The sequence below is a fragment of the Botryllus schlosseri genome, chromosome 14, assembly GCF_051294905.1.
Source record: "Botryllus schlosseri isolate E-star chromosome 14, Bs_hap1, whole genome shotgun sequence".
Taxonomy (NCBI): Eukaryota; Metazoa; Chordata; class Ascidiacea; order Stolidobranchia; family Styelidae; genus Botryllus; species Botryllus schlosseri.
This window is the reverse complement of record NC_137249.1, coordinates 17,794,402-17,930,405: the sequence shown is the minus strand read 5'-3', so window position 1 is coordinate 17,930,405 and position 136,004 is coordinate 17,794,402. Positions and strand designations below refer to the sequence as shown.

The 136,004-nt window shown below is 41.0% G+C and overlaps 5 protein-coding genes and 1 long non-coding RNA gene across 6 annotated transcripts; 3 read left to right on the top strand and 3 right to left on the bottom strand.

The window, feature by feature from the left end:
* The first annotated feature begins 11,570 nt into the window (after positions 1–11,570).
* LOC145455938 (lactadherin-like) lies at positions 11,571–18,520 on the top strand. Its single transcript, XM_080333970.1, has 7 exons — positions 11,571–11,706; positions 11,763–11,835; positions 12,716–12,860; positions 13,908–14,010; positions 16,715–16,902; positions 18,061–18,216; positions 18,279–18,520. Exons 1-7 carry the CDS (start codon positions 11,625–11,627, stop codon positions 18,438–18,440), a joined length of 909 nt encoding a protein of 302 aa, XP_080190096.1. The 5' UTR covers positions 11,571–11,624; the 3' UTR covers positions 18,441–18,520.
* A 12,515-nt stretch (positions 18,521–31,035) lies between these two features.
* LOC145455937 (uncharacterized) lies at positions 31,036–35,949 on the bottom strand. The gene is made up of 2 exons (XR_013920465.1): positions 35,563–35,949; positions 31,036–35,229 (listed from the first exon to the last, which is right to left on the bottom strand). It is a non-coding gene; the product is annotated as an uncharacterized LOC145455937 (long non-coding RNA).
* Positions 31,042–66,256, top strand: LOC145455935 (discoidin, CUB and LCCL domain-containing protein 2-like). Its single transcript, XM_080333967.1, has 11 exons — positions 31,042–31,200; positions 34,326–34,453; positions 36,918–36,994; positions 37,056–37,186; positions 38,068–38,247; positions 57,496–57,568; positions 58,601–58,748; positions 60,183–60,285; positions 65,306–65,493; positions 65,793–65,948; positions 66,010–66,256. Exons 1-11 carry the CDS (start codon positions 31,131–31,133, stop codon positions 66,169–66,171), a joined length of 1,416 nt encoding a protein of 471 aa, XP_080190093.1. The 5' UTR covers positions 31,042–31,130; the 3' UTR covers positions 66,172–66,256.
* A 3,193-nt stretch (positions 66,257–69,449) lies between these two features.
* LOC145455936 (uncharacterized) lies at positions 69,450–77,254 on the bottom strand. Its single transcript, XM_080333969.1, has 5 exons — positions 76,850–77,254; positions 71,737–72,385; positions 70,783–70,856; positions 70,021–70,115; positions 69,450–69,645 (listed from the first exon to the last, which is right to left on the bottom strand). Exons 1-5 carry the CDS (start codon positions 77,140–77,142, stop codon positions 69,566–69,568), a joined length of 1,191 nt encoding a protein of 396 aa, XP_080190095.1. The 5' UTR covers positions 77,143–77,254; the 3' UTR covers positions 69,450–69,565.
* Positions 77,255–82,879: 5,625 nt separating this feature from the next.
* Positions 82,880–115,078, bottom strand: LOC145455934 (alsin-like). The gene is made up of 38 exons (XM_080333966.1): positions 114,902–115,078; positions 111,658–111,811; positions 111,377–111,528; positions 110,320–110,546; positions 110,150–110,256; positions 109,773–109,854; positions 106,908–107,331; positions 105,880–106,061; positions 105,000–105,147; positions 104,906–104,935; positions 104,265–104,418; positions 104,040–104,208; positions 103,485–103,626; positions 103,293–103,427; positions 102,608–102,709; positions 101,973–102,162; positions 101,602–101,716; positions 101,420–101,548; positions 100,838–100,935; positions 100,657–100,778; positions 97,946–98,072; positions 97,720–97,881; positions 97,056–97,226; positions 96,415–96,536; positions 95,895–96,027; positions 95,751–95,836; positions 95,563–95,664; positions 94,682–94,880; positions 94,484–94,619; positions 89,939–90,054; positions 89,537–89,651; positions 88,837–88,994; positions 88,161–88,254; positions 87,033–87,202; positions 86,672–86,751; positions 85,746–85,891; positions 84,483–84,580; positions 82,880–83,119 (listed from the first exon to the last, which is right to left on the bottom strand). The coding sequence occupies exons 1-38, from the start codon at positions 114,963–114,965 to the stop codon at positions 82,984–82,986; spliced, it is 5,277 nt and encodes a 1,758-aa protein (XP_080190092.1). The 5' UTR covers positions 114,966–115,078; the 3' UTR covers positions 82,880–82,983.
* Positions 115,079–123,486: 8,408 nt separating this feature from the next.
* Positions 123,487–125,162, top strand: LOC145455072 (uncharacterized). Its single transcript, XM_080333022.1, has 3 exons — positions 123,487–123,736; positions 124,251–124,529; positions 124,592–125,162. The coding sequence occupies exons 1-2, from the start codon at positions 123,555–123,557 to the stop codon at positions 124,420–124,422; spliced, it is 354 nt and encodes a 117-aa protein (XP_080189148.1). The 5' UTR covers positions 123,487–123,554; the 3' UTR covers positions 124,423–124,529; positions 124,592–125,162.
* Positions 125,163–136,004: the final 10,842 nt, after the last annotated feature.

Sequence of the window (136,004 nt, the reverse complement as noted above, 5' to 3'; positions counted from 1 at the left end):
TAACAAGACCAACTACACTGAACCCACGACGTTTACCTATGTAAAATTACCACTTTCACTTGACAGTCCGTCGTTTACCTGGCTAAACATATCATTTTCCTTTGGAGATCTGATGTTTACCCAGAGTAAGAAACCTTTTTCACTTGGAAATCTATTTTTTCCCTGGGTAACAAACCTTTTTCACTTGGAAATATATTTTTTCTCTGGTTAACAAACCTTTTTTCACTTGGAAATATATTTTTTCTCTGGTTAACAAACCTTTTTCACTTGGAAATATATTTTTTCTCTGGACAACAAACCTTTTCCCCGGGTAACAAACCTTTTTCCCTGAGCAACAAGCCATTTTCACTTGGTGGTCCGTCGTTTACCTGAGTAAAAATATCATTTTCCTTTGGGGATCTGGCGTTTACCCAGTGTAACAATACATTTTCTCTTGGTCATCTAGCTTTTCCTAGAGTAACAAAACCATTTTCATTTTGAAATCTGACAAACACACCTGACAATTTGGTATTTGTTGTATTGACGATAGTTTGAAATAGATTACAACGAACAGTGACGGAAATATACACAGACTACCGGTTTCAGAGTATACCCCCCATCAGTCGTATCACATCAATATCATCGGTTAACCACATACAATATGCTCTTGTACACCGAAATACATGTTTTGGAAAATTGGACAATAGGCTTCGATAGTTCTGTGATGTCCGGGTTCGTGCTTTGGATTTTCCAGAGTCAAAATGTCTGAATAAAACACCTCCTTGACGATGGTTGGTATGTGGATAACGGTGTTCGGAAAACGGTTGGATTTATGTCACCCATCGCGATAACAACTCCAGGTCGAGTTTTCCTCCCGCACTTTTACTATATTGTGTCTTTATTGGTCAATGTATGTCTCGACATTCAGTTTGAAATCGGAAACCCTGATAAAGTACGTAACCGGATCCGGATATCAACTGTGAATCGATAAACCAATGAACAATATTCAAAGTAAACATGTTACACCCTGTGTTTCCACGACAAAATACCATCCAGACATACGTCGCGCTTGTTTGCCCACACCAGTATACGCGCAAATGGAGGTGTGTGACATTGCATGCAATGTGTTGGTATACAAACATCGATCCACAGACATTATCATAGCCGGTAATTTTGATGTAGATCGAATGTCACTCGATAACAATGGCATACCAATAAGCCACATTGCAATGACTCTGAGTCAATCTGAAGCATGACATACAGACACACAAACATAGAAACCGTAACATGGGTATTCGCACGATGGTGAAAGTGAACTGTACAGTACATACCAATATTGTGATCACAGTCAAATATGCGAACCATGCACAATCATATACCCTGGTTTTTGTTGGATATGTACGAAACCGATAAATCGATACATTTCTTTTCCCTGGACATCAATAATACAATCGCCATTCCAATACATCGCTCGAATGTGAGGTTCGTCTGGTGTAAAATCCATATCAAATAACACCAAAGTATGCCTTCCGTGTTTTATCATTTCCACCGACGCTTCTTGTCTGTGTCGTAACACTATAGTGTGGGGAGTTGAAAAACGGTACATTCTAAAACGGCTTGACATGACCAACTGAAACCAACGTCAATAGCCTTGTGGTGATGACAGCGTCAAAATGCTACCGATATGACGAGACCAACCCGATCTCTTGTAGCGATGACCGTTTCGAAATGTCACCGAACGAACTGGACCCTTACGATGATGTGTTTTATGATTGCGTGTGAAATCGCGAGGTAGTGTTCTATTGTGGTGTACGATTGCAGTCTTCATTCCACAGAAACACACCTTATTGGATCACAGTATCAGTCCGAGATTTGCAGAATCACTGTTAACGATATTTATCTGGAGTCGTTATGTGGGAGTAGCGACATCCATGCATCGTGATTTAGTGAAAGACTGATCGCAATCATTTCGAGCACCGTACTTCGATGGTTCGCATTGGTCAAACGCTGCAGTCTCAGCAGAAAACTTCGGTGTCGACAACACGCTGGATATTGCCCGATGTATCCAATTGGCCTGGGTGACTGTCTGGAGATAGGGTCATGACTATCTTGTAATGTTACAACAGGATAAAACCATCGACTAAATCAGTGAACGGTGTCGAAATATCGATGTAATAGTGCGGACTCAGAGTCATTGCAATGTGGCTTATTGGTAATGTTATCGAGTGACATTCGATCTACATCAAAATTACCGGCTATGATAATGTCTGTGGATCGATGTTTGTATACCAACACATTGCATGCAATGTCACACACCTCCATTTGCGCGTATACTGGTGTGGGCAAACAAGCGCGACGTATGTCTGGATGGTATTTTGTCGTGGAAACACAGGGTGTAACATGTTTACTTTGAATATTGTTCATTGGTTTATCGATTCACAGTTGATATCCGGATCCGGTTACGTACTTTATCAGGGTTTCCGATTTCAAACTGAATGTCGAGACATACATTGACCAATAAAGACACAATATAGTAAAAGTGCGGGAGGAAAACTCGACCTGGAGTTGTTATCGCGATGGGTGACATAAATCCAACCGTTTTCCGAACACCGTTATCCACATACCAACCATCGTCAAGGAGGTGTTTTATTCAGACATTTTGACTCTGGAAAATCCAAAGCACGAACCCGGACATCACAGAACTATCGAAGCCTATTGTCCAATTTTCCAAAACATGTATTTCGGTGTACAAGAGCATATTGTATGTGGTTAACCGATGATATTGATGTGATACGACTGATGGGGGGTATACTCTGAAACCGGTAGTCTGTGTATATTTCCGTCACTGTTCGTTGTAATCTATTTCAAACTATCGTCAATACAACAAATACCAAATTGTCAGGTGTGTTTGTCAGATTTCAAAATGAAAATGGTTTTGTTACTCTAGGAAAAGCTAGATGACCAAGAGAAAATGTATTGTTACACTGGGTAAACGCCAGATCCCCAAAGGAAAATGATATTTTTACTCAGGTAAACGACGGACCACCAAGTGAAAATGGCTTGTTGCTCAGGGAAAAAGGTTTGTTACCCGGGGAAAAGGTTTGTTGTCCAGAGAAAAAATATATTTCCAAGTGAAAAAGGTTTGTTAACCAGAGAAAAAATATATTTCCAAGTGAAAAAAGGTTTGTTAACCAGAGAAAAAATATATTTCCAAGTGAAAAAGGTTTGTTACCCAGGGAAAAAATAGATTTCCAAGTGAAAAAGGTTTCTTACTCTGGGTAAACATCAGATCTCCAAAGGAAAATGATATGTTTAGCCAGGTAAACGACGGACTGTCAAGTGAAAGTGGTAATTTTACATAGGTAAACGTCGTGGGTTCAGTGTAGTTGGTCTTGTTAAACGCCGCTGTCGATGAACAAAAAAGCCGAGTTGGCGGTATATGACTACGAAGGGAGAGAATGAAATTGTTATTTTGAGTACCAGAAGGTTGTTGTATGTAGATTTGACAGTAACCCTATCATTCGCATATGACAAACACAATCATGGCCATTAACTAACTTGCTCGGTCTAGATCAACGCAAAAGAGATGATTCGTTTTTTGAAACCATAGCGAAGACCACATGTAAATCTATGCGATAGACTTCTATCTCCTTACATTCAGTCGTGTCGTGTCCATTTTAATACGGTCCCCACGTGTATGACATGCGCACACTAACACCGTAAACAGAAGTCGATGATTTTGATTAATAAAAATATTTCTTGACTACAAGTATGTTTTGGGAAATTAAAATTTATTTTTCTGTATGCAACGAAATGAAAATAGATTCGTGGTTTTAATTGAATTGTGACTGTGTTGTTTTAATGTACGTTTCAACAGGTAGACTTGACACTGAACAGCAATTCACCTCACAAAAAATGTTTGTTGTATGATTTGTCACTGGTGCGCAAAGGGTTAGGAATATTTTTGTATGATAATATCTTCTAGCTGTTTTGTTGTGAGGGTAATCATGTGGTGACTCAGCACTTTTCGTTAGCAAAGTAGATTGATCTATGTGAAATATGTAAGGACGGTGACTAGTAAACATATGTACTTTGTTGTTGGAGTACTGCTATGGCGTTGAAATAACCCTCTGGAAGTGAGTATGCTTTTCTTTCACGAAAGTTTACGTGGCTCCGTTGTAATAAATTTGTGTTAACTAAACTCGGATGGATACCGCAATTGTGCTGGACTTACACATGGTATTCGCATACTGTACACATACAAACTTTTGTGTAAACAACTCTGATGTTTCTGTTGGTACTAGTGCTGTGTTGAACTATTCGGTTCTTAAGACACATGGACAACCATTCAGACAATAAAGGTCTTGAGGTAACGAAACAGTTTGTAGAGTCAAACCAACCATTCTTTAGTTTCGTAATGTGAGAATATCGAGTAAAGTTGATTACTTTGTGTGATGTAAATATCTTTCGTACTTTTGTAAGAGTAGTGGGGGTCTCATGAAAAAGTAACTTGTTGACAAAAACAAAATATTGAATGAAGGTTCGTCTGTTGTTTTCGTAAGTCAAGAGAGTGAAAATTGTTGTTGTTGTTTTTGTTACAGTAAATCGAAATAGTGTGAAAGCGTCACCAATCATTGCGTATGTTCGTAGCATGAGCGAATATATTCGTGTACCATGAACATCTTTCATATACACTTAGTATGAAATGAGATGCGTGGAATAATAATTAGTGTCCTACAAAAGTACAACTTGTTGCGTTTGATTATATACTTTATATCGATGTCTTTGTGATGTTGAAAGACAGCTGTGTTTACATTTGAATATAGTAAGCGGAGTAACTCAAGTAATAAATTTTACTCGTTTGAAAATACCGATCAAGGGATAACAGTATCAATATGAGTGGTAATTATTTTTCGCGATATACAACCAATCTTCCAAGCATAACTTTTCCAAAGATCGTCGTGTCATAGTCGGCTGTTACGAATTCGAAACAAATGTACTTCGATTATCACGATGATGGAAATTACGACCAACACAGTATTTCGTAAGTGAATGTGTATCGTTTGGTATGTTCAGCAGTCACTAAATGACAAAAATAGCAAACTGATGCAACCCGGTAGTTAAACGATACAGTTACAAGTTGGATGTAATCTTGATTTACAGATGACAGCTTGATGAGTATTGTGATGACATTTACTTTAGCGAATGACAACGGAAAAATTTTCGATTGCATTGTCGGCGTATGTGTTACACAAATAATTCTAGTACGCCTAACTATAGGATGCATTTGACAAACATCGTACAAATTGTTTCGTTGTGATGGTAACGACTTTCAGCGGTTTGGTTTCATGTCGGGAATTATTATTTGGGGGTTCAAAAACAATCAATACTACAAATGAACAACAATGCAAAACACGTTAAGTGAATTACAGTGTAGCAAGTATTTCTTTGATATTACGAGTGTTGTGTACTAGACACTTCTAGTTGAACAGGATGCTTCTAGCAAACATATACCAATTTGCTTTTGTAATGATCAAAGTGTTAGAGTGTAACCTCACGATATTTTACATTTAGCGCGTTCTATAGAGAGTGTGGACGGATTAAGTATTAATCACCCTTCGATATCCAAAGTGATATTTTCACACTGTGTAATGCGTGTATGTTTCAATTCGCCGTCACGAATTCCGACAGCAACGACACTGGTGCTTCATCTTTACCTTAATTCATAAATACCGCGACAGTCGGTACGGGAATCGAACGCATGCATACTTTTAGATAGGCGACACACCTGTGAAATACTTGAAACAGCGATAAGTGATTGTGTTAGCTATATTCATCCAAAGATTTCACAAAGATTTCTTAACTTTGGTTGCAACTCGCTCGTAACGAATTGGTCCGTGCAATCTAGAAAAGACACAAGTTGAAGACGAATGATATGAATTTAATCAACTAAAAAGTCTTTTTGTTTTGGTGTTGGGTGTAATACAATCTGTATAATCATGAATTACTTTGATTATAATCGAGTTGCCACGACTAGTCGTATTTTCGTTAAGAGTTGATTTCGAAAATGGGTATGATGGGATTTCAAAATGTGTATAATGAGAATATCGGATTGTGAATCAATGTCATCGTAAAGGACTTACTTGTCTTATGATAGCTTACATTAAAGTATACGGATTCATCTGCGAAAAATTAATTCTCGGTTATTTTTCGTATATTCAAATCTCGTACACTCAATGTTAGTCGCAAGTCGCAAGCATTGATTTGTAGTTGTCGCGTCGTGAAAACTATCAATCGCTTTTACAGTACAACGGATTTACTTGGCAGTGTTTTCATAATTGACTCTTTCGAGTGTTGTAAGATGTTGAGATGTCGAGACGAATAAAGTTTGCATTTCCAGTTTCGTAAAAAATAACTAGTTCGTTAATAAAGTTGTAGGTTCTCATGAGTTGTTATTATTCAGATCAATATGTGAATATTACAAGCGAGCAACACTATTCGTGTTCACCAGGATGAATTAATAAAGTTTACAAGTTGTAGTAATATAATCAAGTAAGTGAAAACTATATTTTTAACATCGGTTAATATTATGAATAATTCTTTTGAGTATGGTAAGATGTTAAAATGTCTCTTTGACAAACCGAAAGTCGGATCGTGAATAGAGTTGTAATGTTCCATTACTTGTTTCAAATCAATGTGTGTATAATATCGAAATGGTACTTGGAAAGATGGTAGTCATGTTTGTCAATCCTATTTCAATTCACACTACGCCAAAGTCAAAATATTCGGTCTCGGATTATCTCAATTTACCTATAGAACATCTCGCGAATGGATTCCGCCCCGTGCTATAACTAGATCGCTATGTCTGATGCATTGTCATGTCAGTGACGTAGGGTTTTACAATTATTTCACACCTTTTTGAATAAGCGTCAACTTCCCAAAGGATTAGGGTTGGATCAGAAATAAGTGATAATTTGTCGGTATTCCAATCACCCGCTGCGACGGTTCTGTTATTCGTTACTTATTAAATTTTACCAGTGAAATCCGGTTCTGTGACAAACTGCTTACGAAAATTTCAACGCTTGAGCGATCGATGTCTGTAGCGCCAAGTCGCAAAAGATGGCTATGACCGAGACATTATGTTGTCAGCGATTGCGGGGCTTTGCAAACTATTTCACACCTATTTGGAGTGTTAGCATGTTGTTGGTATTGGAATCACCGTCTACGCCGGCTCTGTCTGAGATTAGTGATATTCTCTATAACCATCCTGATACGCGAAGTCTATATCTAGGAACTTATCCAGTAGACCAATTACCAAAGAAACCAACTAGCGGAAAATTCGCTATCATCATTAATTACGACGAGTCGAGTTTGCCTGGGTCTCACTGGGTGTGTATATACAGAGATGACGATACTCATTTTCATGATTCGCTAGGTTCGGACCGCTAAAACCTCAGATAATCGAATTCCTGGAGCCGGATGAATTTTCCGTGACTGGGAAACAGCTACAGAGTAAAACTTCGGATGTGTGTGGAGATCATGCTATTGCATTCTTGATAAAAAGAGCACAAGGATTTTCAGCCAAGGAATACTTGAATAATTTTGGGGATGATAAAAAGTGAATGATACGATTGTGCGTGCTTTTGTGAAGAGTTTGATTTCAGAGTAATAAACGAATGTGTAAATGTGTATACTTGTGATTCTTGTTGTGGTTGTGAACAGCAGACTATTTTGTAGGCGTGAAACAGCGAATAAGCCGAAGTATTATTCAGCTAGCAATCAATAGCGAGGAAAGAGAACACGATCGGTCATTTGACACGACTAAACTACGACATCATATATCATAATTTACGATCAAACTATTTCGCACTGAATGGAATAGTGTAATAATCGATAGTAGCGGCTGGACGAGAAATAATTCAGCGCACAGGTCATTCGAAATATAGGTCGCACTGCTTAATCCTCGCAACAAGCCACGTTTCCGTCCGCGTGGTTATTGTTGACTCGTACATATTCAACACCGGTCGAGAGATGCCTATACTCGAAAGTACGAATCGCCGCCGCGCCCATAAGAACACATGGCGAATCACCAAAGATCCCGTAAGAATACATGACAGGCACATCATCACCGCAGCCTATATCCACAACGTTAGTTCACTACGACACAAGAATCCGTGGGCACATCATCGCCACAGCATATATCTGAAAGGGTACCATCATCACCACATAGGCACATCATCACCACATGGTGGTCTGAAAGGGTACCATCATCACCACGAGTTTTCACGGCACATCATCACCGCAGCCTATACCAGAAAGGGTACCATCATCACCGCATCCATAAGAACACATGGCACCTCACCGCCGAGAGGGGGGGTCAAAAGGGTGCCATCACCACCACGAGTTTTCACGGCACCTCACCGCCGCACCCATAAGCCACAATGGCCGTTCGCGAGCGATCGACTATACTACTAAAGAGTCCACTGGCTGAGGGGGGTCTGGGGTTTGGTTTATCACCCTATGGGGCCAAAGACAAACGTTTTTAGGGGGGCTGACGAAGTGCTGTTTTTCTGTTCCCAATATTTGGGGGGCGATGATCGGTGTGGAGCTTCAAAAGGGGGCGATGAGTCGAAAAAGGTTGGGAACCACTGGCCTAGGCGATTTATGGAGGAGGCATGCACACTGAATGAAAAGTAAAGAAGATAGTATAGAAAAAAGCAAGCGGAAAGAAATTGGGTGGCATGTCATGGAAGGCGAGATCGACAGGTCAGGTCGTGGTCCGGTAATCTTGAGGATAGACCAGTAGCCTATTCATTTAGAAGAAATTGCTTGTATTTCGACTTGAATGTGATGATAATGATGATGATGCATCTTCGGGTTGTTATTTTATTAATCACTGTGTTGCATATCGTTGTATTTTGGCCTCCCATCAGAATTTTCGGAAAAAGCCAAAATATATTGTGGAATCACCCAAACGTACCAGAAAAACCTTCATTCGTTAGACCCACGCGATTCCAAATTGGTATTTCGTGACAAGGCGCATCATTTTCCTTTGTGGTTCGCATTTGTACAGTGCGGGGTTCCGATTACAAGAACACCACTGTATTTTTAAAGGGGAAAGTCAAGACACTCAAAATCGCGTATCGCGCGAATAAAATTTCTAAGTTTAATCAAACTTCCTAAATTCAAATTGCATTTTGACGGCCGCCGACTCGCGCAAATTGACGCACAATTATAGTTGTACGGTCGCAGGTTAGCCATTCCTGGTCTTGATGCTCTTTTTTGATGCGAGGATCAATGATCAGTTAATCACATGCGTAGGTGGAGCCAAACATGGTCACTACAGCAGTACATACCCACCGTAAGGTGTGATACGTCAATGACGTGATGGGGTCATGGGAGAAAAGTGAAGTGAGGCAGTGCCTCGCCTGTTTTCAACATGAGTAAACGAAATTTGTGAAACTTTCAATGGTTATATTATTGTTATTTTCTATCGATGTTCTTGAATGACTTAATTTTGAACATTGTTACTCATAAATTCACGCAATTTGCATATTTATTGTTCGAAAGTAAATCGCGAAAGGAGCGGTAAGGCACATGTGAGATACAGACGGGCCAAGCGTCAACTGTGATAGCGCAATTCATGGTAATTAGCTTCGACTTTAATATACCTGATATTAATCGAATGTAAACTAAATTTCGTATTAATTCCGAAAATCTAGATATTGATCGACTACTCAAATCTCAAAGTATTCGGCAGTAACAAAACGTTGCGCTACACGCATACATTTTACCGGCAGTACTACAAAGCTATACTTACGAATCAAAACCGTGGATAGCTAAGGCGTTGTTTGTGATTTGAATTTGTAATTGTGAATGTCACTTCCACGGCTGCATTATCATACTATAGATAACTAACCTCCGTAGGTTAGTTATCTATAGTCATACCGGCGTCATCATGTCTGTTATTCTCTTTGATCAATCAACGTATCGTGCAATCGAAGATTGCGAGGAGGGTACATCGAATTTGCCAGTGATATTTGGTCGCCGGCGCGACAGCAACTTGAATTTGAGGATTTTGAAAAGGGGGTCGGAAACCCTAACCCTGAGTACGCTACTGTCTTGACCTCTCAAAGGCGTGTTTATACTGCCACGAGAAGAATTACTGGCTGTGATGAAAATTTACCAACAAGTCACTGCAATATTGATAAATTAAAAGTACAAAAATTAAAATTCGGCAAAGAGCCATATCTTATACCCAAAAGAGCCATAGGTTCCCGACCACTGGTATACATGGTCCCGTCAAATGAGGCCTATACTTCGAAACACATCGAATGCCTTTACTATTGATGCTGCGGCCCGCGGTGTCATCGAAAACTAGGAAATTGGCCCGCCAGCACATTTGAGTTTGAGACCTATGTCCTATGGCCTATGGCAGGGGCGGGCAACATACGGCCCGCGGGGGGATCAATGAAATTGATATCGTTGTGTGGTGTAAACAATCTAGCAGGTGTACAAGGTCAATCTTGACTTCATATGTGTATTGTCTCATAAAAACCAAATCCGTGCGATTGGGGTGTTGGCTACTGCTGTATAACTTGTTAATGGCGTAATATCGGTAGCAAGTAGGCTACATAGAAACCCGTTTTACACTCCGCGCAATATCAACGTCGCAATACTCAGACGTCGAATACGTCTGGTCTGGCCTAGACCGTTAAGGCGTAAGCTTATATTCCCTTGCACGTCCTTGTCGAAATTGTAGGCAAAGCGACGGAAGATATTGATTTTATGGGATTATCATATCATTTCAGCATAGTGGCATTATGTGGCCCGAGTCGTCGCTAGGTATCGTGTACATTAATATAGGCTATCACTTCACTGAAATGTACAGGGTTAGGATTAGCAATATGACGTAACGTTCACACAAAGAACCTTTCAAAAAGGTCCACGTCCACACGAGCCTGAACCTCACAGTGGTTCACACCATCCCTAATGGATATTTCCCGGTTTACCCCGCCGTTGAGCTTAATTTCAACCACTGACCGTAATTGAGCCGCAAGCAATGGAACATGGATTGGGGACATGGCGAACTTCCCTCCGATATCTGAAACCTAGTTTTGGTAGGCCAAAGGTTTCTTGGATACAAAGGAAATCAGAAATCTAGATCTACATATTTTATTTTCAAAACATAAATTTATAGGTTCATGAAGTTACTCGCGTAGCCTACCTCTTGCAATGTTCCCGCGTACCACAATTTGGGAACCACCGATCCATAGAAGAACTTCGATCATCACATTCTGATATCGGTTGAAAATATTGCCCTTATTTTTATACGAGATATCAGTTTTGGGATTAAATTATTTAGATATACGTATATTGACGATAAATTTGCCACCACTTTAGCAAAAGGGCTAAATTATGCATGCATAAAACGAATATTAAGCCATTAGGGGGATTGTCAGTCACCTGCCCTATGCTACAGATATAGCTGGAACTTGACTTGTATATTATTTATCATAACTTCCCCAAGTGATAGGCAATGACATCCTATGCCTAGATCAGCCATCAATCGCCTCACTGAGGACCAATATTTCCGGTACAACGTTTCTTAACTCGAAGTACAATGATTCATATTTGCCTGTACAATGTGTTTGCATATACTCAGCGGTGGTCAGCTATCGTACGGAATGGGGTTTATTCTGATTCTGCTGATATCCTCGGAAGTGGGTAATATTCCAATGATTATACTTCAACGGCAGATATATTTACAACTCGTTTTTCAGTACTTGCCGGTAACGTTCTCCAGTTCACCTGCCATAATCAGCCGAGGGCGTTTAGTGAGTTTCACAGGAATGGGTAAGTTGTAATCAGGTGGATATGTTTTTAGTCTTTTCAAATGCGCAATGAAGATCGTAATGGATGACGTCACAGATCAAACATACCTAGCCTACTTATGCCAACTTAACAGATAAGAACAGTTTCAATTTCGGGTAATGGTATGCATATGAAAAATAATATTGGCCTATAGAACCAATGTTCCCTCTAATTTTCGACGAGTCTGCGCACCCTCACCAACTCACTGCGCAGACCCTTAGACAACAGTGCGTAACGACTAAAAAAGAAAAAAAGATCATCACTTCGGAATTTTTGTGCGCAACTTAGATTTTCTGTGCGCAGAGACCGCGTCAGCACGGCGCAGCTTAGAGGGAACATTGCCTAGAACACTATGTTTTATGCGTAATATATGTTAAGTTTGCTTCGCATAGCTGTTGAGTTTAATTTTAACTCTGTCAACTGACCCATGAACCTCAGCATGAACAGTGAACACTGAACAGTGCGTGACGCCATATAAGTTTCCAGCTGTCACTATACTTCCAGTATATAGGGCTATATTTGTGAAAGCCGTGTCTGCTGGAAATGGATATTCGACTCTCGGCAAAAGCTAAATGCATATTGCCAGCATCTCCGTGCTCACTGATCTCGATCCATCGGAACTACACTGCACAATGAGCATATCTCCATCCCGAATCTGTAAATTTCGGACTAAGAATACTACCTCCGTCAACGAATCAGAGATCTGAAATTAGGAATCTTGTCGACAACAATGGACTCCATCTCGGTGGCCAAATTATACGTAAATAAACACTAAACATACCCAGATGTACACAAATTCAGATCATAAGCCTTTGTGTTCTCTCTTCACTGCACCACCAATCACTACATGAACTTATAACAGGGCCCTTTACGGAGTGTGCATGTCGGGCTGTGCGAATATTAAGAACGTAACCGTTAGCGGCTCGCGATATTATACTGACGACTCCAGTATCTGTCGATCTGCTCTGCATGCAGGGGCCGTTAATAGGAATGGCGGCGCCGTACATGTAAGTATTTTATTCTAGTATCATATACGCATCTGGAAGCGGTGGGGTGCTGTAAACCTCGATCGGTGGTATCGCCGCGTACGAAACATGTAGGCTAGTTCAAAGTTACGCACGTTTGTGGAAATGGCATTTCTATGAAGTCGCAATCAACCTCCAGCATTGTGACAAAGTACGATGAAATAGGCAAGTTCGAAAAATACCAAATAATCTCTAATGTGATGACTGGCATATTTTAATTATTTGTGGTCGCCTACAAGTTGAATATTTAGGCTTTCCTCATCCTTCGGGTGGACATCATAATGACTGATACCTCAATACCTTACTCGACCCGAAGCGTAATACTTGATTCAGACACAAATTACTCAGTATGTAGCAGAAGCATACAAATGGGAATGATTATAATGGACCGTTTCGACTATTTACATAGGAATAGTGCGAACGTTCGATTCCAGTTCGCGTTCGGTAAGCCGACCTCAATAATTTAGAGGTTCGCGTTTGCAAAAGAACTTCGGTATCTGCTATCCTGTGGGCATTTATGTGAAGTAACAAAATTTTCCAGTCACGTTAACATCGTTAATCCAAAATACTTGAATAAATACAACTTTCCAGCATTCTCTACATAGCAGTGGGAACAAGAAAGGGAATTCTACGGAGAACTAGGATAAACCATTCAATACCAAAATATAGACCTATTGTCGATAAGTTAGAAATACCACCTTATGAAATTTCGTTGTTAGGATATATTCAGAATTTTCGGCTATCCTTAATTTTTGATCCACGTCTGGCATTATCAGTAACATTTGATGGTTGTGGGCTTATCGTTACTTTCAATCTAATTGTCCTAATATATACTCGCACGCAACTGACTACGTGTCCGTTTTATGGTAGGGTTCCATGATCTTGACTTGTTCATTTTATGACGTTACAACACATATCTAGGACTAGCAAGCACACACGACTGCTATTATAGCCACCGAGAAACATCATGCTGTTTTACTCATATGTGCTGTAGGCAGGTTATGCTACTGAATGTCGGTATTGTTACAGATGCGCCGTTCGTCCGGGCTACAGTCATATCCTTCTACCCGTCATAACGGCGTAACCTCACAGGCCACCCAAAAATGGCAACGCAGTTACACTTTTTACTTCGGTACGTGAAAGTAGGCCAGTGTAAATCTATATCAGTGGTTCTCAAGAGCGACTTATTCAACATATGGCATGAAATAAGGTTTCCTGCGGCTCTCGCGAATGCTCAGGTAACATTGGTGAATCTATCCAGGATTCAAAGTCAATCAAAATTTCAATCTGCCCTTACGTACGTGCGTTTGAGATTAAAATGGCAGCGCCTATTTGTGAAAGACATGACACGTCAGTTGACTGTTGGCGACGAGCCATAATTGACTGTGATTGGGCCATTTCATACACTGTTTGAAAACTGGTATCTGTAAACGAAATCATCACTCTGTTTGGTCCAAGGCTAGTAATGTTGCAGTCCTATAATGCTGAACGAGATTTAGCAATTTACACTTGTGACAGGGAAGGAATTTAGATGTCATGACTTTTGACGGTTCATTGCTTCTTATCCCGGAGTCGGTAAACTATTCGATCAATACCAGTAAAAATACGATGCGTTTGGGCAGACCTGCGTATATTATATATATCGACTTTCAATTAAATAAAAGGGCAAAAGAAAACAGGAAATAAAAGAACATCAAAATAATCAGTTTTGGATTCTTGTTAAGCGCCTTCATCGTGGGCGGTCGTGGGCGTCTTCGGCCCACGTTGCGCTAGTTCGGTCTCTATTGTCGAGCGCCATGCGGTTCTATTTCAGCCAGCTCTACGCCATGGCTCCGTCGGAATGTGGTTGATGATGGCGGCAGCTGGTTGATCGTCTTGGTGCCGCAATAGATGACCGATTTGCGGACCTGCGTAAAATAAACACCTCACATTGCTCGTAATATTGAATTTTCACTGTACTTTGAAATGGAATGTCGTAGATTGTCGACACAAATGTCTTCTGCGGACTGCCAGGATAAGCTGTGCAAAATCGTTTATAACGTTAATACGCGTAGCAACACTTATCCTGTCGAATACGACAATTGAAAGAGGACACTTGATAAATCGTTATCAATCATTTCTCGTGATTTGGAAGTTTCATGATTAAATAGGTGTGGATTATTAGTGATTCCCAACCGCGGCTTCAAGCTGGCCTTCTTGCGGCTCTCATTGACCACTGAAAATCCCACATATTATAACAGGTAGCCATAGACAGTTTTTGTTTGTATCAATAAATACCCGTCAATTTTTGTGCATCAATGCTAAAATAACGGATATTTGTTATGTCTCAAGGCCGCTGCTAAAAAAAGGAAAGAGAATTCCTGCTCACTAGGGTCAAACCATAGTGTCTTACAATAGTGTGGACACAAGCAAATCTCACGGCTCACTGCGATTGGATACGTCATTCTTTCCATTTGGCCAAAGGTTATTCAAGGCACTATTTATATTGGCTTGCCAAGCGCGAAGTTTGATAAATTGGCAGCAATCGAAAGCTGCCGCGGTATTGTATTAAGATAATCGTGCTCGGTGTAATGGAACCCTGCAAAATCATTTTGCATCGTAACGGAGGTTTGCATTGTGACGCAACAATGCCGTCTGGAATTATATACCGCAGTTTAGGAGAGAGCTAGTGCGCAGCGAGAGTGAGAATGCTCAATCCCTTGCGCAACATGGGCCAATGCGCTTGCGTTTTGCGCCGCTCCTCACTTGCTTCCAAACAGCAATCTTGCGTCACAATACCAAACTCCGTTGCAATGCAAAATTCGAGGCTGATTTTGGAGGGTTCCAGGACCACGAGCAGAATAAAAATATCTTTCCGTAATCAGTAACGCGGTAGCTTTCGATTGATACAAAATTGATCAAATTTAGCCCTGCCTTTGACGTGATGTGAGCAGTGAGCCGTGAGATTTGCTCGTGTCCAGTGTCCACACCATGGTAGGAGAGTATGGTCATTGATCAAACGCATGGACGTCTCATAGCGGGATATGTCTTTAGTCCTACTGGTGATTGACCTTTACACATTGTTTCTATGGAGCGCACGTGCCAATACAATTTTACTAGCATAAAAATAACGGCAACAGTCAAGTATAAATCGCAACAGCTATACAATATTACTCCGCGTATATTCCATGGCAAATTTTCACATATATGCATGTATAAAGAACTATCCCATGACATCTTATGAGCGATGATATGCATTTGCCGTTTGTGTCAATGAATAGCACCCGCCACTCTGCGTCTATCATTGCTAAAATAACCTAAGTCTAAATCTAAATGCAATTGTGCATGCTTTCGAATAAGCCGGATGGAGGTATCATGGAGGTACCTGCTTGAAATGCTCGTTATAAGTACTTGAGCATTTTCATGCGGTTCCATATGTACTCTGAAGTTTGAAATGCGGCCCGACAGCACTAAAGGTTTGGATGAACTTAATTTGAGCCACACTAATACGTCTCAATGAGTACCCCGTGTTTATAGACGGCCTCAGTACTTTTGACAACCGTAGATTCGATACTGTCAGCTCCCACCCCGATAGCAAAGCGGTTGCTGAGTAATCACGGCACCATTATAAAATTTGTTCCGGCCCGTGTCTATTTTGTGTGAACAGGGGTGAATTTTCCAGCTGCATCATGCCCTTCGTTGCTTTAACATCCGCCTTTGTCATTTCGTATTTTGATCATCCGACTCCTCAAATACTTTTGACATTTTTTATTATACTGAAATATTTAAATCTCATCTATTCCTTTGTAATGTATATCCGCGTTATTATTGAGGAAATATATTGCATATGTTAACAGAATCACAAAAGTGTGTGCATCCTCTGGGTTTGAGGCGAAAAGTTTTTGACCAAGAGCATTTTCAATCATCCGCGGTCGACATCACATGGTCTGGGGCTAAATGGTTTGCTCATTTGGCTATTCTAGACAGCGCCTCGCTGGTAAATGCATGGAGGCCTGCGGTTGACAATCGAGAGCAATGGTGGCAGGTACTGTATTATCGTGTTGGGCTTGGGATAAATGAACACCACTTTCTGGTCACCAGAATTTAGATATTTACTACCTGGGTCTATTTTAGTTATTTTGCAACACTCATCCAGGGGTGGGCAACCTGCGGCCGTGGAAGGGAATTTGTGCGGCCGTCGACACGTAATTCAAATATTATGTGTTACCAGCCGTGCATGCAAATTGAAATTATGAATTCACTCCCGAACTTTTGAGTGAATTTAATCAATCTTGAAACTGTCTTCGCGATGCGTGCGATTCAATGCCGCTTCATTTTTGCAATCTAAGCCGGGATCGGCATTGGAATCATGTGCTCCCCACGAACGAAATTAGTTTTTGGTACTTTTGGGCGATTCCAATATATTACCACTATACCAACAATCCTGCTGGGGGGGGGGGGGTCAAGAAATACCAGCATGCAACAAAGTGATGAATAACAATTAGCCCACCCGAAGATACATTATCATTTATAACTGGCCCTAAATTTACTAAAGCATTCCCTCTATCAACTCTACCAATGAATCTGATCACATGGGCTGAGAAAGGATAAATATTTGATAGTAATAGCTGATACTGTTACTAATTATGGCTGAATCTATTCGAAAATCTGAGAATATTTCGCGCTTAGCGCAACCATGCATGACCGATCTCAGTAACTATTTATAACATTACCACTCGAGCTTTCGGTGCGTGTGATAGGCCGATATGAAAGGTAGAAGAGCCAGGAGTTCACCGGAAATTAACACGGACAGTTTAACACAGGTACTTTGCGTCCTGTTAGTTCATTACTACAATACCCTGGAATGCGGCCGTAGGCTACATGTGCAAATGCTGCCGTGATTAGCAAAAAGGTTGCCCGCCTCTGCTATTGCTACATATATTACCGATAAGACGCCTAACCACAAGTCGCATGTCTACTTCATTATATCTTCAGTCATTTTGATACATAGTATCTCGAACCTTGCTAAGTCTGCCAATATACTTGTTGTAAATAATAACTGACTTGCTATTATGGAGGAGAAAAACGGGGGTGTAGACTAGATAACCTTACTATAAAAAGCCGTATCTTATCTGCGTCGTCAAAGCATCTCGATCGCGCAGGCAAAAAAGAGTAGCATATCTCTCTCTCTCTATTACGATAGCTTGACATGGATGATATTTACCACGTTCACGGAGTTATAACGCAAGGATCTAGTCGCTATGGGACTGCGCAGTACATTACCTCGTACAAGATCAAGTACAGTCTTGACATTGACGGCCCGTGGCTTTACGCATTATCTGGTAGCGGCGAGGAGAAGGTATGTGAAGCAAACAGAATTACGATGAACAGATATTAACTGATGTATGATTTTTTTTAAAGATATTTGAGGGCAACAGTGACAACGATGGGAGGGTGACCAACCATTTCGCGCCTTCATTCACGGCGAGATTTATTCGTTTGGAGCCTGTCACCTGGCACAACCATATTTCTCTACGCGCCGAGATACTGGTCTGTGATATCGGGCAGAGCGGAAATCTGTAACGAATGGATGAATGGCATAGGAATTTGAGAAATGTCGATGTTGGCGAGTTGTGCTTGAAATATATCATATCGGAATTGTACTTGATATGAGGATTTAGTATGACCCATGGGCAATGGGCATCGATTCGTGGGTAGGCTAACATATTATAATATGACTTCACATAACGTAGGTTTCTCGGAGATCAGGAAGTGAAACACCGTACATCACCCGTCGACTGGTTGCCGTAGAGTGGCGTAGCCTAGTCATGGTCAGTGGTCACGCATCTGCCGCTACATATAGGCATCAGTAACTATATGGCAGTCGGAAATTCTTTCCGGGTAGGTATATTATAGCTCGGTAGTACACCATTAAACTTTCAACAGCAAGTCATCCGCCGAAATCGTTAGGTCGGTCCATTGCTGAACCAGGTCTTACTTGAGGCAAGGTCGGACCCAAAAGCGCGAAAAGGGTGGCACACAAAAGTAGAACCTAACTCGGGATTACATCGCGGTCATAAATCCTACGCGCCTACGTGCACACCTTCCTACGGTCATACGTGCAATCGTGCATGTATAATTTGGAAGAAATTGCTGTACTCTATTTATGCCGTGGGTGTATGCAGATTGACACTCGTATATCAGGGGTGATACACGGGTGGAAATACATACTCTTTTCGCTGAGAGTGTAGGTCAGGGGTGTCTAACATACGGCCCGCCAGACGATTTCATCGCGCCCACGAATTAATTCTGAGTAGATTGAAAAATGCTTGTATATTGCAGCACATTTCTAACAAATGTTGAAAAATACTTCCTTCCATTATATGATCTTCAAAACAGCAAATGTCGAACATATTCATAGGCCCCATCCAACGACAGTTTTGCAGTTTCATTCTGGTTATCATTAGCAACAAGTCGGTGGGATTAACATCAAATTACGCGCGGGCAGAATGGGCACACTGAGTTCAGAATTTTATGAAATAATGGACTCACATGGATTCACAAAAACGGAAGTGCCAGTGCGAAACCATTATATGTGGGTTTTATGCGGATATTATAACAGCAGTTCACAAAGAATCCGTTGTCGCACTGCTGTATTACTTCCGACTCAAAAGATCCCCTGCCTCCAGAGTACCCAAATGGTGATTAATACCACCATGTAACAAAAATTTAGTTGGGCCGATATTTTGATATTTCCTATACCATATTCCTTAGTAAAACATGTTTCTGGCATTTATTTGCCTCAAGTGTCGTTTAAAAATGTAATTTTAAGCTTTTTAAGCTGACCGCACCATGTTTTTCAAGCTGCTTTATGGAAATTCCTATTAGCTGTGACGTCACATTGATCCATCATTCAATTCATCATAGTTGGTTCTTGGTTGTTAGCAACAATCATCTTCTCAGTCTCAGTTAATCAGTATTGGCTACAGCAAGCAAGCTAAAATTCCTTTTCGTTTTGTTCTGATTGTGGATCTAGTGCGTATAATCTCATCATTAATGTCAACATCACAAATGTAATCTGCCTGCTGGCTGATTATGATATATCTGTGGTCTGTATATCAGTTTGAAACAAGTAAAGCAAAAAAATATAGTCAGAAGTAAGGTTTTTATACTTATTAACTTTACTTGGCACGAGGATTGGGGACAAAAATAAAAACTCGGCATTTCATGTAATCTGCGAAACATGCGGATGAAATATGGATGGATGGCTAAGGGGAGATTGGCATTCAATGTCATTTGGTATTAATGAAGCTGAAGGGAAATTCGAAACCTTATAGATGACTGTTATTTCTGTATGGGCAGGCCGATTTAGTATAACGCAATGCGATATTGCGATATATTACTTAAAATATCGCAGATTGGAGCCCTTAATATATCGCAAATATCGTACCCATATAAACCCATCCAAAAGCATTGAAAGCAATGGTTTTGTAAGGAAAAATATCATAAAATGCACTTCTCGTGTCAACACGCCAACAACGAATCGAGGTCCTTTCTTTGTCGAGCAAACAACACTCCACCAAGAAAAAAATCAGAGAGTGCAGAGTTGAACTCGTCTTTGCAGCAGGGTTGTAATGACTCGAGTCATGACTCGACTCGAGTCAGACTCGAGTCACGATTTTTTTTGTGACTCGACTTGACTCGAGTCATTTTCTTGAAATGGGAAAATGACTCGACTCGACTCGAGTCAATATTTGGATTGACTCGACTTGTACTCGAGTCATTACGCATGACTCGACCCAAGTCATTGACTCGGCTTATTTTATATGACTTGAAGATGAAGAAATTTGCGAATCGTAATGGCTAGATCAGCGCATCTGACGAATTCTGCCGACATCGCTATTTGTCGCCACTGCTTTCGTTGCACTCGTCTGATATCAGATATGCCGCCGTAAAAACAACAGACAATGGTACATATATAGTAGCAATGCATTGTACAAAATCATCCTGTGATGAAGAGGTAATAGATCCTCTGCAATCAAAGTACTCAAGACTTTTCAATTATACAAACAATCGAAGCGAAGTTCAATTAGAGCCAATGAAATGGCTCAGATGGTCAAGTACTTGGATGAGACTGATAAGCTCATGTGTAGGTTTGAAGGCGATGATTCTTTGCATTTTTGAGCGACTAGAAAGAATGAGTATCCAATTCTCTTCAATGTGGTTCAAAAATGCTTGTCAATTCATGTATCTAGTGCACCAGTGGAACGTGAATTCAGTAGATGTGGATTTATTCCAAGGCCATGCCTCTATAACATATATATGATGATCTCCTTTCCACTTTAGTATTTTTGAAGTGTAACTCAGTAATTTGATCAGCTGTCTCTGAAAACACACAATACCCACCGTCCATTTGACGTTTTGTTAGGTATGTACATTGTACATTGTGCACGTGAGTAATAATGAATGGCTAATGTTGTGTGATGTTTGTACAATAGGGCTGTTCAAAAATAACTTCATTTTTATTTTACTGGGTGGCTACTTGATAAAATTGTTATGTTGCATAAAAAGAACACTGAATCTGGCTTAATTTTAAAAAGTTGAATCAATGATATGAGAGGAGAAAATTTTATTTTTGAAAATAAATGGAGTGTTTTTAGTGAGAAACTATTTCATATAATATAATTACATACTAGTAGTAAGACGACTATTTTTTCATATCCAAAATATTCTACTCTAATAAATTCGCGTTTTCTGGTTGGAATTGAGCCAATTTTGCTATGAATTATATTTTGACACAATATTACAATATCATGAGGTAGCCGGTAAAATTCGAAAACTCTATTTGTAATTAATCCAAAATTTTCTCTCAGTAGTAACGCTCCGGCGGCTATTTCGGGAGCTGAGCAGGAACGCTGACCTTCTTTTTATTCAACCACCTGATAATGTGAAAGAAAAACTGTACCTCATACATAAACATTGCATCTGTTGATTCTCTATCAGCTGGTATCTAGACGTGACTTCGTTGGTTCTATATCAGATAGTATGTAGACGTGAATTCGTTGATTCTCTATAAGCTATAAGCTACTTCGGGATTGAAAACATGAGTTGAACATGACTTCAATGTAGTGACTTGGACTCGGACTCGAGTCATAACACTATGACTCGGACTTGACCCTTTGAACGGTGACTTGGACTTGGACTCGACTCGGTGATAAATTGAAAATGACTCGACTTGACTCGAGTCAATACCACAAAATTAAGATTGACTCGTGACTCGGAACCAGGTGACTTGGTTACAACCCTGCTTTGCAGTAGTTGATGAAGGAGAAGTCTGCTTCCACACGAGATGTGGTGGGCATGACCGTTGCTAAACCGGCAGCAAACTGACGTAAGGATGCAAAACGCTGTCCAGCGGCAGCCGACACCCTGTTGAACGCACTGTTCCCCCCGTTCGGCAACGAAGCCTTGAATCTGGGCTCCTTGGCAACGGCCTCTTGTATCAGAACGTGCTCATCTGTGATGCTCTGGAGAAAGTTGTCATCGAAACTATGCTAGATGCGAGGCTTGTGCTTTCTCGCGAGATGCCCGAAGTCAACTGTAGAAGTCTCAATCAAGGCCAAAGGTGTGTGTGGGGCTGTGACGTGCGGTGAGGTTCATGGCTGGTGAGGCACGGACCCCCCGCACACACACAAACACGTACGCACGTAAAGTGAGGAAGGTACCAAAAATGTGAATAACAACAGCAGCAGCGGGTATAAAGAGCATTTTCTTTGCGCACAGATAGCCGTTGCAATTCCATATTCTACAACACATGTAGGACTGGTCCTAAATGGGCAAGTTTAGACGGATAAAAATTACTATCTCTTCAATTACCGGTATAAATTATTCGAAGCTCATGAAAGTAGCATCCTCATTTACAAATATTTTTTCAGTAAAAAAACACTAGATTTGCCGAATTTCGAAAGAAAATACCCAGGACACTAGGTCAAGTCAAAATACAGCAGATCTATAGTGTAAAAACACTAGGAGTGGCACCACTGTCACAAACAACGACAACGCAGGCTTTGTTTAAGTATAGCTATCACATACACCAATTAAGGGTTATAGGCAGGGTTGCCATCGACATGGACCCAAAAATAAGGACAGTCGAAAAATTATATTAGCATGAAAAAGCGTTTTTGTACATACGTTGCATTTATTCGAGCCGTGACATATCACATTCCATACTTTTCGCCAGAAACAATCTGCTCCAGCAACACCTTTGTTATTAGAAAGTGCTTCATGGATCTCACGACAGCTTATAGGTCTAGGTTTACTTGGGCCGAAACAGCACTTCACCCCCACCTCCATAGGGTGATAAACCAAACTTCTTCACCTCGTTGTGATAAGAGGCGTCAACCAAGATGGAAAAATGCCGTACACCAAGTTTAGACAAATTCATTTTTGGGCGCATGGAGCAAGAACCCCAGTGCAATGCTTGTACTCTTGGTCCTGGCCGGAGAAAACTTATTTGCGACGTTGGAGTCAGGGAATATTGTTTTGGACAATTGCGATGTGCAATCGTTGGCGAGGAATGATAGCTGGTGTTTGACAGTATGGAATGCCCTGGTACCCTCTGCAGCAGCTGCCTTGTAGTTTGTGGTCGTTGGTGCTGATCGACTTGTGGAAAAATTATTCATAGACTGGCTCAAATTAATCATTATGACACACTTCTTGTGTTTCGGGGTATCAATGTGAGTTGAAATAGCGGTCTTTCCTATGGCCCCCAGGTTAATGTCACAATTGCAGATATTACAACGTGCGAAACCTTTCAAGTTTCGTTAGATACATTTGAATTATCTCTCATAATCGTCACGAAAAAAGTTTTTGCGTCTGCTCATTTTAACTAACCAGATTTAGCCTTATTAGTAGCTAAAACTATATGCACAAGTGCAATATAATTTGGAAAATTTACCAATGATTTATAGCTTTACTACTTTTTAACCAATTTGTCGACCGCACTGCGCCTTTTTTCACTGTGCAATAAATGCTGCCTTCCCCACAGCTTGAGCTTATTCTGCTGTAGACCGAACAGCAGGAACCTGGTACTGCTGTTAAGTGCTAAAATGACGCCCGCTGCGGTAGCTTGGTGCAGACGAAACTGCTATATACCGCCACTCACCAGGGTTGCCAAACTACTGGAAGGCTCTCGGAGCCAAATATATTGTAAAATAGTGCCAAACTGACTGAAAAAGTGACAAATTATCTCAATTGTTCGAAATAACCATATATATAAAGAAAAATGAGGTTCAACAGTCCATTTAAGCTTAAATTAGGCTACAGAAGGAAGATCGTACACCTTGGCGGAATTCATTTTGCCCTGCGTATATAGGGTTGTCAAGTAAATTTAAATATGCAGAAGTCCACAATTCGGAAACAAAAGCGGCACCAAAACGAGCTGGACAAACTTTACAATGGATCAGCTCGCTTAGGCATCACGAATTATAAATATGCCTTAACGATCTAATCTTAGCCAGTGTTCATTGTTCAATGTTCATAATTATGTACGTACAAGAAAGGGAGACCATGTCTGGTAGCCTAACTGCTGAATGATAGTTGGAATTACAAACCAGATTTTTCCATGGAGAGCAGATAAAATGACCTTCGACCTATTTCCATGTACAGCATGGCAGTTTTTAGTAGGCCATGTGTAGTGTGTATTGTACGTATGGCAGTGCAAAATAACGATTTATAATAGGACGTATGACATATATGTGCCTACTGAACTTATATATTTCTCTAATTAACGTCAATTACTTCCTAGTGTGCACGAGCAAACAGCACTTTGATATAATGATATAATGAACTTTTACCAAATTTTCATTGTGATAGTTGAAAAAAGTCGAAAGCCCCAAAATAGTGCCAACGTGCCAAACTCGAAGTTCCGGTGCCAACCCACGTCAAAATGAGCCAAAATCCCGAAATGCCACTCACTGCCCTAGCCCGCACCAGTTAGAAGTCAAATCTTGTGGTGTGTAAATCACGAGAGTTCCTATCATTTTTGATGTCATAAAATCTCAATGTAAAAGCATTATTTTAGAATATTATGCCACACTACCAGAGAAAAACGATCGAAGTTCTTTAGCGTTTTAAAATAAGACAAAATAAGGACGCAAGTCGAAAATAAGGACATATCACAGTTGAATTTTCTAAGACGTGACCCTTCAAAATAAGGACAAATCTTAGAAATAAGGACGGTATGGCAACCCTGGTTATAGGTATGGCAGTTGAACACAGCATAAAAGTCACAAACAACGGCAATGCAGCCTATGCAAGTAATTTAACGGAAAATACATAACAGCTACATAAGTAAGGGAATGTATTTGCTCCGCATTACGTATTGGCCGTCGGTACTATATAATTCCTACAGGACTGTTGTATTGCGATATCGATAGCGCGTTTCACTGTGCTGCGATTGTCCAATTGTTAGCGAATAGTACATGAGGCAGATTCGTTTGTGCCTCACCTGGCTATTGTTTCTCTGCGATAGCATTGTCTGTAATAAAGCCGAATGTCACCTTCCTCGGTGATTTCGGCGGCTTCTGGTGCTCTGACACTGTTAATATTTGGATTTTCGGAATCAGTGTGACGATAGCATTTGATAGATACCAGTCGTTATAGATTTCGAGCTATTTTTGATGAATCGCATTGTCGCAGGTGAGGCACGACCCGCCCGTGCCTCACCTGTGCCTCAATTCTCCTTTCGCGCTGTATTTCTGAATGATAATTATGCAAATTGATGATGTTGGGTGAAAAAATGTTCAAATTTAGTTATTTATGAACATCGATGTAAAATATCCATAATCATGGAGGGTTTTCACAATTTTCACTTACTCACTCTGACGACAGGTGAGGCACTGAATTCCTTTCTGCATTGCTTGCGAGATTTTCGAAATCTTGCAAGGCTGCCACACCCATGCACGTGATAAAGTCCTTCAACTTCTCTGCAGTGACTGAATAGGGCCCCATCTTGGTCGCATTGTCAGGTGGTACAACTTCAGCAACGTCGCTCGGTTTGGTGATGGATTCGTCGACGGGTACTCCACACCTATGGACGAGTTACCTGCCCATATTTCAATGTTGGACATCTGCTGCGACATTGTTGCATTGCTGAGTTGCAATGCATCAAATGTGATCATAAATAATGCCAAGAAATGATCCACGACTTGAAGAATGAGCCATCTGCAAAACATGAATACGATTCAATCACCAGTTCACCACAATTATAAACGAGTGTAGCATTGCATACCATGCCAAAAGAGGATTGTAAGCGAAAGACTTCTGTTGCATGTAAGTTGATACTCTCTCACGATTCGCTAATAACCATTTTGAAACCTTCGCCAAAGATTTCTACCAAACCGTGATATAGTACGGGCACTTCGTACTGCCCATACTTTGTATAAGCGTCTTCTGCCGACGAAGGTACCCGATAACTTCAGTCAACGGCTTCATGAATGTTAATACACAATTATCGAGCGAGATAGTGTAATGGTTATGCGTCCGGCTTCTCGATCTATAGGTAGTGGGTTCGATCCCCGGCCGGGTCATACCAAAGACTCGAAAAGTGGTATCCGCTATCATGCTAGGCGCTCAGCAATGACGGATAGCATGGAGGAGAAAGAAAACGGGGGCGCAGACTAGATGACCTCACGGCCGTATCGGAACTCCGTCGTCAAAGCATCTCGATGGTGCAGGCGAAAAAGAATATCATAACTCTCTCTCTCGTCGAGATTAGTCACTGCCTTCTTTGTGACGAGGTCCAGCTGATGCGCACAAACGATAAAAAGCTTCCTTGCACAACGATTCATTCCTTACTAGGGTCGAGAACACTGCGGTATGGCCTGTAATATTTCCAGCTCCATCCGTTGATGAACCAATCAACTTCATGCGCCAATCACAACGCAAAGCGCCCATGAGCTTGATAAATTGATCAGCATATACTACCCGTGTGCGAGAGAGCAAACAATTGTATGGCAAGAAGATGGAACCCATTCGTGACTTCAGCGCTGCCTTGAAATCCAACAACCGATGGGAATCGATCCTCAAATCAAGGTATAGCGTGCTCTTTTGGGGGAGTCATATGAAACCTTGTTGTTCGACTCATCGCAGCCAATGGAGAGTGCCCAGTGCCCACGAAGCTTTCATGATTTTATAATATATTATTGAATTGTGTACCTCGTACCATCAAAAGCCTCTTCAAACATTGAGTATTGAGGAAATATTGGTGAAATAGCAATCACAAATTACATCATTCGGATGCGTCATTCGATCATCGAACGCATAGTTGTACTGTGAGTCATTCAGAATATCGCGTTTGGAAGTAATGGAAGTGTTATGAACGGTAATCGTACGCTGCACGCATTCGTTGAGCCTCATACCCAAGGAAAGCAACCAGTTAACTTACGTATCTCGTGTAGCATATATTATGCAAGGGGCAAAGTGATCGTATTGAGACATTAACCAGGCAATATTGAGGTCACGTAGATCTACATTTGTACAGAATAGGCGTAAGGTGCGACCAGGGCCGTAACAGCACTTCGTCAGGCCCCCCCAAAACGTTGGTCCTGGGCCCCCATATGGTGATAAACCGAAGTTCTTGGGGGGGGGGGTTTCGCCCCCCAAACCCCCCTTAGGCTATACGATGTTTATCCATCTTTGTCAGCTATAGCCTATAGGGTGTACGTTTGGTGAGTCAGCTTTTCTCGCCTAAACGCGCGAAGCGCGTGAAATTTCTATAGTTCATGACTGAATCAGACAATATGATCGCGAATCGCATATATATTGCTATCAATTTTTATCCTCTCTCTGCTCACGTAATCTGATTTACGGGTAGATCTGAGTGAGGTGTGTTTGAAAAGGTAGATCCCTCAATAATAAGTAAACATCTCCGGGTGTATAGTACCCGTTGGCAGGAACAAAACAGCACTTCGTCAGGCTCTCAGCTCCCCAAACAAATTGAGTCTTGAGCTCCCATAGGGTGAGAAACTGACCCCCAACACGTTGTTCGCTTTTGCCACGAAATTATAGTTGTACTGTTTAGTGAGCCAGCGCAAAGCGCGAAAATTTTCGATACTTCATGATAAAATCGGTCAATAAGATCGGGAATTGCATACATATTGCTATCAATTTCTACTCCTCTCTGCTCACGTAATCAGATTTACCGGTAAAGATAAGTGAGGTGTCTTTAAAACTGTAGAGCCCGTAAATAATAATTGAACATCTGCGGGCGGGCGGCCCCGTCGGTACGACTTCGTTACATGATGTTATTTCGTGATCTCCTATCTGCTATATCAAAAAAACATAGAATCGCCCAAACGTACTAAATTGAAAGATCACACGATTTCGGATTGGCATTTAATTTTTTCCTGCGGGATGTTATTTCTCTTGTGAGGTTCAGATTGCCGAGACAGGAACATTCGGCGACAGTCATTTAGGTGCCTATATGGACAATTAAACCTATATGTATTTTGTATATATAACGAAGTTTTCGGTCAGCATAAGGGCAGTCCTTTACAGCAAAGGTTTTCTCGCTGCCGATAAGTTTGGCACACTTCTTGGAATCGCATGTTACATGTCCTAAAACTTTATATGTCTTGGTGCGTCGTGGCGCGGTAATGGCCAACACCGATATGCCCATTGCTATAAATCTTGGGTATTTTTTCTTGGAGGAAGAGGACCCAAAAATTAAGATATTTGGCGAGGTGAAATCGCGCGCAGCGCTAAAAATTTTTGAATAAGTTGCATAAATTTTCAAAAAATACTCCATAGTTTATGCTAATTCACGAAATAATTTTGGGCCCCCTTCGAGCTCGGCCCCCCCCAATTGGGGGGTTTGGGGCGCGGCAGTTACGGCCCTGGGTGCGACAAGCGATACGAATATGGATTGCTGACTTCCAATTTAGTCTGAACTTACTGTTCGTCACAGTTGATGTGTTATCTATGTCCCAGCAGTCTTTGTGCGGATATACTGCGGAGGTATGTCTGCGGACGAATTTTCCTTAAAAAGTGTTCTCATAGCTTTCACGTAGAGAAACTGATTGACTGCCGACTCACGAATTTTTTTGAATTGAATGCAGTACTGTCTCCGACTCAGCATGGCTTCAGATCAAACCACAACACCAATCATGTAATGCTATCAATTGTAACGGACTTTACAAAACCACCAAGCAAAAAAGTGGCTGCAGCATTTCATCGACCTCCGCAAAGCTTTCGACACAGTTAACCACAGAATATGAAGATACAAGCTAGAACACTATGGAATAAGGGGTATTGCAGCAACTCCACTTAAAAGCTACCTGTCAAACCGCAAACAATTTGTTAAACTGGGGACATTAAGAACGACTACCAGAGATAAAACTTGTGGGGTGCCTAAAGGCTCAGTCCTTGGACCGACTTTTTCCTCATTCATATGAATGATATTGGTAATGCATCTTTATTCCGCGCAACCCTATTTGCTGATGATACTCACCTCTTTATAACCTCCAGCACTGTCGATGATTTGCATGCATCTGTAAATAGGGAACTCCCAAAAGTGTCGAGATGGCTGCAAGCAAACAAACTAAGTTTGAATGCAGATAAGACCGAGATGCTCGTTTTAAATAATGTTAATCATAATTTCACTGTGAACACTGAACATCAATCATAAACAAATCTCCATATGTGACTCAGCAAAATATCTCGGCGTCACCATTGGTGCCAAAATGTCTTAGAAGCAGCATATTGAATGCACAATATCAAAACTATTTCGGTGTGTGGGAATAATGACCCGTCTGTAATCTTTGGTTTCCAGATCAGTACTACGAACCATCTACTTCTCTTTTTTCCACTCTCACCTGCAATATGGAATTGTAGTATGGGGAAATGCATGCACAGCACTTTGTCCTCACATTGATCTTTTGTTACAATCGTTGAATTTTGCTTCTATTTTCCTTTTTTAACTAAACATTTTTTATAGCCAGACTGTTCAGAGTCAAGTGTACCTGTTTGATGCTGGTCTGATCAGACTAGATGACCTTCACGGTCTTATCGATCATTCCTATCTAATACAGAATACTGTACATGCATATTTTCTGTACCACCATCACTGCCGTTTGTTATGTATTTTGGTTGGATGAAAATAAAGACTCTCTCTCTCTCTAGAACTGGTCTAAGGCGAGTTATAGGTTATACTTTTACATTTTTGGTGACACAACACCTGCACCATTGCGAAGCCCAAGATGGGTTCACATTCATACATGTGCGATGTATGGTAGCATGCCTGGTCGACTAGAAAATTTTCAGTTTTTCCAAATTAGATTGAGAATTAGATTACTGGCATTTAGATCCAATTTAGTGAAATTAGACAACTAGAATTATATAGTTGTACAAGTCTGTATGGTAGTATAGATATTCAACTGCGAGAATATCTGAGCTAGTTGCCATAATCCACACAAACGATTCTTAAATAATTTTTGTATACGCTGGTTGCAATGATATTATGATGCCGGTCAAAGGCATACCGCAGTGGTTTTGTCGTCGATGTCACCGCCGATGGAATTACCCATATCGAAAACGCAAATGAAAATATGGAATCTAATAAATAAAGAATCGCTATTGATGACGTGATCACGACTATTGAGGCTGAGAGGTGCCGAGTTCTTCCAAAGCAGTAGCCTATATATGTGATGACTTGAAAATTAACTCGGAAATATTTCTGAGTTATTCCGTATTTCTAATACGTCAAGCCATTCAGAAAAAGACACCCCACGATGCGGTGTACTACACACATCCATGCTGTATTTTGTACAATGCAGCGTGCATAATTCGAGTGTCTTGACTATGATTTAGTTGCGACGCGAAATTTGTAATGTATGAATGCTCCTGCTAAAACAGGCAAATAGATCACACGTTCTTCTCACGTTATGTCCATTGTCCAATTATATCAATTCTGAGCTGTTGAATGTCTATCGATATGCCAGTTTTAGATATCCCTGCGATATACGAGTGCAGCTCAAGGCGTAACACACGGCTCTTGCGCTCACAAAGAATTAATTTCCCGCCATAAGAAGTATGACGACGTGTTGTGGCTTCTGGCTTGTAACGCAACAGTGTATTATTTATTAGATTTTTTTTCTTTCGTTATTACATAACCCTACCACGCACTCGAAACATACTATTGAAAGTGCATTACAGTGATCTTAATAGCCTCATATCTGTGCTGTGCTGAATCTATGCGGATAAGACGAGGGGAAAATGCGCGGAAGTGTCCTGATTATTTCATTGGTTGTCATATTTGGGATTCATTGTCGCGTTCATGGACAAGGTAAGAATAATAGCAATATCCGCAAATTTTAATGATGTAGGGTAGGCTGTGGCTTCTCAAGTTGGGGTCCCACATGAGCTTTCTAGTAGTCGTCGGGCCCGCTATCTCATTGAGAAGGGGTAATTGTAGGGTTACATACGTCCTCTTTTAAGAAGACTATTGTCCTCTTTTTTTGACTTTTTTGAAAGTGTCCTTGGAGGACGTCCTTTTGTCCTCTTTTTTGAGATTTTGTCCTCTTTTTTGGAAATTTTGGTAATATTTATAGCAAAATTTGAATCAGATGCCGTAAATCAGCACCGAAGCAACGTTCCGGCGGATATCTCGGGAGCTGAGGGGAAAGTTGACCTTTTTTTAGTCAACCATGCACCTGACAATGTGAAGGAAAAAACTGTATTCTTATTTTTAGTCAACCGACCACAAGGTGGGAAAAATTTACCATATTTTGAGAATTCTCCTCCGGTTTTGAAAGTCTGAAAATTCTGAAAAAGTGTCCTCTTTTCAGATTTCCAAAATATGGTAACCCTAGGTAACGGGCTGAATAACTGCGTTTCCGTCCATTCTCCATAAAACTCTGAACTCAATGTGCACTTTTTCCCTTACAGAAATTGGATGCCAATGTGTTGTTGATTGTCAATGTGACTTGTTACTAGTGGTAACTAGAGAGAAGGCACAACGCCGCAGTAGGGTGATTATAATGTAGCCTAGGAGCTGAACATTAGGGTTGTCCATAATTTGGAAAATCTTACAAATGCTCCGTTGAAATGTCTTATTCTATATATTATTGATAAAAAAAAAAACAATGGGCCAAAAAGAAGCTCACAGGAAAGCCGTTAAGACTTCGTTAAGACTGTTGTCCTACCTCGCCCAGAAATTGCTTCATAGATCATTTGCTACCATCGTTTGATTTTTCTTCTGTTTTCCTTTTTTAGCTAAACATTTTTTACAGCCAGACTGTTCAAAATTAAGTGTACCTGTTTGATGCCGGTGTCATCAGACTAGATGACCTTCGCGGCTACCGGCTGCTGCTTTCGTGATCATTGAAGCATAGCCAATTAGTCAATCAAGAGCCGTGATTTCGTGATTATCAGTCCTCTCGCCGTTCTATGGGCGGTGGCACGCCCATTCTTCGGCAGCTACTTTCAAATGCGTTGCACAAAATCTTATATAATCATTATTGAGCCATAGTAATAGCATTGTTTCTTAACCTTAGCGGTCGTACCTCTCGTGCTTCCTGCAATATCTCTTGTAGCCCCTTTTCATTTTCAACACAATTTCTGATGGTACGTATATTAATATCAGAAAGCCGATTCACATAAAATCGCGCGTAACGCTAAGGCCATTGTCCAATTAGCCAAAAAGTATTCCACAGCATATAGGTCTGATTCCACAATGCATCTCGTACTCCCTGACGTGGTGCTTCGTACGCCGAAAGAGTCTACGGGCCCTGTTCAAGAACCCCTGGAATAGAGATGTCCAATCGCCGATGACTTCATTGGTGTTACAGCAGTGGAGCGTACTACTACCTTACTCGCCACAGATAATGACATGGTTAAAGAGGACAAACAACACTCAGCATGCAACGAACTATACGTCACGAGGGTCGCATAATGCCGATGGTTGCCATACTGACCTGATTAGATAGCTATATATATACCCTACGCAACGCTAGCTACGACCTTTTGATATATTACAATTCCTCTTGACAGTTTCATAGATTGTTGCGACTAGGACTACCAAGTCACCGTTCCGAGTCGCAATTCCTTTCCTGATTTTAACGTTTGACCCGACTCAACTCGAGACTTATATTTATTTAATCACCAAGTCAAGCCGAAATCGAGTAATTTTACGAAAGATCGGGCCAAACCAAATCACAATTTTCAGTCACGAATCATAAACGCCTGATGTTTTATTACCATGAGCTAGAAATGTGACGTAATAGCTGATCTTCCACCGTATGGTAGCTTTTAAAAGTGATGTGTTGGTGCAGTACTGTTGTTTGTTGAGATTTCAGTGATTTTATAGTAGTTTTAGGGTGAACTTGAAGTTCGCATATCTAAAAAAATATGCGAAACTTGAATATATTGTCGAATACTTGAAATTCCAAAATGCCGTCGCGGGCTGCTTAACATGTTCTCGCGGGTCGCGTGTTTGAGACCTCTGATGTTGACCAATTTCACTGAGCTTGTGTCCACACCATATAGGACACTATGGTTAGGTAATTACCAACACAGCAGCCAAAACCATTGTTAGGAGACAATGATCTTCTTGCTAAATAATTATTGTTTTGAAGATAATATGTATTTGAAAACAAAGAGCAGAATATCTGCAGTAGGCTATAACGAAACAGTAAGATTTGTTCCAGTGACTCTGTGGGCCTGTGGCCCATATAGAAAATGTCTTGGTGGCTTAGTACTGGATCATGACCCACAAGTTCGAAACCACTGGCCTAATCCATGGACGTCACCATTAAACCACTCGTATAGAAGTGTTCGAAGTAAAAGGCTTTTCCTTTAGTAATGTTGAATTGATTAATGAATTAATGATTACTTCACTTATTGGTAAAATCCCATCGAAAAACGATGTTTTCCGAATACCAGTACTGCGAAGTGGCTGGATAGCGTAGTGGTATGATGCACACTGCACAGTTACAACACCAATGGGATGTGGGTTCGAGTCCGGCCGAGGTCGACTTCAGAATTCCTATCTAAGTGTTGGACGTTTATCTATGCTCCCCCTCGCAACGTGATCCGCGTGAGCGGTGTCTTATAAAAGCCTAGAAGTGGGCCGTGCTTCAAGTCGGTCAATACGGAATATCGGCCTCGTGTGAAATGACCGATGTAGTCGAAACACCATGAATACCAAACAAAACAAAACCCGAACTACAATGTATACATGCCAGGTATAAATGAAGTTTATATGGAATGTTCATCACTTGTAAATCAACGTTGTGGTTGACGACGCAGCTGGTTAGAGAGTTTGGCCGGATGGAATTTTTGCTGGTCTATTGAAACGTAAAACTTTTCCGTACGTTTTCGGGATATAATCTTGAAAGCTGATATCAAATAAAGTTTTGTTAGTTAGGCAATTTATTGAATGTCATTCGTTAATAAATCATTTTTGCACAGCATGCACATGGGATCCATCGCAACCATTCGTATACACAAGAGCTACCGACGCCAATGCTACGTTCAATGTATCGGTGTCGGGTGAAGTATTAACTACTGCTGATCGGGTCACGTGGAAATTGAACGACGTAAGTTGCATGAATCAGTACTTCCATTACTGTGACAAAGTTATCTATACCGCGTAACTATTCGTAGCAAATCTTCTCGTTTCAATCGTTCCTGATACCTGATACCATGCAAGGAGTGATGGTAAATTCGTCAAAAACGTGTGCGCCTCTTAATATTGTCTTCCGCCGTTACAGAAGTTAAGGAATCGATATGGACTGAGACCCTGAGTTATCTGAGCTATGGAAATGGGGGAAAGCAGTTATGTTGGTGATTGTTCGTGAGGCGTCCATTCTCTTTCAAGTAGCGGTGATAGAGTTTCCTTGCCTTGAATTGTTGGTATATGTGTTATGGGAACGGAAAGATGTCACGTGTATTCGCGAGTTCTAGCAATGTGTGTGTCAAGCGGAGTAGTAAGATTAGTAACGACTTATTAATATCCCTTTAATTGAGACTACAGAACAGAAGTGGTTGAAGTAGCATCGATCCTATACTCTAGTCAAAATTAGAAGTACTGAGCCCACTGCACGTTTACGAGACAATTGGTCGACTGCAACTCAAAAACTTCAAGAATGATTTACGATTCCAAGTACACGAAGAGTACGCGAGACATACACGCACAAGTGCAGCACGATGCATCCGGAAACAACACGGCGATAAGATGTCAACACATGGAGACACCTTATAACTACTGAATTATTTCTTATATTTTTAATTATTTCAACCTCACTATCCTGTAGATGTTAAAAGTACTGCCGTGAATATCTACTCGGGTGTGAGTAGCACTGCAGCTATCCAGCTGTGATCACTCGCCCATGATATTTCGCTATGTCTGGAATAAGAAACTGCTTCTTGTTTTGAGTACTCGAGAGTCGAGACTCGTATATAAGTGTCTGTAACAAGTGTTTTAGAGGATTATGATTGAGACTCTATACGCTACTACTGCATCAACGTCGAATAAACCATTGTATTGAGCTTGAGCATATATCTGATACGAAGAACTTCACCCAAGGCAACAGCTTCTCGAGATGAGTATTGTATAGCCAAGCACCAAAACGATTGGTTAGCTGTACTTTTATACAGATCATCAGAGACAATAAGCTCTAATTGCTGCAGCACGAGAGATTTTCACTACATGCCAAAATTGCTTTTTGTGGCAATCGAAAATGTTAGGTCTGACCAGTGACAACTAATAGAATATATATATATTGGGCAGAGATGAGCATGGATTAGGATTAGGTTTTGAAAAAACAGGATTTGTGAGATTTTGTCGGATTTGGATTGGATTTGGATTAGACATTTTTTTCAGAACGGATTAGGATTTGGATTGGATTTACCGATTTTCTGGGAGATTGAAATGTGTGGCGAATGGCGACAAACTTTCTTCAGATCAGATCAGTTCAGATCAGATGTTTACTGTCATTGCGCGAGGCAGATCCTTGTTGCATTTGAAAGCCCTAGAATCAACAATCATCCAATTGACCAAGCCTATTTTATGTAGACAAAAAGATTTTCTCTATAACTTCTGTATAACAAATTTCCCATTAGTGCGTGTTTGTTATTGTTTAGTTTCAAATTGCTATGTTACTATAGTACCGTACACTTCAAGTTTGTTATTGTTGCCATTGTTACATTGCGGACTTCATGGTATGTAATTTCTGATTGTTGCGTCATACTTCGCTTTTCTGGTTTTGCTTTTCATTCTGTTTAAATCCCTTCAGTGTGCCGTTAACTCTTGAAAAGAGGCACCCGAAAAGTCTTCGAGTTGAATAAACATTTTACTACAATGGATGTTGTATTTAAAGCGATCTTCAAGTTCTGTACCACGAACCAACTGTTTAAGATCAGTTATTAATGTAATTATGGTTAGTAACCTATCTTGAATCAAGTGAATCGTTGGTTGTGAAAGAAAATTTTCGAATCCCTCCATTGCATAAATTAGTATTTTTTCTGAATTTCCAGTTGGAATCGGATTAGGATTGGACATGGACTTGAATATGAAAAAGTTATGGATTAGGATTTGGATTTGGATCTGAATGTTCGGATTTGGATTGGATTTGGACATAGAAATTCCAAATCCGCTCATCTCTGATATTGGGCGATGCGTTGCTGACTATCATCATTCAATCGCATGTGAGAACTGAGAACTCCCGGGATGATTTGATGGCTACGAAAACAGTGCAACGTCTAGCCATGACGATTTAACCCATAAACGTGACGCGAATTCACCCAAAACCGATACCTTCTACTCTACTTGTCAGCTTGAGAAAAGAAAACAGTGACGATTATCTACTTCAATTGAAAAACTGTAAAAGTGTAAGTTTTCTATAAATACAGCCTGCTCTATAACCGATGAGAAGTACGTTAGCTTGGAAAGATATTGATGTATACGTTGAAGCAGATCGAGCTGACTTGGACGTTCCTGAAAAATAAACACATTGAATTATTCCGCTCGGGGATCGGATATAAATCATATTTACATTCCAGACTGACCTTTCCATTGGTCGATACTCAAGCGCCGGTGAGCTCAAAGAAATATTATCGAATCCACGAGGAATTCCGAGGTCTGTTCATCCGACAATATTATTCGCAGTACCGCATATATGAGTTCTGCTTTATTTTCAGTTCCTCAACAGGTAGCCACAGTTTAACAATTCCTTCAGTCACTCCACGCGACAACGGTCAGCAAATCACGGTGATTAGCGGAGGCTGTACCGTAAATGATGTTTCACCAGCCATTACGATTCAAGTCAAATGTGAGTTGGTACGCAATTCTAATCGAGTATTATGATAATCGCTTGCTAGACAAGACATGTATCCTCGGAATTGTGCGCTCAGCCAAGGGTATTAGGTAGAATCGGGTATGTGGGTGGTTCGAATCGAAATCGCGTATTAACTAAACGTCCAGCCAAGTATTCAAGTACCCACGAGAGAGTGAGAGAGAGAGACAACGTATTTTGTCCACATTACAGTTCATGAGGTCAACATCACACACAACACAACAGAAGTACAACACGGTGAAATGCGACATGCAAGGTAGACGGGAGGCACCCAGGAGAGGCGCAATTATTGGACCAACTTATAAAAACAAACAGAAAACAAAAATTTTGGAACCAAAAGAACAACGCACAGCATCACGGAACAATTAACAATTAAACATGGCCATTGCAAATACGGTAGTTAGAGATCTGGAAATCTAAAGATTGCTTTTTGAACCCACAAGAGTTTATATTACGGAGATTAGGTGGTAACTTATTCCAAATATTGACATCAATAAAACTGATTGAATTTTGTAGAAGACTGGTGGATTGGTGTTGCACAGACAGGGAAAAGTAGTTCTACGGTTTGGGGTACTCAAATATATATTCATGTGTTTTTTCTTCAGACTACTTTCATTTCTACTTTAACCTTATGTGAAGTGAAACTACCTACTTTTTTCCTTTAAGATATCGTAGAAAGTATAGTGATTGGATATACTTCCATCACTTACAGTCTTACATTGTAGCGAAATTGTCACAACAGCCTTGCTGTTCAGCCCGCGAGCCACGGTAACAAACTATATACTGAGCCATAGAATAACATGCGCATTTGTGGGGACGTTAATTATTCTGCAATAGTGTCACCATGTGGTTTTCAGGTTGTAACTTGACGTTTTACGAGCCTGTGGCGAGTGCAGATGCAGACGACGTCTCTTGCTGCGGGTATAATTGTGTGCGAGTTTTCACGCTGCATTCTGACAAGACTGTCTTCAACGCAACGTGCCTAGAAGATGCAACTTGGCATGGTATTGTACCCTCTCCGACTACGACTAGCTCGGGTATGTATAGTTTCGTATTTAGTGGGGCCGTATTCTTGGCATGTATCAGTTACTCTGAGATGCTACAATGTAAATAATGAATTTTTCTATACGATGATAACTCGCATCTACTATTCTACCCGAATCCCAGCAGCTAATTACGCCATAAAACGTCACGGTCGAGGTACTTCGTGAAACGATGAATGTGCTGGTATCACTATAGCGAGATTTGTGACGCTTTTCGTTCTAAGGGCGCTTGAGAAATTCTTTTCATGCATTGATCTCGAAATTATCATTGCATTTCTTCATAACGGGCGTCTTGTGCAACCACATATCCCCAGGTGTGCCGCAAAATTTTTGGCAATTTTAGAAAATAATTGTTATATGTTTTATTGTCAACTCATAAATAAAAAATCCTTCGGCAAATTAGAAGAATATTATCTGGAGTTCTTCTCGCACTGCGGCAATACTGGACATTAACCACTGTCAACTAGGGTTACCATATTTTGGAAATCTGAAAAGAGGACACTTTTTCAAAATTTTCAAACTTGCAAAACCGGTGGAAAATCCTGAAAAAAATGGTAAATTTTTTCCACATAGTGGTCGGTTGACTGAAAAAATAGCTCAGCTCTCCAAATACCCGCCGGAGCGTTACCTCGTTGTTGATTTCCGGCATCTAAGTCGAATTTGGCCGTAAGTTTGACCAAAATTCTCTAAAAAGAGTACAAAATCTCAAGAAAGAGGACAAAACGGCGTCCTCCGAGGACACTTTCAAAAATGTCAAAAAAGAGGACAAATCCTCTTGAAAGAGCACGTATGGTAACCAATGTTCCCTCTAAGCTGCGCACGTGCGCAAATGCGCAGTGCTGAAACGGTCTCTGCGCACAGAAAATCTAGGCTGCGCACAAAAAATCCGAAGTGATGACTTTTTTTTAGTCGTTGTGCACTGTTGTCCAAGGGACCGTGCAGTCGCGCAGACTTGTGAAAAATTAGAAGGAACATTGCCAGGGGCAAATACTGCTATCGCTGAAGTCTGAAACTGAGGTACAAGTGCTGCCCGCGCGCAAAGGTAGATATTGCGCTCCGTGAAGAAACGAGAATTTGCAATCACGTGCGCCTCACGAAAGAGATGTCTCTTTTAGTATGTTCCCGTACGCGTGAGAGATACTGATATCATTTCAAAAGCGCAATCTTTTCTGGGAATGGCGAAATAACATGGTTTGACAAAGTTATAAATAACAATGGGCTAGCTCGAAGTTAATCTGCGAGAAACTAACGAATAGTCTTTTCCGCGTGGCATGAGCATTGCGTAAGATTTACTGTGCAATTACATGCCTTGAATTTTCGAAGTCATCACTTCCATCAGGCGAATCTGATCATGTATGGTGAGATATGATAATATGCAGATTATGCAAGTACAAGCACCAATATTGTTTAAAAGATCCATCTCTTTGCAAACGTTGATCGGGAAATGCTACAACTGTGCACCGAAGGGCTTTGAATTACATCAGCTTCTCAGCAGCACAAATTTTGGTTTTATTCGATTCGCTTGAACGTCGATAAGGTCATACGCTGATATTGTTCTTGCTTCAGTCAGACTTGAATATTCGTATCATTATATCTGACTCTTATGTCTTGATAGTAATGACCGCATATTGCCGGTATTAAGACGTCACATCAGTGTTTTAATTTACATCGATCGCTTTATTGATTTGAAGTGCGTTCTCGTGCGTGTATGTCCACTAGTAATCTATAGTAGCCTATGTCACCATTTACACAGATTTATTGTGACGTCACAGATGATCGCACAAAATCCCGATTCGCCGTCTATAGCAGTGATTCCCAGCCGCGGCCCCCAGCTAGCCTTCTTGCGGCCCCCACAAAAATATTAAGAAATCGATTCATGACATAAAATAAAATTCATGTTTATAAAATACTCTTGCTTGGCTTGGAGTCTGGAGTTTTTAATTAAAATTGCAGGAAAGTTGTGAGTAGACTGCTAACGTTACGTCACTGCTGTTTCAATACAATTTTCCCTAACTTTCTAGTTGAACGAGCAGTAGCTATAGATATAGGTATTGATAATTAATCTACGGATAGATGTACAACACGTGACTCACGGTTGAATACGCCGAGATGCGTACTGCTGAGCCGGCTAAAGGCAGCATAATTGGTAGTCCTATAGCTCGCGACCTAAGCGTCCGAATAATTTAATATGTCCAGTCTTTATTGAAAGCTAGTGCAGCAGTGATTCCAAAAATGCGAATTGAAATCTCGCCAGGGCAATACAACCACTTCAAAATAGCCGCCGAAGGTCGACCGTTCTGAATAATTGGAGCGCAGCAACGCAATGACCATAAGAATGGCCAATGGCGTTGAGCGATTGCTCGGAGCAATATCAATTTTCATATTTTGATGACTATTTTGGGTTCGTTTCATTGCCTTGGCCATATTTAAATTTGTATTCTGAATCAGTGCGACACTTGCTTTCGATTAAGACCAGACATATTAGACATATTAAATTTGGACGCTCGGATCGCCAGTTATAGGACAACCAATTATGCTGCTTTTACCGGCTGCAGTAGGCCTCTCGGCGTTTAAACCGTGTGTGATGTGCTGTGCAGTGTGCGTCAATCCGTATGTTAGAAATCTATGGTCAAGGCAAAACCCGGCAGCGACTGTCCAGTTCTGCTCAATATTACTTTATTTACTGAACTTTTATTGATCGAAAGCAGACAAAAATTCTATACAGCTGCAATCATTTGGTTGGTACGTAGGCTACTTTGATGCTTTATAATAGGGTTACCATATTTTGGAAATCTGAAAAGAGGACACTTCTTCAAAATTTTCAGACCTAAAGATCTGGTGGAAGATTCTGAAAAAATGCTAAATTTTCCCCACTTTGTGGTCGGTTGACTACAAAAAAGGTCAACTTTACTGCTCAGTTTCCGAAATACCCGCGGGAGAGTTACTTCATTGATGATGTACTGTATCTCTGTCGATTTTGCCCTATATTTAACCAAAATTCTTGAAAAGGAGGACAAAATTTAAAAAAAAGGACATTTGGGCGTCCTCCGAGGACACTTTCCAAAAAATCAAAAACGAAGACAAACTACCCTCAAAATAGAACGTATGGTAACCCTTCGTTATAATTTTTGCTCTACTTGATGAGTGTATTCGTGCGGCCCCCACCGTACTCTAAAATTCTAAATTTTGCCCTGACACCGAAAAATGTTGGGAACCACTGGTCTACAGCACTTGCGGTTACAGGCGTCCATTTGTGTCGCCACAAGTGTTTTGGCTATAGCTGCTTGCCTGTGTGGCCAACGTTGAGTGAATATTCGCTAATTCTGCACTGTTTATTAGGGATGGTGTGAACGTGAGGTTCACGTTCGCGTTCTGTGTGTGAATCTCGGAAATTGAGAGGTTCACGTACACAAACGAACCTTGATGGGTTCTGCACTGTGAACCTTTTTCATATATTACAATTTACACTTCATTATAACATCTTTGGTTGTAATTTATTGCATTTCAACTGCGGGCCACTCAATGCAATAAACGAGCATGCACCTTGACAATCTCAAAAATCTTAGTTGCTTTGCTACAAAAGTTTGCTCGACATATCCAGCTGTCCGTTTGTGAATATTTAGAGACTCTCTGCTGTGGCTTGACCCGCAATGACACAGTATCAGGAGCGGAATACAGGACATATAGTCACGAATGATGCTTATTTAACCAATTAATGGAATTGATTTCGTTGTCTGATCTAAAAAATGTAGCAGGTATACGGGGTCAATCTTGACTTCATATGTTTATTGTATCATAAAAACAATATCCGTGCGATTGGGGTATCGGCTACCGATGTCTATATAACTAGTTAATGGGGTAATATCGGTAGCAAGTATAGAAAGAAACCCATCTTACACTCTGCTCAATATCAACGTCGCAATACCCAGACGCTGAATACATTGTCCGGTCTGGGCCAGACCGTTAAGGCGTGGGCTTACATTTCCTTGCAAATCCTCGTCGAAATCGTTGGAAAAGCCACGGAAGATATTGATTGCCCCAGTTGATACATTCGGTGACGTTTAAAAGGTCAATATGTACTTCAGCATAGTGGCAATATGTGGCCCGAGTAGGCGCTACTCGCTAGGCATCGTGTAAATTAACATAGGCTATCACTTCACTTGATTGTAGGGTTGAAATTAGCAATATGACGTCACGTGACGTCATGAGGTTCACCTTCGCGTTCACACAGAACCTTTCAAAAAGGTTCTCGTTCACACGAACCTGAACCTTTCATAGGTTCACTCCATCCCTACTGTTTATACTGACCGCTTTTAATAATGGCAAAACGAATGGGTAGTTTCTCATCTCCTCACCAAGCCAAATTAGCAAAAAAGTGCGATTCGTTTAACATAGCTGTTGTCGAGGCATGTGAAAACGGAAGAAAAAACTGTAAAATTAGGTGATAATTTTTCTTTTTCGAGCGATAAAGGTGCGCTCTGCAAAATATGTAGAGAAGCAAAATATGGAAAAAAATAGCATTCATTTTCTTCAGAAAGCCACCGCACTCGAACTGTAGCCAAAACACCCTCAAAATAATGAAAATATACACCGCAGAACACGTGCGATATCCATGATGTCGAGGTTTATCGCAATTGCGGGTGAATGCTTCTTAGCCCTTTGCGACACCACAGAGTCGAACGTGTGCTATGATGCATATCCCGAAAATATTTCAGCAGAAGCCCAAACGTGACGGCTTTCTAAAGAAAAAAAATGCCCTAAATGGCTTAACTTCAAGTCGAGACAACATCATGTTTAGAGCCTAGTTCCCCATCTTCACTCATAATGTGATTATCTGGTGTAATAGTACTAAATGTAAATGCTGTATTTTGATTCTATCAATGAATCATGTGACTCGACTGAATACACGCACGTCTGGTGTAACGCACAGGACCGTAACTGCCGCACCCCAAACCCCCCAATTGGGCGGCCCGAGCTCGAAGGGGAACCAAAATTATTTCGTGAATAAACATAAATCATGGAGTAATTTTTTAGAAATTTATGCAACTTTTTCAAAGAAGAAATAACAATTTGAAATCGTGTACGTCTTAGTTTAGTACGTTTTTGGCGATTTCAATATCTTTTGACACAGCAGATAGGAGGACACGAAATAGCATCATGTACCGAAGTCATTACCAACGGGTACGGGCGAAGATATTTGATTATTATTTAGGGGTCCTACCTTTTCCAACACTCCTTACTCGATCAGCTCTACCGGTAAATCTGGTTACGTGAGCAGAGAGAGGATAAAAATTGATAGCAATATATATGCAATTCTCGATCATATTGACCGATTCAATCATGAGTTATATGAATTTTTCGCGCTTCGCGCGTCCAGGCTATACAACACCCACTAAACGGACACCCAATATAGATGATAAGAAGCGGCAAAAAGCGTAAGGCCCGAGGGTGGTCTGGGGGACGATGCCCCCCAGAAATTAGGCTTATCACCATATGGGGAGCCTGGTTGCGCACTGTTTTCTATGGGCCTGCGCAGTGAGTTGGCGCGTTTGCGCAGACTCGTCAAACATTAGAGGGAACATTGATGGTAACCCTACTGTTAGCAACTTTGGGAGTATGTAATCCATCGGAAAACAATAGATCCTCAAATCTTTTTGCTGAAGAAGAACAGATCATTCATTTATGAAAGGACCCGTTATAAAATAAAATTGGCTGAGTTTTGACTGTCTACTTTCGAATCCTATTCCATCTTCGGATCCGGCCCGCGGACAGTTTCCCGTCTTGCATGATGATGTGGCCAACAGCCCCAGTCTGCCGAGATTCCCCACTACTTGCTATAGCTAGGTCAAATTTTAGCGACTTTTTATTATATACGTCTGTGCGCAGCGTGCGAAAGTGGAGATTACGCGTAAGTTCGTCGAAGCGAGAAGACTTGCAATATTGGCATTTACGATGTGGGCTACTCAACCCTAATGTTATTTGTGGTAATTATGGTGTTTGTCGAGTACAATGGTCATTTACACCAGGCCTATATTTCTTATCTTTAATTCCAAAACCGCCAACTTGTAGCACGGCACACTTCTCGGCTTTCTGAGTCACCGCTTATGTAGGGTTGCCATACGTCCTCCAGTATTTACTCCAGTATTGTAAGTCTGAAAATTATGCAAAAATGCCCTCCTTTCCTGATTCCAATATATGGTAACCATACGCTTATGCGAATGAGATGGAGAGGAGGGCCTAGATAAACCTTCAACAATTAAGTAGGAATTATGGAGTCGACCTAGGTCGGACTCGAACCCATAACCCGTTGGTTTGGTAGCTGTGGATTATACCACTATGCTATATCGCCACCTACTCAACCCTAATTAATTGATACCTTGGTAAATTGGGAGTACCGGGCTTACCGAACGCCTCGAAATCTTAATTAGGGATTACACCATGTGTTGATTGACCAGAGAGAAGCAGGCATGGCGGCGCCAGTGCGACAATGCTGTTCTCAAATCCACATTTGGTTCGTCATTATCGGCGAGAAATAGCTTTGAAGTGACATTGCTTTCGTTAAAATTCATTCATTATATATGTCAGGGGTTCTCAAAGGGTGGGCCACAAAGCTATTTCAAAAATTTTATAATTAATGTAAGTTTAGTTATATTTGTTATATTAATCGCTATAAATATATTCATATTATCTAATTATACGTAGGCTACGTAAAGCTTTCCATCCGACTCTGATGAGACGTAGTAGCACGTATGGAGTCAGCGTCTAGAAGTCGGAAACGGGAGGGAGAAATGGTTGCTTTTTCCGCTGGCTATGACAACCTACGGCTAACAGCAACTAAAATAATTTCGAGTATATAATAACTGGAAGGTAGGCTAATGCTGAAGTAACTAAGTATTCCGGCGCGGTCATATGTCGTATGCAGTTGAAAAAGGTGTGCAATAAACTCGGAATGAAGTGTAAGTGATGTATTAATTTTAATGTACTTAGGCAAGTCGTATTATTGCAAGATAAAAAATAGCTATAAGTGCAAATGATTAGCAACTTCTTGTGGAGAAATACTGCACCACCGCAACGAATCGTAATGGATTGAGTATTCAGCGGAGCGCATTAATCTTTGGAGTCGGTTTAAAATGTCCGCCCTGGAAATCATTGTACATAATGTAAGAGTCACATGAATTGATTGTATCATTGGATTGAATATTCTGACATCGCAACTTCAGTTGGTTTGGTACAAGACATACAATGTGCAGTGTGGATTGTACAGCATGCATATAAAAAATCTTTCGCCACTTCTCTGTAGTACCCCATTCACCAATGAATTGTTTGAAGCTGACCCAGAATGAATATATCATTCCCCACAATAGTGGAACTAAAATCCCAATCACACAGTTGATGCGTGGATTTGATCATTGTGTTTCGCGTCGCGAATGGAGCAGCAGACGATCATAATATGCACAGGAGTTTTAGCCCATGATCTACCAGGGCCGTAACTACTGCACCCAAACCCCCAATTGCGGGAGCTCGAAGGGGCCCAAGATTATTTCGTTGGTCGTTTGTTGGAGGACATTTATTCGACTTGAAAATTTTCGTCACGCTTCTCGCGATTTCATGGGCTGAAAGGTCTACATTTAAATATCATCAGCAAATTAAGTGAAAAATGCGCATATTTTAGAGCAGTGGTTCTTAACCTTTTTTCCTCCAGCGCCCCCTTTCAAAAATTATCGTGCTCCAGCGCCCCCAACCTCATATTGTAAGGAATGTAATAACGACAATGAGTAAGAAGGAGGGCCGTAACAGCACTTCGTCAACCCCCTAAAAACGATTGCCTTGCGCACCCATAGCGTGATAAACCAAACTTCTGAGGGCTTCGCCCACAAGAGCCCCGTAGCGTGATTTCGATGGTCAGCAAAGTTCGTGTGGCCTGGTCGCCCTAGGTACCAAAATTTTCTATAATGCATGAATGAATAGGTGGTAGTTACATATATAAGCTGCTATCAATTTTTTATCTTCTCAGCCCACGAAATCAGATTTACCAGTAGCGCTGAGTGAGCTGTTGTATGGGAAAATAAAGGGCACGTAATTAATAATTAAACATATTCGGGCGTGCCCGTAGGTACAATTAATTCGTTACCAGGGACGTAACAGCACTTCGTCAGCCCCCCCAAAAAACGTTGGTCTTGGGCCCCCATCGGGAGATAAACCAAACTTCCGGGGGGGCTTCGCCGCCAGACCCCCATTCTGCTATCCGCTATTTGCTGATACTAGTTATCTACATTGGGTGTCCACTGTCCATTTACTGAGCCAGCTACGCTCATACACGCGCGAAGCGCGAAAAGTTTCAATAATTAATGATTAAATTGGTCAATATAATCGGGAATTGCATGTATATTGATATAAATTTTTATGCTCTCTCTTCTCACGTAAACAGATTTACCGGTAGAGCTGAGTGATGTGTGATTGAAAAGGTAGGACCCCTCAATAATAATTATACATCTTCGGGCGTATACCCGTTGGCAGGAACGAAATGGCACTTCGTCAGGCCCGCCGAAAAAACTTGGGTCTTGGGCTCCCATAGGGTGATAAACCGACCGCCCCCCATCACGTTGCTAGCTTTTGCCACGAAATCAGCTGTACTGTTTAGCGAGCCAGTGCGAAGCGCGAAAACTTACGATAATTCATGATAAAATCGGTCAGTAAGATCGGAAATTGCATATATATTGCTATCAATTCCTTGTCCTCTCTGCTCACGTTATCAGATTTACCGGTAGAGCTGAGTGAGGTGCAATGTTTGCTCTGAGCTGCGCACGTGCGCAGTGCTGACACGGTCTCTGCGAGCAGAAAATCTACGTTGCGCACAACAAATCCGATGTTATGACCTTTTTTTTTAGTCGTTACGCACTAGCTGTTGTCCAAGGGTCTGCGCAGTGAGTTGTTGAGTGTGCGCAGACTCATGAAAACGTAGAGCGAACATTGTGAGGTGTCTTCGAAACTATAGGGCCCGTAACTAACAATTAAACATATTTTGGCGGGCGAGCCGTTGGTATGACTTCGTTGCATGATGTTATTTCGTGACCTCCTGTCTACTATATATCAAAAAATATAGAATCGCCCAACAGGGATATTGGCCAACAGGAATATCTAGTTTTAGATATCCCTGTCGCCCAATCGTACTAAACTAAACGACGCACACGATTTCAAATTGGTATTTCTTCACTGGCATATAATTTTTCTCCGCCAAATGGGATTCCTCTTCTGGGTTCAGATTGCCAAGACAGGAACATTCGACGCCAGTCATTTAGGCGCCCATGGACAATTAAACCTAGGCTATATATAACGAAGTTTTCGGTGTTAATTTGCTCTGAATACTCATTAAGGATATGTCCTACCACCAGATCATCTACTGCGAAGCCATTTTTCTCCAGCGCCCCCCATACCGCCCCCTGAGCCCAGCGCCCCCCATTTTGCCCCCTGAGCATTTCCGCCCCCCTCAAAATCACCAGCGCCCCTTAGGCGGGCGCTGAAGGCAAGGTTAAGAACCACTGTTTTAGAGAAATAGGCATATCTGTGCCGTCGATTACGACGCATTGAACAGGATTATGACTCCAAGATAGAAGGTGAGCCACAGCACATTTTGAGACCGGAAAATGGGCCACGGCCAAGAAAGGGCTGAGAACCGCTGGTATATATGTGGATAAATTGTCGAATAATGTAGCGATTCAGCGATTGGGCTTGCCAAGTATTCAATTTTCCTCTATCCGGCTGAAGAAGTTGCCCGCCCCTGTCATATATTTTCCTACTTGAAACGTGCACTAATCGTTATTTCGCCGTTCTTTACTACACCTTTGGATCTGCCGCCATAGCCATCCGCTTATACACCATGTTAGCGTGACTCGTAGCCAGAATTAGGACCGTAACAGCACTTCACCCCCCTAAACGTAGGTCTTGGGCCCCCAATAGGGTGATAAATCGAACTTCTGGCAGGTCATGTCCAACGAAAAACTCTCGTGAGATGCACACATAAAATGTCATTTCTTCACTGGCGCCTCATCTCCGTCTGTGGGTGTCACGAGTAATTGTGGGATTCAGATTAGGAGAATAGGACTAACCGTCGCGCCCATCCAACGTGACATGTTGGCCAAAACTGCATATGTTTTGGAGTGTCGTGGCGCTGTAAAGGCAGGCACCGAAATGCCTATGACTATTGATTTTGCTTCTTTTTTTCTTGAGGGGACAACGGTATGCATTCCAAAATCACGATATCTAGCTACATTACATTGGGAAAAAAATTAAAGTTGATTAAATCTCTCGAAAATACTCGAAAATAATAATTTACGAAATATTTTTGTATTCCCTTCGAGCTCGCTCCCTATCCAATTGGGGGTTTGAGATGAGGCAGTTACGGCCCTGGCTATAGAATGCAAATCTTGCAGCAAACAATACGTTCATATTGCAAATTTATTCCACTCGAAGCTTTTCGACTAGCCCTCTTCAGGAGTGACCGCCAGTAAATGAGGTTAACCAAGTTCGAAATATAGAAAGAATTATGTCGCTGTGACGTAATAATGTCAAGTACACAGAGTCGCGAACGGCAGATAGTTTTGGTACGAGAAATCGTCAGCTACAAAGTTGAGCAATGGGTATATTGTGACGTAACAAGCATAATGACTTCGCATTGAAAAAGAAAGTTGTTCTCTCATGAGGCATTCTCATCCCAATCGCTATATTGTCTTCCAATATGTGTTCAAAGATAAGTTCCTAGAAGCAAAATAAATGTAATCGTCAGTAATCGCGTGATTACTTTTCCAACGTAATCGTAATCGTAATCTACTGCTGCCTGATTTTGCTGTAATCGTAATCGTAATAGCGTGATTCAGAAGTAATCGTAATCGCAATCGATTACATTCATTAAGTAACCACCATCATGTCTGCAATCAATAGAACTAGCTGAGAGCGAGAGTTTAGCTCAATTTATAACAGGGGTGGCCAACCTTTTCAACCAAAGGGCCACATTCGAGTGACGAACTATTGCGGGGGCCACCTCTTATTTCCCAAGACATAAGGCAAAAGCCTCAACACAAACAAGTGAGTTTTCACCCACTGGAGCCTCCTAGACCTGTTTGTCAGCTCTCGAAAACGATTTCTTCCAGCAGGCATTTTTCACTCGTGAAAAATATATGTTGTATTTTGGATAGGAATGCCGAACATATTTTAATACCTGGTCATCCAATCACTAGTAGACGTTCTTGTAAAAAACCCAACAACTTGTTTGGCCGAGAAGGGATTTAGTGAAATAGTTGAAATCAAAATGAGCGAAATTAGTATAGCCTTTTTAAGCAGACACTTGATAGCTTTATACATAGTAGTCAATTTGTCGCACATCTGAACAAATAAATGTTGTATTTTCATCTTCTTTTTGTATAACAATTTTCGGTTATAGTTTGTGCGAACGAAATCTATTTTTCAAAAAAAGTGCGAATGAAGCTCAAGAAGGTTGAAAAGCACTGGTCGACGTCATATTTTACATTTGGTCAAAGGCAAATTGACGTTGATTTTTGACCGGCTTGCCGATCATTAAATTTGATGAAACTGGTATCAATAGAAAGCTGACGCTGTACTGCTTGCGAAAATATAAATTTTATTCCGCTAATGGCCCTGGAACCCGTACAATCAGCCCCAAACTATTCATTGTTAAGGATATCGGCATGGTGACGCAAGTCGAAAACAAGGACATTTCTTAGAAATAAGGACAGTCTAGTTTTCTAAGACCTGGTCCTTCAAATTATGGACAAATCTTAGAAATAAGGACGGTATGGCAACTCTGGGTAGGCCTATAGGATATGTAGCTGCAAACAAGTCTATAGTTTGTAATATTTCGTACAGCGGAATAGTTGTGAATTGAATAATGACGGGCCGATACAATCCTTCCTTTCTGTATCAGGTCTATGATAGTCCGCGATATACGTTTATATACATATTTGATTATCGTACTGCTAGGGGCCTTCAAAAATGACTTTTTTTCTTAAATCATACTGGCTACTTGATAAAAGTGTCTACACAGCCTACTGACCTAGCGCAACGCGGGCTGTCGCTTGAAGACGCCCACGACCGCCTACGTTGGAGACGCTTAATACGAGCCTAAAACTGATTATCTTGATGTTTTTTGTTTCCTGTTTTCTTTTGCCCTTTTCATTTTATTTTATCTAATTGAAAAGTCGATATATATAGCCTACACACCAAATTTGGTTCAAATCCGGAGATAGAACTAATGTCACCTACTACCGACCTATATCTGTCCTACCGTGCGTTAGAATTGTGTTCGAAAAATGGCTCCTCTCCCGCCTATCTTCGTTCCTCGCCAAGATGTCTATCATTTCTCCACAACAATTCGGCTTCCGCAAAAAGCATCAAACCTCGCATGCCCTGCTAACAGTTGCTGAACAGTACTATGACATCTTGGAGAAACGAAGTGTGGGACGAAGCATTTTTCTTGATCTAAAAAAAGCGTTTGACTGCGTCGATCACAGTATTCTTCTCTCGAAATTGGCGCGCTACGGGTTCCGGGGTCCACAACTAGAGCTCAGGAAAAGCTACCTGACTTGGAGATATCAAATGGTTTCGATATCCAACACTTTGTCCTCCCCCCACCTTGTTACCTGTGGTGTTCCGCAAGGCTCTGTTCTTGGACCTGTCCTTTTTACTTTATATGTCAATGATATCTCGGAACCCTCATCATTGAATACCACACTCTTCGCTGACGATACTCACCTCCTATCTCACGCACCCACTACCGCAAGCTTGAATGCCGTCACCCGCGATCAAATGCCCAAAGTGCATGAGTGGACGTCCCATAATAGCCTTCGGGTTAACGCTGCGAAATCCCAATTATTGGTAGTGAACTCCTGTGACAACCTAACCGTTAACGTCGCTGGCCAACCAATTTCCAACACTAAAAATGTCAAATATTTTGGTGTTTTATTGGATTCGGACATGTCCTGGAAGAGTCACATGCAGTCACTCAAACCACAACTATCGAAGGTATGTGGTCTATTTCGCCGCCTTAGCTACACTCTGCCAGTCAGCGTGCTGTTGATACTCTTCAACACTCTATTCCTATCAAAGTTTCAATACCGAATTCTTTGTTGGGGTGCTGCCTGCAAGAATACAATTGACCCACTGCAAAAACTTCAACATCGGATCATCCGTATCATTGCCAAAGCCCCACGGGGGCCTGGATGTGCAACTGATAAATCGCTTCTCAAAAGATTTGGTGTTCTAAACTTAGACGATATGAGGAAGCTAGGAATTGCCAAGTTTATGTATCAGTTCCATTGCGGTCAATGTCCCTCAAATTTCAACGACTACTTCACCTCGGAGACAAAAGCGCACAAGTACAGCACACGCGCTTCAACGAAGAACAACTACGATATGATCAGGACTGAATCAAGAAAACGCATTGCTCTATCAAGTATGCCAGACCCCAATTGTGGAACAGCATCTAGCCGGCTATCCGACAGTCGTCGAGAATGTCCGCATTCAAGTCGTAATACAAGCAATTTCTTCTCAATTAATACTAGCCAGTCTTTAGGATCACCGGACCACGACCGAACATCGACCTCGCCCTCCGCCACATGCCACCTCATTTTGTCGCTTGCGTCTTATATTCTCTGCATTACTTTACATTCAGTGTGCATGCCTCTTATTTACTTCGCCTAGGCTAAGGTGGGTGTCTGATCTTAATGGCTACCAAGTTGTTTCGACACCTTCCTATCTTTTAATTGTATCGCAGTCTTGTGATGTTTTGAAACGATGAAAATAATAATAAACCTGATTGATTGATTGATTGGTTCAATTCCAACCAGTAGCCGCATTGCTACAGGAGAAGAAAGTTTATATTTACTATATAAAAATACATAACAAAAATTTGAAAATTTACTGTTCACCCATGAAAGTGTTAGGTTGTCTATAGAAAACATGTTCACCAAATTTGGTTCAATTCCAGTCGGTGGAAGCGGAGTTATTGCCGTCGAAAATTGGGATTTGAATAAAATAGTATTTACGGTGGGCACCACTCTAATAAATAATTGAAGAATTGGTCACCGTAAATACTATCTTATTCATAATCCCACGAATTAACAACATGCAATAAAATAATTATAACAACATATCAGATGCTATAATTATGAATTACGTGCCCCATCTCTACAGGTACATCTGACACTCGGGGACAGGGAGAGGATTAAAAATGAATCAAAAAATAATGCAATTACCAATATTATTGACGAAATTCAGTTTTGAAAATTGACCAACGTTTGGACTAGAGGACGAATTGCTGTTCTGATTCTGATTCTATAGGTACAACCTATGCTAAAATGTCAGGCTATACAAGCGGATGGCTATGGCGGCAGGTCCAAATGCTGAGTAACGAACTGTGAAATAACGATTGGCCCCCGTTTCAAGTAGTCATATGAGAATAAGATGAAGCGAACATAAAAATTCTGCCTTCAACTTAATACAGATAGTGCGACCTGCTGTTACGAGAAACGGCTATAGGCACGGCTCGGTTATGATATATATCAGCAGCTGTTTATTTGTAATCCTTCGTCGTGGAAACCGTAATGTTTTATGCGACGAGTACCAAAGTCCGAATTATTGTCAGGTGTACGTACGTACGTACGTACGTAGGCCTACTACATAGGCCTACTGCTCGTCAAGCAGCAACGGTAAAACTACGTTTAACTAAGAATAACCAAACATCAATACATAAGTTACTATTTGAAACTATAGGCAGAGTGGTGATCAATATCCTGCTGCGAGGTAGTGGCGTCTGTAGTGTATTGATAACCTGATATACACCACGGTGGGTGCTCTTACAGTTACACTACAATGTCCATTGAATATCCATTCACTATGTGTGGACTGTGGATACTACTTACGCAATGACGAGCAAAAGCTAATACTTCCAACGTAAGAATGAGTAGTGTCGTTTGAGAATCAGGCGTTTGTGCTATCACAAGCCTGGTATAATATCTCTTCCTTGTACGTACACGAATGTTCAGTTTATGTCATAGTCCTTGTGCAAATAAAAAGTAATCGTTCTTTCACAAAGAAATCGATTAGATATGGGAAGTATTCGATTACGATTACTTCGGATTTTTTCGAATGTACTCGATTGCGATTACGATTACTTCAAAATGCTGTAATCGTCGTAATCGATTACGATTACTAATCGCGATTACCCCATGTCTGATCGACACATTGCATTCAACTACTTGTATATGAATGATTGCAATCATATCTTCAATTGCTTTCGATTTTGTGAAATTGGTAACGGAATAAGCGAACTTTTTGAAGCAAAATATGACGGTATCTTTACGTAAAAAGGAAGGAGGGCAGGGAGTCAGATTACCTACGTTTGCATCACTAATGGGCAGGAGTGGCGAGATAGCGCAGTGGTATAATCCGCGGCTGCAACACCAATGGGTACGGGTTCGAGTCCGACCGAGGTCGACTTCCGAATTCCGATACCTAAGTGTTGGAGGTTTACCTAGGATCCTCCTCGCCACCTCATCCGCGTCAGCGATGTCTTACAAAAGCCTAGAGTTGGGCCGTGCTATAAGTCGGCAGTTACGGAAAATAAGAAGAATATCGGCCTGGTGTAAATGACCACAGTAGTCGACAGACACCATGAATACCCCAAACCAAACCAATCACTAATGGGCCTGGGCGATGGAGATGCGAAGAAACTGCAAGGCTATCGAGTCTGCATCACGGTCTCGCCTCTCCACCCAATCCCAGTGCGTTGAGCGACTGTGGTGGAAGCTGTGTACACCAGTTTTTAATGTAAAGTCGTTTTTCTTACCGAGCAATAACATGATCGCTCCGAGGATATCCCTGGTTCGCTCTAACATTACTAGATCAACTATCTAGGAAGTTTAAGGAACACATATGTCTCGGTGTTAGTTTACAACGCACCGCCCCAGAGCAATTTCTCAATAGTCAGAGGGAATTAAATTCATTTCTACGGCGAACACAGAAGATAAACATGTGTAAAACCATGGTAATTTTGAAACCATACCCGAACAACTCAATAACGTGGTAATGTAACTCAAGTACGTGCAATATTAGTGGACGTCGTCTAAAAACCTAGCCGCCAGCAACCAAGCCAGTTCGTAGTGCGAAAGAAGAAGATCTACTGGAGTACAGTCAAAGAGGATGCAAAGGGCGGATTCTGATCCAACTAGATGTGCCAAATCACGAACTGGCCATGAAATTCACTGTGGCCGGCCGCGAGATATTTTTCAGGAAATTGAAAATGTCCTCTTTTACAGCTTGGATAATGGGCAGGTTCAACTGAAAACTGACGAAGTCCTGTTACGGTCCTGCATGTGATTAGCGGGCATCCTTCTTCATAAACGATGTTATGTCAAGCAATGAAACATGGGGCTGATAGCCGTCATTTCAACAAGATTTTAACAAAAATTTGAGAAAAATCATGCGGTGAAATACCCACACTCGGCTGATGTGGGAGACCTGCTTTCAATTTAGAACGCCAAGGCGAAGAATATGGTCTAAACTTTTGTTTCTCCCACCAACGTTGTTGGTGTTTCACATTTGGCCCACCGAGTGGCGGGTGGGTGGGTATTTGTCATGAGTGGGGCTTAGCTGCTAAGGCTTTGTGCACCAGAACCGCGTTTACTGCTTATTCCTTAAATCCCTTGTTATATGTCTCTTCCGGTCGATATAACATAGTCGATTAACAGTTGAATCGTTCTCTGATTAACTATGAGAGAAAATACTGTGTAAGGTGTTCGATACTTTTGTGCGTCTCTGCTCAGATCGGTCCGTTCTACGGAATAGCGCGAAATGGTCCACCGTTTCCGGCACACCACATTCCGCACAGAGTCCACTTTCGTGTAAGCCGAGTTTGTGCAGGTGTTTGTTTAACCTGACATGACCGGTGTACAATCGGGTCAAGATCGAATTCTCTCTTCGGCTTCGATGGGTTTGCTTATGAAAAGTTACTTGGAGCGACTCCATCTCCTGATTGCCGAGTTCGTTCATTTGTTGAGTGGCATTACGAGTGGCGGGATAGCGTAGTGGTATAATCCGCGGCTGCAACACGCTCCAGAATTTCTACTTAAGTGTTAGAGGTATATCTAGGCTCCCCCTCGCCATCTCATCGGCGTGAGTGGTGTCTTACGAAAAGCATAGAAATGGGCCGTGCTACAAGTCGGCAGATACGGAATTTTGCCGACTTGGACCCCACCTGCCTCATTGGACCGCACGTCACTGATGTTCTGTAAAAGAATCCAATCCCGGGTTCGCAGGTACGCGTTGGAATCCAGAGAAAAAGATACTTTTGAACAGCCCTATTGCACAGTTTCGTAGGACCAACATTACTTGGATACAAAGGCAATTATAAATCTTGATCTACATTTTTTATTTTCAATACATAAATTTATAGGCTCACTGAAGTTAGTCGCGTACCCCTTGAGATGCTGAATTATTTGGTTGAATTATTTAGGATTTACGTATATTGACGATAAATCTTCTCACCACTTTAGCAAAAGGGGAAAATTATGCATCCATAAAACGATTATTAAGCTATTGGCGGATTTGTCAGTGATCTGCCTTAAGCTGCAGATAAAACCGAAAGTTGAATTGCAGGCTATTTAATTTTTCGTAACTTCCTCAAGTGGCAGGCAATGGCATCATACGCCAAGATCAGCTATGAATCGCCTCACTGAGGACCAATGTTTCCGGTACAACATTCCCATTCGACAGTAGGGGTCTCAGCTTTCCCGTGGCCACTTACTTAAAACAAGAAAACAGGTAAAATGACCGCATATTGACCGATCCAGTATCTCGATGGAACAGATTATGCATTCAAGGAGGTATATATAGTCGAGTCTACTTAAGCGTAAATCGAGAGTCGGCAGTGAATTAAGACAAATTCCCAGTACAGTATTGTATTATTCATAAATTCATCAGGGCAATCCACGAAAGATTTTAAACTGCCCCTACAAACATCCTTAAACTGCATGATCAAATATATATGTATTACTTATTCGCATCGCAGACTCATCATAAACGATAAACATGGTTGAAAAATGAAGGACATTACCATCATCATATTGTTTAATCGTAGGTTTGCATATTTACAAAATAAAACTAACTATACAATCGATTGCAACTGCACAATGCACATTGCACAATGCACATCTTACGGTTGAAAATCAATATCAGAACGGGGGAAGCACCGGCCACAGCGAGCTCTTATCTGTTCTGTGGCCGGCCACAGAATGTCACGTGAATCTCACAGCTTTTGGGGAACTTATAGAGATTTTCCGACAGATATATGGTAAACATTGTTTTTTCCAATTCTATGCAGTTGTATACGATTAGCTGTGACGAGTGTCAGCCGAATATTTAGGTCTATTTCTATAAAAAAGATATAAATCAACACTTACCAGTTACCAGTTTTGATAATGTCTTCATCGCTTCTAGCTTTCTATACCATTATTTCCTGTTTCATTTAGCGGATATCCCCCTTTTTATTGCATTCTTTACATCATTTTTTGTCTTTTTAATTCATATATAGAGACTATTTCAGATCGTTTCATCTTCTTCCTATCGTTTCATTGTATCGCTATTCTTCTGGTATTTCGGGTGAAAATGCATATAAACTGAGCTAAACTCTCGCTCTCACCTAGTTCTATTTACTGTATGCCCATAATAGAACATAACTGATCATGCATTTGACCACGATTGGGCCACATACAGTACTTATCATCGATACTAACTTGATATATTGCAGCCGGCCATGAAATTTGGCTATGGCCGGCCATGAAATTTAGTCATGGCCGGCCATGAGAATGAGTTTGACATGGCCGGCCATGGAAATTTCGTGGCCGGCCATACTGAAATTTCATGGCCGGCCATGAAAATCACCATGGCCGGCCACAGAATAGCACTTTTCATGGCCGGCCACGGAATATCTGTGGCCGGCCACGAAATTATCCGTGGCCAGTAAGTGGCCACGGGAATGCTGAAAGTCTGTCTCCCATTCGAAGTACAATATTTCATAGTTGCCTGGTCAGTGTTCAATGTTCATATATCCTCAGCAGTAGTCAGCTAATGTACGAAATGGTGTTTATTCTGACTCTGCTGATATCCTCGGAAGTGGGTAATATTCCAATAAATATAATTCAAGGGCAGATATATTTACAACTGGTGTTTCAGTACTTGCCGGTCGCGTTCTCCAGTTCGCCTGCCATAATCAGCCGAGGGAGTTTAGTGAGTTTCGCAGGAATGGGTAAGTTTTAATCAGGTGGATATGATTTTAGTATTTTCAAATGTGAAACGAAGATTGTAATGGATGTCAAAACATATCCAATATACCTAGCGTGCTTATGTAGGGTTACGGTATGTCCTATCGTCCTCCTTTAGGATGATTTCTCCTAATTTTTCCAGAAAACGAAAGTATCCTCCGAGGACGCCCGCATATCTGCATTTTTGGCACCTTTATAGCCCTGATAACCTGGCGATTACACAGGGACAATTAACAAACGCCAAAAATGACGCGAAACGTGTATTGCGACGGAAGTGACGGCAAGGTTGACTAAAAAAGCTTCCCTTTTTCTCTCTTCTTTCTTTGACTTGAAAAAAATGACGTTTTTTGTGAACGCAGTAGTATTTAGCGTGAAATTTTTCCAATTATCCGATTTCTCGCCCGCTATTATAGCTTTTGTAAATTCCAAAATGTGTCGTTTTTTCCGGATATGTTAACCCTAACTTATGTAAACTCAACGGATAAGAATAACAGTTTCAATTTTGGGTATGCATATGAAAAAAAATGCAGGCCTAGAGCATCATGTTTTATGCGTGATATAGATTAAGCTCGATTCTCATAGCTGATGACTTTAACTTTAATTCTGTTAACTGATCCATGAACTCCAACATGAACAGTGCGTGCCGACATATACGGTTCCAGTTGTCAGTACGCTTGCAGTATATCGGGAACTCGGCAAAAACTAATGCATATTACCAGCTTCTCAGTGCTCACTGCACATGGAAGTCGGGCCGTCGGAACTGTAGGCTACTGCACATGCACAATGCACGTATTCCCATAACGGATCTGTAAATATTGCAATAAGAATCCTACCTCCGTCAACGCATCAGAGATCTGAAAATTAGAAATCTTGTTGACAATGATGAACTCAATATCCGCGGCTAAATTCTAAGTATAAACGACAAACCTACCCAGATTTTCACAAATTCAGATCATAAGCATTTATATTCAAATTCAGTCTTCACTGCACCACCAATCACTATGAACTTATAACAGGACCCTTTACGGAGTGTGCATGTCGGGCTGCGCGAGTTTTAAGAACGTAACCGTCAGCGGCTCGTCGCGATATTATACTGACGACTCCAGTATCTGTCGATCTGCTCTGCATGCAGGGGCCATTAATAGGAATGGCGGCGCCGTACATGTAAGTATTTTATTCAAGTATCATATAAGCATTTGGAAGCGATGGGGTGATATAACCCTCGATTGGTGATATCGCCGCGTACGAAACATGTAGGATAGTTCAAAGTTACGCACGTTTGTGGAAATGTCATTTCTATGAAGTCGCTATCAACCTCCAGCATCGTGACAAAGTACAATGAGATAGGCATGTTCGAAAAATACCAAATAATCTCCAATGTGATGACTGACATATTTTAATTATTTTTGGTCGCCTAAAAGTTGAATATTTAGGCTTCCCTCATCATTCGGGCGGACGTCATAATGACTGATAACTCACTACCTTTCTCTACTCGAAGCGTAATACTTGATTCAGACACGAATTACTCAGTATGTAGCAAAAGCTTACAAATAAGAACAATTATAATGGATCGTTTTCGACTATATACACAGGAATAGTGCGAACGTTCGATTCCAGTTTGCATTCGGTAAGCAGACCTCAATAATTTAGACTAGAGGTTCGCGTTTGCAAAAGAACTTCGGTATCTTCTATCCCAGTGGTTCCCAACGTGGGCGATATCGCCCCCCAGGGGGCGATTTGGCGATCTAGGGGGGCGAAAATGACGAAGGGGGCGACAGGGGGGCGATGACGCGTAAAAACCGCTGACCTTTTTTTTTTTTTTTTTTTTTTTTTTTTTTTTTAGTCATCCACCTAGCAATGCGGAGCGAAAAAACGTTATTTTCAGCTCTGAGCGGAGAAAAATGACCTTTTTTTTTTTTTTTTTCAGTCAACCCGCCGGTGATTACAGTCTGTATGCCCAATTATCGGTGCACAAAATTTGGGGGGCGATGATCGGTATTGACCTTGAAAAGGAGGCGATGGGTCGAAAAAGGTTGGGAACCACTGTTCTATCCTGTGAGCATTTATGTGAAATAACAAAATTTTTCAGTCACGTCATCGTTAATCAAAAATACTGAATAAATTCAACTTTCCAGCATTCTCTGCATAGCAGTGGCAACAAGAAAGGGAATTCAACAGAAAACTAGGATAAACCATTTGTTACCAAAATATAGACCTATTGTCGATAAGTTAGAAATACCACCTCATCAAATTTCGTAGTTGGAATATATTCAGAATTTTCGCCTATCCTTAATTTTTGATCCACGCCTGACATTATCCGAAACATTTGATGATTGTGGGCTTATCGTTACTTTCAATTTAATTCTCCTAATATATACCAGCACACAACTGACTACGTGTCCGTTTTATTTTAGGGTTCCATGATCTCCAAATTTAATACAAAGCAATGTGACTTGTTCATTTTATGACGTTGCAACAACACATCTAGAACTTGCAAGCACACATGATTGCTATTATAGGCATAGCGAAACATCATGCTGTTTTTCTCATATGTCCTGTAGGCAGGTTATATGGTATTGAATGTTGGTATTTTAACAGATGCGCCGTTCGTCCGGGCGACAGTCATATCCTTCTACCCGCCATAACGGCGTAACATCACAAGCCACTCAAAAATGGCAAAGCAATTACACGTTTTACTTCGGTACGTGAAAGTAGGCCAGAGTAAATCTATATCAGTGGTTCTCAAGAGCGGTTCACCACATACGAATTGAAATAAGATTTCCTGCGGCTCTCGCCAATTCTCCTGTAACATTGGTGAATCTATCGAGGATTCAAATTAAATCAAGATTTCAATATGCCGTAACGGACTTACGTTTGAGATTAAAATGACCGCGCACCATTTGTGAAAGACATGACACGTCATCAGTTGACTGTTGGCTGAGATGTAGCCACATCATACTTTGTTTCAAAACTGGTATCTGTAGATGAAATCATTACTCTGTTCAAGGTCCGAGGCTGGTAACGTTGCAACAGTTTTTCCACTTGTAACAGAGAGCTGAGCGAGATAGTGTAATGGTGGTGCGTCCGGTTTTTTGATCGTGCCGTCGGTTCTATTCACGAGCAGGTCAGACTCAAATCAAAGACTCAAAAACTGGTAACCGCAGCTATCCTGCTAGGCCAGTGGTTCTCAACCTTTTTCACCTCACGGACCGGTAAATTTCAAAAGATATTTGGCGGACCGGTGGACCTTAAAAATTGAAATCAACCCCCAAATGTAATGTATGCAGCCGTTTTTCTGCAAGTATGATACTAGAGCAGGGGTGGTCAACCTTTTTGCTATTCACGGCCGCATTTCGATTACTTATATGGCCTACGGCCGCATTCCAGGACATATTCGCAATGAACTAACTGGACACCAAATGCCCATGTTAAACTGTCCATGTCCATTTCTGGTGAACTCCGGACTAATCTACTTTTTCATATCGTCTTACTATACGCATCGAAATCAGCATATAGTGGTCATGTTATGAATAATGACAGGGACCGGTCATGGTCGCGCCAAGCGCGAAAATTTTCTCATATTCACGAATGAATTTCGTCATTAATATTCGTAGTTTCACATATTACTAACAAATATTTATCCTTTCTCAACCAAAGTGATCAGATTAATCGGTAAAGTTGATGGTGGGAGTGTTGTCGAAAATGTAGAGCAGATGATGATGCATCTTCGGGTTGGCCAATTGTTAGTATAGTCACTTTGGGGCGTGTTGTTATTTCTTGACCTCCCATCAGGATTGTCGGTATATAGTGGACAGATATTTGAATCTCCCAAACGTATCAGAAACAAATTTTTTTCGTAAGGAGTGCTCGATTCCAAATTGTTATTTCCAGCATATGGTGTGCCTCATTTTCCTCCGCTGTTCGCATCTGTGTGGGGCTCGGATTGTGAAGGGCGCTACGACTATATTCACATCGAAAAATGAAGTCGCATTGCGAAGAAAATTTCAAGGTTAAGCAAAATATCTCAAAAATTCGGGAGTCAATTCGTAAATTCAATCTTCATTTCCACGGCCGCACAAATTTCCTTTTACGGCTGCATCAGGTTGACCACCCCTGTACTATAGGGAGTGAAATTTCGAAGGTTTTGTTCGTAATTAAATATGTTTATGATGGTATTCAGTTGATTTTACGGTAGTGTCTGCTGAGTGCTGAGTCGAGGAAAAATTGACTTGCCCTGATAAACATGGACAAATTTCGCGCCGCAGGTCGTAGATTAAACCCGACCGCGCCGACTGGAATAATATTCTTCTCTTCGACATCATCCAGAGATGAAGCGTTTTGTAGTAGGACCAAGCACTTTGTCGAGCTATCTTGCTCATTTCCCACCATTACCAGACGTAGCCTGCTATGAGTACAATGCGCCGCACGAAAACTCCTGATTACAGCGATAACTGCCATCCACAAAATTAATGAATCAAGAACGAATGAGCGTACGGATTGCGCGGTCAGCGAGTCAGCTCGCACTTAGCGAGTCGCTCACATGTCGTCACCGGAGACAGCTTTAACTTTAAGTCAAATTGAACATGTCGTTACGCTCTGTTGTCCAAGGGTCTGCTCGGTAAGTTGGTGAGTGTGCGCAGATTCGTCAAAAAGTAGAGGGAACATTGATTGACAGTGAAGAATTATCAATTTGTAATCGTGTACGTCTTTTAGTTTAGTACGTACGGGCGATTTCAATATCTATTCACATATTGCAGACATGAGGTCATGAAACAACAACAGTTAAAGAAGTAAATATGCCGACGGGCCCACGCAAATATGTTTAATCAATATTATACGGGCCCTAAATTTTCCAAGAGAACACCTCAATAAGCTCTGCCGTTTCTGACTACGTGTACTGAAAGAGGATAAAACATTTCTAGCAATATGTATGCATTTACAAATAATATTGACCGATTCCATCATGAATTATTTAACATTTTCGCGCTTCGCGCGACTAGATCAAAATGGGTAACCAATGACTCAGTATAAGAAATGCCGCTCACAAGTAACGCGGAAAACGTAGACCATAGAGGGGTCCCCCTAAGTTTGGTTTACCACCATACGGGGGGCCCAAGACCAATGCCTTTTTTTGGGGGGGGGGCTGACGAAGTGTTGTTTCGGCCCTGCATATCAGAGATGAGCATGGATTAGGATTAGGTTTTGAAAAAACAGGATTTGTGAGATTTTGTCGGATTTGGATTGGATTTGGATTAGACATTTTTTTCAGAACGGATTAGGATTTGGATTGGATTTACCGATTTTCTGGGAGATTGAAATGTCGTGTGGCGAATGGCGACAAACTTTCTTCAGATCAGATCAGTTCAGATCAGATGTTTACTGTCATTGCGCGAGGCAGATCCTTGTTGCATTTGAAAGCCCTAGAATCAACAATCATCCAATTGACCAAGCCTATTTTATGTAGACAAAAAGATTTTCTCTACAACTTCTGTATAACAAATTTCCCATTAGTGCGTTCTATTTCGTGTTTGTTATTGTTTAGTTTCAAATTGCTATGTTACTATGGTTGCCAGTAAACTCGCCCCAAAGTAAATTCGGCCCAGGCAAATTCGGCCATTACATCAGTAAATTCGGCCCACCGAGAATATTGTATTAAACCGTATTACCAACCGTTAACATGAATTAATTACATAATTATACTATTATTAAGTGATTTGGATGTCAGGGTATGCGTAGATCGCGTAATCACGGGAGATAGCGCGGATATTCACGGGGACCGAATTTACCGACGGCCGAATTCACCGGTCAATTCACTGGTTACTCGGTCAATTCTGCCCTCGGAGAATTTTTTTATAAAAATGTATTACCAACTATTAATGTGAATTAATTTCATAATTATATTATTATCAAGTGATTTGGAGAACAGGGTATGCGTATAAATATATATATGTATATATATATGCCGATGTTTACGGGGCCGAATTTACCGACAGCCGAATTCAGTCGGTATATTCGGCCCTCGGAGAACATTGTGTGAAATTTTATTACGAACTAATAATGTGTATTATAATACATAATTATAATATTATCTAACCTGAACCCTAACATTAATCCTAACCCTAATTCTAGCCTAATCCTAAACCTAACCTAACCCTAATCCTAACCCTAACCTAACCCTAATCCTAACCCTAACGCTAATCCTAACCCTAAACCTACTAATAACTAATAACTAATAATGTGTATTATATTACATAATTATAATATTATCAAGTGATTTGGAGGTTAGGGGTTAGGTTTAGGGTTAGGATTAGCGTTAGGATTAGGGTTAGGGTTAGGATTAGGGTTAGGTTAGGATTACGGTAAGGATTAGGGTTAGGTTAGGGTTAGGGTTAGGTTAGGATTAGGGTTAGGGTTCAGGTTAGATAATGGTATTGTAACTGTTGTTGTTACTCTGGCCCTGGCCGAATTTACCGAGGGCCGAATTCACCGAGGGCCGAAGTGACCGAGGGCCGAATTCGACGGGCCGAATTTACTTTGAGGCGAGTTTACTGGCAACCGTTACTATAGTACCGTACACTTCAAGTTTGTTATTGTTGCCATTGTTACATTGCGGACTTCATGGTATGTAATTTCTGATTGTTGCGTCATACTTCGCTTTTCTGGTTTTGCTTTTCATTCTGTTTAAATCCCTTCAGTGTGCCGTTAACTCTTGAAAAGAGGCACCCGAAAAGTCTTCGAGTTGAATAAACATTTTACTACAATGGATGTTGTATTTAAAGCGATCTTCAAGTACTGTACCACGAACCAACTGTTTAAGATCAGTTATTAATGTAATTATGGTTAGTAACCTATCTTGAATCAAGTGAATCGTTGGTTGTGAAAGAAAATTTTCGAATCCCTCCATTGCATAAATTAGTATTTTTTCTGAATTTCCAGTTGGAATCGGATTAGGATTGGACATGGACTTGAATATGAAAAAGTTATGGATTAGGATTTGGATTTGGATCTGAATGTTCGGATTTGGATTGGATTTGGACATAGAAATTCCAAATCCGCTCATCTCTGCTGCATATGCTCATTTATAAAGAGCTATCTCATGGCATCTTGTGAGCGATGCTATGCATTTGCCGATTGTTTCAATTAATAGCACTCGTCACTCTGCAGATAACATTGCTAAAATAACCGGTGTAGACTCTTTATGGAAGTCTATGTTCGATTGTGCATACTTTCGAATTAGCTTGATGGAGGTATCCTCAGGTGCATGCTTAAAATGCTCGTTATAAGTACTTGAGTATTTTCATGCGGTTCCATAAGCACTCTGAACTTTGAAATGCGGCCCGACAGCAAAAAAGGTTGAGAACCCTGGTTTGGATGAACTCAATTCGAGTTACACTATAGTAGACTACATCTCAAAGAGTACCTCATGTTTATAGACGGCCTCAGTACTTTTGACAACCGCAGATTCTATTCTGTCAGTTCCCAGTTCCCATACACCGATAGCAAAGTGGTTGCTGAGTAATCACGACACAATAATATAAAGTTGTTCCGGCACGTGTCAATTCTGAGTGAATAAGGGTGAATTTTCCAACTGCATCATGCCCCTCGTTGCTTGAACATCCGCCTTTGTGATTTCGTATTTAGATCATCTGACTCCTCAAATACTTTTGACGTTTTTAATTATATTAAACTCTTCCAACCTCATCTATTATATATGTAAACAGAATCACAAAAGTGTGTGCATACTCTGGATTTGAGACGAAAAGTTTTTGACCAAGAGCATTTTCAATCATCCGTGGTCGATCGCACATGGTTCGGGGCTAAATGGTTCGCTCACTTGGCTATTCTGGACAGCGCCTCGCTGGTAAATGCATGGAGGCCAGCGGTTGACAATCAAGAGCAATGGTGGCAGGTACTGTATAATCGTGCTCGACTTGGGATGAATAAACACCACGTTCTGGTCACCAGAACTTAGATATCTAGTACTTGGGCCTGTTTTGGTCATTTTGCAACACTCTAGCTACAAATATTACCGAGCGATAACCCATTGATAAAAGCCCAGCCAACGGCAGGTAACCCGGTGTCACGTGGTAAAAGTCGATTGTCTACTTCATATCTTCAGTCATTTTGATAGACAGTATGTCGAACCTTGCTGAGTCTGCCAGTATAGGCTACTTGCTGTTGATAATAACTGACTTGTTATTACGATAGCTTGACATGGATGATATTTATCACGTTCACGGAATTATCACGCAAGGATCTAGTCGCTATGGATCTGCGCAGTACATTACCAAGTACAAGATCAAGTACAGAATGGACATTGATGGCACGTGGCTTTACGCATTACCCAGCAGTGGCAAGGAGAAGGTATGTGAAGCAAACAGAATTACGATGATCAGATATTAACTGACGCATGAGTTTTTTCTAGATATTTGAGGGCAACAGTGACAACGATGGGATGGTGACCAACCATTTCGCGCCTTCATTCACGGCGAGATTTATTCGTTTGGAGCCTGTCAGCTGGCACAACCATATTTCTCTGCGGGCCGAGATACTGGTCTGTGATATCGGGCAGAGCGGAAATTTGTAAGGACTGGATGAATGGCGTTACAATTTCAGAAATGTCGATGTTGACGATTTTTGCTTGAAATATATCATAACAGAATTTTACTTGATATGGGTATTTAGTATGACCTATTGGTATCGATTCGGTGGTAGGCTCTTGTACAACATATTATAATATGACTTCTGATAACGTCGGTCACACGTAATTCAGGAAGTGAAATACCGTACCACACCCGTCGAGTGGTTGTCGTAGAGTGGCGCAGATATGGTCATTGGTCACGCATCTGCCGCTACATATAGGTATCAGTATAATTCAGTGGTGGGCAAACTACGGCTCGCGGGCCGCATGCGGCCCGCGAGAGTCTAAAGAAACTTATTAAAAATAATGATGAAATGCGTACTAAATATCGAATTAATGCAGAGACTTGATTAAACTTTTTTAGTATATTTCACCATAATAATTCTAAGACAGTTGTTGTCAAACGGAGGGGCGCGCCCTCCTTGGGGGCCGTGAATGCATCTGAAGGGGGCGCGAAGCTGGACTCAACTGAATTTTTTTCGCGGTGCGCGCGATTTACATACAAATCCAGGATAAATACTTCCTATTACTTTTATGTTCAATTTCTGGCGCGACAGCCCGATCTCAAGGTCCACGCAGTTTGATAGGTTTCAACCGCTAAACATCACAGAAATCCTAAACGCGATTGACATAATTCGGATCACGAGTGTGATTTCAGATTGGCCACTCCAGTTTTAATTATTTCAGTGGTTGTATAATTATCGAGACGACCGACTGCGAATCGTTGGGCGAGGCCGTTCACAATTCCATTTGTGTGCCTTGGAGTCGACTTTTATCAAAATACACCAACCAAAGCTCTGTCAACAAAAGGAGTTCGTGTACCACCTAAAAATAGTACATCGAACGCTCTCTCATTCACGAAATTTCATACTGGTGACGTGATATTTTGTGATACGATTGTTGATATGCAATGTTCTTACCAATTCTCTACTAGTTGCTGACGATTACCCCTGACGAGTGTCAGCCGAAAATATTCGGGTTCATTTCAATATGAATATGCTGTTCAATTGTATATTTCAGTGGTGTGCTTATAAAAACGATTCGCACGAGTCTTACGTATGGATTCGTTCTATTTTATCTACACATAGTAGAAGCGTGTCTGAAGCTAACATCGTTATGATGCTGTGAGCATTGTTTATCCTGGAGCTGTATTAAAAGTGGAATCGGCAAGTCTATAAACAGATCGCTGCTCACCGATTTAAATTTCAATCCCGTTCTAAGAATCGGGACAACCGACTCTCATTTCTGTAGTTTTGATAAATTGGTTATTGAGGTCGACCAGCCCATGAAATCTCGCCACTGTTTCTCACGCTTGTACTATATCATCAAAGTAATGTTTTTGTTTTTGTTTTAAATAAGTATATATATTATCTCCATGTCATCACTATATATTCAAATACCAATATTGCGTTTTGGTGTATAATCCCAATTTTATATAGTGCGGCCCGCGAGCTCAAAAGTTTGGCCACCCCTGGTATAACTATATGGTTTCATGTTCCCCCGCGGTACACGATGCGGTTTCAATATCATTTCGAGCCGATAGATGGATCTTTTAAAATCCTCTAAATAAGTGGTTCTCAACATTTGTTCTTTGCAGACCCCTTGTGGACAGTCACGGACCCCTGCGGACCCCCTCAAGTTTCAGTTCAAATTTTGCTCAATTATCATCTAACCGTCATCTGTCTTGTGCAATTGCAATTTCAACTTTAGGTTAGTCATAAACAGCACCAAAATTACTTTTCGAGGCTTCGCTGACCCCCGGTTAAGAACCACTGCTCTAAATTATGCTGTCGAATTTTTCTCAGGGGAGGTATATTGTAGCTCGGTAGTACACCATCAAACTTTCAACAGCAAGTGATCCGCCGAAATCGTTAGGTAGATCCATGGATGAACCATGACTCACTTAGACAATGTCAGGAAACGCGAGCTTAAACAATCTTAGCAAAAAAGAATGTGTATTCACACCCAAAAAGTCGTAAAGGGCAGTGTACGAAGACAGAACCCAAGTCGGAATTATATCGCGGTCACGAACCCTACGTGCCCACCTTACCTTCCTGCCTTAATACGTGCAATCGTACATATAACTTGGATTAAAATGTTGTACTCGATTTCAACCGCGGTATAAGTCTGGCATAGGTTCTGGTTTCGTGTGCCGTGGGTGTATATTCACACCAGTATATCAGGGGTGGTACACGGATGGAAATACATACTCTTTTCGGTGTAAACTTATTCAGATGCACTGGAGCAATCCGCAAACAACGGGTAAGCAAAGGACAGGATTATCCACAATTAGATTCGATGGTCTGCTATCATTGACATGCAATGTCGATGTCTTTGAGATTTTTCCTTGTTTTTTCCTTGTGTCCTTGATTTATATTATTTTCGGATATTCGGCGATGAGGCCGTGATTATAGGACTGGGCAAAAGTGATGACGTTTTCTGCGACATCAGTTCACCAATGCATGTGATATTGGACGAAAGTGATCACCTTCAATTTGCAAATATACAAAACTCCGCGGCCACTCAGAGTCTTTGGCTCGCCTTCGTTTTTGATTCGCATGACGATGGAAAACCTGCATGGAATTTGCATGTTAATCGCAGTAAGTCTGTGAATGACTTCCCATCAAGTTCATTCTGAGCATCCTCCTGCTCTGTGTTTGCTTAAGCCTGCACTAACTATAATATAGCCTACCCTGGATTTCTCCATCAGTTGATATTGACAAAGTTATATATACTAATGATATTTTGTCGGCTGGACTGGACTTACGTCATACAACATCACAAACTTACATCGTACTTTGTCGTCGTCTGTAACACAAAATATAGGAGTGACGAATAGAGTCTAATCCTTTCAATGATTCAAATCGTTATTTTCTCATTATAGCTGGCAACTGATACCATCACCAATCGTTTTACTTACATCAGATGATCCGTAAGATCGTATCTTAACCGAATAGATATAACACTGTTCAATTGCATTGATGATTAGCTTCTGTTGCATGGATCGGGGAAATTATAGTATATTTATAAGTTTGACCGTACTTTACATAAATCTATAAATACCAACTGAAGATAACCCCGAAACACATATAAGCAATACTTACTTTGCCGCAAGGACAGCGTCGCGTTCAGAAAATATGGTTGAACTCTGATTACAAAATATTCACGTAGTTCGAGGTATAGCAATCGGATCTCGACCTTACTATACAGAAATAAATCAAATATACTCAGGTTTTGATGTATTTCTCAATGGGTCGTCTTCATAAAATTGTATTTTCAATTCCCCATGATATGGATATAGTATATTCAGAATGAGATAAAACTACATCCGATTTCATAACTAATCGTACTCTGCATTTCCGCAACATAGTTTGGAAAAGAACCCCTTTTTCTTCTTCTTCGTCGGAGTACTTTCGTTTCCTGTATAAATATTAATATTAGGCCCACACTTCATAGAGGCGATGCTATCCCCACAAAACACATACAGGCACACCAGCATTGCGTTTAACGTCTGACGAGCAGTGAGCGTTATGTTAATTACTCAATTATGTTCACACATCGATCGGTCTTGCATCAATGGTTTGTTTTACATACCGCCAACTACCTGATGATGACGACAGAGATACAAGTGGTGACTAAAGACCCAATATATACAACCAAAGAAAATACTTCTATTTGACATGCGTATTGTGAGAAAGTCCCCTTGCGAAAAAGCAATTGCATGATATGGGGATTATTTTTTTCTACAGAAACTTCTACTTGGTCAGTGAACTGAATAGGAATATTTCTTCTCACCAATTATCTCCTTAGATGACTCCCCCTCACGCAGGTTCGAATTGGTTTCGCTATCGCGCTTTTCCTGATCTCCAGCCTCGTTGGTTGCCGATCCCCTGATAGAATATTTATATGATGATAATAGCCAATGGAAAGTCGTTATTTTTCCTGTTTTGTGGGACCACAATTGTGTTGGTGGAGTTAGGGTGCATGGGTCTGAGTGGCGAAAGCTGGTGTCCGGTCAATACTGAGAATGCTATTACCGAGAATGCTATTACCGAGAAGCACAATACCGAGAATGGACATTACCGAGAATGCAATATATGCAATGCAAGCATGTTGTGCATATGAACAGGTCGTGTGTGTGCATCGCGGCGTTGCCACATTCGGTATCGATTCTCAGGTATAAATTTCTCGACAACGTTCGTCCCAGTATAAGCTAGATTATTGGCATTGGCCATTCTCGGTAATATCCGTTCACGGTAATGTCCTTTCTCGGTAATGTCCATTCTCGAGACTGTATGTTCTCGGTAATGTCCATTCTCGGTAATAGCATTCTCGGTAATGTCCATCTCGGTAATAGCATTCTCGGTAATAGCAAGCGAAAGCTTGGTAATCTGTAACTTGCATTTTAACGGCGATTTGAGCACTGTAACGAAATGCAACCCTAGTGGGGTTATTTCTATATTGCATTTAGGTATATAGAGGAGCGATTGCTAAAGGTGTTGTACTTCTTCTTCAGATCAAAGGAAACGCCGCTAGAAGAGTAATGCAATGGCTTACTCTTTTTCGGAAGCTTGCCCTTCTTCCGCTTCAACGATACTGGTACCGCGAGCGCTACCGTCCTTGTCCTTCACCTGTACGACAAAAAAACAACGTTGCAAATCCTGAGTTATTTCTATAATAGCGAGTGTAGAGAATACAGAATCGCGTAGCAACCGTGTGAATATGGGCCAGCACCATTGGTCATACGTATATATCTATCAAGTTTGACTGATGGAGCTATCGGCATACGGATTGAAATGCGATTAGAATAACCTATAAAGATACCACCAACGAACTTTTTAACCGAGCCACATAATTTATCCTATAGTCATAAACCATAAATCCAATGCATACCCAAATCCCATAGCGGCGCGAGCCTCAGCTTCAATATAAAGACAAGCGGACAGATTTTGTAGTAGGTCTACCCAGCCAGTTGTCAGGTATTACCATTAGTCGTAGTTGGAAATGTGATGCGGTACACATAGGCCTATAGCTCAACGTAGATTCATTAGGCTATGTGATAATAGGATGGGAAAAAGATACGAGCAGGCCTATTCGAAATCTCGGATGCAAGTAGAGTATTGAAATTATACGCCTCCTGCTGTCCCTGCGAGTTGTTTTATCCACGAGACTTATATAGTTTCTTCTCGTCGTGGAACTTTTGACACCATCCCAACATCCAAAACATGTATCAGAAGGCTGTGCTTATAGGCGGAAGCTATATTTCGGTAAGGTAGTGTTCGACCGGCATCGATATGGCCGAAAATACCAAATTATCGGCAATGTGGGGTAACTGACACTATTATATCTGTGGTCTCATCAAAGTAAAATATTTGAACTTTCCTATTCAACCATACTATTACAATGTCAGATCGAGTGGTACTCTGATATTCGAGTCGTCCCTAAGCCTAATACTCGGTTTGGAATTGAATCGCCCATGTATACTGGACTTTACCCGACCCTATTGGTTACCTGCGATATTTCGTGGTCTCCAACTTTTTCTAAATCTTCAGGATTTCCGCTTTGGCACAGTTTCTCAAGCTTAGTGAAGATGTCCTGTTCAGATTCGCTTTCTTCGCGCTTTGCCACCCGTGTTGGCTCCACCAGGTCTTCCTCTATTGTGGTCACCTCTTCACCAGCATTTTCAGGCGTAGATTCTTCAGCCTCGACTGAAATCGCCTGAACTTCGTCTTCGTCATTATCACCACTAGGAGGCCCGCAGCATTCCCCTTGTTGTGAGACGCTAGCGATAAGTTCTTCCGCTGGCTCGCTAGACGACTCATCCCATAAAGTCTGTAACGCCAGGCTTTCGTGTATGTACATGTGTTTCACATCTTTGGCTTTAGCCGGTACGATATCCTTTTCGGGAGCATTCCGGATTGATGAGTAGAATCGCAATTTCGTGGGCGTGAGAGGATGCGGCTGGAATTGAGGATACTCACATTCTTCTAATATAATTTCTTCCTGTTGGCTAGCCCGCCAGTCCGCTGCTTGAAGATCGGCTGCTTCTTCCGCGCTTAGAACCTCGCTCAAATGGAACTGGTAATTACACTGACCGTTGTTGTCCCAGTATTGAACCCCATTTTGGACGCACGACAGAACGAATTGCACGTCTTTGGCGCTGTCAAAATATGCGTGATCGATACGTTAGTTCTCTTTGTATATCCATTATAATGTATTTATGATGCTAGATTAGGATAGTCATATTTGAGAAGGCAGAATCTCGGACAATTTATTTTTGATGTCACTTGGTTAATAGTATGAATTGATGAAGTGACAGTATAAAAAATATGGAATGCCAGTAACTCACAAACAAATATTCGAATCAATTTTCAATTCGTAAACTATTATACTTCGCAAAGCAAAAGGATCAATTCATTATTTACTGGATTCCATTTCCGTTTTCGATAAGGTTAGTACCATAGGCCTGCTATCGGTAGCGACATCGAAGACAAAACAGCTGCGGCAGGGCTTTGACTGTTGGCGTTAGTATCATTACAATCATTCGTAAATATATTCAGCCCGGTGTATAAGAACTAAAGTTGGTCATTACATGTGATAATAATTTTTTCCTACACGCTCAAACATTGTTTTTCATGTACACAATAATGTGGTTGGCGCTGCATTTGTAGCTTCCCTCCACCATTTCAACTTAAGTTGAATTGTGATCCCATACTATTTTGAATGAAGCATCTGTGGTTGCATCCTCATGTAATTTACAAAAATAACCGCAGTGCCTCATATCGTTTAAGTACTAGAGAAATCCGATGGCCTCAATTTTGACTAGCTCGGTAGGGTATATTTACATCTGGGCGACAAAACAAACTGGAAATATTTGATGACATTAAATTGACTTCAAATTGGAAAATTTAAGAAGACTTGACTTGACTTGACTCGAGTCAGAATTTGCAGTGACTAGAAAACATTTTGGAGTCGACGCTTGTGACTTAATACCAGCCGACTTGAAGTAGACAAGATATGAAAGCATTAATAAGTATTGATTTCATTTGACAAACTGTACTAAACCACTTTAGTACTAATTACAGTACGTAAATAGTACCTTGTTGATTCCGAAAAAATAGCCTATCGTGAGGCTTACCATCACTGGTTTTCACTGATCTGACCAGTGATGGGTTGGTGATCCAGTAATTCAGGGCTGTGGAGTCGGAGTCGGAGTCGGTGGAGTCGAAGTCGGATTGGCTAATTTTCTCTTGATGGAGTTGGAGTCGGAGTCGTGAAAACTGTGGTGGCTGGAGTCGGAGTCGTGGAAAAAATACTGACTGGAGTCGGAGTCGGAGTTTGTGAAAATAACCCTGACTTCGACTCCGACTCCGATTCGAATTTCTTTATCACGAAAGGTATCTTTAAATTACTAATAATAAATATGATAGGATTTTTATGTGCCATCAATCACAGTTATTTGTAACGATATAGATCAGGGTCGGCCAAACCGTGCCCCGCAAGCCAAATGTGGCGCGCTAGAAGGTTTTTCAATTCTCGAAATTAGATATAACATCAGGTAAAATTGCGAGGCCAACCAAAATTTGATTAGCCTGACCGCGAAATTTGATGCCAAAAGCATCAGTTTCGACGCATTGGCGTAACCTGGGGCCAGCCACATTCATCGCAGATCTTCGTGCATGACCAATGACCATAAAGTAGAATATTGCGTAGCAGATTTATTTGACTTGAAATTTTTCTTAGCACTTCGCATGATTTATTGTCAAATTTCTTGCATTTAGTATTGGAACCCTTCCTGTAAATTATAAATACGCTTAATCTGCAAAATTGAGTCCAACTATACTAGGGTTGTCATACGTCCGGAATTTCCCGGACATGTCCGGAATTTCACTGTTCAAACTGCGTCCGGGAGGAATTTCCAAAATATGCCTAAATGTCCGGAATTTTGAAGGTTTGAAATATGATCAAGATGTTTTCGTAAATCAACAGAAACGATATTATATTTAGGCAGATTTATTCCAATTGAAATTTTTCTTCGCGCTGCGCCCGATTTAGTGTCACAATTATGGATTTTCATGTATGAACCACCACCCTGGCAAAACATATGCGATCAAAAATTATCAAAAATAACCATCATTTGTTGACACAAGTCTAATTGTAATCGCAATTATAGGAGAACTAAAGCCGGGTAATGTAGGCTTACCATATTTTGGAAATCTAAAAAGAGGACACTTTTTCAGAAATTTGAGACTTGCGAAACCGGAGAAGAATTTTCAAAAATCGGTGAATTTGTCCGACTTTGTGATTGGTTGACTAAAATGAAAAGGTCAACTTTTCGCTCAGAGCTTGAATCACCGTTTTTCACTCCGAAATAACCGCCGGAGCGTCACTTCTGTGCTAATTTACGGCATATCACTCGCATTTTGCTCTAAATGTGACCTAAATTTTCAAAAAAGAGGACAAAATCTCAAAAAAGAGGACAAAAGGGCGTCCTTCGAGGACACTTTCAAAAAAGTCAAAAAAGAGGACAAATCCTCTTAAAAGAGGACGTATGGTAACCCTAGGTAAGGACATTTAGATGCTTTGGTCCAGTGGTTTCCAACCTTTTTCGGTGTCCGGGCCAAATTTAGAATTTCAGATTACGGTCGGGGCCGCACGAATACCAGGGCAATGAAACGGACCCAAAATAGTCATCAAAATATGAAAATTAGAATTGTTCCGATCAATCGCTGGACGCCATTCGCCATGGTCATCGTGTTGCTGCGCTCCAATTGTTCAGAACAATCGACTCTTGGTGGCTATTTCGGAGTAGTTTTATTGCCCTGGCGAGATTTCAATTAGTTTTTGGAATCAGTGCGACACTAGCTTTCGATAAAGACCGGACCCATCAAATTATCCGGACGTTTCGGTCGTGAGCTATAGGACTATTACCAATGATGCCGCTTTCGGGGCGGTCTAGTAGGTCAACATTTATCGGCCATAGACGCGCGAAGCGCGAAAATTTTCTGTAATTCATTATTGAATCGGTTACTATGATCGGGAATTGCATATATATTGCCATCAATTTTTATGCTCTCACAAAATAATTTTGGGCCCTGTTCGAGCTTGGCTTCCCCCTATATCTATAGCTACTGCTCGTTCAACGGGAAAGTTATGGCACACTGCATTGAAACAACAGTGACGCAACCATAGCAGTCTAACACGACTTTCCTGCAATCCTAATTAAAAACTCCAGACTCCAGGCCAAGCAAGTGTATTTCATAAATATAAATTTTATTTTATGTCATAACTCAATTTCTTAATAGTTTTGGGGGGCCGCAACAAGGCTAGCTGGGGGCCGCGGTTGGGAATCACTCTAACTGGGGGTCGGTTGTCTTTATTCTGGTGTTCGCGAAAATGTTGAACGTAATCAACTTCCAAAATAGGCCGTGAGTAAGTCTCGGCAAATGTGCTGACCGTTTTCCGTAATCAGCATATCAAATTCTGAGCTGGGTTACAAAACATTTTCAAATTAGAAATGGAGTTGCGACCATGAATGGTTAAAAACCACCGGATGTACAACCAGATCTGCATTTAGGCTCATAAATAGTCTTATCCGTGTGACATGACATGACTTTACGATGTATAATCCCGGTCTCTGTATTTTCGAAGTCATCATCCTCCACCAGCTCCACCGCTGTATGGGCGGAGAAAGGATCAAAATTTTATAGTTATATATGGAAGAAGCAGTATTATAAACTGATTTTATTCACAAAATTTTACGACCAGATGTATATAGTAAGGCTCCAGAATTTGCATCGATTACCCTATGGTGGACTCAAGATCAGTGTTTATTTGGACAGGAGGGGGATGAAAAAAATGTTGGTTCGATCCTGTTTACTAGACAAAACCACATAAATGCACCGACCTAACGTTTCTGATCCCGATCGTTACCACCTATTGTCAATAGGCAAGGATTTGCTTGCGTGACGTCACATCGACAAACGATGTGTCATGCCTTATTTCAAAATCCGCTAGTGAGCGCTAAAAAGTGTCCGGAATTTGCTTCGCAAAAATATGGTAACCCTAGTTTATGACAAATTAACAGCAGTGTTTATGAGTCGAGAATGCTCATTGCTCGGTGGCAGTTCAGTGTGTTCACGCCCGCGTATGAAAGTGTGCTAAGTTACATACAAACCTGAATCACCAAAATCTCTGACATGTCCGGACGAATCCGGACGCATGACACTGACAACGATATGTTACATTGTCAAAGTCAAAGGCTCGGGCGTGTGAAGGTGCCACATGTCCGATTCAAACTTTACACTAGCAGACCCTTTCATTTAGGTAATGTATTCTCATAAATGTGCAATGTGCAATGTGCATATACTATCACGGCAATCATGTAAGAGCCGTGGCCAAATGTCACAATCTTACTTCCACGTTTCGCCTTTTCACGAGCGTCACTACTGACTAAAAGGGAAATACGGCAGTAAACCTACCTGCATCGTAAGATGAAGAAGAATATTATTGGATCAATATCAGTTATATTCAACAGTAAACAGCCCAAATATATATACGGTGGCGAATGCACGAAATCGACAAGCATGCAAGATATAGCCTACTTCGGATGATCATCACAAACCTGTTATCATTTCTTGAGAAACCGAATCCAAATATATCGAAATGCTCGTCGCTGTCGATGCAAGTTTCTAAGTACGATGCTTTGTAATCCCGATAGGTCGCCCAGTCATCAAATGTGACTCGGGCAAAAACCGTTTTTTCAAATGCAAGGTTCACGACTTTTGCCTTGCCAACCACGACAGGCTTATCAGCGCTCGGATCTTCGTAGATGGACACATCTTCTAAAGCTACTTTGGTAACTTTCAGTCGTTCATAACTCCCCTTTCCAGGGTCTAGCAGTACCGTTCGTGTCATTTTTACAGGTGTCAAACACGAGTCTGCTCGATTACATAGTCGCCAACCAGCCTATATGTTGTATAAATCTAAAAAAATATTACAGCGATGTTAACTTGCCGTCTATTTTACGGAACGAAATACAGAATATAAAATTGGAACTTAATGAAAGTCAGTTGAAAAACGATAATGAACACTACACGAACAATAGTATTAAATGAGCAACACGAAGAAACATTCCAGCCTAAGTGTTATGGATGCTCAATAGGGATGGTGCGAGTCCCAGAAAAGTTCTGGTTCGTTGGTATGCGAACCCGTTTCGAAGGTCATGCGTGAACACGAACGTGCATATGAACCCATTACGTCACTTGACGTAATCTTGCCAATTCCAAGTTCAAACAGCACATTTTCGTAAAGTAATATATTGATGTCCATTTTGCACGATACCTAACGACTATTCAGGCCAAGCCACATTTTATCACAATGTTGAAGTGCAGGCCGACTTTTTAAGCATCACCACGTGTCTTAACTGGAACAATCAAATGCTACAGTAATTCCATCTAATCATTATCTTCAGCTGCTTTGCCGACAATTTCAACGAGAACTCGTTTACGCCTTAACAGTCGATGTTAGATCGGACAATGTATTCTCAACGCGTCATCCGACCATTCCTGTACAATATATATTGATCGGAGTTAAAAATCGGCACACTTGCTACAGATAAACCTAAAAAACTAGTTGTACAGTACTTCAATCGGACGGATTTACTTTTTATGATACAATAATCATGGCAAATCAAGATAGATCCCGCACGCATTCTAGACTTTTTATGTTAGAAAACGGCGCATTCTTCATATCAATTTCGTTAATGACAATAATTAATTGATCGACCGAGTAAGCACAACTCGCTGACTAGCTACTAGGCGGTGCCTTACAAAAAGCTTAGAGATAGGCCGTGCTATAAGTCGGCAGTTACGGAAAATGATGAACAATATCGGCTTGGTGTAAATGACCATAGTAGTCGACAAACACCATGAAGACCACAAACAAACAAACAACAAACAAACAAACAACTCGCTGACTAGCTACATATGATGTATTTCGTTATTGATGTGGTGTGATTGCGGACCAAGCTCACAGCAGCGAGTCACTAAATATTCACGAAAAGTTCGAGCAAACTTTCTAACAAATCGAATAAAATTTCTGAAATTGGCAAGGTGCATGCTCGCTTAGTGCTGAGTTTCTTATCATGCTGCTAGCGCCACGCAGAGAGTGATTCGAAGTTGAAACGAAAAGAATCTAAACTAAAGATTTTATAATGACGTCAAAAAGTGTAATAATGAAAAAAGTTCACAGTGTATATGTATATAACTACAGATAACTAATAGGGATGGTGTGGTCGTGAGGTCAACGTCCGAGTTCTGTGTGTGAACGTTTACAAACGAACTTTGATAGGTCTGCACTGTGAACCTTTTTCATATATTACAATTTTCGCTTCATTATAAAATCTTTGTTTAAAATGTATTGCATTTCAACTGCGCGCCACTCTATGCATGGTGCTGGCAGCATAAAAACAATTACCACTAAACGAGCATCCACCTTGACAATATCAAAAATTGTACTTGCTTTGTTACAAGAGTTTACTCGAAATATCCAGCTTTCCGTTGGTGCATATTTAGTGAGTCTCTGCTGTGAGCTTGACCCACCACCACACAACATCAAGAGCGAAATGCACTTGCCCACATGTAGGTATAGTCAGCGAATGATGCTTATTCGACCAATCAATGAAATTGATATAGTTGTTTGATGTACAAAATCTAGCAGGCGTACGGGGTTAATCTTGATTTCATATGTTTATTGTATTGTAAAACCAAATCCGTGCGATTGTGGTGTTGACTATTCCTGTATAACTTGTTAAAGGGGTAATATCTGAAGCAAGTATAGAAACCCGTTTTACGCTATGCTCAATATCATCATACCAATACCTTGTCGAAATTATTGGCGAAGCGATGGAAGATATTGATGTTATTAAATTATTATATCATTTGATTGCCCCAGTTGATAAATTTGGCGACGTTTAAAACGTCAATATGTACGTCAGCATTACGGCAATATATGGCCCGAGTCGTCGTAACGTATCGTGCAAACGTACGTTAATATAGACTATCACTTCACAGAAATGTAGGGTTGGAATTAGCGATATGATGTCACGTGACGCCATGAGGTTTACGTTCGCATTCATACAGAACCTTTTAAAAAGGTTCGCGTTCACAAGAACCTGAACTTTTCAGAGGATCACACCATCCCTAATAACTAACCTAAGTAGGTTAGTTTTCTATAGAATAACCTACCAAGGTTCGTCTGCGAACGCGTACCTCTGGGTTTCTGAGGTTCGTACACCGAACGGGAACGTGGAACTTACGTTCGCACGATCCCTACTGCTCTCTGCTCCTGCCCATTGCTCATTTTGTAGGTAATTAAACTGAGGAACATATTTTTACCAAAGCACACATTCCTATATCATAAATTGCCTCGCTTTGCTTCTGCGACAACTTGGGTACGATTCTACTGTTACTCCAAACCAAATTGGAAACCTCGTTTGTATCAGCATCTTGCAGAAATGCACCTGATACTGCTGCATTTATACAAGCAACCCGTCACGTAGTACCACAAAAGTACTAGGGTGTGTTACCAGTTGCGCGAAGACGGTATTATATTAGTAAGAGGAATAAACATATATTTGTGCATTATTGCAATCAGAAATGACTGCTAATAATATACAAACGGTGCTCCATCGGATTATAAAACATATATATTGGTTAAACTTGATTGGTTGTTCTATCTCTTCCCAAACTAAAATCTAACCGTTACAAATTAACACCATTGGACTCACGTGATCGAATTCGATCGACATCAATCGCGCTCCATCAACCTGAGAATTATCAGCAAAGGATCCAAAAGGTTGCTTGAGAGCAAGCATTCGAATACCTTAGCACGCATTCTCCTTGGGGAATGTATACTGCTTTGGGACGTGAAACCCAGCATCGCACAGCTGCGAACAGCGCTCGCGATATCAGGAACCATGCACTTTGAACACCAGTGTTATATGGATCGCATTCGCTATACTATTAATTGTGCATCTACGGTTATAAGGCTGGCATCACCAATATATTTAGCTAATCTTTTGGCTAATGCAACTTCAGTAGTTTTTGTGGGCTTTACGCTACAAGGTGTATGCCTATTTTACGGCGAAGGGCGATTCTCTGTCTAGTGTCTACACACACGTAAACACACCCCACATTTTCGCTGATTCATAAAAACAAATACAATACACAATACACATCGAACCAGAGGTGGTCAGTTGCCTACTTTCACTATTTCCTCAAGTAGTTATGAGTTAAGACTATACTTCTACTTCATAGTTTTCTACTTGAGTAGAAATTTATGTCTTTCCTTCTGTTTGAGTAGCAACGATGACTACTTTGACCACACAACAATTAGCATATCTGCGTTTGCACCCACGTCCCGCCAACCACACATTAAAACTCACGACTCAAGTTGAAACTATTTTGTGTCTTGAATATGACTCAAAATCGTCAAATTTGAGAGGAATTGACTTGATTCGAGTCAAATTAGAATTTATGCGACTACTTGATTTGAAAGGTTTTGAAATAAGGTTTTTGACTTGACAATGTTGACTTGACTCGACTCGACAGACTCGAAATCACTTGTGACTGAAAGGTGGTGAATTGTTTCCAACGTTGATTCTGGTATACGACAATGAGAGACCATATTTGTATAAACATCTATGGTAAAAGCGTATATTTAAGGTAGCAAGGTAATGATGCAGTCAGCGTTGTCTGTCCTGCAGGTAAACTAAAAGTAGAATCAACAAATCTATGAACAGATCGTTTCTCACATATTCAGATTTAAACCCGCTTCTAAGAATCAGCACAGTCGCTTTCCATCCCAAATTGGTTATTAGGGATGACCAGCTTAAAAACATCGTGTCAATGTTTCTAATGCATGTATACGTTATCATTAAATCATTGTTTGATTTCTTTTAAATCCACGACGAACGGACTGGTAAACGAGCGCACAAATATCTAATTTGAAGCCATTTGGTATATTTGGTAAATAGTGGATTTCTGCTGATAAGGTCGCAACCTGCGCTCATTTCTGCAATTACAGCTGAACAAATCGCACCCTTTCAAGAATAAATTGGACCGTATCGCTTGATATTATCGAGCACGGTAGGCTACTTAAAACATCACGTCACTGCTATATTGCTGTATCATGTGTAGAATGGGGAGATGTGGTACCGATGAGACACTGGGACCGAAAATTCTTGAAAAATTATCTGTGATAATCCCATGATTACAGTACGCGAATTTGTTTACGATGGCATGCTGGCAGAATCTTTCCTCGCATGCAAAAAAAAACTTTGACCTGCGTGAGGTATGGGGTCTGTCATAAATGATTTACGTTTTAGGGGGTGTAAAATAAATCTGGATCGATATTTATATTTTTCTATATCACCTTGCACACTAACAAACCAGTCATAATTTTTATGAGAAGTATGGGGCTTCAGGGTATGGCACATATGTTTCAATTCAATAACACCCTCGAGTGAACTATTTTCAATTCAATTACCATATTTATAGTGTGGGGGCCTATGGTACCATAGCCAAATCAAGCAAAATAGTTGGACCAACTAATCGTTTAACAACAGAAATACGTCTACATATATAGAGGCTGTAAAACATAGGTACCTGTGGTGTTTTGTCGCTATTACGAGGTATTTGAAAGTCAAAATGTCGATATGCTGGTATGTGGCATTAATTTTGTAGGTTTGTCAGTAAATCGAAACGTGATTTTATGCCAACATTTGAGTTGATATAATCTATTTTATTCTTGATGGGGCGACGAAATATTTTTCATTGGCTTGCTGTAGCTTGGATTATTATACAAAATAAGACAAGTTGAAAATTTCGAGTTTTTGAAGGTGTGTCTCATATGTCCCATAGTCGTGTGCCTTTGGACCCACTGGGAGGGGACCGATGATACGTTCGAGCAACAAAGTTTGAACGTTTATAATTATTTTTTGAAAAGGCGGGTATTCATGTAAATGTTCGCGATTGGTAGAGCTTGGATCAAAGTGTTGAGCCAGCAAAAGATCCGCTATTCTCGACTGAAGATTTGAGGGCCTGAGATCATTTTGCAATTTTGGATCCATCGGTACCACATCTCCTCTACATGCAATGGTATGGCGTAAATCGCGTTCTCCTGCGGATACGACGTCATAGACAGACGGCAAGAAGAAATTATTACGTCACAGGACTTTGCATACCCCAACAGAATGGTTCCTCGCGACGGCTACAACCGAAACATAGTTTGTGCGGCCGAAGCAAAAGTATCAATGAGTTTGGAGCCGGAGCTAATTCATCATAGAAGAGAGCTCCGGAGCCGGAGCTGTTTAAAATTTACGACTGCTCCAAAGCCCTGGCTTCAGCTAATAATCTCAATTTAATATAGTACGGCCCGCGAATGGATTCAGATTTCGAATGCGGCGCGCGGGCTGAAAGGTTTGCGAGCCCACCCCTGACATAGTGCCTCTTTGACAACTCTAGTATCGGGTTTTCGTCACCCGCTAACTATGAGTCAGCAAAACTCAACTTTCCCTAAATACATTAATGATTAATCCCATTACCATAATCATCAAGCAATAATCTAGCTACACTTCCACACATTCGACAAGTACGGCACGAAATAAATCACTTTTATTGCAATAAAACGATTCTCGAAAGTAAAATCACAGAGTGGACTAAACAGAATCACTAATGGTAGTTTGGCAAGGTCTCATCACAAATTCTTTTCTACGCGGATTTGAAAATAGCACGCCTTCAACGTCGCGAACATGATGCCCTTTTCGCCCTTGCAAATGTCAGGCTCCAAGAAGTCTTCAATCAACTGAATCTCACAGCCCAAGTGACTGATTCTGCAAAACATTGGGTAATGAGAGAGAGAGAGAGAGAGAGATGAAGAGAGTCTTATGCAGGGGTCACCAACACACAGCCTGCTAGGCGATATTTTGCAGCCCGCGACCTGATATCAGAAGAATGCTAAGTAAAGCATTTTGAAATGCTAAAATTGATTTCAGTTAAAAAATATTGTTGTCGTTGCAAAACAAGCTAACTCCTGTGTGCAACATCACTATTTATCACTGGCTGAAACGGCTTTGGCGATGGCAACAGCATTCCATCGGTGGAGAAACAGCTGATATGAATTGGCAAATTGTATTCACGTGCAATGGCGACACACTGCCAAGACCGATACACCCAGAAAACGACTTTGCGTTTCCCCACAAGATTAAGATGTACGAGGAGATGGCCTTTCAGCCGGTAGCGTGTCTCGCTAGCCCCAATATAGTCCCTCGCTGAAAAGAGTTGCCAGGTATCGTGTACAGCTCAGAGTTCAAAATGAAATGAAATTGATTATTCATGACTTCTTTTGCTGTATTTGTATTTCTTTATTAAAATATTACTTCTTGTGTTATGCCCATCGCCTACGTTAGAGGGCACAGCGCTGTTCTGAGGTCAAGTTTCAAAACGCCGTTACTAAACAGTGTGGCTTATATTATATCAATATTGATTTCATGTAACGGCATTTCTGACTTCTCACAATAGCAGAAATGGTAGTTCACAAGCTAATTTTTCAGAGTACTTCAGTAGGATTTGCCTAATTACTACCATAAGTGGTCAAAGTAGAAATTGCCGGCATCTAAGTACATGTAGCAATTTCAAGGCAAGCTACAAGTAATTTAGTTTTGCTCACAACTATCAACTGGAAGTAGCAGTGCTCTAAGATAGTAACCATTCAAGTAAATAGAGCTAGTAAGCAAGCCTAATTTAGTACCCAAAAGTAGAAGTAGTTTGAACTTGAAACCTAGATAATAGTTTTGAGGTTTGTCTGTATCACCTTTATGCAAAAATAGCCACTTCCTACTAACTGTAAAGTATGCGATTCTTAGACAATCTACTTTTTTATACTATCTGGGTACTTTTCCAGGCGTTCATTTTCTACCTTCACTTAAACTAGTATCGAAGTGCCTTAGAAATCATAACTTGTACTTCTAATTGAGTAGAATTAAAGCATTACTTCTATTGGAGTAGCAATGCCGACAACTTTCACTACCTCTAGATACATGAGCTATTTCGCCTGGTTGTCATGAATTTTTCACTGGTAAAATTGATGCAAACCTATCCGAACGATACTATCTACTTTCAAAATACAAAGTGCATAATAACGGTAAGTAGTTTCGCCTCAAAACCAGCTAAGCAGTATGAGTTGGCAAAACTTACCTTGCTCTGACAACCACGTATTGGAAGACCGGAAATAGGTCGTCCATACACCACGAATGGCTCTTTTTATGAAAGTGCAACACGGTCTCGTTAATTTTCTGAAAGAGGTCAAAGGGAACACTAAAAAATGCGGTGGCAACACCCTGAACGAGGCTCAGTTTCGCACTCACGGCTTCACTCCGTCAACTAAGTCGAGAGTAACCTTACCAAGGAGGATGCAGAAAGCCGTATTCCACAAAACAATAACTTCATTTCATATTGCTATCTTATTCACTGGAAGCTTTCAGACCAGGGGTTCTCAAACTTTTTCGGCTTGGGGCACACTAGAAAAATTATGAAACTCTTGCGGCACGCTTAGGCCGAGAAAAGATGCTTTTAACCAATTCAATGGTTATTATTATATGAGCAGAACATATGCAACAGATAGGTGGTTGAATCGTTCAGAAACAATTTTGCCATCAATTCCAAGCGGTGCCTCTCGTGTACAGCTTTTCATTTCACTCAAGAAAGAAAAGTCATGTCCACCTTGCTATGAAGATGCAAATTTTAGCACAATATGGATTATTTTCTACAAAGGTCATGGAATAGGATTTGCTAGCAGACAGCTAAAACTCATCCGAATTCTTTTGAAGGAATAGCTTCTAGTTTTAAATGGGGATTTTCGTTAATCAATTACATGTTCTTCTGCGGAAAGATTGCTTGATTTATTACAATGCCATAATTGATTTCATTGTCACTTGTGCTTTTTTATCAGCTGTTGAAGAAGTTGAAGCGTCTTTACGTTCTATATGCTAGTCTTCAGGCCTTTTTCAAAATATTCATACAGTTCTTTTCCAAAACTCCAAAAATGTTCGTGGCGTTCCTGAGAATCTGTGGCGGCACACTAATGTACACACCCAGAAGGCTGTGTGGTACGGTAGCAACTGTACACAACAAACGTGAAAGAGTGTACACTGCGCATTATATATCTTTGAAGCATATTTCCTGAGGTACTATATTTTTAGGGTACTCGAGGTCTTTTTTGTATATTTTCACTACTTATGATACGCGGTTACGTTTTGAACTACCTCCATTTCTACTAGAACACTTTTGCAGTCAACCCACTGACTCATTATATTACAAATTTTGTTAGGTAGGAAGTAATATACAGAATACAATTCATCCAAGCACTCCGCACAACTCGAGTCTCACTACTTCAACTGCAAATTGTTTTGGTAGGCCATGAGAATCAGTACTGCTACTCAACATCGAGCAGAAATTCACCTTGAAAGTGCTCTGTATGATATTGAGTTTCTCGGCCGGAATGAACGTGGTGCTGATGAGTTGTAAGGTTTCTATCGCGCTCAGAAAACTGCAGTCTTTCGCGGCGGCGATCAGAAGATGCTTCCACCTGCTGGACTCGGCGTGATCTGAGAGATGAAATGATACAAATATTAAGATAGGGTACGTCGGCACGTTTATTACAGGATCTAACGCGTGTACATATTTTGTCAATGTGACACACCCAGGTCAAACTGTGCTGCGGAGGGAGAAAACCTTGTAGAAAATTCACCAGTGCTTCTTCAACTCTTATTCTGTGTGACACAATTTCATAGGCTTGCATCGATAGCACGGTTAGAGCCAAAATGATCATCAATGTTTCTCGAGCAAATATCGTCAAATATATTCATTTTTGGGCACATTAGACACGTCAAAATCGATAGGCATACCAATAGCCTTATAGTTTAAAAATGCATTTCCGGCAGATTTTCACAATTCAAAAGTCCAGCAGCAAGCCAGAAGCACTGCAGAAGTGTGAAATTTCAGAATTATATCTACGAAAGCGATGCAGCGCCTCTAAAGTTATTGTGACGGCAATGATGTAAATGAGTCCCAGATCTTTCCACACGCCAAAATTTAGCAGCAAAAGTGTCAAATCACAAAATAAAACACTCAAGCAAAGAAATCCTACACGAATACTGTGACTGAATAAAGTAGAACTGGAACTGAGTAACAAACAAGCTACACAAGGGAAAAGGGATCATAGCTTACCATACAGGCCTATTGGATGTTGAAAAGACTTGTTTAGATTCGATGGCAAAATTCAATTCCCGTAGTATAGCTCACGATAAATTAGAGTATTGACAATTGCAAGTTTCATAAAGTATATCTCAGCGAGAAATCGACTTAAAACGACAACGCAGACTCACCGACAGTGTCGTACAATTGACCGTTGTCCGGCGGGCATTCAAGAGGCGGAACAACACTTTCGTCCAGCAACCAGAACTTCCTTAGAACAAGAACAAGCGATTGGCGTCGTGGCCTTTTTAACTTGAGTTTTCATACTGAAGATGCTTCAAACTTAACTGTGGCTATACTCTTGGACGTACAGAACATCAATATGCAATCGAATAACATCTTATTATCAAAATAGACCAGGATATTTTTGCTGACTCTTATCAGCGGTAATTGTCAGCAACTAGCTCAGAATTGACAATAAATTTGCACATCAACTGTCGCATCAACAAATATGACGTCACCGGCTTCAAATAATCATATTCAAAAACGCACGGCTTGACTCCGAGAAAAGACAGCAGCGCGATATCCGGATGCCTGTTCAATCTCGTGACTCGTTCCCAATACGACTGATCTTCGCGTTCGTGTCGCAACGCGTACAGCGTAAACAGACTCGGGTAGACGCGTGGCAAGAGAACGGGCAGGAGCAGATCGCCGGCGGTGACCTGAGTGAAAATATGACGCGTTTATCTCTGTTATACGCTATACACTCCTTGCAACTATGAGTGACGTTCTCACTGTAGAAGGCTGTAAACCTCGATTGGTTATTTCGCAGAATACGACACATGCAGCACAGAGATATGCAGGTCAGTGGTAATGACATATCTGTGTCATGATCGACCCACAATATTGCCACAAAGTGGCGCAATGAAATAGCTAGTCTCTAATGTAGAGCTGGCATTATATTATTTGTGGCCGCATAAAAGGTACATATTTGAGCTTTCCACATCATTCATACTGGGTGACGTCATAATGAGTGATATTAGAATACTCGATAAAGAATCGAATCACTCAGGTACTTGATTTGCCCAGCCATAGTTATCGTTACACTAGACAAATCAGTATGTCATCGGCCGATATAGGGTATATATAAAAAATATGGCCACCCCATAATGTGCCTCTGACATCAGCTCGAAAGTCACCAAGTTATTTTTCCCGATCACATCCTGTGTATGAGCGGGAGAAGTGACAAAATAGCGACATGGGTGTACCGTTTCAAGAACGGACACCGCCTACGAATTAAATAAAAACTCGGTCAACCAAAACCAAGATGCGAGTTTCGAATGATCCGTTGGTTTTGTTACAAAATTCATGATGTCATGCTTCCTGTGGCCGAAATCAGTATCAGGTGAAAGGAAGAGTGTTCATTTTCCTGTGACGATGGAGACCGAATAAGAATTGAATAGTATATTCATATCGAAATGAAACTGAATATTTTCCACACTCGTTAGGGGTAATCGTCAGCAACTAGCAGAGAATCGGAAAGAACATTGTATATCAACAATCGTATCACAAAATATGGTGAATACAGTAAAAGAACCGCACGGACATCAAATTGGCAAGCAGAAATCCGAGATATGACTTAGACTTGCGTGCAGTAACGTGATATCGACAACACGCTACCTGAGGATCACTGTAGCTCTCTCCTTCATCCTCCTCATTCACGATTTTCATGTGGGACGCGTTCTCTTCCTTGTCCAGCTTCGGGAAAAGACATCTGAAATGAAAAAAAAAACATTCATCAAGCCAATAAGAATTTCCTTATCTATTATTTCAATGACATTCACGGTTGCTCAGAGCTTATGCCACTGACCACAGCTCCCACGTAATCCAGCCACAGCAAAACCAAGACCAAATCATGACAGAGATTTGCTGTAGGAACATTACACACGTCCTGTATGTACACTTGTACAGGTTCACCCCGCAGACAGGCTTCACAAACACGGAAGGCAATATTATATTGTGGAATAGAGCAAGTCCTGATTGAGAAATTTGTGAATCTCTCTCGCAAACTGACTACGGTATTTCTTTATTATTGTGAAAGTAAACGATGGGGCTTTCAGCAATGTGGCACCACGGAAAAAAAAGACCAGAATAGGATAGAATGAAGTAGTGACCATAAGCAATCACTGAACTGAGCAACACAAGGCTAATCAATAACAATAATGATTTCTGGATTACCAAATACCATAATCTCCAATACAAAGATCAGATCGCGAGTCAAATATTCTACACGATATTTTCCAAACATACTAATCACACGGAAGAGGCGATGAAACAAGAACTCAACGAGATCTACCTCAAAATATCGTAACTCCTCCTCGTAAACGATCGGACGTCCCCGACAGCTTGCGAGAGAAGCCATTTGTGCGCCCCGGCACCAGAGTAGGAGTCGCGAAACACGCTGCTCAGCGACTCGGCCAATTCCCCCAGCGGATGCATCGCCGAGTCAAAAGCCTGAACAGTAGTGTATTTATAGCACAGGTTTTAGCAGCACACATATTTTATTAGCATAGGACATTATAGTATGCATTAGATTAGCACACATTCAACATTTTATGGTAGGGCTAGGCACATTCGTATCACATATCGCCAAAACTAGAGGTGATCATGTAGTGATACCGTAAATTTTATTGAATTAAAAGTAGATGATGTGATTTCCAAGACTTGTCAAAACTGCTCCGAATGAAGTAGAAAATGAAAGGTCTGATAAAGTGACAAGTACTCAAGTGAGTTATTTCAAAATGTAGATTTGGTTGAGGGGTCGCATAGTTCTGACAGTTAATCAGTGGTTGTGGTGGCTACGTTTGAAATTGCATGGTGTATCTTCGCGTCTAGCTCAAAATGATAAATGACACTGCAAATAGATGCAAGTGTTCCAAAATGTATTCGGCAGTTCCTATGACAGCTATTTCAGGAGGTTCTTATGGCGATTTCACACACAACTGAGATGCAAAGTATCCCGAAAATACTTTAAATATCTCGAGGTAGACGAGCACCTGTACAACATATTCCTTGATATCTTCGATGTCTTTCGCAGACAGAGAGTCTCGATCTTCGGTAACAACCGCAGGTACATGTTCCAACCAGTTTAGCCGCGATTCCTCGCCTTTTCTGTGGAAGAACAAGACATGGGCGGGGTTTAAGCAGATGTGGAAAATTAAATGTCTGAAAATGCTCGAATGTGGAACTTGATGCTGTAGTGAAAATTGTCCGGCCTGGATGGTTGCTTAGCGAAATATATCTGGAGTTTGGCTTTTCATAGTATTACATCATTAGTATACATCGGGCATACCCTATAAGCATTTATTCAAACAAAAGGGAATATTAGGAAATAGGAATGGAAGTAGACTGAAGTAGTTTGGACCATAAAACCAGGACCATAAAACATGCAAGGTTACCGTGGTGATGAATTAGCAGAGCGCGTTCTCTCCTCGTGCATTCGCCTGGCAGTTGCCATGGAGACAGAGAGGGCATCCCATATACTCTTGGTCTCCGGGATAACGATGTTGTTCTCCTATGAAATCGTAAGCGAAAAATTGGTGAATCATCACAGAGCACAATCATGAAATACATCATCTAAAGGTTTCAACTAACCAATGACAATAGCGTAGCAAAAATAAAAAAAAGTTAGTGCGAATGATGTTTATATACGAAACAGTGACGTAATCCCAACCATGAGGATAGTATCAAATGTTGAAGGAAGATAAGCAGACTCACTTCATCATGCTATGATGGCTATGGAATATCAATCTACTGTTTCACATTGTGTCAGTGAAAAATGTACCTGATATACTGCAATACTTCCACAATTGGAGCCTAGCAAGCAACGTTGGCATGTTGCGCATTCATGTAACAACATTTCTCTCAAGTAGTATTCACTCACGCATTTGTCACAAGCACCATGAAATTTCATGGGCCAGAAATACATACCGGTAATTACTTTTGACGACGTGCAACTGGTACCGTATTCCTTGTGGCCGGAAAATAGATATATTTGAACCTTTCGGTCACTGTATACCAGTAGTTCAAAACTTTTTTGTATATGGGAGCCACGAAAAGACTCGAGTAGGCTACTTATAACGAAAATTTAAAGGTAGCTAGCCTACCTCTGGATCTCAAGATCAAGCTAATTCAAAACATGCATATAGACTTCTATAGATTGTAGTATATCGATCGGTTATGATAGCATTGATAGACGCAGATTGGTGAGTGCTATACATTGAAATAAACTGAAAATGCATATCATTACTACAAGATACTATTACTTCGTTATGCGATAGGTCTTCATACCTTCCAGCTCTTAATGCACAAATTTGCGGGGGATTATACGCTGAGTAATATTGGACTTACTGCAATTTAGACTTGACCATTATTTCGATGTTTGTAAAATTGCGTCGAAATTCACTATTCACATAGACGATATATAAAGGTCTATGACCAGCAGAACTCAAGATATATCCTTGTCTGACGGGCATTCATTAGGGATGGTGTGAACGTGAGGTTCACGTTCGCGTTCTGTATGTGAACCTCGGAAATTTAGAGGTTCACATTCACAAACGAACCTTGGTAGGTTCTGCACTGTGAACCTTTTACATATATAACAATTTTTGCGTCATTATAACATCTTTGGTTGAAATTTATTGCATTTAACTGCGGGCCACTCTATGCATGGCGCTGGCAGCATAAAAAATCAACGCCAAACGAGCATGCACCTTGACAATCTCAAAAATTTTACCTGCTTTTTTACAAAAGTTTGCTCGAAATATTCAGTTTATTTAGTGACTCTCTGCTGTCAGCTTGACCCGCAAGAGCGAAATACGCTACATGAAGGTGGTCAGCGAATGATGCTTATTCAACCAATCAATGTAATTGATATCGTTGTCTGATGTAAAAAATCTAGCTAGCGTACGGGGTCCATCTCGATTTCATATGTTTATTGTATCATAAAAACAAAATCCGTGCGATTGGGCTGTTGGTTACTGCTATATAACTTGTTGATTCGGTAAAGGTCGTTTTACACTCTGCTCAATATCAACGTAGCAACACTTAGACCCCTAATACATTGTCCGGTCTGGACTAGACCGTTTAGACGTAAGCTTATATTCCCTTTCAAGTCCTCGTCGAAATTGTTGGCAAAGCGACGGAAGATAATGATTTTACGGGATTATATGTAATTGCATTGCTTCAGTTGATACATTTGGCGACGTTTAGAAAGTCAGTAAGTACTGCAGCATTGTGGCATTAAGTGACCCGAGTCGTCGCTAGGTATGGTGTACATTAATAGGGTTGGAATTAGCGATATGACGTCATGAGGTTCACGTTCGCGTTCACACAGAACCTTTCAAAAAGGTTCGCGTTCACGCGAACCTGAACCTTTCAGAGGTTCACACCATCCCTAGTATTCATCCATGCGTTTGACGCTAGTCTGCAAGAATTCCCTTTCCCGGTTTTCAGAAGCGGCCTTGGACCAGACTTGGACAACTAGATAATTCTAGTTGTCTAATTTCACTAAATTAGAGCGAAATGCCAGTAATCTAATTCTAATCTAATTTGTGAAATGCTTCCATGCTCTAATTCTAATTCTAATCTAATTTGTGAAATGTCCTTATGCTCTAGTTCTAATTCTAATCTAATTTGTGAAATCTCCGTATTCTCTAATTCTAGTTCTAATCTAATTATTGTTTTCCTGAAAATGCCTCTTTGTCCGAGGCATATTGCACTATTGCAGTGAGTTAAAAAGAAAATCTCCTCTTGAGCAAGGAAATACAGTGCCAAGCCGCCATCGCCTTACTTACACCTTGCAGTCATAGTAGATATTATGACGAATATAGCCTGCTAGAGTAGCTTGTAGTCTGCCAACAACATTCTAGTTTCTAAAACTTTACGTTAGTAGGCCTACATCGCCATTCTGACTATAACATGGGCGATGCCCACCGTTACCATAAGAAGTAATAGGACTTTATTAAAGTATAGTAAAAATCGAGCCAAGCTTGGTGTACAGAAGTTAACCATTCTCATGGTTATGGGAATGCACAGTTCGTTCGCCCAGAATAGAAAAGGCCTATGTCCATTTATCATAATTTCACTATTTTTTTCTTTTTCTGGTATAAGGATACAGCTCTTTCAGATGGCAATGAGACCTTCTCATATATTGGGCCTGTTCCTTGACTTGATGTGACATAGGCCAAATACTTTTGATTACATTTGAGAATAGAAGGGGCCTATGTCCAAGATTCTTGGATATAGGCCTTTTCCATCACCTTGCTTGAAGTAAGGAATTGGACATAGGCCCATTTTATTGTTGATGCATTGTGACGGACAATCGAAATTTTTATTTCAGCTCATGTGGAACAATGAACGCTATCTAATTTTTCAGTTACAGAAAGAGCAATCTAGCTAGGGTTAGGAACACACTACTCGCATTGATTTGAGCAGTTAAAATCATTCCAGGAAAAATGAACCTTCAAAACACCAGCTATCAGTATTAATGCCGGTTGCGCTAGGCCTTACAGTTTCTTTGATTGAAAAAGAATCTATAAGAAGACTTCCACCCTCGTACAATAGGAATCTATCATACTCCACTCTCATAGTAAGCATAGCAAACAGAAAGCAGAAGGCAACAGGATAAAACATGACATGGAAAGTAATTACAAGCTAACTTGAGTCCATTCAAAGACTCTTATGCAGCCACAACGGATACAGCTTCTTGAAGAGATATTCATTTGAGGTGAAACAGTGAGGAGATTTATTTGGAATAGGTAAAATGTCTTCACCATAAATTGTAAATGGAATCATGATGTATGTTATTAACTATATTTTAGTCGTTTCCCAGTTTCAAGTTTGTAGAAAACAAAAACGGTGGTTGCTGAACTTGCTTCAATTTCAAGACCTATAAAACTGCGACATTCCAATGAACTCGGTACCTGTTGTCTACAACACTTGTGGTTGAAAAATGCGAAAATACGTTTGTTTCAGTAGTTAACTGTCATTGTTCACAAAATACGGCATCATAATGTCTAAAAAGATGGATTGAAAAGGATTGACACACGGGCCTATGTCCCAATATTGAGTCGAATGGGCCTTTGTCCCGGTATATTAATGAGAATTAATCACGGCCTATGTACATTCGGGGAGGAAAAACCCGACATGCCCATTGACTTGAAAATGGACATTTGTTCCCAGAGTAAGTTGATTTAAAAGGAGAAGGATCAAAGAACTAATAACAGAAAAGGCTTTGAGATCTTCCATAATGAATATGAAGAATCTTTAAATTGAATTTTCTCAGAACTATGAAATGTGACATAGGCCCTTTCTATTCTTGACGAACGTGTTGTTGTTGTTTGTTAAACAAAAATATGTGGCGCTTATCGCCTTACGGCCTTTTGCATCACGTACTGTGATTTGATGTGAACTGCATTTTCCTGTATTCATTTCCCATATACAATTTCATTCAATTTCCAAGTTTTTGCGAACTAAGTAGCTCTAATTCTAATTCTAATCTAATCTTGAAAAAGCTTAGTAGCTCTAATTCTAATTCTAATCTAATTTGAAAAAAGCTGTGTAGCTTTAATTCTAATTCTAATCTAATTTGGAAAAACTGTGTAGCTCTAATTCTAATTCTCATCTAGTTTGAAAAAAACTGTGGAGCTCTAATTCTAATTCTAATCTAATTCAGAAAAGCTGAAAATTTTCTAGTTGTTCAAGTCTGCCTTGGACGGCTTTAGACATAACTAATATCCCACAATTTAGCATTCATATATAGAAATTGACTATAGCTATTCATAGAAACAAAAAACAACTGTCGTCTGTTATATTTTTGTGGCATATTTAGCGGTCAATCAGAGCCGCGGTTGGGATTCACTGCTGTATACTGGTAGGACGTAATAATAGACGATACTCGGTTTTGCACACTACTAATTACTAGCCAACAGACATAAACAAACCTCTTCGGGGCAGTTAAGTGCAGCACGGCATTTCGCAAATACATCAGTCCACTTCATGTCCGGATGAAGATTGATAGGAAACGTCTTTGTACCTTTGTTCGCCACCAGTTTTTTCATGATTTGCCTGTTATAACGTCTAAAACGATACAAAAAATTCATATACAGATTTTCACAGGAGGTTTGCACTCGCCATCAAACCTCAGCACAGTCTTAGCGCGGTCCTTGTGCGGTCCGAACCCGAATCCAGAATCGACCGACGTTCTCGGACTCTCGGGAGTGTGCGGGACAGGATGAGCGATTTCAGTTCGGTGTATGTGGCCTGAAATTCGAATGCTGCTACCCCAGCTGCCGGAAAACACCCCGTCCAGCCTGTCTCCGTTGGGCATCGTAAGCCGGCCTGTCGGATTCATTGCGAGATCAGTACTCTTGCGATAAGTACGGCCGCTCTTAGCTTTACAATGCTTAACAGGCCGTTGAAAGTTTGCTCGAAAACATTGTATAACTTTCGCAAGTTAAGGTTAAGAATGATAGTGGTCAAGATCACTGATAATAATTATCCCTTTAATCGAAACTTATGTGTTGCAAACTTTCTTGGCACCCTTTAGCGCCTGGTGGTGTACAAACTGCAATATATTTGTAATGTTGAACGTCTGTGTTTACAACGATTGGTACAGAAAAGATATCTATTTTGAAACAGGTCCACAGCGCTAAAAAAAGGTTCTCCACAAACATTTCAAATACGACAACGCAGCCTCACTACAAATAAAAATGGGCCAATAGGCCTGCACAGATGCTTATTATGGTGGTTCAATTGAACATTCCCCACTGCATTACCAATGTTGTTCGCTATGAAATGATGTTGTTCAATACGTTACAAACTTCATACAGTATTGTGTGATCATCTGGATCTGGAACTTATGCTATCTTAAGATCGCGTCTAGTTATTTCGTGAAACTGGCAGGACATTGAGATGCTGATAGTTGAAAAGGAATGTACCTACAACAAGTACCATATAAGCAGTTGAGCGACCGCAACATTCACTAAACTAACAGCCTGACTTCATTGCTATATCTCTATACCTTTTCCAGCGAGCGTAAGACCTTGCGACACCACCCCTTCCAACACGTATTGTCCTTCGATGAGTATCGCGTCGCCGCTGAGATGCCCGTGAGAAAACGTACCTACGCAGAAGTTGGTAACAACGAAATTTGTCTCAGTCAGGTTATGAAAGTCAGAAAGTCACAATCTCGAGTACAAATTCACATACCTAAACTGTAAAGGCCATCGAGAGTAACCAGGATACCAGAACCGTTCCGTTCATTCTTAGTCCACATACCGATATATTTTTCACCTCTGCGATTCAAAACCCATTTAAATGACTTCAAAGGTGAACGCAACCGAGTTTACGTACTTTGAGATGTTGTCTTCCACGCCAAACCCATTTCTTTGGTCATTGTCCCATGATCCGACGTACACGGAGCCTTCTGTCACCGACCCAGTGCGTAAAACACCATGGCCGTCGCGAAGACCATTTTTGAAAGAGCCTGGGGACAAGTGAAACGTTATCGGATTTGGATCCGATTTATATCTACTCGAGTTCGTGTCAATTCAGTTGATTTAAAATTTCCTCAAAACACCACAAGATGAAATGAAAACATAGAAAGAAGTCAAATTAACTTGGTAGTACTCTCTCAATCAGACACCCACCTCACCCTAAGAGATGTACACACCGAATGTAAATTAACAGAAGATAACATAAAAAGAACACGCCATGAAAATCAAGTATTATGTGTCGGTATGTGAAGTTGATAAGTCAGATTGTGGTACGGTTATATCGAGTGAAGAATAGTATATAGAATTCCAAACTAATTCGTTGAAATAATATAACAGAGAACAGAAATTCTTCTATTTTTTGCGGCATTTCAACTTACCTTCGTAAACCTGCGTCTTGCTGTACCATAATTTGCCTCGTCCGTCCATTTTACCGTTTTTCCACCAGCCGTGATACCGCAACATTGTTTGGTCGTTGGCACCGGCGTTCCATTCTCCATACCTAGCGGGAGAATTGCCTTTCATTAGAGGGAAATATTTGTCGAACGTTCAATCGCAATAATAGATTTAACAAAGCCATCGGCAGGTAATGAGCTTTGGAAGTGCAGGAAATAAAAACCGAATATTGTTAGTTTACTCACTAAAAGATTTATGACAAAATCTCATCGCATCGTGAGCCACATTTCAAAATATAGTATCAAAGGGGCAGTACTCTTTCAATATGATTAGGTCTCAAATCAATAATGTAAGTGCGAAAAACATTTTGACGGCAGTCATTTTCCTCAGAAAGCCACCGTGTCCGAACTGCAGCTAAAAGATATTCACGGAAAGTACCGTTCCAGTAATCGATCTCTGTGATATTGAGTCCCTTTGCGAAATTACGCAAAGGAATTTCTTCACCGTTGCACCTTCTTGATGAGGTAGGGGAAGAAATGTTAGATGGTTATCGGGCTGTATTATATTATTCGAAAAAGATGTGAAACTTAGTGGGGTTAACAATGCTAACGAACGGAACCATTACCCGTGTTCTTTGCCGTCTTTAAAATTCCCTTTGTACGATTTTCCGTTTTCCCAGGACATCTCGCCTTTGCCGTTACGTTTCCCGTTTAACCAAGAACCGTCGTAAGTGGCGCCTTTCAATTCCACAATCTTGGCGTACGTGTAACTCGCGTGCCGAACAACGGGCGGCGGTCTGCCATCAAAAAAGGGGTCAGTAACGAATCACCTCTACTATTTCGAAGCACTCGAGTAGGTTTTGTCTGCCACAGTCTACATTTTTTAGGCTTCCCAAGTTATAAATTATAATATGATCAGCGCAATATAACGACCCAATATTTGCCCTTAGAATCAGAAAATCAGCATTGTTCCGAAGAATCAGAGCATAGTAATACAATGACTGTAGCAATGAGCTAACCCTGCACTCAGATTATTAGGAACAATGCTGATTTTAGACTTTTCTAGGCAATTTTACGCTAGTTGCAGTTTCTTGATCAGATTATAATTTAGACTTTCGGATTATCGCTACGGTAGCTTTCGTTCGAAATTAGTCGTATTATGTTTTGCGGCCACGTCGCCATCAACATCATTCCTAGAATATCATTACCATATCCGCGAGTTAGTTATCTATAGTAAAACTGCGTATGGTCATGACCATGGGGTGTGCTTTTCGGCGCGCCAAAACTCACCTATGATATTGCTTGCTCTCGTGGCTAGGCGAGATTTGCTCATCGCCACGGAGTGCTGAATTGATCGCGCGGTTTATTGTCGTTATCCACTGCGTCTTGAAGTCGTTCTGCCTGGCGGACACGGTAAACTCTTCCTCAGGAGTGACGACCTTTATCTCGTAGCTGCACAATGGCTCTCTTTAGAATTCTGCGCAGCATTCCCGATCAGGAAGAGCGTGATACTTACTTGACTTCCGTTTCGTCCGCTATCAGCGAGCACCAAGTGGTTTGTAGGTCGTGCGTAAATATAGATCCGTTGTTGATTAGAACCAACGCGTCGTTGAAGAGAAGAAACCAGTTTGAGCTGAAGCGACCTGTTGCAAAGCAGAGCATCAGCAGGACAGAAAAATACGTCAAGTCTGTTGCGCGAATTCCAAACAAAATAAGCCGCAGTGGTTGTCAACCTTTTTGACCCTGCATACCGGAAAAACATCAAAATAAATGTTGCAGACCGACAAACCATCAGTGATCAAAATCAACCCAAATTGCAACCCGATTGTTCATTTTCTTTTCAAAGAAATGAGAGTTTTCTGTTTGCTAGCCTCTATTCTACTCCATAATGTCGCTAAATTGCACTGTTAAAATTTAACAAACTTCATTTAAACGTCTCCATATGAGTTACTTTCAAACAGTCCGTACAACACTGCACAGCATTGAGATGAAAGCAGACCATGAAATCTACATTAGGACCCCCTGCAGAAAAATATGCTTCAGAAATCGAAATCAATTTAAAATTTGATGTTTCATTTTTCTAATCAATGGACAAGCACCCGATTTCTTGCATTTAAGTCCAAGATATTTGGCAGATCAGACACTTGCCACGGACCGGTGCCTGAGAACCACTCGTCTAAAGTGATAGCGATTGGGCCCTTTCAGAGCCTATAATTCTAATGCATTGCGTATTAAGAAATGCTGTGCTTTTTTACAGGCGATATAGCTGTTTCGGAATGAAAATTGCTTGTTGATGTCATCAGGTAATAGCTCATTTCTCTTACTGTCTTTATGTTCGCAGAAATATGAATTCCAACTAACCCCACATTGAAATCAAAATTAAATGGATCTACTTAAAATGTGATGAATATGCCTTGGGTGTTTCTGGACATAGGCGCCGAACGCTAATTTTCCTTAGGCATGCGAGTTCGATGACGTCACAAAGGAATGACGTCATGATCCGACGGAATTGATAATTAGGGATAATATAGCATCAATTCATGAGGGTTAAGTGCCTGCATAAATGCCGATTATGCAATATCTTCGTGTTAACAAACTTGCGCGTATGATAAGCTGTCAGGAAGTGCTGTCAATTAGCGAGTCCCTGCCGCTAGCGAACAATTAAATACGGCGCTTATCAACGCGTATTACGTAACCTAGGCGACGATTTGCGCAAGGCAAAATGTCAGAGTAGTTATGGAATCTGTTCTATAATGGCACCGATTTCAGGATGTTCAAACCTTTCTCGTCTTTTACAACTCAAGCCTTGACAGTTGACACACATCTTCTGATGATTATGTTTAGGTACATTAGCGGAATTCACTTACGCATGCACGGCGCACTCACAATCGCACATGTCTGCGGACATTCGATGTCATTCAGGTCAGCGATGTCGCTCTTTAATTACAATCGCTAACCAACAAACACCTAACGGCATTGTCACCAAGCCATCGAAAGATTGAAGCTAACGCATGCTAGGCTCGATAGATGGGAGCCAACGCATGCTCGGCTCTAGACGCGATAGTTGGCCAGCGATGATATCTTTCGTACCAGGCCTGTTGCAGATGCTATTGTGCAGGCAAGCGATAATATCGTGTGCGCCAATGCAGATGCGATAGTGCTGGCAGCGATGGCACCGGGCCTACTGCTGATGTGATTGTTAATCATGCTCAAGCGAGTGAAACTAGGCTTGTCGGAGACGCGATAAAGCAGGCAAGCGTCCCAAGCGATGATTGCCGAGCGCGCGGCGATCAATGACACAATTTCGCGATCATCTCAGCGGGGGAGATCGCGTCGCGTTACATTGTGCACAGACAAATCTCGGTAATTGGCAACGCACTTGTAGCTAATTGGCCGTGCGCAACGGGTTACCTCGCTCACATAAGCGGTAGCAGGTAATGTCGTAAACGGAAATACATTGCGATTCGTTCTAAATAACACAATCGGGGTTTATGCCGATTCATGCCAAGCCGAATTCTAGGCATGCCGCATGCCTAGAAAAATGTCTAGGTATGCCTGGCATGCCTTGCATGCCCAGGTTCGGCGCCTATGTTTCTGGAGTATTAGCAGCCAATGGAAAATAATCTTTTGGGTGGAAATTCTGATGTAGTAACACGAGATAGGTACAATACGAATGAAGAAACAGGACTAATTCGATTAGCGATTGATAAGCTTTTGAAAATTGGCAGTGTGGATGAGCCCAGCTATTCAGAGTATGTCACAGCATAGACGTGCAGAAAATCTAAATCTTACAAATCTTATAAAACTTCGAGGCTTTTTCATCGCTTCTGCAGGTCTCGTGGCGTGGAGCCCAGATAAACCTTCGACACTGAGGTAGGAATTCTGGAGTCGAGCCTATTGGTGTTGCAGCTATGGAACGTAACGCTACCCTAACTTCTATGCCTCTATGAAAAACCATTCTCAGACATCAACCTAGTCGGTGGTCATCAAGAGAAATCTTGACTATACTGTCACCACTTCATCTCATTTCATTGACACAAACATTATGTAAGCCAAGGCACAATCCTAGACACAAGTCTTGTAGAAACGAACGAGGTAAGCTCATCAATGGCGGAAAAGAAATGTGAAATAAAATCCTCAAAACGATACACCGGCTGAAAATATTCCCGGTAGTGTTATCATGGACCAATTTCGCTGTGACCAAACCATCAACGTTTCACCCCCTACTTGAATTGAGATTGTCGAGCGGCACTTGTTTGCTGTGTAATATCAGATATCTGCCGCGTTTCTTCAAGTTATCGGCGATCTGCTTCATTTTGTTTGATTTGAATTCGTTTTTCCAAAGGCGCCTGTCGCGAAGAACGGAATGATCCGCGGGTGCCGCACGCGACAAGCGATGTTAACCTACCTTGTGTCGTTTGCCGATTGAAGTTGGTTATTAATTCCGGTCCAGAGAGTGTTCCACTTTCCGGCGAGGCCTTCCACAAATGTTGACAGGGGAATGTTCTTGAGCGAGAGAGAACAGCATCAGATAGAGAAAATAGAGTGAATAACGCTGTGTCCAACAACACTTCGGATGCATGATTTTGCGAATATATTCAGAAGTGGTTGGTAATGAAGTACTTGTACTTTTTCAAAGTACTCATGCACTCGAGTACAAATTTACAAAGTTACTTTGAGTTCTGCTTGAGTAGCAGCTGTGGCTAGTTTAACCATCTCCGAATATACACATAGGGCTGAGCACAACGATTTTACTGTTTGATTTTCAGTATTGATTGAAATACCAACGGCTTATTCCTATTACTCAATTTCTTTGAATCCTTCCCAGCACTAACGTCACACCAATTGATAATCGAAAATTTTTTCGATCAAGTTATTTACAAGTTGCAATGGTTCATGGTAATACTGGATTTTTCACGATCTAACAATACTAATTTGTATCGGACACTACATCGCAAAATTAAAATAATATTATCCTTTTTGCACCTACCTCTTCAGTTAGACTCGCAAAGTTCTTCAATATCGACGCATACTCCCTTAGCCTGAACGCCGGGAGTTGCAACAATTGCAGAAAGTTTTCCGATGCAAGCGAGCTTACTCTTCGCTCTCCCAGAAGATTCTGCCGGAAAGGCTCAGTCGCCGCTACAATGTAATGAACGAAGAGATACTCACCTTAAATAATAGTGCAATATTGTCTTTGACAAGAAATTTGGCTTGTTTCACGCTCAATTCTTCGCATTGCTCAAAAAATCCAAAAGCTATCAAGTCGTTTAAACATTTGAAGTACCTGAAGTTACAAGAAAAAATGAAACAATTTTAACGCTTTGTAGCGACACATCTAAACTTTTACACAACTCCATGGGATATCACAACACAGAACACATCACAGATATTTCGACCCTCTTCACAGATAATTTTTCACTAGTCATTAGTCCGGGAGATGGCATCCCTGCACATCGCGACAGTCAGTGTGCAAGAAAACAATCCCCGAAACCCCAGATCACACAGCTAAGAGCTAACCTTCGACGAACCAGAGCACTCACTTTTCGAAGGATTGCAGCAGATTATGAGTCATATAAGAAAAAGTTGATTCGTCACAGTGTCTTCCACAAACGACAAAACGATTCATTTGCACAGTGTTGAGTCCGATATGATATGATAAACGGCCGAAAAATTCCAGCAGACTTGCCAGGACGCCGGCGTACTTGGTGCTCTCAAGACTTTTATACAGATCTGAAGAGAGAACAACGATAAAACAAAAGCCACGTTCCATATTTACACGCTGACTGACAATATGTTAATTCCAATACACTTTTTTAAACTACTTCGGTAATTTTCAGTCCTCACGTTTTCTACTACTACATCAAGCGGTTTCAACCTGTCCGAACTTCCACTAGTAATTGCGTAGAAATTTCAGACATTACTTGAACTACTACTGAAGTGTCCCTATATTACCATCTATCTTCATTATCAGAAGCTACACAATTACATGAATGGGATCTAAATATTGGGATTTGGGAGTGTAGCATTATGTAATTACAAAACCCAAACAATTACAAATAACTGAAACAACAAGTTAAAGCAGAGCGAACAGAAATACAATACCAACTATAAGAGCACACAGAGATATAAACACTCCGTGTTAAATGAAAGTTATTCCACCGGCACAAAAACTCACCAGAAAACTTCAAAGGCCTGAGAAAATCCGTCTTGATCAAAGTAATCTGACGGTAAAAGCTTCTCTCCGACTTGGCCAGCGCACGTAGAGACAGTCTGATGTCTGAAAAGGTGGAAGGCAAAATCGTTAAGAACCAATCAGTATAAACAGGGCCAAGACTCAAATTTATCCAAAACTGCAGCACACTCTCAAAGCAAGGTTCAATTGGTCTGACATCGCTACAACAGCAAAATCGCGGGTCAGAAAGATTCGATTCTAACCCGAGTATTTGACCTACTACAAAAACATACCTGTGAAGATGATGTAGTAATGTATGCTCTTTATGGGCACAAGGAAAATATTCCCAGATACATCTCATCATTTGTAATTCTTGACTATTAATATTTCATTTCGTAGCACGAGGATCAATAAAGTACTTAACAAGATGTTGTTTCCATGAATATTCAGACTTCTGTGCAAAATGAATTGGATGCTGTATTACGACCAACCGAGGTTTCAAGGCTTCAGAGGCAGGAAGAATGTCTTGGAACTATACATCTCGCTGGTAAAATAATTTGTAGAGCCAATGGGCGCATAATTTCATTACTAGAATAAATTAACTCTCACTACTGTGATGGAATCAGTACAATTGATACTGTACTCAGATTAAGATTGTAATGACCAGCGAAATTAAAAATATCTCAACCGGAAGGTACTTCTTCGCTCAGGCAAGTCGAAACATTTGAAGGCCCGGCTGCTATGTGACACTGAAATCCCATTTTATTCGAAAAATGGACCGGCCGTAATTTCCAATGCTCCAGCACGCCTCCACCCATACCACCTGCAAAGCATCAAGCCATTAGACAAGGCACCAGACGCAAAATGAGACGCGGCTTACCCTTCAGCGGATGAGACTGGGACGTATCGCTGGGTCCAGAACCGCAAGCCAAAACGTCGGGTTCTTCGGATATTCCGTCCGTTAAAAACAAGGAATGGCTTCTACCGGCGGCCATGTCCCAGACGCAGTACTTGCAGTCGATCTGAATAGTGCACCGAAACTCAGGTATATATTACTCATAAGATATCTATGCTGATCTAGTTAACTGCTTTTATACGCTCCCTAAAATGAGAAGCACGCCAAATGGAAACGTGACCTCCTCCAACATTACATGCGTACAAACATAACCAGTACAGCACTTACACCACACTCAGGACACATACAGTCTCCCTGTAAATGTTCTAATGCATAAATATAGCGTTGCCTGATTCGATTTTTGGCCTGGCAATGCTTGAAAACCGCACACACCACATTCAGGAAAACCTTGAGGGAAAGCAGTAGACTGCTGGTAACAATCTTGCCATAAACAGTCAACACTCTCAATGCCGTTCACGAAAATTTATCAACACAGCTCATACCCGGAATAAAAATCCATTGCAAGACCTCCAACCATACCTTGACAGGATGCCTGTTGTTAGAATCTTCGCGTCCCAGCTGACCTTGTAGGTTTCGCCCCCACGAAAACACCTCAGAATTACTTGTGAGGGCCAAAGAGTGGTACGAGCCACACGCGACCTTGACTACACCGCGGTGTGTGAGAGATTTCACGCACGTCGGTTGAAATCTGAATGCATTTCATATTTTTGAGACGTAAAATTTGTTGACAAAGGCATGCTCTACCTGTCCAATGCGTCTGCCATGCCAAGCTGTCCGTCGTCGTTGTTTCCCCAGGTCCAGACCTCGGTGCGTAGGGTGAGCGGGACAGCGTCAGATTTGTCTGATTGATGTGAGGCGGGGCTGTTGTATCTCAATGGATCTCCCAGTAAACTTGCGTCTGGATTAGAACAAAGGATTGGCACTTCTACTTTACCATGCACAAGCAACTGGGACGTAGACCAGAGGTGGTAAGTAACAAAGTATTTCTACTTATTCAGAGTATGTTTTTAGATCAGGGCCGGCCAATCTGTGGCCTGCGAGGTTTAATTTTATTAGTCTGACTGTGAAATTCGGCACTCGCAGAAAGATCGTCGGCGATACAACCTTTGCACAAAACGACAGCTCTGGGGATAACAAATTTTAGGCAACTCCATATCTGCTGTCCCATCTACTTCACAAAGTAGACTACCATAAACTACCTCAATAGCCATCAGCAAAATCAGATCTCTCCATTCATAGACAAGGCCGTGGTACCAATTCAAAAACAGGGGTAGTCGGTCGGCTAAGCGGGTCACTTTTTACACCTCATGGATGTGATACACACACACTATTAATGATTCAGACCAAACTCAAGTCAGGTCCTAAGAACATTCCTCATTACGCACCTTCGATTCCGTTTCGGTCTTCAGCTTTTTCTGCAAAGACGGAGAGCACTTTTTATTGAACACCGTGGGCTATCGAGACAAAACGCGAGATTACCTTTCAAAAGAAAATCTTTAATCGGGGTGACACCCTCGATCGCCGAGCTTTTGATCCACTCGATACGATCCATGACGCCGCTGACCACGTTTTTCGAATAGGATGTCAAAGGCGACAGCAGCTGGTTGTCCGTTAAGGAATCGGTAATCTAAGTTGAATAGTATTGAATTAAAATGGAAATACGAATCATCAATCTGTGACTTCTTTATTTGCACATGTCATCAGTTAGCGAAGCAATATATCCTGGAAAATGTCCAATTTCATTTCCAGTAAGCTCAAAATAGTGGGTATCGAATGCTGTTAGCTATTTAGAAACACAACGATGCAATTTCTCATAAATTCCAGACTACAATAGGATTATGACAGAATTGCAGTGTGAAGCATGGCTTCAGAAATTGCGTGAATTGCATTAATGCGAATGAGCAAATAGACCCATGGAATCATGCATGATGAAAAGCTTTCATGTAGCTTGGTGACATTGGCGGTTTATTTCGTTCCAATGATAAGTATCAAATCAATCATATTCCTTGGATCTACCTTATTTTTGTAGTTTGCTAGGTACACACGACTTATCAGAGTTTTGTGGATCTGTGTCATGTTTGATTCTGGAAGCCGACAGTGGAGCTGGATTGAATTTGGACCCAGGTTTCAGGAAGCTGGAATGGATCTGGAAGTATGCCGCTCCAGCCAGCATGTGTAGAAAAGGATAATGTGACATCGAGTGTTCAGAAGTGCAGGACACAGACCCATCAGTTCAAGTAGCATATAGCCTATGGCCTACAGCCAGAATGCCTTACTATTATGGTACTCGCTACTTTGAACACTGGTAGTAACATGTGCAGTTTGTGCATTTTTTCTTGTAGCTGCAAACTTCACTTACCCTCTCCGAGAGTGTTTTCTTCACGGTGTCTGTTCCTTCGTCAATCTTTGGCAGATTCTCACTGGATTTCGGTGGTTCCTTTGAGTTAACGATGGGCATTGAATCGAGTGAGCTCTCGTCCGGCGAGAGTTGTTTCAAAAATGCCAATGCCGATTCCGTGTCTTCAATTTCCAAGCCGCTGACTGACATTTACGTAGGATGATTAAAATGAGCGATTGAAAATTCGAAGAATAGATTTAAAATCAATTTGTTCTAGTATAAAAAGGCTTCTAACAATATTGCTGGTATTCCTTCCCGACTGTTTATTAAACGGTATGGGTTTTCAGTGCTCGTAGTCAGCTTGTAACGTCCCGAGGAATAAATTTGCATGAGAAAATCTCAGGGGTTATACCACTGGTCTGGTAATCTGCAGGTGGTGGGAAGAATATTTTCAAAATTTACCAAGGTAGCAGCAGCCTAGCAGGCGTAGCCAGCCGAGAAAAAGGGAGGGGCGGGATAAAACAGAAGGGGAGAGAGGGTGGAGTATTTGAAAACTGACAATGTTCCAAATTCAAATTAATTTATCGGGTTAAATCTACGTAGGCCTACTGATGCCAATGCAACAAGGATTACATAGTCTTGCTCATGTTAACATATCTACAAGCATAAACATGCCAGTTGGCAGTTACGGCATTTTTCATTAAAAACATAACAGCAACGTACAATTAGTTGGCAACAGTCATTTCCTCCAGAACGTCACCGCATTCGAACTGCAGCTGAAATATTTTTTATAATATGCACTTTTGCACTCTAGTTCAGTTATACAACTATGCAGCATCGAGATATCGCGTCTTCGCTCCTTAACCCTTTGCGAAAATATGTGATGCATCTCCCGCTTTGCATCTACTTAGTGCAACAACACAGACTCTCATTGCAATCCTTTTATCGTTATACTGACCGAGTTTCAGTTGTACGCTACCCAAAGCCCCATTTAAAAACAGCCCCGCCAGAATATCACTTGAAAAAAAATGGAAATATGACGCAATCACCTGAAGACACTGGTAGCGTCATCCTAGACTTGCAATTATCCATAGACACCAAAGACGAGCAGCTCCCAGTTGAATCCGATAACGAGAAAACATCACCGTTACGTGGTCGGTCCGTAGCCTGTTCCTGCTTTTGCGGTGATCCATTTCCACGTCCGCTATCAAAGTGAATATCTAGACTTTTCGACGGCGACGGCCGTTTCCCAGGATTTGCGTTCGCGGCGTTGCCTGCGATTGGTGTCAACTCCACTTTTTCGATATCAGACCGCATCTCCAGGCTACGACTCGACGCTGACTTGGTGATGGGAATGGCCAGCGAGGTGGGTGGATGTACAGGTCCGCTACCGTTTTGTCTACGGGCCGCCAGAGAATTGGACTTTTTGAAGAATGGCAGCGATGAAGAGCGATTGTGGGTTTGAAAATTTTTCTGAATAGGCAGAAAATAAAGTAAGACCTCTGTCTGGCCGGGTTTGTTAAATAATCTAAAAATAGTACATTGAATTTAAGCCATCTGCTTGCCACGGTTTGTATACGTTTTTATGCTTGATGATACGACTGGTGATAAACAAAGTTCTTTAGAATTCTCTACTAGTTCCTGACGATTACCCCTGACGAGTGTCAGCTGAAAATATTCTGGTCTATTTCGATACGAATATATTATTCCATAGTAGGCTATATTGACGTTCGGTACCTCTAACAGTCTCTTGAAGTGCAGTGATGGTCAGCAGGGTTGTAACCAAGTCAATCTCAATTTCATAGTTTTGACTCGAGTAAAGTCGAGTTATTTTCAATTCACAACCGAGTCAAGCCCGAGTCCAAGTCAGTGAGTAGATGGTCGAGTCCGAGTCATAGTGTTATGCCTCGAGTACGGGTTTATGTCAATATGTTCACTGTTTAGTTTTGAGTTCATTCCGGCTGAACCCACGTTTTTCAACTCTGCTCGAGTGATGTAGAATGGCTCGCATTCATAATATCGTAATTTTCCTCTGGCCTCATTTTTCAAGCATCAGGACTGATAGACGAAATACCAATCATGTGGTAACTTTACAATTCGTCGAAGTTACAACGAAATGTCTGTCTTGGCCGTCCTAGTCTAGAGTCATATGATTTGGTTCGAGTCATGCACAATGCCACGAGTACAAGTCGAGTCAATACACAAAAATCACCAAAAAAATCGTAACTCGAGTCATCACAACCATGGAGGTCAGTAATGAAACACTTCTACTTTTTTGGAGTGCATGTGTTCAATGGTTACATGAAAGTTATTTAACCATCACTGTAGCATATCATTTCCGAAGTAAATTTTTGTACTCTTGGAGTCGGAGTTCTGTGAGGAAAATAGTAGGAGCCGGAGTCGGTGCGTTTAAAGACTTGGGAGTCGGAGTTGGTGTATTGAAAATGTCTGGAGTCGGAGTCAGAGTTCCGTTTCAATGTGAAACAAAGAAGGGATATACTCTGAGTATTCACACTTTTCTGGCACATTAAATCTATCAAGGACGTGGCACGCTAATAATGTGGTGACTGAAACGTTGAAAAAGTATTTAAATCATGTGTGTATATGACGCGCCTCTTCCCGAATAGACACGCTTTGTGAGGAAAGTGTGTCTCGAAACGTGACAAGTTACGATTTGCCAGCCTGATGCACAAGCATTGACCTGTCACATTATCACAAACAAAGAGACGGGACAAAAATCACCTTGCAACCGAATCATTTTTCAGCACATTCAAGACCGAATAAATAATATAAGGCCAAGACTCTACTAAAAATTTCTGATGGATATCACAAGATAGGCCTATCTGATAAAACAATCAACAAACATAAAAGTGATCAGCTGATCATAGCGAGGTTTCTCCTTACTACATTTGTGAAAATCACATCATTGCATTGCATGGTCTTTTGTAGTTTAGTGTGATATTCAATGCGTTGATTCAATTGACACAAATAGCATGCCATGTTATATCATTGATTGCTATTTCCGCATCAGTGACGTAGCGTCTTTGAATGAAAAAAAATGTGCATAGTTTAGGATTACTTTTGTAGTATTATAATGAATTGATATATTTACTTTCCAATTCCTGATTTCACCAATAAGCGTGACATGTCGAACGTTGAGATATTACCAGTGGATAGCATGTTTTCATCAGCTTTTCAATATAAATTATCATTGTTTTTAATTCAAGGGGACACTGCAACAACACCCCCACCACCACACAGTGAATTGAACAGTGTAAAATCAGGGGTAGAAACATAAAAAAAGCAATGACATATTTTACATCTTAGAAAGATCACCTGATTTAGCTAGAGCTGGACCAATATATGTGTCTGTAGAGATATTGGCATCTGTCAATTCCGGACAATTTGAGGTGTCCAATGATGTAATCACTCCTACAATTTTCCCAAGTGCGTCTGCACTGTGCAGTACTGTTGGATTGATTTATGAGGACAACTGAGTTGACTTCTTGCTGAAAACACTGAGAATTTGTGTTTCCTGAACTAAAATTACGCCGGCTAGACCGGAAGTACTAGATTCTTACTCAGTGGTTGGCGCAGAAAAGTGAAGTTTCTATGATGGAGATATATTTTTCAAATTACTGCTCACAATGTGAAGTTCCAGTTGAGATATAGCAGATTTTGATACCGGTATCGGCAAAAAATTATTGCTTTTAACGGCAAAAATGCCGGTACGCTATAATGGTATTGGCTCTATATTCGAATATTGACAAGGCTCAAGAAGTAGCACAACTACTGTGGCTATAAATGTCAACAAAATCGCGTTTTAATTGTGTTGTGAAACTTGGTAGGGTGCGGTAGCATATCAGACGCAGTCCATACTCCTAGTATTATGTAATAAAAAGCAATTGAATTACCCTATGTGTCCCATTGATACTTTCTTGAGCCGAGCAAATATGTGCATCTGTGATGATAACATGATCCGCGCTGTCAAACATTCTAAGAAAATAAATATTATTATTGAATTGAAATTGCAAATAGATTACCATTTCATGGTCAGCAATTGCAACATACATTAACACAATGAAAGACAAACAAATTATTCTGTTATAGGGGACATCTGTTTGAATGAGCACCCTTGAACAAGCGCTTCACGAGGCACTCAGACAAAACCACCAGTTACTTTAACTCACAAGCTATGTAGTAACATGCTACAGGATGAGTAAAGACTTGTCAGAATCGTACATATTTCATAAATACACATATCCATACGACAGTAATCCATGTCACCAACCTAAACGTTTCTTTCTTACACACACTGCAAACTGCAGATGAACCCGACTGCGATTTGCCAATCATTTCTTCCGTTACAGCAACAGTATGATGTGCACCGCAGGAGACCTAATCACAGAACTGTGGAATTAGTATTATGACTATGAAAAAGACAAAAAATCAAATTCAAACCTGCAACACTCTCCGTCCCGTAAGTCGATTGACTAATTCCGGTTTTGGTGCTGGCGTGTTTCTTGTTAACCCCACTTTTCCGCCCACCATCTGACTCAAACCCCAACCCCACAATTCGCTATTGCCGGAAATCGCCATTGTGTGACTTTTACCGCAGGAGACGGTACGGAAATGGACAGGCTCTCCAAGTGCATGGGCGGTGATTTGGATCGGATCCGAAACCATGTCTAAACAGATAGAAGTTATCACGACTTGAAAAACGCTGATAGTAAATCTTACGATAGCAATATAAAGCAACTACTAAACACAACAGACCATGCAGAAGTTCAAAACAGATGACAAAAAATCACAGACAATCGTATACAATACGGCAGTCTACTCAGTACCAATGCAAACTATTCAAAAATACAAAATGCCCAGTAATAACGATGTCTGATGGCTGTGGATAGCTAACAGAAAAGTGAACGATCAGAAAATAGAAGTCAAGAGGTCAAGCACATGAACAATACTGCTTGAATGGTCAAAAATGACTGTCATGGTCAAAGTTACGACCCTGAGGATGCCACTCAAACTCGGTCTCAAACTGAGACAGCTAATTGACAAATATGGAAAATTTCGCCATCATTTCTCCTCTGATCAGAAAAGTTCAAAATTTAAACTAGATCATAGGTTCTAAGCCAGGGATTCCCGGACTCCTTGGGGTTACGAAGTACCAAATCACGCGGTACAAGATGCATTGCGGAATTAGGCATATTAGCAAATTAGGGACTAAAATAATTTTGCAAGTGTGATTTCGTGTCAATATATAATCTACCATCAGCAATTGTGTTAAAAATGGACAGGGTCCAGGGGGTAGGCTATAAGAGCATTCATTAAAAACTCAAGTGGTACCGGTATGGTACATGTGCTGAAAAGGTTAAGAAACATTGATCTAGATCCACCCCAGAGTTCAGACCAACTGCAAATCCACACAAAATACAAGAGTTCAATTAATGTAGGTTGTCACATCAAGGATTACGATGGATTGTTCACAATGCGCAAGTACAAATATACTAACCAGCAACAGCACCACATTGGCCATCTTTAGACGATCCCCAGCAGTACACCATTCCATTTTGGGTGAGTGCAGCAGAATGCTGATGGCCACAGCTTACCTCGGCAATGATGACAGATTTTAAGAGGGACACCTCGCAAAGACTTGATTCAATGCTGGAAAATTTGAATAAAATAAAAAATTCAAGCCTTACTATCACCTCCTCGACAACGAAATTACGGTAATAGTGGACGAGAGAGAGTTCCGGTGATAACTGAAAATTCATATAGGCTACAATATCGAACCTGGGCAATGACAGAGTCTCATCTCCATGCTGACCAATTTGGTAAAATCTTCCATCTTCTGACACCAAAATCCCAAAGCTTTCACCAATTGCATACTTCTCTACTGTTCCATCTTCAAGCCGAAGAACCGGGGTCGTATGAATGGCATCGTTATCTATTAAATATTGTAGGAATGTAGGTAGCCTATACATGACAAGACATTTCTGTAATCGTAACGGAAAACCAAAATTAAAAGGATACGCACGTCATTCGTCATGGTAGGGTGGAGTGAAAAATGGAAAATTTTGAATTTCAAAACGGACACTTGATATGTGGTGCCAAATCGAAAAAAATAATTTCTATAATAATTTTGGGCTCGTGCACCCTCTAGTGGTCGTGCAATTTCACCGAACGAGCCAAAAATAGCTAATTTCGCTATATATGTATGACCGCTTATGCTAGAAAGCTGATTTTGGGCTTAAAAGATGCGGAAGCAACAAGTTTTTATCTCACTTCCACAGAACTTTGTCTTAAAAATGAACAGAAAAAAAGTTACAAGCGAAATTATTGATTTTTGGCTGTTTTTAGGTAAAATTAGGGACTAAAGCAGTGTGTAGGATGCCAAAAGTGTGTAGTGATTGAACCTATGACTGACAACTCCATAATGAAAGCACATAAATTGCAAATCCATATTGATAACTGAAAAACATCAATTCTATATTGAAAAAAGATCGATTTCGAAGATCGTTTCACTACCAGAGTATCAGTCTGCACAAACTTCAAAGTTTTGTTTCGTATTAAAGAATCTCATCTGCTTTCGAGAGTTCAGTTTTTGTCTGAGGAGGCCATCTCTACGTTTAAATCCCGACACATGGGCAGATGCTTCAGTCACCATTTTAACGTCTCTTTTCACTGCCTGGTTGTGCCAAGGATGATTGAGCCTTAATGGTGATCACCTTAGATTTTCCAGCTCAAGTTTTTGATTGCTGGTGCCTGTTCCACATCTTTTAGATTCAAGTTGACAATTTAGTAGCATGACTCGGCCTTGATGCTTATAATTGGGACTTTAAACAATCTGATTCTAGTGCCAACGTTGTTTTTAGGTTTCGTTTTATTATCATATCCTCCTTCAAAGTCGCCTATCGGAGTCTGGTATTCTGTTTGATCTGCTCATAGCTGTAATCTTGTTAACTGCAAGTCTTCTGAGGCCTTCAACCATCAACAATGGAATTGTGCATTTTTATTTCAAACCATGACCGAAAATGAACCTCCATGCAGAATTGAACAAGATATTTCAGATTGCTTGATAGATGACTCTGTCGCACATAGAACCTCAAAATTCTGCATGGAGGTTTATTTTCGGTCATTGTTTGAAATAAAATGCACATTTTCATTGTTGATGGTGCTATAAACTTCTACAACATAGTTTCCTATGTTACAAAGCTTTCTGATACATGATTTCGTAACCTTGCACTATCTTTGGTACAACGAAACGCATATTTTGCACATCTAGAAAATGTTTTTTTTCTGGGAATGCTCGATGATGATGATGAAGGCCTCAGAAGACTTGCAGTTAATAAGATTACAACTATAAGCAGATCGAACAGAATACCAGACCCCGATTGGCTACTTAGAAAGAGGATATGTTAATCAAGAAAAACCTAAAAACAACCTTGACACTAGGATCAGATTGTTTAAAATCCCAATCATAAACATGAAGGCCAAATCATACCACCAAATTGTCAACTTGAATCTAATAGATGTGGAACAGCCACCAGCAATGAAAAATTTGTCATATCTCGAGCTGGAAAATCTAAGGCCATCACCATTAAGGCTCAATCATCCATGGCACAGTCAGGCAGTGGAAAGTGAAATTAACGCGTTGACCGTAGCATATGCTCATGTGTCGGATATAAACGTAGCTAGAGATGGCTTAATCAGACAAAAACTGAAGTCTCGAAGGCAGATGAAATCCTTTAATTCGAAACAAGATTTCAAAGTTTGTGCAGACTAATACTCTGGTAGTGAAACCATCTTCGAAATCTATCTTTATTCAACCATCTTCGAAATCTATCTTTATTCAATATAGAATTGATGTTTTTAAGTTTTCAATTTGGATTTGCAATTTATCTGCCTTCAATATGGAGTTGACGGTCATAAGTTCAATCACTACACGCTTTTGACCTCGTACCCACTGCTTCAGTGTCTCATATTCCCGAAAAACAGTCTAAAAATCAATAATTTGCTTGTAACTTTTTTTCTGTTCATTTTTAAGACAAAGTTCTATAAAGTTGAGATAGAAACTTGTTGCTTCTGCATCTTTAAAGCCCAAAATAAGCTTTCTAGCGTAAGCGTCATCCATATATAGCGAAATTGGCTATTTTTGGCACGTTCGGTGAAATTGCATGACCACTAGAGGGTGCACGAGCCCAAAATTATTATAGAAATTATTTTTAGAAATTTGGCACCACATATCAAGTGTCCGTTTTGAAATTCAAAATTTTTCATTTTTCACTCCACCCTTGGATAGACTTCCACTACTTATTGGCAACCTTAACTGTCGTACTTAGAGTCAAGTCAAATTGGCTGGAGTTGCACAATAGCCTATATAGGCCAATAGCCTACAATGTCATGGCCTACATGATGTGCAAATATGAAAAAACCGTGCGCTGTTTTCTGTTTACTGTCGTTCGCGACTTGTGTACTTGTCATTATTACGTCACAACGACAAAATTCTTTCTATATTTCGAACTTGGTTAAATGGTTAACCTCATTTACTGGCGTTCACTGCTGAAGAGAGCCAGTCGAAAAGCTTCCAGTGGAATAAATATGACAATATGAACTTATTGTTTGCTGCAATAAACAAAATCTATGACTAATATAGCAAAAGAAAGTTGAACGAAAGCAATAGGTCCAAAGCCAGAGTGGAATTCGTGGTAACGTCACACGCAACATTCCGTTTAATTATTTCATTATTCTATGAAAGAAACCCTTCTGTCACGCGCAACTTATTGACGAAAACAACCACTGTTTCCAGTCTGGGTCCAAAGCATAGAGGTAAATAGTAGAATATAGGTTATTATGCTATTAACAGTATTACGGAGAAGGAGACGGCATATCCTAAATGATCACTGTATATAGTTGTCTCAGAACTATGCAAGAAATGATGCAAACAAATTTTTTCAACACTTAGCAACACTAACACTAACACAAGTGCCCCAATAAAATGACGAACATATCTCACACTGCTCTAAATAACACTTACCATCATCACTGACAGAGCTGTTTTCAATCCAGATCCAGAGTGATTTCTTGTTTGCTATATCCATATTTCTCAGATATTGGAAGATCAAAATTCAATAAAGCATCACCACTGTATTTATCATATTCTATCACAAATCCAATAAGTTTGCGATACTATGAAAATTAAAAAAACATAAAAATACTACAGCAGCCATCCTATAGCAAGTACCGTACCATTCTACCATAATGTTGAGCGTGGGTCTATGATCAGTGGCCCAGCCCGAGCCCAATTGCGACAGAAGAATAAGTTGGAAGCACACATCACACAATAAACACACATACGGGTAACAACGTATGGTAGTAAGCAAACGACGAAAGGTAATCGACCGGTTAATCGACCTTATTCACTGCATTACACTTCCGCTCAGCTTTAAGATTGTTGAGATTTACTGTTCCTATATCCACCATCCTCCTTACAAGATCATATAGATAACCGGAAGTTTGTCTGCTATATTAATTATTAATGAGCGAAACTATATGTTCTCACTTCAATTTCACGCACATCTATAGACCCGACACTGACGCTGCGTCTATTGATCAGAGCGAAGATACTGGTGAAATATGTCTCGATTGAAGTAAGAGCCTTCGACTGTATTTATCACATTCATGTAGTACATTAATACTCGGCCCTACCATTGCGCATTGCATCCAATCTACCCATACCGGCCATACCAATCAAATCAGTCGGCGTATGATGTGATCATCGTATGAAAGTAAACAGCTAAACACTAGACAAATTCAGCAATTTCTATACTGCAATTATAGAATGTAAACATTTACATTCTATACTGCAATCCTGCGGCTGCAATCAGAAAACTAACTCCTGTCAACGCGGCACAATTTTAATATAAACGGAAATAAATTTTATTGCATGGTGAAATTATAGAGATTGTAGGATTCTATCCATCATCATCATCATTGGTTTATTAGCAATTTTATCAGTTCAATACACCACAAAAAATGCGATACAATGAAAAGAAAGGAAGATGTCGAAGCGACTAGGAGTTGTCTATGGAATCGGACACCCACCTTGGCCTAGCCAGGCGATCTAAAGAGGAGGCATGCACAGATTGCACACTGAATGAAAGTAAAGAAGACAGTATAGAAAAAAGAACCGCGACAAGAAATAGGCGTCATGTCATGGGAAGCGAGATCGATAGGTCAGTAGTGGTCCGGTAATCTTGAGGAAGGACTGTATTTATTTAGTAGTAATTGCTTGTATTTCGACTTGAATGTGGACACTGGACATGCTCGCACTGGCGTAGCCAGAGAAGGGCGAACGGGGCGATTGCCCCCCCCCAAATTTTCCATAAAGTAATGTAATCATCATTATCATTAGTTTTTATTAGCAATTTTGTCAGTTCAATACACCACAGAAATGCGATGCAATGACAAGACAGGAAGATGTCGAAGCGACAAGGAGTAGTCTATGGAATCTGACACCCACCTTGGCCTAGGCGATGTAAAGAGGAGGCATGCACACTGAATGAAAGTAGATTTTATATAAATAAAGTCGATTTTCGGAGGCAGATTTGCAATTACTGATATAACTATACCAATGCGAGGTACGATATTAAAGGAATCTCTACAGGCCACATGCCACCGCACCTTTACAGCGATGCCATTATAGTTTATTAAATTATGTATGCATATGGTTCGCTGAGCGCGACCGCAGACTCTTAGAGATGGGGATCTTTGTTGGGTATAATCGGTATAATTGGTGGTTCTATTATTTTAACCCACTCAAGACATACATTGTACAATGAGCTACACACAACAATGCTACGTAATGACCAAAGTCACTCAACTAGTTGAGTGACTTTGGTAATGACTATAGGTTATATTGAAGTGGATGGGTATGGGATGAAGTGTCGAGATAGCTCCAAGCAAACAAACTAAGTTTGAATGCAGATAAGACCGAGATGCTCGTTTTAAATAATGCCAGTCATAATTTCACTGTGAACATCAATCATAAACTATAGAATGGAAACATGGAATGGCAGCGACCGATTTTGCAGATCCGTTCCGCTTCGCTGAAGCTTTACTCAGACTGATTTCACGGCAGCCACTGTAGTAATTCTGGCAATCCGAAAGTTGTCTTCCAGAGCTCAGAATTTACTGAATCCAGTCTTGATCGAAAGCTACTGTCGCACTGATTTCGAAAATATCGATCAAAATATGGTGAAGCACCGTACTTGGATGAAAAACCACCCTCAACATCTAAAATCTGCATTGTTCAGAACAATTGGATGACCGCAAAACAATGACCATAACAATGACCCATTGCGGCTCTTCGATTGTTCGGACAATGCCGATAATTCGGACTTGGAGGGTGAATTCTGAGCGGTTCAGTGCCTGATCATATTTTCATATAAATTTTCGGAATCAGTGCGACAGTAGCTTTCGATCAAGACCAGATTCAGTAAATTCTGAGCTCTGGAAGACAACGTCTGGATTGCCAGAATTACTACAGTAGCTGCGGTGAAATCAGTCTGAATACATTCTATACATAAACAAATCTCAATATGTGACTCAGCAAAATATCTCGGCGTCACCATTGATTCCAAATTGTCTTGGAAGCAGCATATTGAATGCACAATATCAAAACTAGCTCGGTGTGTGGGAATAATGACCCGTCTCCAATCTTTGGTTTCCAGATCAGTGCTACGAACCATCTACTTCTCTCTTTTCCACTCTCATCTGCAATATGGAATCGTAGTATGGGGAAATGCATGCACAACATTTTTGTGCAGAATTCGAACCCTGCAAAACCGTGCGATACGGCTGATCTCATTTGTACCTTTACGTACCAATTTATCGCCTTACTACCGTAAGCATCGAATTATGCGAGTTGATGAACTATATCGCTTCGAAGTATCAAAAGTTGTTCACAAATATTTTTCCAATAGTCTGCCTACTGTGTTTGATGACTTTTTCATACCCGCTAAACATGTCCATTCCCATTACACGAGATCCTCGTCTAAAGGAAACATCTACTTACCGCCACCCAATAGCAACCTAACTAAGAGATCTATCGACTACTCGGGACCTATCATCTGGAATGCATTACCACCACATATCCGTGAATTGCCTTATAATAGATTCAAAAAAGCCCTACTTGATCACCTCTTGTCGTTACACTAACACTGTTGCCCTACCTCGCCCAGACATTGCTTCATTGATCATTTGCCACCATTGTTTTATTTTTTTTCTATTTTCCTTTAACTAAACATTTCTTTACTGCCAGACTGTTCAGAGTCAAGTGTACCTGTTTGATGCTTGTGTGATCAGACTAGATGACCTTCACGGTCTTATAGATCATTCCTATCTAATACCGAATACTGTGCACGCATATTTTCTGTACCACCATCACTGCCGTTTGTTATGTATTTTGGTTCGATGAAAATAAAGACTCTCTCTCTCTCTCTCTCTCTCTCTCTCACACATATTAGTACATTTATCTGATGGGCAGTTTAAATGGTGGGTTTGTTGTGGCGGGGTATTTTGTTTACAATAGATCACGAAGCAACTTGCTTGCCGTGTATATAGGAGGTGTGAAGTATTCGTTGCCATGTAGAGAGGCCTTAAGGATTGTAATTGATTTGGATTCCGCATAACGTTTCAATGTCAAAATCGAAACAAGCAAGACTAGACAGCTTTTTCCCTGCAAGGAGTCGAGATGCACAGCCAACAGAAGGAATAGTAAGTTGTGTTCCTTCGCTAGTAGAAGCGGCAGATATAATTGCCGATACACAAGAGCCCCAAAAATCATATGAGGTGGGAAAAGCAAACGATATTAAATATATTCTTGACCACCATTCGCAGCTTCGCGATGCTGAGAGATATAGACTTCTGACGCTTTGAGAAACGTGCCACTTCTTGATACCATGAGGCAATAATATCGTCGCAAGTTTAAAGTGTGGCTTGATGATGATGATAGATATTTCATATGGTTGGTCTATACCAGGGGCGGGCAACATTATCTTCAGTCGGCGGGACGGATATAGGAAAATTAAGAACTTGGCGGGCCGGATTGCTGAATCGATACATTATTCGCCCATTTATCCACATATACAAGGAATAAATCGTATTTCATGAATATATTTTAACGACAGCAATGTAACTTCAAAGCAATTTCTCGCCAATATAATGACGAGGACAATGTGGATTTGAGAACAGCATTGTCATTCAGGCACCACCATGTCTGCTTCTCTCTGATCAATCATCACACGGTGCAATTCTTAATTAAGATTTCAAGGCGTTCGATAAGCCCGGTACCCCAAATTTACCAAGATATCAATTCATTAGGGTTTGGTAGGTGACGAGATAGCGTGGTTGTTCAACTGTGTGGCCTATTTTATCTCGATATTGAATTCACGCGGCCCGCGGCCTCCAGAAATTTGAAAGTGGAATCCGACCCGTTTTGAGTCGGCGACCCCTGGCATAAGCGGTGTCTTACAGAAGCCTAGAAATGTGCCGTGCTACAAAGTCGACGGTTACGGAATCAAAAATAAGAAATATCGGCCTGGTGTAAATGACCATTAGGGTTGTCCATAATTTGGAAAATCGTACAAATCCTCCGTTGTAATGTCTTATTCGATAGATTATTGATAAAAAACGACACTGAGCCTGAAAGAAGCTCACAGAAAGGCCGTTTAGATTTCGTACAAAGCGTTTGAAAGTAGCTGCCGAAGAATGGGCGTGCCACCGACCATAGAACGGCGAGAAGACTAGTAATCAAGAAACCACGGCTCTTGATTGGATAATCGGCTATGCTTCAATGACCACGTCAGCAGCAGCTTGCTGATTAGGTGAACAAGGAGTCTGCTACTGGCGGCGATTCTGAAAGCGCATTGTATGTAGGTTGACAGATAATGATTTAGGATTGAATAAGGGTATGTTGAGGTACGAAATACATGATGAACAAACAACAGCTGCTTCACAAAAACGTCTAAAGCATGACTGCTTTATTGTGAAAGAAACCGCCGTAGCCTATATGCCTTGTTTTCAACGAGGGAAAGCATAGGCGCTTATGCAAGTGGCGACGGATTCCTAGTTTCAGAAATAATATATCATTATTGAATACAAAGATAAAGCTTAACAATGACACTATAAGTTAGGTGATCTTATTGGGCTCAGGTTGCAGTACATAGTTGAAGTTTTGAATGCTCTAGCGATCGGCTGAATCAGACGGTTAGGCTTAGCACTCATCAGATGTTTGCAGCAAATTGAATTCACTTGTAAATGTTTTCAAAGTCCCTAATGATGTCGCAGAAACGAGGTTTAAATGCATGCACATGCCCTGCTTGATATGATATGCAAACTACGCTGGATACTATGCACTATGCAGCATTGTCTGTTTTTACCTTTACACCCCTTTTCTGCGCGATTATTAAGGAATTTGACATATCATATCCGGCATATTATGTGCTTACTTTTACGCCTCTTTTCTGCGTCATCATCAAGGACTCTGACAACACTTGCAAGTGAATACAGTTTGATGCAAGCATCTGACAAGTGCCAAGCATAACCCGCTGATTCAGCCGACCCTTAGAGCTTTCAAAACTTCAACTATGTACTACAACCTGAACCCAATGAGATCACACAAACTATAGTGTCATTGTTAAGCTTTATCTTTGTATTCAATAATGATATATTATTTCTGAAACTAGGAATCCGTCGCCACTTGCATAAGCGCCTATGCTTTCCCTCGTTGAAAACAAGGCATATAGGCTACGGCGGTTTCTTTCACAATAAAGCAGTCATGCTTTAGACGTTTTTGTGAAGCAGCTGTTGTTTGTTCATCATGTATTTCGTACCTCAACATACCCTTAATCAATCCTAAATCATTATCTGTCAACCTACATACAATGCGCTTTCAGAATCGCCGCCAGTAGCAGACTCCTTGTTCACCTAATCAGCAAGCTGCTGCTGACGTGGTCATTGAAGCATAGCCGATTATCCAATCAAGAGCCGTGGTTTCTTGATTACTAGTCTTCTCGCCGTTCTATGGTCGGTGGCACGCCCATTCTTCGGCAGCTACTTTCAAACGCTTTGTACGAAATCTAAACGGCCTTTCTGTGAGCTTCTTTCAGGCTCAGTGTCGTTTTTTATCAATAATCTATCGAATAAGACATTACAACCGAGGATTTGTAAGATTTTCCAAATTATGGACAACCCATTGACCATAGTAGTCGACAAACACCATGATTACCATACAAATGACATTAGGGTTGAGTACATCGTGAAAGCCACTAGTGCAATACGTCTTCTCGCTTCGACGGATTTGCGCGTACGCTTCATCCTCGCTCGCTACGCAGTGCGCATTAAGCGGGTTGTTCAGATTTGAAAATTTTTCTGGAATCCTCGTTCGCCGTATTCGAAATGATAGTTTAATATATAAAAACACTCGTCCTGATCTTCTTTCCGCTCAAAGCCCCCAAAGATCGAGGGGGCATATCTCCTTACTGCGTGATATGTAGTGTTGACCATGTCGCCGGTTTATTGCTTTGTGACGTTATCAGTTGAAAACAGCCGCGTGGAGATGGGATTTTGCAATAAAATATATATGTTTTCAATACTGTACTTGAATGCAGTCCTATAAAGTGCCATATGCATCTTCATTTTGCTCTGCACAACCTGTATATCATGCAAAGCATGTATTGGTCGCACGGTTGACATCGATTTGTTTTGGATCGTACATTAAAGAAGCGCCGTAGGGTTGCAAGTCGAGAACAAATGCAGATATTACCTGCTAGTTTTCAGCCAGAAGATATTATTTAAAGGTATGTAATGTCAGTAATATTTTCCAAACTTCAAATCAACCATAAAATACCTAGTTATCTTATTGTATGGTAGACTGGCCGGCATCAGGTCAGAATTTCCCAGATTATTATGAGACGAATAGCACTAAAGCAATCACTGATGTTTTACTGAGAAGAACGATCACTATCTTTTCAAGTAGCAACATTTTCGAGACCTCAATCAAAGTTCACCCGAAGTCATAAAAACAAACTTACCAAAGAAAACTAAATATTGCGAAACAGACCATAGCCCGATGATACCTCTTGCGGCTGGCTGTTTCAATGGCGTAATACTCTAGAGAGCGATATCTTTAATCTTTTTTTTACTACGATACACCATACACGCCGCGATGAAGCATGCAATTTTAGTGAACCGACTCAAATTCGGGGGAAAGTAGGAGATTTCAAAAGGGAGGTATATTTGTCTATATGCTTCTACATCAGATGGCGGTATCTCAAAACAAACGCTCTTTAGCTCCCTTTGACTCATCAAAAATTTCGCCCCCCCCCCCCAAATTTTTTTTTCTGGCTACGCCCTTGCATGCTCGTCGACTGCCGGATGGCCGGCGGGATCATCATCATCATCATTGGTTTATTAGCAATTTTATCAGTTCAATACACCACAAAAAATGCGATACAATGAAAAGAAAGGAAGATGTCGAAGCGACTAGAGGAGTTGTCTATGGAATCGGACACCCACCTTGGCCTAGGCGATGTAAAGAGGAGGCATGCACACTGAATGAAAGTTAAGTAGATAGTATAGAAAAAGGAAGCGACAAGAAATAGGGCGGCATGTCATGGGAAGCGAGATCGATAGGTTAGTCGTGGTCCGGTAATCTTGAGGATGGACTGTATTTATTTAGTAGTAATTGCTTGTATTTCGACTTGAATGTGGACATGCTCGTCGACTGCCTGATGGCCGACGGGATACTGTTCCACACATCAGGTCCGGCATATTCGGTCGATTATATGATATTTGGACGACGTGGACGCGCGTGTGTTGTACTTGTGCGCTTTTGGCCTTTTGATTCAGAGGTAAAGAAGTCATTGAAGTATCCAGGGTTATAATATAATCCTTGGCTTATAATTTTCATCTGAACAAGTTACACACACTTTACAATGCGATGTAATGAACAGGAGGATATCGAACGACGCGCAGTCGCGATCCTTTTTAGACTAGCATCCACCAAGTCACAAGGCTCCGAATCACGCGTGTGAACTAGGCTTACCATTAGGCTTCTGGTTTAAATCAGGCTGATTTAAATCAGTGTGATTTGAATCAGGTTTTTTTCGTTGATTTTTGATTTTAATTTCACCATTTTGCTTTTAATGATTTTTTTAATTTTTTCAAATTTTCTGACGAGATGCGTGAATGTGGTCTATTATCGGACAATCATGTGCGTTTTATATAAACCGGACGTAGTGTTTCGACACCGGCACCGTTATGGTTCAGCTATTTGACAGACAGAGAGAGAGAGAGAGAGATATGACATTCTTTTTCGCCCGCACCATCGAGATGCTTTGACGACGGAGTTGCGATACGGCCCCATGAGGTCATCTAGTCTGCGCCCCCGTTTTTTTTCTCCTCCATGCTATCCGTAATTGCTGAGCGCTTAGCAGGATAGCTGCGGATACCAATTTTCGAGTCTTTGGTATGACCCGGCCGGGGATCGAACCCACGACCTGCCGCTCGACAAGCCGGACGCATAACCATTACACTATCTCGCTCGGTAGGCAGGCGGGAAAAGAGCAAAGAGCCGTAGTCAATCAATATGTTAGCGTTTGTGCTGTGGATAGTTGGTTGTCTACGACATGCTGCTGCTATTTCCGAGGCACTCGCGGGATACCGAAAAGGAAGCGCAATCCGGAGTCTCTATCGAAAGATTCCTTCATCTCTGTTGCCTAAGCGTTGCAAAAAGCAGTTTGCAGTTATTGTGGGCTGGGAACGATGGGCCAACTAGCTGTGTGGCTGTGGGATGTGAACACAAGTGCAAGTAAGATACCATGTCATTATGTGTGATTCATATTTATATAGCTGCTTGAATACTGGTTATAGATTAAAATAGAAACGAATCTGTGTGTACCGTAAACAGGAAAGGATACCGTAAAACAGCATGTCCCTACATTTATCAGAACATGCGCACGACATTCGGCGAAAATCTCACCTTTGCCTCATCCCCTCAAAGCTCGATGCTGAGCAATCAAAGGCCATAACTTAGATCTATTCGACAATCCCGCTTGTATATGTTAACCAACAATATGGTAGCTCGTGAGATTGCCATTTACATTTAATTTTACTTCAGAAAGAGAAAGACAATATGGCACTTGATTTTTAACTTAAACATGCATGCTGTGCTCAGCACAAGCAAGCAAGCTCCAATTACATAGAATAACTGTAAGTACTGATAGCGACATCAAAACATATAGAAAGAAAAGATTTCGACCAGTGATTTCAAAACTTTTTTTGACTAATCGCATGTCTGAATTAAAAATCTTGCATTTTTGCAGCCATCTCTGGACAATACCTCTGCTGCCCTTCTCTTATCAAGCTGGATGTGGCTCAAGCTCAAGATTAAAAAGACCATTGCTCTTTGTGCGGACGATAAAGTCTGCTGTTTTCAAAGATGAGTTAGAGTATGTGGCTTGGACAATGGACATGAATCGCAAAGGAGTTGTTTGAGACCTGGCAAAATGATTAGTTTCGAAGATGGAACCAGAATGCAGTGATTGGTCTGCTGGTAACCTATAATCGAACGCTGGATTGGATTGATTATGATTGTAAAGTTGGTGAGTATAATTGTGTATACTCCACACACACTGAATGTCTCTTATCTTCCTTCGATTTTTAGGAATTTTCGATGCAGAATCGAGTATCTCGGTACCATATCTAATTCATCAGCCAGCATTATTCTGGATGGATCATGCCGGTGTCCTCCAGAACTTTCAAGACTCGCCTTTCGTCCGTTGCACATGCTGCATCTTGTGCGGGGCATCGGTCATGTGCGGCCGCAACTGCAAACAAGAGTCGTGATTGCCTGCCACAGGCAAATCTTGAAGTGATGCTGCGAGTGAAAGATCACTTCATGGACTATGGTACTAACAAAGCAGTAAAGAGTTCATGAAGATCAACAGTTTGCTGGCAGAGACCAATCAAGATGAAGATGCAACTATTATGGATGGTCCCGAGATAAATCAACATGTTTCGTCGCTACTAGAACGGATCAGTAATGATTCTAACGACCCATCATTACCACATAATTTAAACGTTTACAGCTATGTGGATAATGATTCACAGCCCCACATTATGAAAGTTCAAGCGTTATCCTTCATCACCTTGATTGACAGTGTCGTCATTCATCCCATTTTCTGTTGTTCATGTTGTTGTTGTTGTTATTATGAGTAAAAAAATCAAAAAAATCATGATTTGAATTAATTATTCGATTGAAATGATTTAAACCGGAACCCTACTTACCATACGTCCTCTTTTAAGAGGATTTGTCCTCTTTTTTGAAAGTGTCCTCGAAGGACGCCCATTTGTCCTCTTTTTTGAGATTTTGTCCTCTTTTTTGAAAATTTAGGTCAGATTTAGAGCAAATTGCGAGTGATATGCCGCAAATTAGCACAGAAGTGAAGCTCCGGCGGGTATTTCGGAGTGAAAAACGGTGATTTTAGCTCTGAGCGAAAAGATGACTTTTTTTTTTATTAGTCATCCACCTGGCAATGCGAAGAGAAAAACGGTATTTTGAGCTCTACGCGAAAAGAAAAATTCACCGGTTTTTGAGAATTCTTCTCCGTTTTGCAAGTCTGAAATTTCGGAAAAAGTGTCCTCTTTTTAGATTTCCAAAATATGGTAAAGCCTAGTGTGAACTGTGTATCGATCACTCGTTCGCTTCATTATCGAGTAGGCCTACGTAATGCCGGCGTACTTCTTTGCCCCGGCCACGCATCTGAAGCAGATTCAGGTCATCCAGAGTAAAGCTTTACGGATCTGTACAAATGCCATGCGTAGTACCCCAATTTGCGTGATTAAGACGGATGTCGGGAAATGCCACTCCATCTGCGGCACAAGTTTATCTCCATGAGTAATGGGGTTGTTCTGTTCCACTTCATTTTGAACACGCGGAGGCGACAAAGGCAACTTAGAGGGGCACTGCACTCTAAAAATGATGTGGTCTCAAATTGAAGGGCAAAACGAAAGAAAAATTTTGGCAGCAGCCGTTTTCTTCAGAACGCCACCGTAATGGAGCTGTAATGAATTGAAATTTCCATAGTTGCAGCACGCTCCAGCAGTCACGCAGAGATCGAACTATATATAGTTGTCGGCCGATGTTATGAAGGAAATAGAATACACTAGGCCCGATTTTGACATAAATCTCCTGACTGGACATCTTCCGTTGAACGCGCGGTATCTAAACCACCTTGGCGTGTACGACATATTTCCTTCATAACATCGGCTGACAACTATATAAAGTTCGATCTCTGCGTGACTGCTGGAGCGTGCTGCAACTATGGAAATTTCAATTCATTACAACTCCATTACGGTGGCGTTCTGAAGAAAACGGCTGTTGCCAAAATTTTTCTTTCGTTTTGCCCTTCAATCTGAGACCATGCACATCATTTTTAGAGTGCAGTGCCCCTTTAACCCAAATCTATTTTGTTTTGTTGCTATATGCCAGGGGCGGGCAACATACGGCCCGCGGGCCGGATCCGACCCGCGGACAGTTTTCCGTCTTACATGATAATGTGGCCCGCGGCCCCAAGTCTGCCGAGATTCCCCACTACTTGTTTACTACGTCAAAATTAAGGATTGCACCGTGTGTTAATTGATGAGATGGAAGCAGACATGGCGGCGCCTGTATGACAATGCTATTCTCAAATCCACATTGTATTCGTCACTATCGGCGAGAAATGGCTTTGAAGTGACATTGCTGTCGTTAAAATACATTCACTAAATACGATATATTCCTTGTATATGTGGATAAATGGGCGAATAATGTATCGATTCAGCAATCCGGCCAGCCAAGTACTTAATTTTCCTATATCCAGCCCGCCGACTAGAAAAGTTGCCCGGCCCTGCTATATGCCTTACTATGGGCAAAGTTGAGTAACTTGACTATGGGAATGGACTGAACACGGGCCCAATTTCGTCTATTGGCGTACAACAAGGATGGTGAAAGTATCCATATCAATATAAATAATCCATATGGATATCCAATAGCTGTTAGCCGACGAAAATGATGCAATTTCTTGGCGTCTTGTCCTCGTGGTGGACATTGGCACCACGGCAGGTGGCAGCTTACCGGTACATTGCTGTTAATTTCCCGAGAGTCGTATGATATGGGGAGTGTTATATGCCTCATTGTGTAAGGATGACGGTCATTTGATCTCAGAAGATGCATCAATTTGAAACAGAAAGTCATCGGGAGGATGGGTTCCGTTTACGAAGAGGTATGGATGCCTGGTCCTCTCCTGGAAAAGTTGTCTGCAGAATATCATTTCACCAACATGATTTATCCTGCTTCCCCTGCAGTAAATCAGTTCCCCCATATTTGTTATGTAAAATTATGTGTGTTATGTACATTGTGCATTTCCTGCTGTGAGGTCCCACAACATAAAAATCATGCGTGTGAATTACAATGAAGCTGATGAAACTTCAGTAAAGGCAGCCTCATCAGTTCTATTTTACATGAAAGAGGTTGCAGAAGAGATGTCAGTGTCAAAAGCTGTTGCAAAAGAATAAACCGTACGAGTCATCAGTCTCGGCATCTTGTTCTGACAATTCACCAATTTGGAAAAGTGGATAGCTGAATCTATAGTGATTCACCCCTTATTGAAAGAAGCATACTCTATAGTTGATTGTGAAAAGCAACCATCATTGCAATTATAAATCCTGAACAACTCAACACTGTAGCATATTGAAAGCATGGCCTCATTTTTGTACTTCCAACTGAAAGAGAGAGAGAGATGGTCATTATTCTTTTTCCCCTGCACCATCGAGATGCTTCGACGACGGAGATGCGATACAGCCTTTATAGTAAGGTCATCTAGTCTGCACCCCCATTTTTTCTCCTCCATGCTATGCGTGATTGCTGAGCGCCTTGCAGGATAGCCGCGGATACCAGTTTTCGATTCTTTGGTCTGACCCGGCCAGGGATTAAACCCACGACCTATCGATCAAGAAGCCAGACACGTCACCATTACACTATCTCGCTCGATGAATAGGGACACTTGATGTTGTCCCTTTGTTTGTCCCTTACGTCGGAATAATAATTGCTTCAAGTACTCCAGTATATCAAGGCACTGGTTCTCGTTGTTGAAATAGGCATTGATGTAAGTCTCCCTCCATATCCACAAATGTTTGGATGACAGTTTGTTCTTTTGAATGGTTTCCCACCGTTCCGAAAAAGTCTTTCCATTTATAATCTTACTCAAATATTTATCACAGTTTCCATTCATTATATCTATCTACTCATAAACCTGTTGTCTGCCAGCATGAACATAGTCCTGCCAGGCCTCTGGCCTCATCTTCTCTCTATTTCTCATAGAGACACTGGTGCTTGACTGGGCTTGCTGTAATTTCTGATATTCATCACAGTGTGGGGAATGTGGATCGTTACGAGGGTACTCCGGTACGTCGGAATTTAAGAATTGATAACAGTCCTCCATAGCTCGGCTTGGAAATTAGGCTTAGTTGTAAGACAACTATCTCATATGACTTCAACAAAACAGTGGCTGCTCACTGCATGGATGGACTGATTGGACTCATATGATATGTATCTGTAACAAACTTTGTTACAACCTTCCAAGATTTTCAAGTACAAACTCGATGATTAATAATGACCAAGGCTCACAAGCTACTTTTTGTGTTTTACAATTCTTCGATATGGTGATGCTATTTGTATCAATTGGGTTTACACCATAGTACCGTATTTTGCTTTTTGTCTTAAAGTAGTCCCACCTGCAATATGGAATCGTAGTATGGGGTAATACATGCACAACATTTTTGTGCAGAATTCGAACCCTGCAAAACCGTGCGATACGGCTGATCTCATCTGTACCTTTACGTACCAAACTATCGCCTTATTACCGTAAGCACCGAATTTTGCAAGTTGACAAACTATATCTCTTCGAAGTATCAAAAGTCATTCACAAATATTTTTCCAATAGTTTGCCTCCTGTGTTTGATGACTTTTTCATGCCTGCCAAAAATGTCCACTCCCACTACACGAGATCCTCGTCTAAAGGAAATATCTACTTACCCCCACCCAATAGCAACCTAACTAAGAGATCTATCGATTACTCGGGACCTATCATCTGGAATGCATTACCACCACATATCCCTGAATTGCCTTATAATAGATTAAAAAAAGCCCTACTTGATCACCTCTTGTCGTTACACTAACACTGTTGCCCTACCTCGCCCAGACATTGCTTCATTGATCATTTGCTACCATCGTTTGATTTTCTTCTATATTATTTTTTTTTAACTACTATAACCTTTTTTACAGCCAGACTGTTTAGAGTCAAGTGTATCTGTTTGATGCTGGTGTGATCAGACTAGATGACCTTCACGGTCTTATCGATCATTCCTATCTAATACCGAATACTGTGCATGCATATTTTCTATTCCACCATCACTGCCATGTGTTATGTATTTTGGTTGGATGAAAATAAAGACTCTCTCTCTCTCTCTATACATGGGTTTCTTGGAACTAGTGAACTATACACCAACATTACCCGTTCATGGTGATCACTTTATTGACTAAGTACCTTTACACGTCAACCTTTTTCTTTTACCATTCTCTCGAATTAATATTTCATGACTCAGCATATTTCTAGTTACGAGGTTTCAGTTTTTTCCGTTTACTCCCATTATGTAGAATACTTCACTTGATACCATTTATAAACGATACTCTGTCTTTCTTAATTTCTTACGTTACATTACTAGTTTACCATGACTTAGCATATTTCTAGTTACGAGGTTTCAGTTTTTTCCGTCTACTCCCATTACGTAAAATACTTCACTTGAAACCAATCGCAAACAATGCATCGCCGGGATTATTTTTGTATTCCTTATACCTATCACAAGGTTACTTAACAAATTTCTAAAATCATAACATTAGATCTTACACTTCCCTATTCAAACTACGTAACGAACTTACACCTAAATTTTTTAAAAATCAATTCTCTTACCTTCGAATCTTGTTATTCTCCGTTGTGTTCCGTATTACTCTTATCGCCATCCATTGACTTGTTCCGTTTCGTCTCCTCGTGTTCCTCATGCGACTTAAGGTTCTACGTCGACGACACCTTATAGAACCTACCCATAACACAATCGACAGAGCAACCAACCCTGTTACCACCATTATTACAACCACTGGTTCCACGATAGGTATCAGATTCGCACCCTCCATAATCATCCTATCGATCAAGGATAATCCTCTTACCTTATATCCACCTTCCATCATCACCAGTTCGTGCAGCCATCGAGTATAGTTGTATAGTCAACGAAATCTGTGGCTGTCTTCCCCACGGTGGTTCTTGATACTGGGGAATATTCAGGAGCGGGTGTTCCAAACCCTTGTTTTTTCTGCCCAGGCAGTGGTGATGCGTCAGCCATCGTTGACTCCAAGGTAGTATTTATTAGTTCGACACTCCTCGGGGACGAGTCGTCTTTGTCGTCTCCTGTTGAATACAAAACAGTTGTTTCGGTACTTACCTTACGATTGTGGCCCGGGGTTTGGTAGTCCGTTCCGATGTCGCTTCCGTCATCATCTCTGGAGTCTGATTTTCGTCGTTCACTCGGGTCGGTTACGCACGCTAGTTGGCAATTGTTGCTTCCCATGAGTCACATCAGTTGGTTTGACAGTTTTATACTGCCCCTTTTCTTCAGCCAGCGGTTGCGAATGTATAACTTGCGCCAGCGTCGTTTCCATCCGCCATCCTAAAGTTATGGGTAGCAGGTGTTTCAGCGATGTAGTGCTTGGATCATAGTCTTTCGCCGCTGGAGTTACCCACGTCGGACTGTAGTAAGCGATCATGTACACTTCTTGGGAAGGGAGTTTTCTTGTTACTATCGAGTGCGGCTCGCCTTGTCTTGTAGTGATTCATTCATTTTCTCAGGAACAACAAAAATAGCCAATTTTCATTCGGCAAAACCTTGTTCAATAATACCAAAATCAGGTATTATCTATTGCTTCCTTTAGTGCCTTCGCCTGACCCTCCCGCGTCAGGTTATTATGGCCAGAAACGAAAGGCTTGATCGAGGGGTTCTTACGTTCGATGTCGCATGGGTATTTCATGGATTGGGGGGCGCTGAGGTGGCCCCGCAGGTCATCAAGTTCGGAAGTAAATGGATCATAAACGGCTGTCAAGACTCCTTCAGGAATGGCGATATTTTCTAGGCTAGTCAAAAATCAGGAGTTTTGTATGACAGTTTCGCCAGTGCTACCGATTGTGCACAGATACTTTCGAGTTCCGTCTTCACGCTGGGACTGGTGTCTTGTTGTAAGGTTACATAGTAATTGGGCCAGTTATTGGCCCAATGCGAATCTCGTGATGAATGGGGTTTTGGTGTTGGTGCAGAGAGGGCGAAGTTCTTCGTTGTCAGTGGGGATTCCCGACCTATTCAATCTGACCTCTGATCTCGGCGTGTGCCCACGCCTACCGTCACGCCGGCGGACTCGGTCGCCGCCGGGGGCCCGTTTCTGGGGAGACGTGCATCTAAAAATCCCCAGACTCCTTGCCGGTCATGACCGGACATGTGTCCGGTTAGCCGGTAACAGCTGCTTTGTTTGAACCTTTTGGGAAATTACTCATAACTGTGGCTGTCGTCATGCATCTATTGGCCGAATCATTACAGTTATTCGGACAAGTGCATCCACGAGAGCATTCAGGACCAGTTTTCTCGTGCAGGTCCTTATTTACGCCAGCAGGCATTCCACGCTCGACGTCTACTGTTGCTGTCGCATGCAAGCTATGGGCCGAATTGTTACAGTTATTCGGACAAGTGCATCCACGAGAGCTTTCAGGACCAGTTTTCTCGTGCAGGTCCTCTTTTGCGCCAGCGGGCATTCCACGCTCGACGTCTTCTGTTGCTGTCGCATGCAAGCTATGGGCCGAATTGTTACAGTTATTCGGACAAGTGCATCCACGAGAGCTTTCAGGACCAGTTTTCTCGTGCAGGTCCTCTTTTGCGCCAGCGGGCATTCCACGCTCGACGTCTTCTGTTGCTGTCGCATGCAAGCTATGGGCCGAATTGTTACAGTTATTCGGACAAGTGCATCCACGAGAGCTTTCAGGACCAGTAGTCTCGTGCAGGTCCTTATTAACGCCAGCGGGCATTCCACGCTCGACGTCTACTGAATGGTGCCGTCAGGGATTCCTGACTCGACACATCTTTCGTTAGTGCCAGTAGTGCTAACTGACCCGACACTTTCTCGACTAGTGCCAGCAGGGGCTACTTGACCCAACACTAGGGATTTCCCATATTTTTTGACCTTTTGGGAAAGAAGGTAAGACAGTTGCCGTCGTAAGATCGGCGTATTTATGATTGGTGCCAGCAGGGATTCCTGTCTCGACACATTTCGCGCCAGTGGTGATTACCATCTCGACACTTGCGCCAGCGGCAACGGCCTGCGGCGACGCAGACAACGTGCCGGCTCGACGCTCATCTAATTTGCAGCTTCCATCAACCCATCATCGGTTACAGTGTCGCGAAGACTGCTTCCGACTTTGGTCCCGTCCCGTTGATCACACGAGATCCCGCCATGAAGCGTTACTAAAGACAACTCTTCGTTTGCATTAGGCGGAGATTCAAATTCAGTCGCTGTGTTTGGTAATTGTTGTACATGATCAATCCATTTTAGACCTACAATATCGAGAGGTCTCCTTTCTCGATCGCAAATGGAGCCGATAGTCCGTCGAAATTGATTATTACTAAGGAGTCAACGTGGGAGGAGTCACCTATATCACGTAGTTTCATGTCTCTAGGTTGTCGCTCCTCCCAGCTTGGCGGGTAGGCCTATTAGGTTTCTACGACGTTTTTCAATTTGAGGACGCTTCCCGTGTCGGCGCAGAAAACCCCAGTTGTGATCCTTCGACGATCTTTTTTTCTTCATAGATTGGCGTTCGCAGATAGTAAGGAGGTAATCGATGTGTTCGTCTTCAGACTCTCCCCCGTCCACTGAAATTGCCAAGAAATGACGCTGAGCCCCAGAAGACCTTCAGTTGGTGCCTCCATTTGATTATAGTGTAGCTTCATGGCGCTTGCCATGCAAGTATTCCACACTTGGTTCGATTTACTTCACAGAGCTCAACCCCATCTCCTGGCTTTTCCACATTTTTCCACACCCCTTATACAACCCGGTTTTGTCGACGTTGATTGAAGCATTGGTTGTAGATTGATCGAACGAAGCAGTGACCTTGGAAGGTCCAGCGGCTCAAACTATTCATACAATAGACAAGCCCCTCGGCTTAATTCAACCAACATACTCCAATAATTATCATGCAGACAGCAATGAAGTATCTATGCAAAACTCGGTTAAGTTGGCACACGGAACATACGTCAATCACAACACGAGTCAAGATTTAACCTATTCATATTCATGCACGATTAATAACAGTTCAATACTCCAAGGTGTGTTTACACCATAATTGTGACGGTATTTCCTGCCGACAATATACATGCATATAATATACAAGAAATATGCCAATCGATGCCACAAAAAAACAATGCCACACAGAGTTCAAGTTGACCAATTTGCCGACCACCTTGTTTATAAGAGTTCCCCAATCTTCCAGATGCAGATATCAAACCGCAATTATTCCAGGAACCGACCCCTTGTTTGAGTCGTTACTACTTAGGATCATCAAGTAGCCTACTTGCGTGCTGTCGATTCGGAGATCGGGCATTCCAAGTCCAACAGAACGCGGGGTTTGTTGAGGGTTCGTTGTAACGATATTCCGAATGCAATACCTCTATGCTCCTGGCTCTTTCCATCTTTAGCTCATCGGCTTTATGGAGCGATTCCAGCAAATTTAATCGAGCTTCTTCATTTATGTATACATTGCAATTCCGGTTAGCAGTCGCTCCCATTTCATCGCACTGCTTTATTTCTGTATACTTTGCAACTGCAGCAAGCAGCCGATCCAATTCATAGCATGTCAAGATTTTTCAGAGGGACATCAGAACATCACCCTTCAATCTCAAAAGACGTCAAACCCTTCCGCAATGCCTCGGTCAATGTCCGGTTTTCTGGATATAGTCTGCTACTGGATGCTTCGTTTGGGGCTCTGTTTCAGACTGGCGGATTTACATTGGCATAGAGTCACAAGTTCGCCGAAACTAGCGGACGCACCGATGTCGTCTTTATATGCAATAATTGGATACTACAACTGAGTGTACAATTCATGTGGACATCATACATGGCATAGATATGCATACATATATCAGTCATACTTCGGCTCACTGTAAAAGCTCGCATACATGAAAAAATGGTGGCGCCATTTTTGGTAAAGCAAACTGATGGTATAGCTAACACTTAACATGCATACGACACAGTCCCAGACAAGCCCGAAATGATACCATCTCACTTATAATAGTCATATGTGAACCAATATCCCAATTGTAATCATGCTATATTCCGTAATTTCCAGTATTGGTGTGCTTAAGCTTTTTTATTCATTCGTATATATCGTGCTTCATAGGCAATAGACTAGGCTTATCGCGAATTTCGAACTCACATATGCTCCAATGCCTTACCCCAAGAGGTCTTTAAATACCCATGTTTCTATTGTCCTATGGTCCATTACACATCAAATTTTCAAACTTTTGTCCCGTTGGGGTGAAGGGTCCTGACGCTAGTATAGGGGCGGGGTCAGTTATGATGCCTTATTGATGCCTACAGATGTAGTAGGGTACTCGCTATTAAATAAGTGTAGGCCTAGTAACAACCAAATTCACATAATAAATGGTCATTAACCCATACCCATATCTAAGACATAAAATGTTAGTGTCATTTTAAAGCAACAGGGTGGTAGATATCAAAGATACGGTGAATGCAGTACTTGAACACAATAGGAAATATTGGCGTCACCATACAATAATTCATCATAGTAAACCCTCACATGAAATACCCCTTAGCAGATTGATTTTTGCCAATACAGTAAACTTCATAGTTCATACACGTAATGATTGCAATACGACAAAATGGCGCTCGTCAGGCGCATTCACTTCGTAAAGTGAATACGCGGACAAAGCGGGTTTTAGGCTAGTGTCATTTTCCATCATCGACACATCAGTTTCGAAAAACGGATGTGTGGATAAGTTCAACCATGTGTTACTTTTCTAAGGTCTTTATATTAGCAGTACTGGCCTGAAGTATTCCTAATGTTATAAGCCTAGTAATTCCGGTTACAATATTCATCTTTATTAATCCTAATTAGTGCCCTAAACATTTTAGAATATCAGTCGATTTTCTCCAAGGTCTAGCACCAAGGTATCGATGTCTATTAGTTTTAGTAGCCCTAATCGTTTTGGAAAGTATGTCGGTATTCTCCAGGGTCTACCACCAAGGTACCGATTTAGCAATTTAAAATCCGCTGACATTGTTGTGTGCGATTAGATAGTCGGCAACTATACTGGCGCTTCTGCGCTACGACGTAAAATCGACACGAGGCCCGATATACATGACAACACAAAATGGACACAGTAGCCAACGAACTGACTCGCTGCTCCGTGACCATTTACAGCGTCTCCAAAGGGACATTGACGTCCTGATAAGAATGGTATTGAGTGTATTGACCTTGCCGGAATAGTAGCGCTTGTGACGTTCAGATATAGGTAAATATATTTTTATTTCGAGTCAGACCCAGAAAACTAGACTACAGCTACAGACTAGACAACAGCTTTTCCGAATTAGATGAGATTTAGAGCTACACAGCTTTTCCAAATTATGTTAAAATTAGAATTAGAGCTACGCAGCTTTTCCAAATTATGTTAAAATTAGAATTAGAGCTACACAGCTTTTCCAAATTATGTTAAAATTAGAATTAGAGCTACGCAGCTTTTTCGAATTATGTTAAAATTAGAATTAGAGCTACGCAGCTTTTTCAAATTATGTTAAAATTAGATTACTGGCATTTCGCTCTAATTCCGTGAGATTAGACGACTAGAATTATTTAGTTGTCCAAGCCTGGTTCGAGTCGCCTGCTTGCAGTACCAATAATAAATCCAATTTGACTTTGTCCTTGTTATTACTT

Excerpts from the sequence above, each read along its gene's own strand:
- LOC145455934 (XM_080333966.1), bottom strand. The coding sequence starts at position 114,965 with ATGGATATAGCAAACAAGAAATCACTCTGGATCTGGATTGAAAACAGC. Across the intron at positions 106,062-106,907 it reads GACGCTACCAGTGTCTTCAG|TCAGCGGCTTGGAAATTGAA; the intron begins GTGATTGCGTCA and ends CGTAAATGTCAG. Across the intron at positions 98,073-100,656 it reads GCTCGACAATCTCAATTCAA|GTCGCTTCAGCTCAAACTGG; the intron begins GTAGGGGGTGAA and ends GCTTTGCAACAG.
- LOC145455936 (XM_080333969.1), bottom strand. The coding sequence starts at position 77,142 with ATGACACGAACGGTACTGCTAGACCCTGGAAAGGGGAGTTATGAACGA. Across the intron at positions 72,386-76,849 it reads TTCTCAAGAAATGATAACAG|CGCCAAAGACGTGCAATTCG; the intron begins GTTTGTGATGAT and ends ATATTTTGACAG. Across the intron at positions 70,116-70,782 it reads GGGCAAGCTTCCGAAAAAGA|GGGATCGGCAACCAACGAGG; the intron begins GTAAGCCATTGC and ends ATATTCTATCAG.
- LOC145455935 (XM_080333967.1), top strand. The coding sequence starts at position 31,131 with ATGCGCGGAAGTGTCCTGATTATTTCATTGGTTGTCATATTTGGGATT. Across the intron at positions 34,454-36,917 it reads TCACGTGGAAATTGAACGAC|ACTGACCTTTCCATTGGTCG; the intron begins GTAAGTTGCATG and ends TTTACATTCCAG. Across the intron at positions 65,494-65,792 it reads ATCAAGAGCAATGGTGGCAG|CTTGACATGGATGATATTTA; the intron begins GTACTGTATAAT and ends TTATTACGATAG.
- LOC145455938 (XM_080333970.1), top strand. The coding sequence starts at position 11,625 with ATGTGTTTGCATATACTCAGCGGTGGTCAGCTATCGTACGGAATGGGG. Across the intron at positions 11,707-11,762 it reads GCTGATATCCTCGGAAGTGG|TACTTGCCGGTAACGTTCTC; the intron begins GTAATATTCCAA and ends CTCGTTTTTCAG. Across the intron at positions 16,903-18,060 it reads ATCGAGAGCAATGGTGGCAG|CTTGACATGGATGATATTTA; the intron begins GTACTGTATTAT and ends CTATTACGATAG.
- LOC145455072 (XM_080333022.1), top strand. The coding sequence starts at position 123,555 with ATGCTGCTGCTATTTCCGAGGCACTCGCGGGATACCGAAAAGGAAGCG. Across the intron at positions 123,737-124,250 it reads GGATGTGAACACAAGTGCAA|CCATCTCTGGACAATACCTC; the intron begins GTAAGATACCAT and ends GCATTTTTGCAG.